General features: G+C 37.5%; 3 protein-coding genes across 10 annotated transcripts in view; 2 read left to right on the top strand and 1 right to left on the bottom strand.

Annotated features, from left to right (window-relative positions):
* The window catches only part of mcf2a (MCF.2 cell line derived transforming sequence a), a 34351-nt gene extending 17918 nt beyond the window's left edge, over window positions 1-16433 (top strand). The window contains exons 8-30 of the mRNA XM_060884976.1: window positions 169-290; window positions 1604-1718; window positions 1810-1929; window positions 2654-2845; window positions 2976-3167; window positions 3287-3455; window positions 4245-4321; window positions 4450-4532; window positions 5256-5322; window positions 5450-5565; window positions 6491-6560; window positions 6706-6798; window positions 7426-7518; window positions 7657-7782; window positions 8140-8361; window positions 9776-9868; window positions 9974-10052; window positions 10151-10214; window positions 11914-12014; window positions 12897-13006; window positions 13143-13255; window positions 13491-13594; window positions 16285-16433. Coding sequence (XP_060740959.1) covers window positions 169-290; window positions 1604-1718; window positions 1810-1929; window positions 2654-2845; window positions 2976-3167; window positions 3287-3455; window positions 4245-4321; window positions 4450-4532; window positions 5256-5322; window positions 5450-5565; window positions 6491-6560; window positions 6706-6798; window positions 7426-7518; window positions 7657-7782; window positions 8140-8361; window positions 9776-9868; window positions 9974-10052; window positions 10151-10214; window positions 11914-12014; window positions 12897-13006; window positions 13143-13255; window positions 13491-13594; window positions 16285-16325 — 2562 coding nt within the window. The 3' untranslated portion in view covers window positions 16326-16433. The remainder of the gene's footprint in view (window positions 1-168; window positions 291-1603; window positions 1719-1809; window positions 1930-2653; window positions 2846-2975; window positions 3168-3286; window positions 3456-4244; window positions 4322-4449; window positions 4533-5255; window positions 5323-5449; window positions 5566-6490; window positions 6561-6705; window positions 6799-7425; window positions 7519-7656; window positions 7783-8139; window positions 8362-9775; window positions 9869-9973; window positions 10053-10150; window positions 10215-11913; window positions 12015-12896; window positions 13007-13142; window positions 13256-13490; window positions 13595-16284) is intronic.
* A 937-nt stretch (window positions 16434-17370) lies between these two features.
* Window positions 17371-21623, bottom strand: f9a (coagulation factor IXa). Its single transcript, XM_060885762.1, has 8 exons — window positions 21466-21623; window positions 21081-21250; window positions 20975-20999; window positions 20749-20862; window positions 20485-20616; window positions 20100-20368; window positions 19860-19986; window positions 17371-19484 (listed from the first exon to the last, which is right to left on the bottom strand). The coding sequence occupies exons 1-8, from the start codon at window positions 21530-21532 to the stop codon at window positions 18904-18906; spliced, it is 1485 nt and encodes a 494-aa protein (XP_060741745.1). The 5' UTR covers window positions 21533-21623; the 3' UTR covers window positions 17371-18903.
* Window positions 21624-35861: 14238 nt separating this feature from the next.
* Window positions 35862-137260, top strand: fgf13a (fibroblast growth factor 13a). Of its 8 annotated transcripts, XM_060885640.1 has the most exons (8): window positions 36801-36937; window positions 37166-37343; window positions 67899-67999; window positions 86412-86579; window positions 112256-112366; window positions 124807-124910; window positions 132808-133006; window positions 135438-137260. In XM_060885640.1, exons 3-8 carry the CDS (start codon window positions 67981-67983, stop codon window positions 135572-135574), a joined length of 738 nt encoding a protein of 245 aa, XP_060741623.1. In that variant the 5' UTR covers window positions 36801-36937; window positions 37166-37343; window positions 67899-67980; the 3' UTR covers window positions 135575-137260. The 8 variants fall into 8 exon arrangements, with proteins under 8 accessions (XP_060741622.1, XP_060741623.1, XP_060741621.1 ...); XM_060885639.1 differs by lacking the exons at window positions 36801-36937; window positions 67899-67999 and adding an exon at window positions 35862-36026; XM_060885638.1 differs by lacking the exon at window positions 67899-67999.
* Window positions 137261-144179: the final 6919 nt, after the last annotated feature.

Raw genomic sequence — 144179 nt, 5'->3', positions numbered from 1 at the left:
GTAAATGTTTGGTTGGTTGGGTGAGTGATTGGTTTGGATTTAAATTGAAAACCTTTGCAATGTCTCTGGAGTGTTTCTTTGTTGCTGCATGTCTAGTCGTGTAATACTTTTCTCTATGCCTCTGCCAGGACTGAGACAGATGTTTGTGTTGTTTCTTTGTGAGTGCAGGATGCTATCAGCTCAGTGATGAGGGAGGGACGCTACCTGCTCTCTAGCCTGGAGGCTTCTGGGAAGGAGGAGGATAAGGATACACACTGGGACATAACACAGGACTGGGACACAGTACAGAGGTGTGAAGTCCTCGAGACTAATTCAATGTCCTGACTTTAACATTCTTCAAAATGACAGCTGAGCCGAGAATACTTCATTCTATTGGAATTATTTTTTTATTGGCCTTCATGTATTATAGATCTATATTTAATCTATATAGATCTATATATGTGGCTCTATATGTACTTGTGAGTGAATATTAAACATTATACAGTTTGTTAAACTTTTCATTATTAGTTTTTGTTCTAAACTGTTTTAATTTCTTCCAATTGAACTATGTACACATTATGTTTTCATGAGTAAATCATTTCAATATTGTGCTTTGCACTTTGGTCTGGAGGCATGAGATTTTGTCCCTCTGTATACATGGGGTAAATAACAATAAACCTGAACAGACAGGACTATTAGAAATATGAAAATCATGAAACTACTGTACACTAGATAAATATGGAAAAATCTCAGGTTGAGTTTAAAGGTTTGAAGCTATTTAAGTTTTCTATTTTATTTCCATAAGAGGTCATTTCAAAATAAAAGATAAAAAAAAAAGTTTTATTTCAGCTTTTATTTACTATGTAATATCTCCAGTTGATTTAGTATTTTGTGTTATTGACAATTTTTCATTTCATACCACAAATTGTCTACTGGGTTCAAGTCAGAGTTTTTTGATGGTCACGCCAGCAAAATGAACTTTGTTGTCTGCCATTTTGTTCAATGCTATGCTTAGGATAATTGCCTTAGGCCTCTGCCAACCAGTTTAATTATTGTTTTATCTGACCAGAGAACACTGAAAACTCCTTCAAACAGATAGTGTAGCTTTTGATTTTTTAATGCCGGTCTGAGAATAATGGCTTCTTCCTTGTGCCACAGCCAAAACAGGGCATGGTGATGTACAGGGGAACACCTTTTAATGGTGGATGTACACACTTTGGTACCTAATGCCTCCAACTCATTCACTAGTCTTTAGATATCATCTCTAATTAATATTGTGGCTTTTTACATCCACAGGTCTCCACAACGGCCATTAAATTTTTATAAGACAGTTGAGAAACTTTTAAAAGTTATTACATCAATTTCTGTAATCCTCCAGATTGATAGACCCATTGACATTTTAAATAAAAGTTGGAATAACACACTCGCTCTCTCTATTTGTTAGTTTTACAATTACCTCTGATGTAAACAAAGTAGATACCCAAACTGTTCTGCAAAAAGAAGGGTATAAATGTGTGATTGGGTGAGGCCACTGATATATCTTTGGTCTAGATGTATGTAAACATTTGGCTTTCACTGTTATATATTATTCTATAGAACCTCTTGTTTCTGAATTCTGTTATAGACTCCTGGCACAGCTGAGAGATATGGAGATGGCTTTTGATGATTTCTTTGACAAGCACCACCTCAAACTTCAGCAATACCTGCAGTTACTGAGATATGAGCACAGCTTTCAAGAGGTAGGCAGAGTTTCTGAGCCCAAAAATAATGTAAACAAAGCCAAAAATGTTGTACTTGATGTCTATTTAGGATCTGTATTGTCTCTCACAGATGGAGAGTTCTTTGGAGAAGTTGAGTTCTCAGGAATGGAAGCTCATTGTTACCGGAGAAACACTGGCACAGACAGAGCAGATCATCAAAGAGCTGGATATTCTAGAGAAACGAGCCCAGGTAGCTTAAATTCACTCTTAAAAAGGGGGCTTCAAAGGGTTCTTTGGAAAGTTAAGGGTTCTTAAGTTTCTTTAAAGGTTTCTTCTAGGAAGTGTGTCTGATCTGTTGTAAAGCTCTACATAGACTCTTGTCGGACCCAAGGGACAAAAGGTCCTTAAGTGTTCTAGAGTTGCCCTCTAAGAGTATATAGCCATGTTCTCAACTAATGTGCACTATTTGCTCGTATAGCCACAAAAGCATTAGTGAGATCAGACACAGATGTTGGGTGAGGAGGTCAGGAGTGCAGTCAGTGTTCCAGTTTATCCACCACAAAGGTGCTTATTGGGGTTAAAGCTAGGGCTTTGTATAGACTATACAAGTTCTTCCACTCCAATCTTACCAAACCATGTCTGCATGGAACTTGCTGTGTACAGTGGCACTGGCATTGTGATTCTACAAAATTGTTTGCATCAATGTTTGGGGATGGTCAGGTGTCCACCAACTTTTAGCTATACAGTGTATATGAGTAAAATATTAGAAAATATTCTAAAACTGGAAAATGTGTTATGCCATGACATACCACTGACTTTTTAGGTCTCATTTCAAGCTCACTATATATTTTTCCTATAAACATTTTATGAGGGAACAGATGAAAAAGTATAAATATTACTAGATTAACATCTTTCTGATGCCAAAAATGGCATGTCTTATCCTTGACATGTGACATTCTTTTCTGTGTTATAAGGAGGAAATGACTCGGGCCCAGGTGATGATATTGCATGGACACCAGATGGCTGCAGGTCATCATTATGCCACTCCTCTAATTGTACAGCGTTGTAATGAGCTCAGACACCACTGTGACACACTAAACTCTGCCATCAGTGCTAAATGCAAAACACTCATACAAGTGCAGGCCTTATTGCAACACCTCGAAGAGGTAAGATGAACACAAGCTCTTCTACCTGCTTCTGTTAAACTCAGAAATCGGCTTAAACAAAGATTTCATTATTATTTGTTCATATTCCAGATCAGTATTTGAACTATTTGTCTGTATGTCCTGTGTGCAGGCCCAGCAATGGTGTGATGATGGCACATGCCTCTTGGCCAATCAGCAGTTAGAAAAATTGAACTCTAAAGAAGGTGCTCAGGCAGCTCTGAGCGATTTAGAGAAGTTCCAGGAGGGGGCGCCAGCGCTCCTTAATGCTGAGACAGACTTACTTTTTATGGAATATGAGGGAGTCCTCACTCCTCACTTACAGGTATACCTTCATGTTCATAGTCAGTCAGCCCACTCCTGACGTATTATACTCACACACGCGTATATATGTATAGGGAACGTTGTCTGAAATCATCGTGTTTCGTGTCCATTTGTTTACAGACTCATATAGAGAAGACATTTGAGAAGTATACCTCTGTACAGAATCTATTCCAGACTAGACAGACCTGTCTGAAGAAACTAGCAGACAAACATGTGCGGCCAATACAGCTGGTAGTACCTCGACCAGAGAATCCACCACGATCCAAGTCCCCAGTCTCTCCCAAACATGGTACTGTACACTGATGGTATATCTATCTACCTTACACTAACATAAAGGACCTCAAAACACTCAACCCTTAACCTGTAGTGGCACTTGATAAGATGCAATTAATATTGATTAATCATGATATCATGATAATTACATGATTTTCTATTATTATAGTTATTATTATTATTATTATTAGTAGTAGTAGTAGTAGTAGTAGTAAGTAGTAGTAGTAATAGTGGTAGTAGTAGTAGTAGTAGTAGTAGTAAAGTGAGTAAAGGAATTTCCTGGATCTTAAGATGCTAGCTATCAATAAAATATCATGCATTACAATATGGAATATCAGATCATGGTGGATGCCAGTTAGGTTATACTTGAGTTTCAGCGTCATAGTTCTAAGGTTAATTAATACACACATTCAGACTGTGCAGGACTCAGAGGTTAGGAGGTTAGGAAGAAATTTAATCTTAAACTCAAGAGCAGATACTGACCCCTGCCATGTAAGATCACATCAGTATTACTCCTACTTCCTCCACACATCTAGAAATCAGAACAATGAGGGAGCTGAAAAGCTTATTTCTGAATGATCTCTTATACCCAAGAGTAGCTGGTTACTCTGTAAACTGTGTAGAAGCATTGTTCTTAACAAATCTACAAATCAGTACAAATTCTATTTTAAGTGCATGTATAATTACACTGTCAGTTAAACATCTTTTTATACAGTATGTTTATTTTTATTTGTATTTTTTAAAATATTTTTTATTATATGATTATTTTTATTTTATTAAATGTTGTTTTATTTTTTTTCTACAGATCTTAATTCAAGTATGAAATTCACCTTTGACTTCTCAGGCAAAAGAGCAACACGGAAAAGCCCGAACTCCAGGAAGGTAATAGAGTCAGAATGACTTATCCTTTAACATACCATATAGCTGACTGCTTACATGATTAACATTTAATATGTACATTGTCATGCATGTGACATGGGTGTATGTATAATAAGTCTTTTGCATGTCAGATTGAGGTGTTGCACGACTATCAGAACCGCAACGCTACGTCCTACGTTGTGGATGGCGAGGATGGAGCAGACCTACGGAAACAGTTAGTCTTCTCTCCTTAAAAGAAAAAAATTATTTATCTATATATCTACCTGTGTCTGTCTGTCTATCTATTTCACTATGCTTTGGGAGATTCTTCAGGACTTTTATTAAGTTTATGTGAGAGAGAAAATGACCAGCAGTAAGAGTTTACTGTGTATAGCTGCTATAATGCTTTATAAAGGACAGCAGGAACTAACATGTCTTGCTGAGCTTTCACAACATTAACATGGAGCTAAACAGCTGTGTGAAAGATGTCACATAAGAAATTGTAGCTGCAGGTGAATTGCTCCAGTACAAAAGGAGAAAACACATTGGAGCCTGCTGTTATAAGAGATTAATCAACATCTACATTGTGTTTATTGCTTAGATAGTTGACTTTTAAATGCATGTTATAAATTATTTCATCCATACATAATTGCTTCAAACAGTACTGCTCATCTAAAGGTTCCTGTAATTTCCTGTAATGATCAAACAAACCTAAACAACAACAAATGACCAGATATAAATAGAAGGTTATTACACTTCTCTGTCATTCTTCTGTTAATATTTAATTAGGTTTATGGCTCATCATCCTCCCTTTGTTGTCATGCAGCCATCTGTTCTTTCTGCTTTTTTCCCAAATGGAAACAAGCTGTAATATTTCTGTTTAATGAATACTGAAGAGCAAGTATATAAATACTGTATATACAGTATATAAACGTGTGTCTCTGTGCATTTTCTCTAGTCGTGTAATGAGGGAGCTGATCGAGACAGAAAGGATATATGTAGAAGAGCTTCTGACTGTGTTGCTGGTAAGAATTCTGAAGATGAAAATAAAACAGCTCTTTTTGATGTCATTTGCTTTTGGTAAATATTAGGCATGAACATGGTGCTATACCAGCAAGCTGCTGCTCAGTGCTGAAACTGTGTTTACTGCAGGGCTACAGGGCAGAGATGGACAACCCCTTGCTCTCTTCTCTCCTGCCCACCTGCCTGCGCAACAAGAGAGATATACTGTTTGGAAACATGCCTGATATCTACAGTTTTCATAGCAGGCAAGACCACAGGCAAACACACACGTCGTCTTCAAAACTTTATTATACCAAGGCTGATGAGCAGCGTGCAAACTAATCCAGCACATGGAGGATAAATAATCCCTGTTTCCTATGAGATAAAACATCCTGTTAAAAGAAACCTCACACACACACACACCGGCTCAGTGGCTCGGAGCATCCCATTTTCTCACACACCTTTTATTGCTTTCCCCACCCCCACACTTTCAAACGCAACTTATCATATTTTCTCTACTCCATTTGTTAGTGCCTTTGAGACCAGTTTCTCCTGCTGTGTATCTAGGTCTGCTGGGCAGGATTGGCAAATTGGTTGCCTGCATTAAGATGTTCTGCCAATTAAAGTGTCTTAATTATCACTTAATAGCTGCTGGTGAAATAAGGATTTGAGCAAGCCAATGAAAACACAGCTGGAAGAGTGGAGATCAGCCATGGGGGTTGGGGGTGGGTGGGTGTTCTGCTGTTTGAGAATGATTCAGAAAGATATGCACTTTAATCTGACTCAATAGTAGAAATCTTTGTTCTAGTTTCATATACGTTCATGTTTTTGGTGCTAATTCGATGCACAGATATCTAGATAATAAGAGTTAATAGATTAAAAGCCTTTATTTTGTCACATATACATTACAGCACAGTGAAATTCTTTCTTCACATATCACAACTTTTTAAGTAGGGGTTAAAGTTCAGGGTCAGCCATGATACAGCACCCCTGGAGCAGTGGCAGTGTGGCACAGTGGCAGCTTTGCAGTACCCCAGAGCCTAAACCGCCTGAGACACCACTCAAGTGTCCAGTGTCAAGTGTCTAATGACACTTGTGATATTGTGGTGATTAGTGTAAATTTGCCTAGCAATCAGTCAGGACTCTTAAATTTGATCCAAAATGACTGTGTGACTGGGTCTGTTTCTCCAGAGTATTCCTGCAAGACCTGGAGAGCTGTCTGGACACGCCTGAAGCTGTGGGAGCATGTTTTCTAGAACGGGTATGATATGTAGTTTAACAGCAGCCATGTCAAACCCTTTTATGATATTCTATTCCTGTGTAACCATCTGATGGATCTGGAATTCACTTTTCTTTGATTTTTTTTAAGCTATAGTAGTATGAGAATTGTGTTTATTTTGTTTCAGAAAGAGAACTTCCAGGTGTACGAACGTTACTGTCAGAATAAGCCACGATCCGAGTCCTTATGGAAGCAGTTTTCGGACTGTGCATTTTTCCGGGTATTAAACCAACTTGTTTTAATGGAATTCTGCAAAGTACATAAAATTCGGTTTGGATTTCATATTAATGACAGGCACTGACAGGCACAGCTACTAACTCTTAACTATTTATAATATTTCATGCACGATGGCTTTGAATTCTTAATTTAACCCAAAGCTTTGAAGATGATCATTTATCTAAATTAAATAATAATTTGTTTGATGTTTTATGACATCCTAGCAAGTGAAAATATCTTAAATGTAGTCCAATTTATCTAATATTTCCTGTTATAAGATTACACTTATAAATTGATTAATCCTATTTCTTTTATTAAACCCATTTCAATCTTGAAATTGGACATATATAATAATTTATAATAATATAATAACTTTGATTATTTGTTTCAAGAAAGATTATTCAAGAAATGATCAATTCAACATATAAATATTGGAAAAGTTATCTAATATTCTAAAAGTTAACAAATTCTTCTAGTTTTTCTATTTAAAGTTGTCTGATATATATATAAAAAATGTACTTTGACAGCATAAACAAGCAAACAACAAAGCTGAACGATATATAGTATGATATTGTGTGTCTGGATTTAGGTTGGGTTAAGTTGTGTTGTTTTCTGTTCACTCGTGTTTCAGGAGTGCCAAAAGAAGCTAGAGCACAAGCTGGCTCTGGATTCATACCTGCTGAAACCAATTCAGCGTCTTACCAAGTACCAGCTCCTGCTGAAGGTGTGCCCAGGCATTACCACCCACTCCAGACACTCGCAGAGATATAGATAGGAAATCGATAACATATTCAGCTGAGCAGGTTCAGGGATTACGGAGATGTATGTTGTGTTTCACAGTGGATGTGTGTATATTGAACAGGAGTTGCTGAAGTACAGCTCAGGGTGTGAGAGGGTCTCCGAGCTGCAGGGTGCACTGAACGCCATGCTGGACTTGCTCAAATCTGTTAATGATTCTATGCACCAGATTGCCATCACAGGATATGAGGTGAGCACTGTGTTTTTCTGCATTTTAATGTGTGATGCAGGTAGATGATGTTGCAGGTTCAAAAACAAGGAATTTTTAATGTACAGTATGATGTTAATGTTCTCTCATATCAGCATTAAACTAAGTGAGGAAATGAGGAATGAGGTTCTTTCCACAGTGCATTCAGGCCCTCAACCAGGAGCTTGGACTTATAACACTCACTACCTCAGTTTACTAATTTAATTATTGCTTATTTTATTTTAATTTAATTTAATTTTATTTAAAAAAATCCACCTTGAATATATTAGGCATGATCATGTATGTCCAATAAAATATGACTTTGAATTTGAAAGTAAGTGTGTGTGTGATATCTGATAGGGTGATCTGAGTGATTTGGGCCGAGTCGTGATGCAGGGCTCCTTCAGTGTGTGGATCAGTCATAAGAGAGGCGCGACGCGGATGAAGGAGCTTGCACGCTTCAAACCCATGCAGAGGCACCTGTTCCTGTACGAGCGTGCACTCCTCTTCTGCAAGCGCAGGGAGGATCATGGCGAGCACGCTAATAAAACACCTTCCTACAGCTTCAAACATTGTCTTAAGGTATGGGCCACACACAAAATATCCAAATAAACCGGGTGGACCCGTTACTTATTTGCTCATTTATGTTATGTCCAAAATAAAATTGCAGTAGTAACTTTTAAAAATGATTAATAATAATTCTGCAGCCTGTAGAAAGCATGTGATGACTGAAAATAACAGCATGGAAAATGTCAGCATCCAGAATAGAAGCCTTTATTTTGTCGCATGTACATTACAGCATAGTGAAATTCTTTCCTTGCATATCCCAACTTTTTGGTGGTTGGGGTCAGAGCACAGGGTCAGCTGTGATGGCCAGTGCCCCTGGAGCAGAGAGGGTTAAGGGCCTTGCTGAAGGGCCCAACAGTGGCAGATTGGCAGTGTTGGGGCTTGAACCCTGTTCCTCCAAGCAACAACCCAGAGCATTAACCACTTGAACAACCACTGCCAATCGCCAGATGGAGATAACAATAGTAAAACAGATTGAGTTAGACAGGACAAGCTGTGTTAGCACCCAAAGCATATCCAGTTGTCACTGGGTATGCAAGACTTTTCATTAAAATAGTAAAGCTTGAGGCATTCTAAATGCTGGAGAAACAAAATACTAGGTTATTATTTTATACACATATCATACTTTACCCAGAGTTACCTATTAATCCTGGCTATTAATAATCTGGAATTTCACATTGTATAATCCTAAACCATGGTGTAACCTCAACAACCATGATTGAATATTGACTTGTCTTACCCTAATGTATTAGTGAAAATAAAATGCCATCGCCTACTATAAATCCTTGGTTGTTGTAAGCATGGTTTCAGTGACTGTATAATTCGCATAATATGAGGCACATGTTTCTGATTGCGTCTCTGTTACTAAGCACCTAAACAAAACTTTGTTTCACACTGTACACGTTTGGGAGCGCAGTGATGGGTTAACAGTAGGGTTTATCCAGGAGTAGGGTTTCATAAACATATGCGCTTCTAAATTACAAGTGTGAAACATTTCTCTATCTGAGGTTAGAAGCAATGTTTAGAACAATTATAACCGATGGTTAAGTGCATTGTGAAAAGCCCTGCAGACTTTTTCACTTGATCTTTCCAATCAAGTATAAGCCTTGCTAGTACAGCCAGCTTCAAATATCAGATTTCTAGCAGAAATCAAGGTGTCTGTTCTAGTGGTGTCATCTTAAAGGAACTTAGTGGTTCATTTGAGTTCAGCTTTAGAAACTATTACTGTTGGGATTTCAGTTATCTTTACGTCTGTTGACTTCATAAATATTTTGAAAGGTCCCATCTGTTTTATCTTGATTTATAATTAAGACCTAAGATACGGGTCATCTTTTGCCTCCCTTGTGTGTGTGTGTGTGTGTGTGTGTGTGTGTGTTTTGTGAGAAGTGCTAATTGGCTAGAGTGAGTGTTTCTCTGTGTCCTCTTGCAGATGAGTGCTGTGGGCATCACAGAGAATGTAAAAGGAGATGTGAAGAAGTTTGAGATCTGGTACAGTGGCAGAGAGGAGGTGTATTCGGTGCAGGTGAGGTCCTCATGAAGAGCTTGATTCAAGAGTGAACATATTTTAGTGTGAATGTACTTTTTAATCAATGCAATGCTTATAATTTGCTTTTTTCCTGATCGTAAGGCACCGACAGTGGAGGTAAAACTTGCTTGGTTGAATGCAATTAGAAAAATTCTCACCAACCAGCAGAAACTATTCAAAGGTGACTACAAATAACTAGTACTAAAGTTTTTTTTTTAAATATATTTAAAATATATACATATATTGCTTAAGAGATCCCTCACCATGTGATTTGCTTAGGTGAACTTTGTCACTCAAACCCACTGGCTGAACATTTTCCTCTGTCTCCGTCCCTTTCTGAGAGGTAAGACTTTTGAGAGATTCACGCCTTTTACACAAATAGAGCACTGTTAGCACATTTAGCAGCTGTTTACCTGTTTTCTTCACAGCTTCTTTAGCCTTTGATTTCCTAACATCTCCCTGTCCTGCTCTTACACTGCCTATTGCTTCAGTTATAAATTTGAAAATGCATATGTCTCCTGGAGAGCTAGAAGAGGACCGGAGTATAGCTGTGATAGACATGCTGAGGAGATTCAAAATGCTTGTAGCATCTCAAATCATCTCTGTGCCTCATTAAAAAATAGCACAAAGAAAAGCACTAAAACATCAATATTCAGCCAAGAAACATTCAGTACAACACGGTGATAATAATAATAATAATAATAATAATAATAATAATAATGTCCATTTAACCACTTATACTAAAAGATATATGCACTCAGTTGCAACATTAATAAATACCCTTGCTAATTTGTACAATTATCCAATCAGCCAATCATAAACATTTGTTGTGGCCCATCAGCACTCAAGTTTCGGGGTGTTCTGTGATGCTTTTCTTCTCATTGTTTTTCTAAAGAGTAGTTATCTGAGATATTGTAGACTTCTTGTCAGTTTGAACCAGTCTGACTGTTCTCCTCTGAGCTTCCTCATCAACAGGCCAGTTAACACCACAGAGCTTTGATTCGGTGGAATCAAATTCTGATAGGAAAATTGCATAAATGCACAGTGATAGAGGTGTTCCCATTTAAATGCTTTGGATGCTGCGTATATACTGTTAGTAGTAATAGTAATAGTTTGTAGTTAGTATAAAGTACATTAAAAGTGTGTGGTGGTGATGATGATGATGATGATGATGATGATGATGGGGAGGATGAAGCTGCACTGTGTGTGGTTGCCTCTCCTCCTGCAGGGCCATGCGGCCTTCCCGTGGGGTCCTTACAGGTTGCCTGCCACGTCTGGACCTTGTGTCCGTGTCAGCGGGTGCGTGTGTTTGTCTGCGCTCCCGGAGCCCACGCCTCGCTCGCCCTTCCCAGCGCCAGTGACGCTCCGCGGTAAAGCGGGTCGCTCTGATTCTCTTTCATCACACGCACACATACACACAGGGCTGCAGCAGCTGCACATCCCTCATGTCATAGCTTACCATCAGAGACCCACTACATGCGCCATCCATAACGCAGTTCTGCATGGTATGCAAATGATGAGAAAATTCAGAGCCTCTGGTATGGCTCCATGGTTTTGGCTTCTGAAACCATGCTTAGAAGTAATATTTCAATCACAGCGCTTATAAAGAAGCTGATGTTTGGCATGATGCTTAGTAATTATCCAATGTTAGCTTTCATCGATCGTTAAGCACATCATGTCCTTTCGGGGTTTGATTGAAACATCCCTTTATGACAGAGCTCAATTTTTAAACCTGAGACCAATACAATGATTTATTTTGTTTAGAATTCTATTATGACTCACAGGCAAGTGGTGAACAAATAAGCTTTGAAATAAAAACCTTGAGAAATCGCATCATAATTAATTTTGTTTCATTTTGGCTCAGCATGTGGCTGTGCTCTAATAAGTTCTTCCTAGGTCTGAATGCAAGCTTATATCTTCTAATGCAGTTTATGTTGGGCTGCTGGACAACGTGGCTTATTTCTTTGGGTAAAGTGTTTGTGTTTGTTTGAGAGATCATTCATTCAGTTTCTTTAGTATATCCTCTTCCTCACCTAATACAGCAAGAAGCAAAGAGCGTCAGTCAGCTCGGAGGAGACGGAGTCGGGCCACAGCAGTCCAGACCCGTTTAGCCGTTCTCCACAGCACCAGGACAACAGACACAGTGTGTACACACACAAAAAACCCACACACAACACGCATACTGGATATTGGTGCCTAGGGTTAGCTTTATTGCTGCGTTTAGCCTTCTGAAATTTGAAAACCAGGGCTGACAACACACATTAGAAATTACCAAGCACTGCAAAAACAACCTGAATAATGTATGTAGAATAAATTTGTTTATTGTTTAGGTGGAAGCCCATGATAGGAAGAATATCTATGCACTAGTGTAGACATGAATTAGAATGTAATATGACCAACATGTTATAATCATGTTTGACAATTCATAAAAATTAATATAATGTAGCATGTTGTCATGGTATGTTTGACTGATATATATACACTGATATTTTGTCTTATTTCTGTGACATTAGAATGTGTAGAATGTGTGTGCACTGGAACTGATGGATTTGTAGCTGGTGTACTTGTAGCGTCCCTTTTGGTTTCCTGACATATAAGCACACAGTGTATTTGTGTATCTTGAGTATGTGTAAAATGCCATTTTTGTTTCAGGTGTAACAAATATGTGCATTTATATGAACTGCTGCGTTTCTTCTTAGCTTTTATTTCATGTTAAGACAGTAGCTGTGAACTTATTATATTTATACCAAAGTTATGCTTTATAAAGTTAGTCAGTAGTAATACATCAGCAATTGTACTCATATGTCTCTAAATAAGAAGAAATATATAGAAGTCAAGACATTCTTACCTGAACCCAAACTTAAGCTGCGTCCCAAGTAGTGTACTGCACACTATGCACTAACACTATATACTATGTACTCAACTGTCTACATATTCAATGTTTTAATGTTTCATTTTATATATGTATGTCTCTGTGTGTGTGTGTGTGTGTGTGTGTGTGTGTGTGTGTGTGTGTGTGTGTTAGGTTGGCCAGGTGCCACTCACTCAGTGGATATCTGTGAAGATCTGGAGGACTGGAGTGGAGCTAATCTCCCTAACATGTCTGACACTGAAGAGGAGGACACTGTTCGTTTGGTGAGTGAGTTCGATCTCACACTCCTGAGTCGAGCCATAACTACCAACACCTGCTCTGTGCATTTATTCTCAGAAATGTTCTCTTTATACTCTTTCCTGAATTTACTGACATTCACTTCCTGTCTTGTTCTTCCAGTCTCCAGTTAAACACAAGGCTGGAGCAGGCTCTAACAGATACGCTCCAGATGACCTCATCATTAAGTGTGGTGATGTCATACAGCTGCAGCAGGAGGACAACGATGGCCACTGGTGTGTTCTTTTTACTTCTATTTTGTTTTAACATTTTTCTTTATGAATTTAGGTAGAGAATCAAAATCTGGTAAGATGGGTGTTGCATATTATTTGCATGTGTAAGTTGTGCAATAGTTGCTTGTTCCTTCTTAACGCTTTGCTAGATATCACCTTTTTACAGAAAGCACTCAGAGGTATGTAGCAGTGTTTGTGCTATAGCATTGTTTTCAAACTGATCCATGGTTTTGTATAGGTTGGTGGAGAACCTGAGCACTAAACAGAAGGACAGGCTCTCTGCTGCAGGCCTGCGTGGCATTATGGGAAGCTGCAGCAGAGGACGCTCTAACCAGCTGCATGGTGTGTAGTGTGTTATATAAGCTTCTGTTTTGCATGCAGTTGTTAATATATGTAATTTATTTAAATCACATTTGTGAAAAATGTCAAATATATATAAAAAATTCCACTTTTTGTAATTCTAAAGCAGCACTTGTAATTTGTGTGTTCATTGTGTAAGATTGTGTATATTTTTACTGGGGAAAAAACAACCTTAAACTTAAAATGTTTACCTTTAGCACATATCTCAGTTACATGAGTAAAGATTCCAATTCTAACTCCACTGGAAGCCAGCACGTTGTTTAAATGCATTTTCATTCACATTTATTTTATTATGTAATAAACAAACTAGAAAAGTAATAAATCACTTTTATAATAGAAAATCAGTAGGATCAAATTCATCATCCATTTCAGTCCCTCTAGTCTCTTTGCTACAGTAAGTATAAAGTCACTCACAGCATTTGATGTTGTCTCTTCGTTGCACCGAAAGCTGTCTGTACTTACAGTACATGGATGCTGATATGATCTCTGATTAATTCACTAGGTTTTTTGTTGTTGTAAATTAAAGTTGTCGAGATACTAAAGCAGGTAAAAATCTGCCCATTTTTATTGGTAAATCCCCGACATAACACAGTGTAAGGGTAGCAGAACTGTAGCACCTACTCTCAATATAAATAGGAATAAATACTATATAAATAGTAGGAATTTTTGAATGTTATTAGCGGACAAAGTCCATCTTAGGATTTAGAGCAATATAAAACAAGAGTTTCTCTCACAGCTCAATTTGTAAGTAAAGCAATCGCACTTAAACCCATGCTCTGTGCTCTATGTTGTATTTACAGCCATGATTGCTGAACTGGATCTTTATCTAACACGATCTCTGCATTCAGAAAGTATTGAAAAGGTTTATAAAGGATATAAAGACTTTTGAGTAGAGGTGTCAAAGACGTGTCTAAACTGAAATACTGCATGCCAGAATTCAGTCGCAGTGACATGTTTTCCCAAGTTGCAGTGTAAATATACAGGACATATTACACTACAGGGCATATTACACTAAAGGCATATTACACTACAGGACATATTACACTACAGGCATATTACACTACAGGACATATTACACTATAGGACATATTACACTACAGGACATATTACAATACAGGACATATTACACTACAGGACATATTACAATACAGGCATATTACACTACAGGACATATTACACTACAGGCATATTACACTACAGGACATATTACACTATAGGACATATTACACTACAGGACATATTACACTATAGGACATATTACACTACAGGACATATTACAATACAGGACATATTACACTATAGGACATATTACACTACAGGACATATTACAATACAGGACATATTACACTACAGGACATATTACACTACAGGACATATTACACTAAAGGCATATTACACTACAGGCATATTACACTACAGGACATATTACACTAAAGGCATATTACACTACAGGACATATTACACTATAGGACATATTACAATACAGGACATATTACACTACAGGTCATATTACACTAAAGGCATATTACACTAAAGGACATATTACACTATAGGACTTATTACACTATATGACATTACACTACAGGACATATTACACTATAGGACATATTACACTATAGGACATATTACACCACAGGACATATTACACTACAGGACATATTGCACTAAAGGCATATTACACTAAAGGACTTATTACACTATAGGACTTATTACACTAAAGGACTTATTGCACTAAATGACGTTATACTATAGGACATATTACACTACAGGACATATTACACTACAGGCATATTACACTACAGGACATATTACACTATAGGACATATTACACTACAGGACATATTACACTATAGGACATATTACACTACAGGACATATTACACTATAGGACATATTACACTACAGGACATATTACACTATAGGACATATTACACTACAGGACATATTACACTATAGGTCATATTACACTAAAGGACTTATTACACTATAGGACTTATTACACTAAAGGACTTATTGCACTAAATGACGTTATACTATAGGACATATTACACTACAGGACATATTACACTACAGGCATATTACACTACAGGACATATTACACTATAGGACATATTACACTACAGGACATATTACACTATAGGACATATTACAATACAGGACATATTACACTACAGGCATATTACACTACAGGACATATTACACTAAAGGCATATTACACTACAGGACATATTACACTATAGGACATATTACAATACAGGACATATTACACTACAGGTCATATTACACTAAAGGCATATTACACTAAAGGACATATTACACTATAGGACTTATTACACTATATGACATTACACTACAGGACATATTACACTAAAGGCATATTACACTAAAGGACTTATTACACTATAGGACATATTACACCACAGGACATATTACACTACAGGACATATTGCACTAAAGGCATATTACACTAAAGGACTTATTACACTATAGGACTTATTACACTAAAGGACTTATTGCACTAAATGACATTATACTATAGGACATATTACACTACAGGACATATTACACTATAGGACATATTACACTACAGGACATATTACACTACAGGACATATTACACTAATGATGCTGTGTTTAGTCTTATATCTTCTCTGTTGGTCTGTTTGTTTTACAGAACCAGGAAAACTGAAAACATGGAAGCTGAGCTCCCTCTAGACTGTCTTTTGGGATGTTCAGCCTCATGGCTATGTGAGCTTTATCCAAGACACTTGTGTCAACACAATTGCTGTTCTCTGTTCTATACCTGGGTGGGCCCCCTGTAGCCAGAGATTTTTTTTTTTTTTTTTTTTTTTTTTTTTAAATAAAAAAATATATATAATGTTACATTATGTTACAGAAAATATGTTACAATTTCCTGGATTCTGATGAGAGAATAAGGGCACAGTGTTGAAGGTCTATATAAGTCACAGCAAACCAGTTACCCATGACAGAGGATGCACCTTTATTCCTATCAAGTGTCTTTGATTAAGTACTCTCATGGATTTAAGAGATGCACAGCCACTCTGTTTTCCCACCTGGTGACTGGACATGATGCTTGGTGCATTTGGACATTGCAGCCTGGCTCCATGCCACTGTGTGGCACCATTTAATATATTAGAGCATTTTTACCAGTATGTCATTATGATCTAAAACTCTTCACTGTTTCCACATTCTCAAGACGTGACTGATTTCTAAGATCCAACTTCAAAAGACAGGACCAGCAGTTTGTTTGGTACTCTATTGCTCCTGCCAGCATTTCAGAGACAAGAGTTGCATGGCTTTTTTATTTTCTTCCCTCTCCCAGTTATTAGAGGTTAAATGTATCTGAGCCACACACACACATACACACACACACACACACACACACACACACACACACACACACACACACCCTGATAGACAAAGAAATCCTAAGGTGTGGCTGATTTTGATTCTTTTTTAACAGACTTTAAATATAACCTTGACAAATAATTGTGTGTCTATAGACAGGCTATTAAATGGCCTCCCATTTACACAAAGATTGGACTTGAGGTGCTTATTCCTGAAACGTTGGACAAAGTTTAACTGAATTTTCTTTTCAGGACAAAAACACGTCATTCCACAAATCACATTACCAAACTGAGTGCAGTATTGTATGGTTTTTTTGGCCCCAGATTGTTTTATAAATGCACTTAAAACAAACTTAGGGTTAAAGAACCTTCTAAATATTGAAAGTATTAAAGTCAGATCCAAAAAGAATTTTAGGAGACAGTTGGAGTATTATTAACACATGTATGCATGAAGATCCTTAATTAAGTCATGAGGGCCAGAGATTGACGTACACATTGAATTGAAACATGCTCACTTTTTTTTATTTAATACATCTTTGCTTCCTATTAGAGAAGGTTTTAGTGCAGTCATGAAATGTGCCTACTGGGTTCAGCGCATAATTAAATATTGATTGTGGACTTATATGAATTTACCACATCAAATCAAGCCCCCAGTCGGAGGGCTGGCTTTGATATGTCTGCGTTTGAAGTGGAAATGAGTTTGGTGGAGCAGCAGGACCAACTCCAAAGTGCACATTTCTTTACGGTGCTAATTTATTTATTTTGCTCGTAAGTTCTTACTTTACAGCTAAGAATGTTATGCCAGGCCCCAAAAAACTGTAGCATCTCTGTAATATGGACACTGCACATTATTATTTCCAGTTTAATATGACTGATGAAAAGCTTTAATTTCTGTAAATAAGTATGCACTATACTGTAAAGGTAGCAACTGTAGCACTTATGGAGAATTTTTATATGGACGGTTGTATTACATGAGTTTAAATAAAAGATTTTCTAGAAATTCTGTTTTAATTGGAGAGTTCTGCAGACCCCCAATACCCACAACCCCACCACCATCCCAAACACACACACACATACCTCTCTCTCTCTGAAAAGCCCCTGAAATGGTTGAAAAGCCTTGATCTGTGATGGGGAGATCCAGCGGTTTTTCAGAACTGGGCCATGAGTCTTTTTAGGCACACACAATCAAAAAGTAGGCTTTGAGTGTCAGATATTCACAGCATACCGCATTTCTTCTCTTCCTCTGAAGTGTGTGAGTTCAAAGCTGTAGCACGGCTTGCTTTTTGGGCTCCGCGTGATGAATTTATGAAGTGATTTCTGTCAGTCCAGTAGGGAGGGGAGGGGAGGAGACCGGAGGAGGGGTGTTGCATGGTATGCATTTAGAATCCTGTCCTGTTTTTATGCTTGCTTTGAAGAAATACTAAGTACATTTTTGTATTTTTTTCCCTGTCATCATCAAGAACAACTAGATGGAGAGTGTAACTAATTCAAATATATGACGCTATTTGATGGCTAAATGTACATGCTTTTTTTCAGTCTATAATCAAGGTAAGAATGATTAATGATTTTTTTTTGGGTAGCAGAAATCTAAAAGCTGCATTTAATTTAAGAAACCATTCATATTTAGTTGTCAACAACTCCAACAAAACCCCTATACGAGGGTACAATCCCATACTGATTCACACATTACAGACAACTTAGAGATGCCTACAGCCTACAACACATGTCTTTGGACTGGAGGAGAAAACCCTCAATGCACAGGGAGAACATGCAATTTCCACACACATAGGGAGGCAGGTATTGATCCCCAACTCTGGAGGTGTGAGACCAACATAGCCACCGTGCCCCCTTCTTGAAATTACTGTTTAGTAAAAATCTAAATCTTGGGGGAAAAAAAATTAATATAAAAAGAAAAAATCTTCAAATTATAACTCAACATCATTAGCTGGCTTGTTTTTGGTGATCCCAATGACATACTGTATCCATTTGTAGTAGCTGCCTACCCGTGTGTATACGCCATACTTTCCTTTTTTGGCACATTCCTCCCCCCAGCTAACAATGCCAGTAAGGAACCATGTTCCTTTATACTGGTTGACATGGGGTCCCCCACTATCCCCCTGACACGCGTCCTTTGATGCGTCCTTATAGCCAGCACAGAACATGAAGTGTGTGATCCGCTCACTGCTGCTCTCCTTACAGTCGCTCCTATCCACATAGGGCACGTCAGCTATCTGAAGTACTTCTGCAGTTCTTCCGTGAAATAGCAGCCGGCCCCAACCACTAATGGTGCCCGGTGTGCCAGAATGAAGCAGGCTCTCGCTAAAGCTGCTGGGTCCGAGGCAAATGGACCGCACGTGGTTGTTGAAAATGATGGAGCGGCCAAGACGCACAAGAGCTATGTCATGGTTGTATAGGCTGGTGGATGGGTCATAGCGAGGGTGCATTATGGCCTTCTCCACTGTTATGTCCTGCTCTGTGTCCTCTTTCTTGCTGACATCATGCTCACCTGCGAGATATGCAGATTCATACAGAACACCATTATATTTGTCACATTCCAAATGACCTGCATCATATTAGCCTAATTTAATTTAGGTACAATTGATGAATCATTAATCCAGGAATAAGATTTACTATAACTAGAGAAAGCTTTGTTTATTTAAAATGTTTATTTAAAAGCTAAAAGAGAGGACAAAAGGTTTACTTTTAGTTCCTGAAGTTTAGGTGAAGGCATATAGCATTGGCATTGGGCATATGGCATTGCCTGCCTGCTCTGTGTAGGTGTTAGTTATATTGAATTTTGCTTTCAATGTGAAAATGGTGCTGTTTAAACCTTGCTATATTTGATGTCATAGTTGATGTCTCTATTAGCCAGGAGTCTTACCTACTCTGATGAAGAACTCTTTCTGCTTGCTGTCTTCTATACAGTGTGCTGCAGTGATGACCCACTGTGCGCTTAGAATAGATCCTCCACAGAACACCTGCTGTGTGGAACGCAGCACCAAGGCCACCTACAGAACACCAATCAGCAAAGCCATGCTTATACATTGTCCAGATAACATGTCATAGTGGATGTTAACTGCTTATTCCAGCTGTTGTGAAATTTCCCAGACTCTCTCTGTACCTGCCAGGGAATTTCTCCAGGCAATGCAGAGTCTCCACCAATGATGCGAGTCCTGTTGTTGACCTGCTCTGTGTTGTTATGGTACCACATGGGTAGTTTGGAACGAGAAGGGGTGATTTTTCCCTTTGTTTGGCTTATGGTTTTGTTAGCAGTGGTAACTCTCTTCTGACTAACAATACTTTCAGGTTCTGTCCTGTTAGGCAGTTTGGAGCCTAAAGCTCTCACAACGATCTTTTTACTCAATTCTTTAACACCACAGGGGAACTTCACTGTAAACACACACAATAGCATTACATATTGAAGGATTAATTATTAAATGATGCAGTCTCTCAGCAGACTATTATTCTGTGAAGCTCTGAGGGAAAATAAGGTGTATATAAATTACCTTCAGGCACACATTTAACCTCCTCAACCAGTTTGTACCCAGTAGCGCAGGAACACACTGCAGCATGAGTCTCCAGTGTGGAACAGAAATGCATGCAGCCTCCGTTGTTAATATCACACTGCCTGGCAGTCACTAATCAGAGCAGTATAAACAATAATGGATCATGTTGGGGACATGGGGGAAATTACTGACATTGTATTTTTTCAAAGGGGCCTTAGATTTATTTATTATTGTATTTTTTTTTGGAGATTTCTTTAGTCTCACCTATTTCACACTTCTGTCCAGTGAAACCTGGTCGACAGTGACATATGTATGTGCTCTGTTGGTGCTCACATGTGCCCTGGTTTTTACATGGTGTTGCTTTGCACTGGTTCCCATCTGAAACAAGAAAACATTTAAGATCCAGTGTGTGTTGAAAATTTTACTTGAAACAATTTCTATATTCAAGAACTTTGAATTAAGTCACAGTAAAAGATTAAAAGGAACTTACAAGCGTAACTTGACCAAAACTCCATCTATAAAACCAGAATAAGTTTAGTCAGTGATCAGTAGAGTTCTGAGATATGTGTAGTACTGTGAGTTCTTCTGTTACTCACTGTTTTCTCATCATTTTCGAAGACTTCTCTGGCCTCCTCCACGCTACACTTCTCCTCTATGCACTCTCTTTCCAAATTCCCTTTAAAAAACTCCTCAAAAGCACCTGTGTTTGCCCGCCTGTACCGCTGAAAAAGAGTATCTGCCTCCCACTTATCCAGGAACACTGGCCCTGGGGAGATGTTGAGAGTCGTGAAGTGATTAAGATTAAGTACGGATCTCTAAAAACATACTTACAGTAGGCACTTATTCTTCCATTACTAGTCTATAATGTACATCATTGTATGTATCGTTATTTATGGACAAGAAAGCCAAAAGCTATTTTGATTGCATGCTTGTGCCTAACATTGTATTAATTTGAGCATTGTGAGATACTGGGTGTCTTACCTGCAAAGATCTGGAGCTTTTGCTGAAGCAGAACCGAAAGGAGAAAAAAAACAGAAAATGTAGCCATGCCTGCGGAGAGCAAATTTATTCCACGCTTTAGTCAGAGGCTAAGTAACCAGAGCCAGCACTCCAAAGTGCAACCGTATGTTTGTTCTGCCTACACAGTTTTGTGTGTGTTTGTGTGTGTTTGTGTGTGTGTGTGTGTGTGTGTGTGTGTGTGTGTGTGTGTGTGTGTGTGTGTGTGTGTGTGTGTGTGTGTGTGTGTGAGTGTGTGTGTGTGTGTGAAAGAGAGAGAGAGAAAGTGAGAGATCTACAATCAAGTACATATGACAGAGATTATAATTTAATTATCTGAAAGCAGATGTGAATTTAGCTGAGATAAAGTAGAACAAGCATCTACACACATTTGTTGAGATTTTCTGACAGTTAGCCAACATCCAAATACTTTTATCAATCCATGTGCAGCATACATTAAATATTTAAAAGCATAAGTAAACAAATTCATAGTTTTGGTTTGTGCACTAATTACGAAGTGCTAATAATGATATATACCGTTTATCCTCACCTGCATCTACTAGTTTCCCAGCGTATTAAATACATTATTCCTCCACTAGATGGCAGGCTTGCAACTTTAATTCCCTTCTCAAAAGAACATTTAGTACTTTAATTAAATATATATACGGCTCAGGATCTGGTCCGGAGTGAATAATATGGTTATGATTTTGGTAATGAGCTAATTACAAAAGTTTGTGCAGATTCTTATTATAATCATTAGCTTATAAGCATTTTTTTTCCACCTCAGTTTCTGCCTTTTTATGAAAATTAAAAATATCCATCAGTGCCACTGGTCAGTATACCTGGGGCTCCATGAGCACAATAAAATGAAACCTGACCTAAAAATGGACTCGCCGAACTCCATGAAATGCAGATAGCGTTAGTACACTGTATCATCAGTAGCAAGGAACGAGCTGAATAAGCAGAGTGGAGGAGAACCCTGGAGGCTACAGTTAAATTCCACTGCTAACCTGCAGCTTTAAACCCCTTAGTATCTATCCCAGGATCTTCCAGGCCTTAGGGATTCCCTTGGCTTCTAAGATGAAGCGGTCATATTGACTGTGGGCTGTTTCATCTCATCTAGCCCATACTCAGCTAAATTATTCATACTCATGCAATTAACACTGGTCATCAACCCTACTGTGAGAGCCACTTAATCTAGGTAGGCAACAGTAGCTGAAAGTTTTTTTAGATGTGAGAGGGGGTGATAAGTGCCTCTCATATGAAGCAATTAACAAACAGTGTAATTGTAGCCCTAAGCCATTTCAGAGGGCGTCAATAATTAGAACTGTATCACTCCAAACTTTAAATTGCATCATTTAATAGCAGCTGCAGCTCTTGCCTTTGAATCGTTCTTGAATGTTGAGGTTGTTATGTAATGCAGAGAGAAGCTGATCATTACCATTACCAACAGCAGAGTTGGCATTTCTATTTCAAAAAAGGTGAAATGGGTGATTGACATGTGTAGTGTCACAGTAGTGCTAATGTATCGGAGAAGACCTGAAACCAGCAAGCCAACAACCCATATTTAGTGAGATTGATGCAGACACACAGGAGTATAAAGCATGTTCCTAATACTTTCTGTCACTTTTCACCTCTTCTTCAGGGTGAAGGCCATATAGCTTTAGAATACAGTACAGGTCTGATGTACAGTATTGATGCACATGTCTTCAGGAAGACTAATGTCAGGATGTAGATGTGGAGGCTGATTTATAAAGCAACATCGTTTGGCACCATCTCCAATTAGACCAGTGGCCAGGCCGGGGGCGACAGCCTGCTCCTGTAGATAATAAACACCAGGGAGATTAATGGTACAACACTTATTCAACAGAGAAAAGCAGGTGGCGGGCAGAGCAACTGGCCTTATCTACACTTTGTCTTTGCCTTTCTAATTGAGGATTTCAGCTAGGATCGGTGGCTGTTGTTTCAGTTTGTATCAGGCTTGTAAAGAGACCCTAGCTAGCTGTGTATTTAAAGGAACACGTGTTTTTCAACCTAATCATTAGTCGTCAGAAGTATACAACTCCACCATCTGCAGCACACATGCTATCACCACTGACACATATTTTACACATTTGCATGTAATGAAAAAATATATAAAACCTGTTTACTTGTGATCATTTACAAATGGAAGTCTAAAGGCAATTGTATAAAATATGTGACTATCAAATACTCAAAAGTACAGTAATCACACCAACAATAAAGCTGACATGAGGCAGACATGAGATTATATGTTACCACTACTCTACTGGAACAGTACAATTAATATTAGTTCCTAGATCTTCCATAAAATCAGAAAGAGACTGTATGATAAAGCTACTATTCTGTATCGCTTCTCTCCTTGTACATCTTGTAACTTGCAACTTCCTTATCTGGCCCTTTTATCTACTTACTCTTCCTTGAGTGGGTTTCCTAACTTTTTTCCAGCAATCACTCAGCACAATGTGATGGGAATGTTCTTGGAACAGTTGGCCATATGATAAAAATATTTCTATTAAATACCATTTTACTCAATTGCACTTTTAAACAAAGGTTCCTTAAAGCTGATTTGTTTGTTTTCTCACTAAATATATAGCCTAGACTTAACATGGCTTATGGCATATAACCTGCACCACATCACGCCCATATATGGGTCATCTTCAAACTGTTGCCTCAAAGTAGGAAACACAAAATTATATAAGATGTCTTTGTATGCTTTGTATGCGTAGAACTATAGGTCTAAAACTTGGTCCCGCAGGACAGTACCACTGTGCACAAAGCAAGCTTCATGTAGACATGTAGCCAAGTCTGAAGTGGAACAACAGTCTCTGGGATGAACTGGAATTGTGACTGCACCCCATGCCAACTCATCTGATCAGTGCCCGAAATCACTAGTGCTTTTCCCTAGGAAAGCCTTCCCATACAAGTGCAGGTTTTACAACAGCAATGATGGACTAAATCTAGAATGGGGTGCTCAAATAGCAGATAGGGCTGTGATGGTCAGGTGCCCACAAACATTTGGCCACTTGGTGTTAATGAGCAAACAGACTAGTGCTCCCAAACAGTGCAACAGAGAAGTCTTCACCCTATCTTTTAGCAAGTTTGAATACTAACAAAAACATATGTGGCCAAGGGTAAAAGGATGAAAACTGGCCATGCTTTCTGAGAGTAGAGGATGTCATACTTTTTGTCCTCAATCACACTAGCCAATCGTGTGCAATCGTGACTGTCTTATGCTGCCATATGATGCAGCATGAATGGCCATTCAGTAGCTGTTGTCTGATAGCAGAGACCCAGCTGTAGGATGGGAATGGGCAAGCAACCAAACTGGGGAGAAAATGAAGAGAAAAAATGTTAGTAACCACATGAACGTACTGTAAGTTTGAATCCAACAGTAACTGGGTTATCACTTAAACTGACAAGCTCTTATTAAACTTGGACAATCTGTATTGAATGTTTCCCAAAAGAGTTCCATATCCATCTGTTTCTGGAAGATTTTTTGGTTTTATAACATAGCGTACATCATTAGAGCTGACCGGGTTCCAGATATCCACAGTTTTTTTCAACCTAAGCTGTGTACGCTGCTAAAAAATCCAGCTTGCTCAGACCAGATGCCAAAATACATGCTGAGCTGATCTCGCTGGATGGTAAGTTATTTACCATCATACTTATTAGTAACTAACCCGATCCGTAAATGTTAAGATCTTTTTCTAATTGCTTTACTGTTGTGTTATTTCCTAAATGTGTATGGTGTACAGTAGCTGCAGTAGTGCTAATTCAGAATTCATTCCTTTTCTATCCTTTCTCCTGGCACTTACCAGCTGGCAAAGATGGTCTACCAGCTCAGCCTGTGTTTTGGCAGCTGGTCAACTAAACCGGATTTTTTATGGTAGTGACGTAATTTGTGTTTAACCTTGGATTTTGCAGTCTGCAACGATATGAGGTACACGTTGTGAGCACATTTGTCATGCGGTTTCTTTGATTGTGCTCAGAGGTTGAGTCATGTAGTGTGAACTGTAGTAAACTCATTTGTTTTACAGGTTCAACCCAGCTGAAGCAATTCAAATCCATTTAACTGTTCTGTTTCCCTGCAAAGTTTCAGCTTTTATTTTCAATTTTCAGTAGAATGGAAAAAACAACACACCTTGCCATCCCAACAGACAAGAAACTGATTCTTTAAACTGAAGATTATTTTAAAAATGAAATATTTTAAACCATGTGGTTTTTAGACAATTGACATTATTATTGTATGATTATTTACATAATGTTGCATGTGATGTCATGTGACTAACCTGTTTACATGTTTATCTGAGATCAGGTATAATCTCAGGGCACCACATGTGACGATAAATCGGCATGATGTCAAATTGTCTTCGTGCATATTACATGTTTGCATGGGAAATTAATATGATTTCTTATTAGAACTGTCATTTGGTTAAAAATGTATTAGTCAAGAATAGTAGATAGTAATTGCAATTAGTATGTTGGTGTTTAAATACTGCAGTCCTTTAGGTATAATAACAATTTTAAACATGGAACTACAGTATATGAATTAATTACATTTAATTTACATTTAATAAAGAGTTAACAGATTGTCGACACATAGAAATGACAATATATCTTCAAGCTTTCACAGCCCTATGAGATTGGTTGTGGTTTATAGGTGTATCGCATTGCTGATGGTATCTGGAAAGACATGACAGTCATGCAACCTCACTGCCTGTGGTTTGATTTATGACTGGTCTCTTCAGTACTACTGAAAAAAAAAAAGAAAAAAAAAAAGAAAGAAAAGGTACTCTGTGTACTTTATCTCTTTCTGGTCATCCAGGCATTTTCACAGCAGTAATATCAGCATGTCCACTCAGTGGCAGTATTACACGGAGCATTTGCAACTATTTATTTTATAAGGACCACAAGAGCACCCACTGAGAGACTTATGGCTATTCAAGACATTCAGCCATTGCTAAAGTTAGTAAGTTAACCAGAAGATGTGGTCCCTTTTATGACTAATCCTCTCTACAACATACACTAACATTCAATCATTTGGTCACTAGAGGGAATATTTCACTGTCTTTATGACAATTTAAAAAACAAGCTTATGGCTGAAATTGTTTTCTAGTCGAATATAAACAAATGTAGTTTGGTTGTTCATGAAGTTGCTTGAGAAGATGCAGAACTACTTCAGGAATACTGATGATAATTTTTAAATGTATTTTATTTTACTGTAAAAACACCCTTCTTGGTCACTGCCTGTCAACATTATATTTCTGTAATAAGAGAATATATTAATAATGAAGAAAACTTTACAAGAGAATGGCCCAAATTTTTAGACTGTGTAGATAGACTATGTCACATTTGACATATGGTTCTGAATCTGTTACTTTGGATAACATTAAGTTTAAGGATCATGTCTGGGTTTATATAATGAGGACACTGTCTGGTTCATGTTCTCTTTAGAAAGGACTGATTGGTCCCTGGAGACAGAAAATTAAGAGATCAGCTTAAAATTATGATAGAATAAATAGCTGTAGAAGCTATAGAAACCTTAATAAATAAAACATTGTAACTATGAGGATGTACAATAAAAGGTTCAGTTGAATGTTTTCAGTCACAGCACTGAAATGAGCACAGGTTATCTACTAAGTGAAAATGTACTTTTGTAGATTTGTCAGTTTTGGTGACTGAAGTGTTATATATATTTCACTATGAATCTGATAGTAAATTCTGATAGGAATTTGTGCCAGAGTTATTATTTTGCTCTAGACACTACCTGTTAGGCAGACATGAATTTGTGAATGGTTGAAGATTGAGCACTGTCTGGACTTGAATGTGTATTCTGCTTCAGAATAAGTGTTGAATTAGGTTAATGAGTGAAACAGGCTTCTATCTTCAAGACAATACTCTGCTGGACTGCTTTTCACTGTTTTATACATGCAAATCCCCAACATTAGTAGTTATGTCTCTCATAACCAGACATAATTCTGAAGTCTTGTATGATACTGTACTCTTCCATAAGTGTTACTCTGAAGTCATTTAATGTTATTAGCCTTGTCATCAGTCTTGTTCACCTATTATTGGAGTTATTTTCTCCCTTATAGGAAAAGACTGCAGGCTTGAATAGTTTAGCTCATGTTTCAGTGCCCCTGCATTGACATTAATGTAGTATTTGATAAAGAACACCTTTGTTAATTAGTGCAGCCAATGGGTTTACACCCACAGGACCTCACTGCCGGTCTGACCCAGCCCATTGCTGGCAGCTGACGTTTAAACCGTCTGCTTCATATTTATTCAGAAGATGAAAAGATGAAATATATACTTTGAACATGCTTAGAATTTCTCTAGCTTTCATTATGCATTATTTCTATTTTTTAGACTATGTTGAGGTCAGTCTAGGATGATTTTGGGATGAATGCATAGGTAAAGATATAGGGGAAGATGGATGTATGGATGAGACTGGAAATTGACGTTTTTAGTCTTATGTTGTGTGATTGACGTATGTGTTCACACACAATGTAGTAATTTTTGACTTGATCCTATACATAATGTTCTATAATGGCATTGTTATACCTTTCCTTTTAAGGAAAATCACTTATTTTCCTTTGCACCAGTTATATATCAGGTATAATAGAATTATACCTGTGTGACATAAGACACATTCTGCACTGTATTTAAGACTGCACTGATCAGCCAACGTTACTGACTGTGACCTATAGTTCTTAAAAAAGCCCAGCTTTTATGTACTGAGTGTCAGTCATAGCTCATTAAAATCTACTGTAGGAGGAAGGAGGAGGACAGAAAATTGAAGAATGACAGCAGAGGAAAATTAGAAATTGAGCGCTATTTTTAAATAATAAATAAGAATTATATGTTCTAATAATTGACATTTTTTTAATAAAGCAATCCTAGAGCCTAGCACATTTGAGCAGCATCCATTTTATTTCACTGCATACAGACTACAGAATGTATATTAGTGTTATTTTTATCAGCTTCTCCCAGAACGCAGAGCTTTTTTAAACAATTTGATCTGACCCAGGCACAACATTAGCCTAAAACATCCCATTCTTTTTATTCCTTTAAAAAGCACTTTTTCTCTGTCCCAGAAAAGTATTTTAAGAACATTCCCATATGCCCCCAAAGCGATAGCTGACAGGTTTTTGAGACAGAACAAGATGATTAAGCATGGTTACTCTTAAACATATGGAGAGGCAGCAATAGAATGGCATGGTTTTAGGTAAGTAAAAGTACTGGAACAAATAGTATTAAAGTAAATAACATTAATATTTGGTTGCATGTCTCTTGCTTTTAATAACTTCATCAAGCCGGAGACCCAGTGACATCACCAATCTGGTGCATACTTCTTTTGTAATTCTTTTTGTCAGGCTTGTACCTCAGCTTATTTCAGTTATTCTTTGTTTTGGATGGGGACTGTCTCCCTTCTGTCTTCTCTGCAGGAGTTAAAATGCTGCTCAGTTGGGTTACCGTTGGGTGATTGACTTGGCCACTCTAAAATGTTTCATTTTTCCATCTGATGAAGTCCTTTGTTGTGTTGACTGTGTGGTCTGACTCACTGTCTTGATGATGATGTTCTTCCCAATTAGATTGGATGCATTTCTCTGTAAACTGCCAGATTGAACATTTCTGCAACCTTTGAAATTCATTCTGCTGTTACCATCATGATTTATATCAATACAGATTAGTGATCCTGTTCCAGAAACAGCCATGCAAGTCCAAGCATTGGCACTACCCCCACCATGCTTAACCAATAAGCTCATATGTCTGGGATCATGAGCAGACCCTTTCTTTCCCCACACTTTGGCCTTTTCATCTCTTTGGTAGAGGTTGGTTCCTTTCTTCTTGCAGAAAGGAAGAAAAAAATGCATTGCATTTCAGACCAAAACCGTGTTCCAGCTGTGAAGCATTGTATAGGCGTTAAGGTTTGAGTCTGTTTTGCCTCCAGGCCTGGACAAATTGTGGGAACACTGAGGGAATAACTCAGTGGGGAACAATGAATTCAGAACTTTATCTAGTGAATGAAAATTCTCATATCCAGGTGTATAAATATAAAAGTGGTGGTGACAACTTTGACAGCTCCTGGTGAAACTACAAGAGGTTTGTTTATAATGAACTGTAGCCCCGTGTGAGTCCATAGAATACTATCAATACTGCAATCTGCTATCTGCTATCTGCCTCTACCAATGTCAAGAAAAGAATAGGGAAATTGGGTTTAACAATGCTTTGTAACTAGATGATAAAAAAATTAAATGATGTGCAATATCTGCATTCTGTTAATTATTAATGTCATGCAATTGCACTGTTTGAACACCAGAGGTCCCAAACTATGCAGCCCATACAGTTAACACACAACAATCAGCCATAACATCAACACCACCAGCCTTATATTGTGTAGATCCCCATTTGGCCTACCCAACAGCTCTGACCTGTCAAAGCATGACTCCACAAGACCTGTTGTGGAATCTTGCACCAATGTGTTGGCATTAGATCCTTTAATTCTTGTTAGTTGTGAGGTGGGGCCTCTAAGGATCAAATCTGTTTCTCCAGCACATTACACAGATGCTCGATAGGAATATTGGGAAATTCGAGGCCAAATCAAGGTAAGCGATGCACACACCTGGATGTACACATGATAGTCAAGTTTTCCTGCCCACATGCCCACATACCTTAGCTTGCTTTAATACATACAGTATATATTAGAATTGTTTGGATATTTGGCTGAATCTGTTCACTTTTAGACATTAGACAAACAGAAAGCAGGTGAACAAGTACTTTTATATAAACAGAAAGCAGGTGAACAAGTGACCTTTATGATTGGCCTGTTGGATGAATTTATTTGCTACAGTGAATCACAGTGCAGTGTCATACTGTCGCTGACATGTTGACATGTTCATTAGCGCACACACACACACACACACACACACACACACACACACAAAGAAATTGAATGTCCTGGAGGTTAGTGTTTTTTTTTTTGTACTAATTTAAAAGCAAATAACAGATGCAGACAAATTAGTGGCCTTGAAGTTAGAACACTACCACATAAATAAAGACAAATTGGATGCTCATATGATTATGTTTAAAATTATGCTGATAACACATTTTTATTTTCCTTGTTTATTTTATTTTCCCTGAGCATAAAATGTGAAAGCCTTTATTCCTGTGTCAGTCAGTAGACTCATACAGTACCAGACAAAGTGTAACTTTGTACACCAAACTGTGACATCTGCAAAATTGACATTTCTGCTCTGGAAGACTCATTTGGTGTGTCACCTGGCTGCTGACACTAAAGTTCATTTATTTAGAGCAGGATGACCTGCATGACCTCAAGCTACTAAACATGCTCAGCCATATTGATTGACATCTCAGCATCAGTCCAATATATTATGTAAGACCTAAGGTCACCATAAGCTATTCAGAGTCTGACTATTGTGCATATATGAATATTGATCTTAATGCTTTAATGCTTATAAAAGCAAAAGTGTACACACACACACACACACACACACACACACACACACACACACACACACACACACACACACACATACTGTATGTGTCTGTGCTTGTACACTATATATACATAATATAATGTGTGTGTATACTTTTGCTTATATGCACACACACAATTTCTGTTACTGTGATTACTTTAAGCTAGATAACTTTTTTATTTACATATTTTTTCATTTCAAAATCATAAAATATTAAGTGATCAATTGGCTATAACCACTTTTTATAAGTGACCACTTTGGCTATAACAGCATGAAAAGGCTTTTGAAAGCTTGCTATAATTCTTTCACTTTTTTCTCCCATTCCTCTCCCAAAGCTTTAAGTTGTGTGAGATTCTGTGGCATGGGCATGCACTGCTCTTTTGGGGTCTATACATTGACTTGATGATGTTTAGTTTGAAGGACTTTTAGGGCCATGCTAAAACTTTCGGATTGAGTCTCTTGAGGTAAACCATTGTGGGGTTTGAGGTGTGTTTAAAATCATTATCTTCATTTAGAATCTTCAGCTTTTTAAAAGACTGTGTGATGTTTGCTTTGAGAATTAGCTGGTGTTTAATTAAACCCATTCTTCTCACTGTAAGTGAAATGTTCCCCATGCTATTGGCTGCAACACAAGCCCAAAGCATCCAAACATACCATTGCTTATTGTGCTTCATTAGTCCAACAGACTTGTTTTCAAAGTGCATTAATCTTGTTTAGGTGTTCATTTGTTAACTTCTTTCACTGAATTCTTTTTTTGTGAAAACACAGGAAAAGTTTTTTCCTGATGACCCTTCCATGATGGTCATATTTGTGCAGATGTTGCTGGTATGTTGGTAAAGGCTGATATGGTCATGCTCCTGTCATGCTATTTATCTACTGGATAAATAAGCTTTGTATCTTTATATATGTGAATTCAGACAGCAGTTAAACCAGAACTGTTGGCACCCTTCATGAAAATGAACATACCTCAATTAATCTTCAGTAGCTTTCTATTGTGTTAATGGTCACAGTAGATCTGGATCCTATCCTCGTAACTCTGGGTTTGTGGTGTAAATACCCACTAAATTGGAACATCACAGCATGCCATACATACACACTGTCATATACACAGTTAATATTTACACGTACTGTACTTGCGTGTTTTTTGGGAAGAAACAGGAAAACCTGTGGGACCATGGAAAACTGCAAAGATTGTAACCGGAGCTCATCAAACTGGGGACCCTGGAGATGTGAAGCAGCAATGGTACATTCTGTAGTGTACAGATGTGTTTGTATGTATGCATAAGACACTATATGTAAAATTATATACCAATGATACCAATTCTAAGCAAGAAAATGTGATCTACATCACATAATAATCTCCAACAATACTGATTTCCCTGTTTTTGTTTACCCCCCTCATAACCTTATGATGTTTAATGATGGTTAATGAAATGGCCAACTAGTGTAGTATGCATTATTAATTCCACAGCAGATGTTTTGTCCAGAATGTCATAGACCAGTTGGTTTAACGCTGTTATTATTATTATTATTATTTTTTTTTTTTAATTTTTGATCTTCATGATTAAAGGAATTCCTCTAAACAAACTAATAAAGATATAATGCAAATTTTGGTGATTACCAGGCAACTAGCCTTCTCTGTTTAGGTATGCTGTCAGGGCATGAATGACTAGGATATGACCTCTAAGGAAAAGCTGAATACACTTAAGAAAGGGCAGTGGTAAACAAGAACAACCTCTTGCTCAAGGACTCTGGTATCTGATGTTGTGAATCCTTGAAAGAGAAGACATACTTTTAAACCCCACTCTGTTCTATTGTACCTGCACCTCTGCTATGACCTCCTTTTCATCTCCTATCTCCCCCAACTGGCCAAGGTGACTACACAGTGTATGTGACCTCATAATGTCCGCTTGCTTTTCAGTACATTTCTAGAAAATAAGGACAGAAAATAGCTGTTAGAACATCATCACTTATGTTATGTAATTAGATAACAATGCACTACTGCTACTCCGTCCAGGGTGTATCCTGCCTCGATGCCCAATGACGCCTGAGATAGGCACAGGCACCCCGTGACCCGAGGTAGTTCGGATAAGCGGTAGAAGATGAATGAATGAATGCACTACTGCTAATGGAAAAAGATCTTGAGAAACTGTACTTATTGATTGCCTGTTGATTAGCTGGCTAGCTTGCTGCTCATTTGGCCCACACTGATTTGTACATTAATGCTAATAATCTGTTGAAACTGTCTTTGATTCCTTTTCCTCCTCATCTGATAAGTTATATATTTAAGTTAAATATATAAGTTTAAAATTATATTCATGGAAAAAAAAATTGACAACTGCTGACTCTACTATAGATATAGTTTCATGATGATGCAGGATAACTAAAAATGATACTGAGTGAAAAGTAGAATCTTTGAAATTTTTACATGAATTCAATTGTTTCTTAGTATTTGGTATGTCCAATTTTTTGCAGGTAAGCTAAGAGTTTGTGTAAAACCTGACAATCCATGTTAGAGTTGATCCATAGGTGTGTCTGCTGAACATGTGCTTTCATTGGAATGGAGGCTCATGGAAAATCTAAACTTTTGTATAAAGAAGTTAACATGCTCAATATCACAAATTTGCTTACATTACATTATAAAATTTGTTAGTGCCTACTAAAAGTGGTCCAAGGATGGACATCTGGTGAACCATTGACAGGCCTATGGATATTCAAGGCTCATTGATGTGCAATAAGAGCAAAGGCTAGCCCATCTAATCCAACACTACAGAAGAATTACTGTAGTACAAATAATGTTGTCTATGATAGAAAGATGTCAGAACATACAGTGCATCACAGCTTGCTATGTGTGGGTCTGCATAGCTATTGACCAGTCAGAGTACCCATGTTTACCCCTGTCCACTTCAAAAAGTGAACATCAGACCTGGACCATGGAGCAGTGGATCAAGGTGAAAAGCATGTGAGGGAAGAGGAGATCTTGTCAATCTATGGTTGGACTTCCTCTTGGTCCATACCAGACAGACTGGTTGAAATGGATTGAACCTTTACAGTGACACCAAGAAACTTATTCTAGATTTATTCAGTAATTTCAGGATACAAGTCATGACATGCTTGAGATGTAAATGATGGTCAAATCTGCTGAAGTGGAGTGCAGAGGACCATACTTTAAGTCTGACCATTGCAGCAGCATCATAACTGGCACCAGATGGATTGTCCAAGGCCCAGAGAATCTCATCTCTTGGGAAACAATGATCTTGCAACCCTTAGATCTATGTCCTTGATGCTGAAGGGTCAGCTGGTGCAAAATGTTGCTTCTCACTATTATCACTGAGCAGTCAATAAAAATCCTTGGCAATATTGTTGACATCACCTGATCCAAGGTGAGGTTCTCGCAGGTGTTGAGGAAGCACGTGCTAGCAGGATGAAGGATTGCCGGCAGACTAGTATTGTGTCTGGTTCGTAATACAGACTGTTTATGATGGTTTGCCAAGTCCTGCTACCTTCTGTGTCAGAGGAAAGAGCAAAATATCACTAGATTAAGGGTCACTAGAGCACAACCTACTGTAAGCTGCTGTGCAAAGGACTTTGGTGAAGGCCACTGGGGCCATGTGTACAAAACAGTTGCTGAAATAGCCTCAGGTATAACAATGGCTGTAAAGAACACCAGAGAGTAACATCACTTTTATCAAGTCTGAAGAGAAGCCCTCTTCACAGCCAAGACAGACAACAGGTCTCCTTGCATGAGCTGACAATTACAGCGGGGAGTAGATCTAGGTAAGCTGAGGTTTCCAGACTATAGAACTGCTGCAACATTAATGGTAGACCTGATTGTGCACTGGGAAAAGTCTGTGGAGGAGATATCTGAAAGGAGGATCTGCAAGAACCAGAAGTTGGTGGAGCAATACAAGACCCATCCCTGGATTTTGCATTTGTTGTAAGACAACAGAGGTAGGCTGAGCAGTATGTATCTGTTGGATGAATTTGTGTATATACTTATCTATATACTCTATATACTGTTCTAAAAACAGACTGTTATGTCATTATTTGCGATTATTCCATTTTTAATAGTATCATTTACAGAATAAGAACATTTTATTTAAAGTTAAAGAAAATGATTAATAAACACATCTTATTCTTTTGTTAAGATGTGTAAATATTTCAAGATGTACCAAAAAATGTAAGTTTTTTGTTTGTTTTATTTTACATATATTACTAAGATTTACTAGAATTGAAATGATGGTTTTTGCTTTACTATGTGTAGTCCTGAAAAGTACTCAATGTGTATAAAAAATACAGTACAACATGCCATTACAGCAAACCACACTGGCAACTCTACAATCATGATGCTGTAAATTTAGAAGAAACTTTAAATATGTAAAGAAAAATCATCTAGAGCCTACAATAGTTGATAGTGTTACACAGTAAACAATACAGAAGGTTTATTTATCGTGTCTGGTCCACTTGATAATATACCTAATTCATATCAACATTCTCAATCCGATTTATTTATTTGTTTGTTTGTTTGTTTATTAGTTTGTTGGCTGGTTCCTTGTTTTTTTTTTTATCCCACCAGAAATAATTCCTTTGTCTGTTTATTGGTTCACGCCTAAGCCCTAGTAGTTTCAGATATTATCTGGAAATGCAGTTTCTGGACTAATGCTGCCGGTTTAAATCCTAAAGGCTCCTTGGGGAAAAGCCTTAAGCAGGCGTCTAGTTACTCCTAAAAATAGGAGCATGCGGATCCTGCACCGTTTCCTCACACCCGAAGGGGAAAAAACACCAATCCGGTCAGGTGATGAAAGCACAGTAGTTTTCAGCCGGATTTTATCAAGTCATTACATTGTCCTGTAGTTGTCAAATGCTGACAGAGTAGAAAGCTGAGTATTTCGTTCAGTCGCAGCCGTAACCAGTTTTAGAAGAGAGAAAAGGGACATCTGTCTGTCTTTCCATGTGCCTTTTTTTATTTTTTTATTTTTATAAAGACCATCAAAAGATCTGCAGCAGTTTCCTCAAAGTCAAAAGGTAAGAAGGAACATGTTTGGGTTTGGGTGAAAATGTACAGTTATGCACTGAAGTACAAATGAATTACACCTTCTTTTAGAAGTCTCACATGTATGTGTTTAATAACTTATTTAACACCTGGAAGGTCTGAAATAAGAATTCAAATATTTTTCTACATGTTGGTAAAAACGGAGGTCTGCGAGAAAGATGATCACGTTGCATTATTTGTTATATACTCTTTAAGTGTTTTAGTGGCTGCGCTTTGTTATGCATTTGTTATTCCACACGCAAATGGAAAGGACACATGTTGCGCATTTATTTATCCCGACCACTGTGAGTCGTGTATAGAATAGATTACACTGTGTTGTTATTGTTGTTAGTGGTACAGCACATCTGGTTTGGAGTATAAGCTTCGGGCTCCTGCAGAGCGCTATGCAGACCCCATCCTCAAATCCCAGAGCGCATCATATTAAAATCCCACTAATGACCTTACATTTCGCATCTCTTCTTTCATTCTCGTCTTCATTGCCCTCCTGTAGCCGACGCAGACATCACTTGGGAGGATGTACATTCATACCCTGTTGCATTGTCTGGATTTTCTAAAAGCTTGTGCAATACCATAGGTCCATAGGTCAGAGCAAACTTGCCCCCGGTAGTAGACTATATTACATTCCGCGTGAAGGCTATGAGATCATCTTTTCTGTAAATTCAGTAGGTGGTTCCTCTGTTTTTTGGTTCGTGTGTCACAGCTTACGTCTGTGGACACTCGGTGGAACCCCCCTCTTTCCTCCTCTCCTCGCTTTTTGTTCGCTCGCTTTAGCAAAGCTGGAGAGGGGGGTCGCGATTTTAGATGGAACAGAGCGACGTGCGCGGCGGATGCGTCTTTTTATGCGAATGTGCATTGATGTAGGAGGCAATGTGGACGGGATAAGGTAAGATTGTTCTTTCTGACACGTAATAAAAACGAGGTTAATGTACATACGAGGTGTTTAGTGTTGACTTGAAAACAGAGCGCGCTTTTGAAACTCGCCGTTTTTGTGCATGCAAAAGCTGTATTCACGTATATACCATGCTACTGATCGAAGATCAGCTACATTTGGCTTCTTTTTTTAAATGTCAACAAATGAATGACTTGTATAATCTTTCAATCTGTTTTGCAGAGCCTTTATCTCATTACCTGGTACCTTTGTTTTGGATTTGGCAAAGATCTGATAGAAGAAAGAGCTCAAACAACGGGGGGATTTCGATTCCAGTTTAAATCGGGGAATTACGCGTCCAAACTGGGATCTATGAGCGCAAAAGTGGCGAAACCTAAAGAAGAAAAGGATGCTTCCAAGGGTAAGAGGCGAGGCTTGCGATGCTCGAGCGCTGCCTCTACATCCTTCGGTTTAAAGCGACCGTGGTTTTTCACCCCCCGCCCCCACCCCAACTTCATTGCATTGTCCTTCCAGGCTTCTGAACACACACTAAATCAATACAGGCTTTTGATATCTATGCTTTATGGCTTTTTGTACTCGGCGATAATTTATTGTTAAGTTGCAAACGGTGCATAATTGAATACCTATTGGCTTTCTGTATTTAGTTAGATTTATTTAAAACACACACAACCAAAAATACTCATCCATTCTGTAGCATGCAGGAAGATGATAGCATCACTGTGGTATCGCTTTAATCGAACGCCTATAATGTCACAGGTTGACGACCCTGTGGAATTCCCCGAGCAAACCTTTTTACGCACCTAGTCGCAGGTTTTGGTAAGCAGGCTGATCAATAAAAATTCAGATCACATTCGCGCTGATGCGCGATGACGCTGTGTGTTTACTGCGCAATGAGCCATTGCGTAAAAGCGATCTTCGCGTCGCGCGAGGAGACCGTAAACTGGCCCTCCATTGCCATGGAGACGGGGAGGCTGCGGGGTTGCCAGAGAAACCAAGCCTCTTTTTCGACCTCACGCGTTCATCAAACGCGTTTATAAATACAAGGACACAACTAATCCAACAGCTCCATTAACAAAAAATTAGTCGTAATGGAGTCATGTTTTAAAAGGGTTTCAAAATGTGAAATACAAATAACACAAACACTAATGCTTGCAGGCCAGCAAACATTATTGAAGGAATAATATTATTATGGAATTGCTGTGGACGCGTGGAAAACACTAATACTTTGGTGTTTTTATCCATCTTGTTGCTGGCACATAGAAATGTATCCCCAGGTAAAAAAAAACGGTTTATTTTGAACTGCTGAAATAATCAATGTTTCTATTCCTCATAAAACCTAAACAAAACAAACAAACAATAAAAAAAAACAACTATGGCCTTTGAAACCTATGCAATAGTTTTTAGTGTAGATGTTCTTTATAATTAAATTTGCAAACACACCGTCATAGTACATACTGTAATTTAAGTTACATTACTAAGATTAAAACCGTTTAAAACCGTTAAAATTAAAACCATGCAACTCAGAAGTTTGACAAATATGTTACCTCCAATCATTCATAATATCCCACAGAAACCTGCATGCACTAGAGTGGATTGCTATGGAATCAGGCAGTGGATATATAATTATCTGGGTTGACAGCACATGGGGACACTTAAGTGTCACATATTTTCAGGTTGATGAATTGATCCAGACACAGAGCCAAAGCAATAGATATTCCTGGCACAATTTAGAGAAGCTTTATTAATCATAAAGCAGCAGAGATGCTTTATATTCTGTTCTGACACCTGCTCTAATCTACCATGCTGAGTGGCTGGCCGCTGCTACAAAGGAACTTAATTCCTGCTGTGGGTATGTAAGAAACACCTGAGGGTGAAATGTTGGACCTTAAGTCCATATTACTACAGAAACGCACTGCCGAGAGCTCATTCATTAATTGTTCTTTTATGCCATTTACATTTTACAAAATAACCTGGAAACAAATTTTAGCCTTGGAAGTGACTCTATATATCAAACCATGATAAACACTTACACTGCAAAACCACATCAGAACTGATGTACATCTGACTTTGTAGCCCTTGAGGAAGGCTCCATCTGCTTCATAAACCTGCCACTTTGCATCAGCACCCTGCTTACTGAAATGTTTGGGAAATTTTCTGGGCCTGTCAGTTTTTCACATCACTAGACCCTGTCATCAGTGGAGGCGAAGTTGTATTACAAGCTCAAGTCTGTCAGTAGCCTATGTCCTTAATTTGCCTATTCTCAAGCCCCAATACATGTTCACAAATGACAGCCATTCAATTTTTGACAGAGCAAATACGTACCTCTCATTTAAATATTTGCCATTCATTTTAGCCGAGTAACCTACAGCCAGTCAGCAAGGACCCTTATTGTTTAGCTTGAATATTATCTCCTAATAACAAGTCACAAAGTGCCCATTTTTGATTAATTAATTACTTTCAAATTTAGCAGTTGTCATCATACATCATATTAAATAATTACACAATATGGCATGTCAACAAGTTCAACAACTGGTGGCTTATTTAAGCTAATCTTTTTTTTTTTTTAAACTAATCAGTGCTACAGAGAATTTCTTTTGAAGTCGGAGTCCATAATAACAGGAGCTGCCCTATAATGCCCCTATGGTTGCAGGTGTATTTATTTTAAATTTGTAAGGTCATGTAATACAAAGGTGTCATTTAACTTGGCCTTGCCTTGATATTGCTTTGCACATCTGCATGATGTTAATGAATTTACAGAGGCTGTTTTGGATTGTACATGCAGAGAGAGAAAAGCTATTGCTCTATAAGTTCAAATCAAACTGAAACAACCTTCTAGACGATTGTCTGAGAATACTGCATGGCACTTTACCTGAGAGAATTCATGCAACAATAAATGCATGTTTTTTTGGTTGTTTGACTGTTTTCTCCTCAATATACTCGTTATTTTCATTTATTTATTTTTATTTTTAAAATACCCTATTATCTAAAATTTCCTTATATGTGCCACATAATTCAGATGGATAGTACTGTGATTATTCTATGGCAAAGAAACCAATATGAAACACTCATGATGCATCAATACATCAAAATACCTACAATATATGACCAAAAGTATGTGCACACCTCATCATAACACCCATATGTGAGTCTTCCCCAAACTGTTGCCACAAAGTTGGAAGCATACAATTATATTGAACCATTAAACACATGTTGAACACATACCATATCTTGTACCATTAAGATTTACCTTCACTGGAACTAAGAGGACCAAACCTGTTCCAGCATGACAATGCCCATGTGCCCATGTGTGGAAGAACACAAATGTCCTGCACAGAACCCTGTCCTTAGCTCCAATGAACACCTTTAGTATGAATTGGAATGATGGACCACTAGACCTTCTCACTTGATATTAGTGCCTGACCTTTTGCACACACGGTAAATATGCAAATCCCTATAGCCTCATTCGAAAATCTAGTTATAACAGCAATGTGGACACAATATAAATGACCATAATTGTTTAAAATGGATGTTTAATACTCAGATGTCCACATACCTTTGGCCATATAGTGTATATACCTTATAACATAAAGCTATTACACCTGTAAAGATTGACAACGAATTTGTATACTCTTTATTCACAACAGTTAGTTCTGATTTACAATTTTTTAACAGCTGCCCAAGAGTGCATATATTTTGAATAACAAAGACATTTATTACTAATTGTCCATGTTTCAGGGAGCGTTCATTTTTCATGAACGCAGCTGCTGACTTAAATGTGGATACTCATAAGATGTAAATGAAAAGGAAGAAAGGAAGGCAATTCAGCCAAGGCATTTAACAGGAACATACCAAACATTGTAAATTAGCTAGTCTGTAGGCCAGTGAGTGCGGCTTCTTTTGGATATAAATTTTAGTTCAAATATAAAACAAATTATTTTGACCGTGTGTGTCCAATATGTCAGTTACTCAATATTAAATTCTGTGTAAAAGCAATATTAGCCTATATCATTCTGTTATACTGATATAGGCACAGCTGTGATTTCCTTTGGCTTTAAGCCTACAGCAGTATAACAGCTCTCTTTGCACAAAGCTGCTTAAATAACGTGTGATTGTTTAACATTCTTTATAGTGAGCTGCAGCTGTATGGGTTAATGTGGTGCTCTTTAAATCTTCTCTGTACTGAGTGAAACTTAAAAATATGTAGAACCAGTGCCTGCTTTTTGTGGGATCATTACATTTTTTTTTTTGCTATCTGTCAGAAAATCCAGTGGCTTATTCATAAACTCTGAAACTACCTACCTGGTGATGTGGGTGTAGTAATCTGAACAGCTCTCTATGTCTTCTGCTGGGAACAGTGATGTAAGCGGCCCTGGACTCAGTCACTGCTCTCATTCTCAGAGCAGCTTGATGAGGCACAGCACAATTTACTAGGCCACATCCCTCATCTTAAAAGATCACCACCTGATATTCTCTTCATCTGTCCCTCTCAGCTTCCTTTTTTCCTGCAAGCTCTACAATACTTAAGATATGTGTACTTCATTTAATGCCGAATGAGCCAGAAAATGTGACTAATGTCTTCAGCCACGTCTACAAGTTTTACAAAATCTCATTTTCCCCAAATACATGTTACTAGCAGTGAAAGCAGTTATGTTGACAACCCAACATTTTTTTTGGATTAAATGATTATTCAAACATCTTGAAATTCGTCACAAGCTTCCATTCACAAATATGTCTTCAGCATTAATATATCAAAAGAAAGAAGGAAATTTTTTGTTTTTCAAAAACATTCATTTTACATTCAACATTCATCGAGTTACTTATATTGCACTAACCCTAATTCTTTTCAGACCGAAGCCAAAGGTGTTCATGTGACTTTCTGAATTTATTCAGCTTTTCACAGTTTCTTTTTCTTTTTTCATACAAAAATATATTTTTTAAACCGGATGTTTGATAGTATTTTCATTTCACAGATTTGTCCATGTGCTGAAGTCTTTTCCACAGAACAGAACAGTATGAGCTGTTACTTTGAGAGGATTACAGGATATTCAGATAATCACGATAATGGATTTCATGTGCATTTCAATAGACACCAATTAGTAGTAGTGAATATCTGTTTCTTAGTGATTGGTAACCTGACTGATTAAATGACTGTTTCGATTTTAGAGAGCATTTGTTTATATAGTGTTAAGATATCATTATTTATATTGCCTAGTTTAAATGACATTACAAGACAAAATCTCAGGGAACACGGGAACGGGCAATGAGGCGTCGATGGTGTATAATACCTCATGTCAGATGCAATCACAGCAATCACGCATAGTGCTACCAATCTGGCCTTTTTTCTTTCTTGTTTAAGCTGAAAAGAAGTATTTCACCACAACATTGTAGGCTGTAGACTAATCCAGTGTTTTTCAACCTTTTGTTTTGAATTGGTTTAGCAGCCTCCAGTTGATAATGTAATCAGATTTTGTTCAGAATTTGATGTAGGTCTGCCATTAATTTGCAAACAATGATTAAGTAGAGAAAGACTAAGTTATGGGCAAAGTTAAGGGCAAATCACCTTACAAGCCCAGTAAATTATTTACCTATCGGCAAAAACATATGAATTATTTATACTTACAATTTATTTATGATTGCATCAATTAATTTTAGTCACTGCCTTTTAATTCAATACATCAATCCAAATGTTTGGATTCTTACACTCCTATTTTACCAACATTACAAAGTAGTTGATCTATTTGAGCTTAAAATATATAATATATAGGTGACTGATATCAAATAGAGTTAAACCTAGAGGCTACGCCAAAGTAGTAGATTTTAAATTCAGCATAATTCTGGAAAAGCTTCATTCACGTTTCCATGCGTCTTCATGTTCACGTTTCATGTGCTTTCACTTGCAATATTAGGTGTCTAGCAGTGGCCTAGGAAACAAGGAGAAAACATTACAGGTGAGATCCTCATTAGGTTAGTGCAGAATTAGGAAATACAAAATACATTGAATTGCTCTAAATAAATAGCAAATCATCAGGAAGATAAAGGTAATTGCATGTAAATGTTAATTCCAGTAATACACATACATAGCTCATGCAGGTCAGAGAATAAACAATCATAAAGACTTCATAATAAAGCAGCTGTTTCACTGCTATTAAAATGTTAGAGTTCGTGCCATGGTATGTTAAGTTATCTCTTATGGTCATAGACTACATTTAGCCGATATAACATTTGTTACCTTTTTCACAGTGCCTAAAGTTACTACATAATAACTTCCTGCTCCAAATCTTTCTTGGTATTAAATATGAAATTTACATTAGTTATGACATAGCAAGCTTGTTGCTTGTCATCGCTCTAGTAGTGATGATGCTGTGCCTATTGTTCCCTACTGTAGGATGATGCCAGGATTGTATTTCTATAATTGCAGTGCCCACAGGGATTAGTATTACACAGCATAACTGGATTATAGTCTGTACAGTACAGCAAAACTACAGTATAATGAAGCAAACTGTTTATGAAAGGCTGGTCAAGATGATAATTTAGTGTCCAATAAGCATGAAGATTGCACCATGAATAGGCTCATTGCCCTTTATTTCAGCTGTTGCCCTCCAGTATTTTCAGTGTGACTAAAGTTTAATTTCATCTTACTGTTTGTACATACATTACTAACTGCTGATATCTATGGAAATGAACCCAATAATTAAAATGTTCTTCTACTTCTAAATACTTACATGCACTACATATCTATAGGAAACATAAATTCCTGATTGAAGTAAAAGATTTTGCTATTTAAAATGGGTTGGACCATCACAATGGTCATGGTGTTCTGCACAATTTAGTATCTATGCAAACCAGAAATTAAGGTAACAGGTATATAAAATTTAGATATATGTGACTGTAGAAATGACTTTTCAAAACAAATAAATCAAGTAGAAAAATTTGAAGGCATGATCTCAGTCTTCCTCAGTGAAGGTGCACATGAATCAAACCAAATACTGCAGTGCATTATGGGTATCCAACAGCCGCTAGGGTACATAATGTGTGTAGGATCACCTCTGGTGTATTATAGGCATATGTTCCACAAACACAGTGCAGTATATCGGGAAAAGGGTGTATTTTTAAAAACCGATGAAACTTGCCTTATAGGACATTAGAAGAATATGGCATGGTGGTGCAGTGGGTAACAGATCTACGGCACATGCTTCGATCCTGAGCTTGGCTTAGTCTTGGTGGAGTTTCACATGTTCTTTTTATGCCCATGTGGAGTTTCTCTGGCTTCTCCAGTTTCCTTTCCGTCTCCCAAAATCATGCAGATAAGTGGATTTGCAGCTCTAAATCGCTAGACTTGAACGCTTCAGATCCACTGTGATCCTTCTAACGAATGAGGACAGTTTGAGGTTGAAAGGTTCCTTCAGTGTTGCTTAAACATCTCCAGCCAATTTAACAGCTAGCGTAGACTTTTATTCTTAAATGACATACTAAACTAATGTACAGGACAGCAAATAACTCTTTAATTCCTCAGGCCATACTGTCTGCTACATATATCTCTTTCACTCCTTTGGACTAGAGTTCAATAAAGTGATCAATAAATTACTCCTGTGCCTTAAAAGCCAATTCTCACTTTATTCGTGGTCTAAAGATTCACTGGAAATATTCTTCCACCTGCAAAAAAGGCTAAGCTGAGGTCACACAAGTAATTATGAGGAAACTAGAAATTTGTCACCCTTACTATTCTAGCAGTAGCTCATTGTGTGTGTGTGTTTGTGCGTGCGTGTGTGTGTGTGAGGAAGTGTGTGAGGAAATCTACAATACATTTTTTTTTTGTGCCCCACAGAACACTGTGTTGCTACGCAGGAATTAATTTCCTGTTCTGAAAATTAACTAATTAAATTTTTCTAAACTATGAAGATGATTAGCATAAATTAACTAAGTCAGAAGATAAAGCACAACCAGTATTCATAAACAAAAGGCTGTGTTTGTTGGTCAGGAGAGTAGGTGAAAATTGTGTGAAAGGCTGTTCAAGGAAGGTGAAAGGAAGCTTAGATATTGCCTCCAGTTGTCTGCTTAGTCTAATGAGCAGAAGCCATGTTCGCCCCATATGAAGCCCAGTGGAATTACACTTCACCTGACATAAAATGGACCAGAATGTACTCCAGAAATTGATTTAATGCCTTGAATCCCATCAGTACTTATCCTGACATGCCTGGATGAAGCGAAGCCTGTGTAAATGTATATTATATATTATAGTTCTTGTAACAGCTTCAAACAAGCATCAGAGACATTTGCACCTCCATGCAGATCAATACTTACTGTCTATTTTTCTTTTCATTCATCTAAGAGCAGCAAATATTTACAGTATTATGCGTAGGTTTTTGACCTCTGCCATGATTTACCAAGGTTGTGAGCCTTAATGCCTTGACTAGGAATACTAATTAAAGCATAGGATTGGTCATGCTTTGTCTACACTGGACGTTACTCAAAGGGTAAATTGCTCATAATCACATTGGTCTGTGACTCACTCACTTAAAATTGCTAATTCGTTTAATCCTGAAAAAATGCCTCTAGAAATCACCATTAAAAGCAGAGAGGTTTGGAGCACTAGCTGGATGAAAGCAACCAAGTAACCGTTTTTTTTTAATAGAACCTTCTTTTTGTTGTGGTTTTAGTAATATGTAATATTTAATATCCGTCTCCTGATATTTGTCACATGTACTGTGATTGGTCCAAATTATTTATTTAGTGTTACTACAAAACTAGTATGTAGTTGTGCATTTAGTGCAAGAAATGTCAAGAAACTGATATAAGTCAATGATATAAGTGTTAATAATAAGAACATTAAAGCTATCACATTCAGTATTTGACACTGGACATGTATAGATATTTCTGTACAAAAGTCCATGTGTTTCAATGCTATTGGTGTGTGCATGTGGCTCTCCATTGGAGCGTTAACTGTGATGAGACCATGTGTTTGTCAGCAGGGAATGAGGCATTGTGTGAGGAACGGTTACTATAAATAGTGGTCCAGCATCCATTTCTTTAAAGCTGATTTCACATGGTCTACAGTGATACACATGACAGGTGCTGCAGTCCTCCAGTATTGTACTCAGGAGAGTAAATCATTTTCACAATGAGATGTAGACAAGCAAGAATAAGCCATACATGATGACTTACATTGCCCCTATGGAGTCGCCCCTATGGAATCATACTCACCCTAGCTTGACCCTGAACACATGAGACATGAATGAAAAGACATAAGTTTCTGTCTTATTGTATTTGGCTATGAGCCACAGCTGGGTCACGCTTGCTTGGATTGATTGGTGCTAGTCATTGGATGGTGGTTTGCATATACATAGTAGAGTAATCAAGTAACATATAAATAATAAGTAGAAAATCTGCAGTATTTGTGTGTGTATGTATGAGTTTGTAAGACCTTGAGGTTTATTAAAAATAGACTGCAGATTTTTAGTACTGCCGCTTCATAAAAATTAGCATTACCTTTCAAATACAGCAGTATATTTGAGAATGTTATTTATTTATTTATTTATTTATTTATTTATTTATTTAGTTTGAAATTGGGCTGGTTATTGAACACTTTTTTTTTTTTGAGCATTTTGTGAGACAGACCTGCCAACGAATAGATCTTCTTTACTGTTTCTTCTAAATTACAACAACTTGACTTGAATGAAGATTGAAGACCCTCTGCGTTCTTATAAACACTTGATTTCAATTTATCTTTGACAAGGAACAAGATTTGGTATTGCTGAAATTTCAGCCATAATTGCAGTTGTTCGCAAGATAAAGTTAAGAAAAATCGTTTTTTTCTACTCTTCTGTGAAACCGCATCTTGCAGACGGTGTCAAATTTTAGAAGATAAAACACAGCTTGTACATGTAATACTCAATCCAAAACATGAAACAAAAAGCAATGACTGAATCAGCATCAAAAAGTATGTTTTGGCCACACTTGTATTTTCAGGCTATTTTCCAAAGGTCTGACATGTGGCATTTAAAGAGGTTTTGCAATTTTATTTTCTTGTGATTATAAGATGTTTTCTTGTAAGCTTGGTGACAGTCATATACTAAAGAAAGCAGTCAAACATTGACTTCAAATACAAACTACCTAATACAGAAAACAGCACTGTAATAAGTTTCCCATATTAGAATTGTGTTTCTGAGTTTTGTCAATAAGCTATGTTGTTATTAAAGCTTCTTTGGTGACCATGTTTCTGTGGATGGATGGAAGCATGGCATTTGGTGTTGCTAATTTGAAAGTAATTATCAGTGGCAAAAAGGCAGTAAGCCAGATTTATTCATTTTTAAGTGTTGGATTTAATAGCTGATCTGTGTATTTGTGTATGAGAGGTAAGTGATTTCCTGTACAGCTGCGACTGGCCCTTAAAGATGAACAGAAGTTTGGCGGTGTAATCATCAATGCTTATATTCTTTTTTTGTTTTATGTATGCTTGAGGAAAATCTTTCCATGGTGGTTCTAAAGTTATGCTGTCTTTTGTGGCTATAGTGGCACCATGGTCTCACAAAGCTGTTTACTAACCCCACGGGTTTTTATAATTGAGTTCTCACTGTGTGAATCCTCTCTGTGAGAAGAGCTCGGGTGGAAAGGATGCTTCTGCTTGGCCAATCTGAGGAATCGACCATCTTTCAGCATGGTTGACATTCACGTAAAAAGCATCCTTTATTCTAGAGGGTAGGGAGGGGGTAAGGAGTGGGAGGGATATGTAAATATTTAAAGGCTTGTAGCTGGCATGGGGTACACACATGCACATTTGTAGGATTCATAAATTCATAAAGGTCCATGAATTGTTTATCTATTTATTTATTTATTTATTTATTTATTTTAAACCTCTTAAGTAATATTCAATAAACATCTAAATATCCTAACTGAACTGGCTTTAGTTGTGCTGACATCATATATATAATTCCAAAGCTAATGCATGTACGCTACAGAGATTTTGACTCAGGAATGCGTCCTAATGAACATTTTTGACTTGTAATCTTGTTGAAATATAATCTAATTATGTTTTATTTATGATTAATAACTAATTGGTAAGTAAAATACTCCTTTGTGGTGAACTGACCTTTCATACTGTATGCTCATATTTACTGCAGTACTTGTCCTTTCATATGAGGATGTTGAAGTATGAAGCTGAGCAGTTGAGGGTTAAAAGCATTGCTCGGTGAACCAATATATTTCTGAAGATTTACTTTCAAGGCCTTAAACACTAAGCCAGCACTATAATATTATATGTATCTTGACTTGTAAAGCAAAATGTTTGCATGTATGTCAAGCAAGTATGGGAAAGTTGTGGCCTAATGGTTAGTGAGTTTGAATCCTAACCCTAAGGTTGTGGGTTCGAGTCTCGGGCCGGCAATACCATGACTGAGGTGCCCTTGAGCAAGGCACCGACCCCCACCAACTGCTCCCCGGGCGCCGCAGCATAAATGGCTGCCCACTGCTCCGGGTGTGTGTTCACGGTGTGTGTGTGTTCACTGCTGTGTGTTGTGGGCTGTGCTTTGGATGGGTTAAATGCAGAGAACGAATTCTGAATATGGGTCACCATACTTAGCTGTACGTCACATCACAAGTCACGTGCGCAGACTGTTATATTTTGAATTAAGGCAGTAATATAAAAACATCACATATAAATAGTGGTAAGAACAGAGAAAAAGTGTGGCTCTTTAAGCCTACACATTTTGATGTGCCTGCTGGTCTGGAGGCCAGTAGGAGCTGTTTATGGTTTAATGACTGATGGTTTTCTTTATGATGTGGGTGTCCTTTCTTTGAGCTTCACACTGTGGTCCAGCAGATATCTCTGCTGGAGATCCTCATTAATGCACACTAGCCCCCAGTCTGTGCACCCACATGTACACACTTTCATCCACAAATACTGACTTTCGAGAAAAATTCTATTCTCATCCTTACTATTCCAAGTGTATTGCTTCATAGCACAGTGCACGTACACACTGAGACACAAATACACACACACACGTGTGTGTGTGAGTGTAATGGGTAGGCTCCAGACCACCTGCAAACCTGTGTAAGACAAGCAGTTCAGAAAATAGATTCATATAAATGCTTATCCAGGGTCTAACAGTACAATTATGAAAAATAAAATTAACATCAACAATTGTACATTTTCACTATTTCACAGCTGAATGCAAAGCAGAAGACCGGTATCACCACAGAGATTATTTTTTACAAAAACAGCACATCTTAGTAGTTGCAAAGTTAGTTTCTGTTATCACTTAACATACAACAGCTTTAAATGCTGTAAATGGTATAGACCTCCTCTCTAGCTTCTCTTGTTAAAATACATAAATATTTGTCATGTTACTTGTTGTGGAAGTTTGGGTTTTGTGAGATGTAAAGTATAAAGTATCACACTGGTAGGCACGGGCAAGAGTAAAAAAGGTTTCACAATTTATTGTGCTCAGCTGCGCAGCAGGACCCAACACTCCACATATAGCATGAGAGATGAAGGGCCATGATCATTGATTACATCAAGATTTTATAGACAGAACTCGAGTAAAGAAGATATGTAAAAGCAAACATCATCAATCATTGGCTCAAAATCACCGCATGCTCATCTCCTGATCAAGCTAATCTGGACCAGGCCAAGGTCTGCTAGAAGATTTACTGGACGTTGTTTATGCCTAATTCCTGACAACTTGACTCCAGTCCCTACTGCCCCTGTCATAATCTTAAGAAAACAACCGATGACAATGTCAGTCTCTGGTCACTACAGATACAAGGTAAAAGCATAGAAGGACAAGGCATCTTTATAATAATCTAAACATCTTTAGATTAGAAATTTCCACCACATACTACAAAATTGTGAAGCCTTCTGACCTAAAAAATTACACTGTCATTATTATTAGTATTAATATAAACATCTCCTTACAGATTTTCCTTTTTTTAACCATATCAACCATTATAGTTTGTCAATGAGTAAGTTGTTACTAAAGAAGTTACAGTTTATTAAAATCAGTCCATTGGTTATTGAGCAGGACTTTTTAAAATCACAGACTTGAATAAGCAATTATAACTGTTTAAATCCAGTTATTATAAAATTCTTCATATCTGTTGCCCACTTTAGCCAATAGGACCTGCTCACAAGACAAACACATACATACTGTATATATTTCAATAACATTCTGCTTTGTACTGTAAGCCATTCTTGGGTGTAATAATATAATGTGCTACTGATATAAAGACATATAATAATAATTGTTATTATCCGTCCCTGTTCTATGCATACTCTGAGGACAGATGGCCCTTCTGCTCCCCTGCAGCTCTTTCTGCTTCTTGGCTTTGTGTTCTCATCCTGCCCTGGCACACATTAATTCAAGCTCTTCTCTCATTTCTGAGCTTCCTAACTTCATACATACCCACACAACACTGCTCCAGATGGCCTGACCCACAGTCACAGGCTCCTGCCACTAATACTAACCTAAGCTATGAACTAGACTGCTACATGTTTATTTCTAAAGCTATTATTAATAAATTATTCCTTTAATTTACATCAGAAGGCCACAGGCTACAAAATTGATCAGTACACTTTCTCACACTCTATGCATCTCAGGTACATACTGACATGGGAGAGATTCAGATACAAGCATAAAAAATCGAAGGGTAGTGAATTGTATCTCCCTGCACTACCCTGAACACAGTATTTCTGTAGTGTAGCGTTAAGATGCTGTCAGTAAGGTAGCTGCCGCAATCTGTTAGCTTGATTATTCTGGGATAAACAGAAACACTACTGATATATTTTAAGATACAGCTTTGATAACTACAGTATAGAAATAGCTAGCATAGGGAGCTAGTGTAGTCCAAGTCTCTTGTCTGACACAAACTAGTTTCTGCATACTTTATCCAGTCAGTGCTTGGGACTGACGACCTTATATATGTAGAGTGACTCTCAAATTGATTTTTTATGCTACATTACAGCTAAGAAAAGGCAGTGGAAATAGGTACAGTCTAAATGGATAAATAGAGTCACATCCCTTCTCCTTATCACCTTGATTAATGCCTCAAACCACAGTGACAACCTTAGTATGGTATGTTAAACATTGCCTTTGGAGACTAGCAGGTTAGAGGAAGACAAAAAAAGTCTTTCTTTTCATGTACACAAATAAGTGTCCTTGTAACCCAAGCTCGTACACTTTTCAAACAGCTGCAACACATTGCAGTTCATCTAATATTGTTTATGTAAATGTATTTCATGATGAAGTTACTATGTGGTTATGAGGTAATTGATTTTAGTTTCTAGAATGTAAGGCTAACATTGTCTTCCCATTTGTAATAAATGATTGATTTTTGAATGATTGAATGATTTATTTATTTATTTTATTTCCTTGTATAACATTATTATGTAAACTATAATGGCCCACGTACCTTTATCTACTGAAATGGGACAGTCATGTGAACAATATTGAATTAATTAACCCATTCACAGTGTAAAATATTATTACCATTATTTATATTATTATTTCATATCAACGTTGAGTTATACAAGTAACCAAAGACTATACAGAGATTCAGAAATGAAAAAAAAAATTTAAGAAGAAGTATTTTCTATCATCTGCCTCTACTATCAAATACTCTTTGATCCAGCTGTGACACACATGTTGATTTGGGAAGAGTGTATATATAGTGAGGCAATATGGACACACTCACCGAGACAGGAGATTCATGATTTATTCAGATGCCGAAACACTGGGCTGCAATGAGTGAAGAAAGCTTGTGTTCCCAGGCTGCACATGAATTGATGACTACGACTCACTCTTGCTTCACTGACTACAGCTAGATGAAACCTCAAGCTTATATACAACAACAACAAACTACAGGACAGTGCGAATGAGAGGAGGAGCAGGATTGGTGGCATTTAGCTCATTGCTTTGTCTCTCCTTAACATCTTTCTCTATTAACTGTTTTCTGTCTCTCTTTGTCTTGCTACAGTGTGTTTGTGAACGCTGCATTGAGAATGGATCAGACATGATTGTTTGTCCAAAGTTTGTGCCATGAGACCAACTCTTGAGCACATACTGTAAATCAGTTCAACTAGGAACCAGCTCGGTTTAAAATATGCATAGCATCAAAAAAAAAAAGTTAATTCCTCATGGATCGTTCATTATTGCTTTCCACAGTGATGAACAAGGGACAAATTGCACTCATGTTCCTGTAATTGCACCTGATCACTGGCACATACTACAATTGGTTCGCCAAATGGGTAATTGTCCTCACAGCAGCCTTGATCAAGTGTCTGCTGTCTGTTTAATCACAGTGACCAAAGGCAACATGGCTCCTAGTATCAGTGCTTTAGTCCATATTGCACTCCACAGGGAGGTGTAATGCTTAATTACGCCCCCCATTATCTCTACAAAATAAGTATGTGCCTTAAATTCAAATAGGATGCAATTACAGCAGTGCTGTCTTAATGGTCTAAATTTGGTGCCAAACTTATTAAAGACTGCACTGTCATTAATTATGTTTTTATAAAACACCATCTCACTTTGCTTATTAAAGTAGGTTCAGAAGGCGAACTGAATGCAGTCCTGTTGGTGTCCAGACTCAGGTCATGCTCACCTACAGGCCTGGGCTCTATGCCTTTCTAGACCTGTCTGAAGGTGAGATTATAAATATACAATCTGAAAAATGTTGTACTGATGCAAAAGATCACATGGAGTTCACATCTCCTCTTTAGTATCGCAGAGTCCAGCTGAAGCTGGCAGATCTCCCAATGCCTCAGGATTCTCAGAGTCGGCCTCATCTCAGTAGAGGCCCAAAATCTTCATCGCACGGAAGACGATCGGGGCTGGTAAAATTTCTGGATGCCTCGGGATGGGTAGAAAGAGAGAAGCAGTGGAGAGGGATTAAGGTAGCTGCTGTTCATAATATTTGCAGGTCTGATGTAATAGTGCACAATATTATGGGATGTATTATGTGTACGCCTGACTAAAGAGATGAGTTTTTAATTTACATTTAAACTGGGAAAGTGTGTCTGAGCCCCGAACACTATCAGGAAGACTATTCCAAAGTTTGGGAGCTAAATAAGAAAACGCTCTACCACCTTTAGTAGACTTAGATATTCTGGGAACTACCAGGAGTCTCAGAGAGCGTGAAGGATTGTAACGTGCTAGAAGACTAGTTAGATACATTGGAGCTGAACCATTAAGATCCTTGTATGTAAGTAGCAGCAGTTTGTAATCAATTCTAAACTTAACAGGTAGCCAGTGTAGAGATGATAAAATTGGGGTTATATGATTGCACTTTCATGTCCTGGTGAGAACTCTGGCAGCTGCATCTTGGACTAACTGTAACCTATTTATTAAAGATGCAGGACAACCACCTAGTAATGCATTACAATAGTCCAGTCTAGAGGTCATGAATGCATGAACTAGCTTATCAGCATCAGATACAGATAGGATGTTTCTCAGCTTGGCAATATTTCTAAGGTGAAAGAAGGCTGTTTTTGTAATATGGGTAATATGATTTTCAAAAGACAATTTGCTGTCTAATATAACACCCAGGTCTTTCACCATTGTGCTACTAGTAACAGTACATCCCTCTAAATGGAAGTTGAATTGTGAGAGTTTCTGTGCACCGGTTTTTGGACTGATAAGCAGTATTTTTGTCTTATCAGAGTTTAACAACAGAAAATTACATCTCATCCAATCTTTTAACTAACGCACTGAGTTAATTTGGACAATTTAGCTATTTCACCTAGTTTTCATGAGATATATAACTGTATCATCAGCATAACAGTGGAAACTAATCCCATGTCTTCTAATGATGTTCCCTAATGGAAGCATGTATATCGAGAAAAGCAGAGGTCCTAGGACTGATCCTTGAGGGACCCTATAGTTAACTGGCAATAAACTGGAGGATTCACCATTTAATTCTACAAAATGGTATCGATTGGACAGGTAGGATCTAAACCAACTTAAAGCCTGTCCATGAATACCTGTGTAATTTTCTAAGCGATCTAGAAGAATGTTGTGATCTATAGTGTCGAATGCAGCACTAAGGTCAAGTAGAACTAATAGGGACATACAGTCTTGGTCCGAAGCTAGGAACAAGTCATTTGTAACTTTCACAAGTGTAGTTTCTGTGCTATGATGGGGTCTGAAACCTGACTTAAACTCTTCAAAGATATTGTTCTCCTGTAAGAAGGAGATCAGTTGAACAGACACAACATTTCCTAGTATTTTAGACATAAACGGAAGATGTGAAATAGGTCTGTAATTTGATAGTTCATTAGGATCTAGATTCTGTTTCTTAATGAGTGGCTTAATAAGTGCCAACTTAAAAGATTTAGAGACGTAACCTAAAGTTAGCGAGGAGTTAATAATATTAAGAAGAGGCTCACCAGCTTTATGTAACACTTCTTTCAGTAATTTAGTTGGAATGGGGTCTAGTGAACAAGTTGGTTTAGCTGTAGTAATAAGCTTATCTAACTCTTCCTGTCCTGTACTTGTAAAGCACTGTAGTTGTGAGTGTAGAGCTTTAGGTGAGACTGGGTCACAAGGTGCTCTCACATGTTGAATATCACCTATTTTGTTCCTGATGCTTTCAATTTTATCAGTGAAGAATCTCATAAAATCCTCACTAATGAACTGTGATGGAATAGTATATTCACATTTCTGTTTTTTTGTTAATCTAGCCACTGTGCTAAATAAAAACCTGGGATTGTTCTGGTTATTTTTTATGAGTTTGCTTAGGTGCTCAGCCCTAGCAGCTTTTAGAGTCTGTCTATAGCTGGACATACTGTCATTATACGCAATTCTAAAAACCTCTAATTTAGTTTTTCTCCACTTTTGCTCGAGGTTATGGGTTTCTCTCTTGAGGTCGTGAATATGACAATTATACCATGGTGCAGGTGTTTTTTCTAACTTTCTTTAATCGGATTAAGGCAACAGTGTCTAATGTGCTAGTGAATATAGCGCCTATGCTGTTAGTCTTTACATCTAGAGCCTTTGTGTTTAAGGGTACAGTAAGAAGTTGAGACAGATCAGGCAGGTTATTTGTGAATCTGTCTTTAGTGGTCGGAATAATAGTGGCAACACCACACACTGAGTGTGTGAATAAAGTATTGATTCATTTTCTGTAACAACACAGCTGTATGGCTGTGAGGCAAATCAAAGGTTAATATTAATGCATTTGTTCTAATATGATTCTATTATAACCAGTAACACGCTGGTTTGTATTTTCTATGTGCTTTTATTTAACTTAGAAAAACATTTAATCATTCATATGGTTGTGGTAGCTCAGTGGTTAAGGTGTTTGACTACTGATTGGAAGGTCATTGGTTCGAATCCTAGGTCCACCAAGTTGCCACTGCTGGGCCCCTGAGCAAGGCCCTTAACCCTCAGGTGTATAAACTGAAATAAAAATGTAAGTCACTCTGGATAAGAGTGTCTGCTAAATGCTGTAAATGTAAATATGGTGAACTTATCTGTAATAATACATTTACATTATTATTGTGTGTTTTGATTGTTTTTACCAACCTCTGAAGAAATAAAACTTAAGAGGCTTTTGAAGGAAGAAAAGCTTATAGCTGTTTTAATGTAAATGGTAACCATAATAAATGGGTTTGTACAAATTTGTTTGTAACTATAAACTGCTAAGTAGTTTAAAACTACTTATAAGAATTAAAACTATTCACATCATCTGTGGTATAAAATGATATGTGAGAGAAGAAATATCCCAAATGAACTACTTTATTTGTAGTATGAATGCATTTGTGTTTACACAACAGAGTCAAGTGTCATCACAATCGCAATGCAGACCTAGCAACTGCTTTTTAATTATATAGGTTTGACTCTTTTCTAATTTGACATTTTAGCAGCCTAGCATAAACACATTATTAAACATTAAAATAGGTTCAAACACTACTATTAATTTGTGTTCAGGAAGTGATTCAGGATTAATAAGACATTCATCCACTGAAGAAGTGAGTCAATCCAGTGTTTTTTTAATTATACCTGGAATAGGATATGAAAAAGCAAACAACTTTTTTCACTTGATAGTGCTTTTCCACCAAAGATCATGGCATTAAGTCTGTGACCCCCACATTTTGATAAATATAATACTACTATACATGTTTATATACATGATGGCAGTAAAGCCTGTCTCATTGTCTTTTGTCAAACTCATGACATAACTAAATACACATACTGTTGGTGACACACTGTACAGCTGATAACAGGCCCATCAAGTACAATAAAAACGTCGGTCTTCGTCTTCACATTAATAAAATGCAGAGTAACATTCACATTACCAACTCTATAACTCTTATAAATCCCTACCAAAATTGTGTAGGAAATGCAACACAATGCAACCTATATAAAAGTTTCCGAGGTTACTCTCAGAATGTATACAGATACTTAACCAGGAACAAATATTGGATTACTAGCCGCATTGTACCGTACCACAATGTTTTGTTGTTGTTGTTGTTTTTTTATTTAGACATATTCATATAGAATATGTCTGAAACACCAGTCTGTAAAAACTGTCCACAAAGAAGCATGTCAATAAGAAGTACTGTACTAGGTTGTATGGCCAAAAAGTCCAGCAGTAATAGCAGCAGCAGCGGTAGTTTAAAGTAAGATGAGAAAAATTTGTTGTTATGTCACATTGTATTGTGTGGATTATGTGGATACGTGTTTTTCTAACATAATAGTGTTCTATATTGGTAAACTGGTATGGGTCAAAGTCTGTCTTAAGAAAAATTACAGCTTGTGTATTGGATTAAACATCATACTGTCCACTACTTTCAACAAGTAAAAGGGGGAAAAATGCAAACTAGTGAAAAACTAGATTTTAATGTCCACTCAGCTGATGACTGTGAGTGACTGAGTGACAATGGAGTTGTTTAACTTTAAATACTGACATTATCGATTACACTTTCACAAATGCTTGCTTTGAAATAATAATCAATATCTTCTCATATTGTTCACCTCTAGTAGAGACCACATTTCAGTGCAGAACCTAGATGTTTATTTTTAGCTCTGTCCTCATTGAAAAGGGTTTGGGGGCACAGTGGGCAACACCATCCACTGTAAATGCTTCTTTTCTCTCACACATTTTTATCTTTACTCTCAAACTTACTTTGCCTTTAGCTACAATAAACCTTCTGTGTGAATACACACATGAACTAAGCTGACGGCCAAAACATATAGATAAAAAGCAACATTGCTTAAATAGTAAACTGATGGTGTGAATTTAGCCTGAGTGCCATCCATATTATTCAGAATACATTTACTGCTTAAAGTGTGCAATGTATGAGATTTTTGCAAATCAGTCTTAGTGGTATTGTACACAATGTACACCTGTGTAAGAACTGATGCTTGTTGATTTTGCAGGCTGATTTGTGTCTGAGGGCGTGTGAGACTGTTGCTAAAAAAGGAGTCAGCTGGCGTTCTCAACATCTGCAGTCTGCCCATGGAAATGCAGACTTACACAAACTATATACCACCGTGACATTTCACAGAATGAACTGTATTGTTTGATACCAAGTGGTACCAATCTGCACCATTCATTGATTACTGATGATTGACAATCATTTCTTATCTTCTACTACAGGTTGCACTCAGCTAACAGCTGGCATGCACATACCTGTAAATTCTTCTACTCTGTACTGTAATTGGCAATAGGTTTACATAAAAAAAGGTGGCAGAAAGCCAATAGACCCAGAGAAATCCAGTGTCCAATATCCTGTCAGGTTTTCTAGGTGTTCCTAGAACACTTAAACATAACAGATGTGAACATTTCTAAAAATTCCTACAATGTTATCAATGTTTTCTTAATGTATTGTCTAACCTGTTAATTGGTTTATTAAATAACCTATTATTATAGACACAATTTTCAGTGTATGCTTTCAGTAAATTTCTATTACATTACAACCTTACAACATTAGCAGGGTCAGAAGGGTTGAGTTTACATGTTCTACCTGAGCTTCAGAGGTTTCCCAAAGATACTCCGGTTTCACTCACCAGTGCAAATACATGCATTGTAGGCTGACTGGCATCTCTAAATTGTCCATAGTATGCAAGTGTGTCTATGTGTTTCCTGTCTTCTACCCACGGGATAGTCTCCAGGTTCCCCATGACCCTGAGATTAAGTGACAAGAAATTGGAGGGATTCACCAATAACAAATACTTTGCTATTATAGTTATTATAATACTCTGTTAGCTACAGAGGGACTACATTATTGGAGTAGTATGCATTATGGAGTGTAGCCAAATAAACTACCCACCTATTATTTTTTGCACAATTGTCAGCTGGTTTAAATGATCTGAGTGCAGTTTATTAGCTGTTTTGCTGCCTAAATATACAGCATCTACTGGAGATGAACAAAGCTGGAGATATCTGGCACAGCTGAGTAGAAGCTAGAAAAACAAAATGCACTATGTGTTCTTTCTTTAGTTTGATATTTACTTTCCTTGCTCATTGTTCTTGCCATTATTGTTTGCTTTCCTCACTATTAGTTTCAGAATCAATGAGTTGCTAGGCTGAAAAGCTGTGAGGACAGGGGTTTATTGCAAAATGGAGTAGAAAATGAACCATCTGGAGAGTGAGACACCTCCCTGTCAGATGCCTAGTGGCCAAATATGTTTGATTTATTCAATATGTATAAAAGTATATATTGTGAAAATGTATTGGCTGACTTCTATCTACGGTTACTTCTCCTCTAAATCAACACTTTCCTTTTGGCCTCCTGGTTTTTACAATTTTGTAGCTAGACTATGTAAAGGCTCAGCTCTTATCCTGCACCTGAACTGCATCCTTCCCAGAATTCATGGTCCCTAATTAATGGTTTCATTCATGGCCAGTCTGCACATACCCTGCACATTAGCTTCATGTTGTGTCTCTGTGCCTGGATCATTTCAAAGGCAGTCTAAGAGCTTTTGTCTCTTACTGCCTCTAATGCTGATTCGAGCACTACAATGACAAGGCATAAGATGGCAAACAGTCAGCTTGATGTGTCAGAGCCCTTAGACAGAAGTCCCTATTGTCTCCTGTTATTCTGTTATGTTGTAATTGTTTACATTTATAGTCTTTCTGTCAAAATAGTTTGTTACACTCATATAAGGATGGCCATTACTGTTTCTGAAGACATGTTTAGATGCTGTGATCTGAGAGTACAGATGAGGTACCTTTAGAGTTACCATTAAAGTGTCTTATAAGTTTATGAGGCAACACAAGGTTGATGGCTTATAATACAATAACAAAGCTGATCTATGAGGGTACAGACTGCATAAAAGGGGAATGGAAAGGCTTCTGACAGGGACAAGAGACTGCTTTACCAGCATCTGTGTTGACCTGCACACACCTTGCTTTCACAGCCTCTTAACATCAAGCCTCACACTGCAGTTCCACTCCAACCTCTTCCTGAGATACTGAGGGATGAGTTTTCAGAACTTTTTCCATTTCCAAATTTTTTTCCATTCTTCTTGCTTTGGCCTCAGACTCCCAGAGTTGCTCTGTAGCAGTGTGTAATGTACAGTGTGCCACTGCTAGGGGTATGGAATCTGGTAGTGATTACACTACACAAGATTAAATATATAAATCAGTAATTCAGATCAATTAGATTTATTTATTTTCATAATGGTAAAATTGAATAAATGGTATAATTGAAAAAAACGGGGGAAAAAATATACAAATAATTTAAAATAATAAATGCTGTATTTTGATTGGCTAGTATTTTGTGATTAAAAAAACAAACAAACAAACAAAAAAAACCCAGCATGGCATATTTTACAGAGCAGTATCACAAATGTTCCTTTCCTTTGCTGTTACATAGATACAAGAGAACGTTATTGTTATTGCATACAGGTTCCTAGCAACAAAATTCTATTTAGCATCTACCAGAAGTACAAACAAGTACAAAAATGAACATGTGCCAATGAACATATGCAGATAAATATGTAAATATATGTACAACAAATAAATAAAGCTATGTGCATGAGAATATGTGCTAGTTGTATATAAATTAAACATAATTTTTACTGATCAAGTTATTTAATCTGTAATTTAAAAAAACCTCTTTTGTTTTACATTCTTTGAGGGAAAATCAAGGTCTTTATCAGAGGAGTTAGACTTTTAGATCTGTTCAGTAAATACTTAATTTGAATAGCTATATTTCATTATAAAATTAAATTTTGTATTAGAAGAACATTATATGATTATATGATGGCCACAACACTATTCAGTGTGCTTTCCTTCTGTAGATGATAATCGTTTTTCTAGTTCTTCTTTATCTCCCTACTCAGCTGTTGGCCATAAATTTAATTCTCTATGTGTTAATAAAGACTTAGTCTGCTTTGTTTGAGATAGCTCTTAACTGCACACTCTTGAACCCACTAAAATAATGTCAAACTCACTTTTTAGGCAGGCTCTGCACTTTCTTTACTAGCGTAAACTGTTATGTAGAATTCTACATTTTTACTTTAGTGCTTAAAGCAAATAAGACATAAAACAAATAGCAGAAAAAAGATCATTATTATTACTGTTGTAACAGCTTTCATGTCACTTTTAATACAGCCTCAGTAAATTACACTGAATAAAAGAGTGTAATGATTCACTGGCATCGAAAATATTATCCAGTAAAGGTCCCTAAATAGTCAAATTTATCTGATTAAATATGCTCATGTCCAAGATTGTTCCACTATAATTAGAGATACTTACCTATACAGTACCATTAGTATTACAGTGGAACAATATGTGTTCATGTGTGCATTGGAAAATGTCAGGCATTAATCATGCATAAAGCACCTGGTTTATTTGAAAAATCATATGTTGAGTATTAATATATAGCTCACTGAATGATTTAGTTGCTCCCTCATATGCTAGTACATCAATGCTCAAGTGTATGATTGAACCTAACACCTATAGGCCTGTGGCTCATGAGTCAACTCATGAGATTTAGTCATCATGCTGGACTTTGTGCAAATGTCTCTCGCACTTGTCTGTAATTACTTAACCTCTAAAAAAAAGGTTTATGATCAGCAAACGCAACTGCTCTCAGCCTCCTTGTAAGTAACTAAAGGTCAATGATATGTCTGGAACCACTCATCTGTCTTGTTGAAGTTACAGTCGCCCAGGTTTATTTATCATCTAGAAAGGACCCAAGTACATTCTTAGTCATACAGATATGTCTTGATGTTTTAGCATGATGGTAATAGCTCTGAGGGAGATTTGGCATTAGATTCAGGTGTCAGTGCTTTCCAGTGTTGTTTTGCCTGTTGCTAATGGATGATAAGACTAAAACTGGCTTGCTTAGAGCTTAACATGAGGGTGATGTGTACACTGAACCTGTACTCACTCTGCAGATCACTCTCTTTTATGGCCTGTTCCTGGGACCCAGGAACTCTGTTCTCTCTCTCTCTCTCTCTCTCTCTCTCTCTCTCTCTCTCTCTCTCTCTCTCTCTCTCTCTCTCTCGCTTTCTCTCTCTCTCTCTCTGTCTGTGTGTGTGTGCATGTGAGAGTGCTCACTAGCACACATGTACAGGACAAGGAGCTGATTGAATAAAGCAAAGGATGCACAGATACATAAATATATCACATCTGTCCTGGTTTCTGTAACCAACAATGTATATCCTATCCTACCATCATTAGTTTGTCCTCTTATATTAAGTACATACCCTACAAAAATATGTACATTTTGTTCCTTTAACCATTCTTATATTGAGTTTGATGTTTATCTTGTTAAAGATGCTATCAATCCTGGTAAAGGCAACTCTGTTTAACGTTCCAGAATTGATTGGGCTCTTCCTAAAACAAGAAGTAAATATTGCACACAATAATTCAAATATTCCACTTAGGTGAAATGTTCTACTTAATGTATATTTCTTGTTTTTATGAAAGGCCCAATAAATTCTGGAGGCCCTCCTTTTAAACATGCCTTGTAATTCACCCTAAAACAGTAATCAGGTATAGGAGAGATTTGCCCTCCTACCCCCTCTTTCTGTCCCCTGTTTCATGGGGCAGTACCTCAAGTTCTCTCAATCTCTATCTACTGCTTTCTTTAACCTACATGTCTGACTAAACCTAAATCCCTGCTTTATCAGATTATTTCTTGCTCATTTGCTTTCTATCTTTGTCTTTGCTTCCCTCTCTTTCTGTCTCTATATATCTCTCTGTTCAGTTTATGTCCCCTGTGCAGTGCGATGCCTGAGGCAGTCTCGCTGCAGAGGTCGTCTGCAAGCCCTTTCATTCATGTATTTATTTATCTTGGCTGTAACTATACATCTCAGCAGTATATGCCCTTGTCCCAGTACAAGGCCTTTGCTAGATTATAAAATTATCTCTGGATTTATTGCAGAGGTCTCTGGCAGTTCGATGTGGCCCACGTTCAGATTGCAGTGTAAGACTTCAGTTCCTGTTGAGGCTTATTTTTCAGCAAGGATATTGTAAATATAAAGAAAATAAAGCTAAACCCCAAATTCCGAAAACACGTCAATTAAAGATCAGCAAATTCTTTATTATACAAATATTGTCAAATAACTATACATTATACATCAGTGGTGTCACTTCAGTACTGCTTTTCTATTGCTCTAGAGCATAGAACTACGACACTTTGTGATTTTGTGAAGTATTTCTTTACAGAGTAATCGCCTCATGCAGAGGTTGGCCTAATTCCCTAAACAGTTGTTTGTCTTGATAATGTGCAGTTTTGCTGTCTTGTTTGGTGCAAACAGTAATCTAGTCTAATCTTCCTCTGTATATGTATGCCTATCTCTGTTTAGGGTCTATTTTATAAATGACTTTGGGTCCATAGAGCTGACATTTAATAAGTCTGATGAAGTAAAGTCTTCACCCATGTCTGGCACACAATCTCTTAGCCTCTGACAAACAATTTACTGCCTCTATGACCCTACTGCACCAAACATCACTGAAAAGCTTCTCTTCAGCCTGTTGAGCTCTGATAAGCCATTATTAACACTATTAAACAAAAGGTGTGAATAAACAAATAGTTTCTCAGCCAGACCTAAAGACAGGGACTGTGAGCACTAATTGAGCTCAGACTCAGTAAGTATGACTGCGGTCTATAAAACTGAATCTTTACTGTGTACTTTCATTCTTTATAATCACAAGAGACAAGAGATGGATGAAGTGTGGATTCAGAACAAATTGTAACAGAAAACTCAGTCATAATGATATGTGTTTCAAATTTGAATTAAAATTATTTTGTTAAAATGTAACTCATGTATTTTAACAGTTTGATTTGAAGCAAGTGGATGGAAAATTTTGACATATAGTTACATCACAGATTTTGGCTCTCTACTGCCCAGAACTGGGATACTGGAGTTTTGGGTGAAATGAAAGACTCAATTCAGCATGTTTTAATACTGCTGCAAATTTAGTTCTCCTTATGGAACCAATTCCTTATTTTTCCTTAACTGACAGAAAGAGAACACTGTGTTAGGCTTCAGCTTCATCATGTTTCTACTAATTTCTCATTTAGATAGTTATATCTAAATTTAGATCTAGATGTTGATATGCTCTTTAAAATACAGTAGCCTGGCATACCTTCTATGTGTATTACACACATACATCCGGGTTAACAGACATGTGGCTTGGGTCCCTCTGGGCCTCTCTGTGAATACTTTATGTTTGTAAAGCATCTCTTTTAATGAATGGACTGTAAGCTTTTTATCACCTTCTGCAGTCAGCCAGAAAGTGGCGATATAGTAATTAACATTGGATCGATATGTTTGGTTTCAACTTAATGGTTACTGATCCCTGCAACACTGTGTTGCAGGCTGCCTTCATGTGCTTGTTTGAAGGCCTCTTGTGCTAAATGTGATGATTGGTATATAAAACAACAAAAGTCCTCAGTGACCTGCTCTTACTGGCTGGAGTGAAAGATTTGACAGTGAAACAGAGGTAACATACATCAGTGAAACATACAGTACATCCATGTAAAAAATAACACAGGCTGTTTTTTCCCCTATTATTATTATTATTATTATTTTATAAACACATACCTGACAGTGAAAATAAAATTTGTATGGCATGATGATGCATACAAAGTTTTATAGTCCTCTTTATTTTAAAGTCTGTTTCTAAGTTCATTTCTTGGCACTAGTTTGGCACTAGATTGTTCTAGAGAGATGTGGGCAGGGCAGTTCCACTGGAATCCCTTACCACTTTCACACGATGATCAGAAGTGCTGCCTTTAGCCCTGCCTGCAGGAGTTCTTCTCCCTCTTCTTTTAACTCTCTCTCTCTCCAACCTAGCTATTGCCATCTTTCTTTCTCTCTCTCTCTCTCACTCTCTCTCTCTCTCTCTGGCTGCTTCTAGCTCTTTCTCCCTCCTTCTAACTCTCTCTACTGTATATTTCTCTCCCTTTCCCCTTCTACTCCCCCCTCTCTCTCTCACAAATACACACACCCTGCATCTTGTCTCACTGAATTAAGTAACGTAAACAGTCTGTGTCTTATTCTATTTTGAGTATGAATGTGATCTGTGCAATGTTAAGAGAGAACGTTTAATATCAGAACACTTGGCATGTGCACTGTGTTTCTGCTTCCAAACTATGAAAACCGAGTGTGTGTTGACCTTCTCGAGTCTCTGTTTCACTTGTACGTGTCTAGCTATCAGTTCCATTGGTGATGCTTACCAAGATATCGACTGCATCATACAGGCTTGCAACTGACTTATTCTGAATAAGATAGCGATATAAAAGGTAGCGGTAACAAAACAGTCTGAGCATAAATAACAGATGACTGAAATAACACTCGTTGATGCTTGTAGATTAGCTTTATAATGGAATTATCACAAGTTCATTTTGTCATCTGGAATATTAGTTGATATTCTGTTTGTTCAGAAAAATCTTCTGAGAGGATAAGTGAACATATACAACTATGCTGTTGTTGGGATCAGTGCAAATCTATTCTGAGTATTGCATCAAAGAATCTTTATCATTTTCAATATTTCAAATTTGTGTGAGAGACCTTTTTTTAAATTATGCATTTCTAGTGTCATGTCGTTTAGTGCTAACACAATCTATTGTGTCTGTGAAGTTGATTACAGCTATCTGAGTCAACAGCATTGTTAGTGTTAACGTTGGCTAAGGAGATTGTTGTGTTTATCACTGACCTCTTCTGTCTCAGGATCTGTTGCGTCCTTTATGTGCTTTGTGTATCCTTCGCTCCAATGTCTGTCTCATTCTGCCTGTCCCTGCCTTTCTGTTGCTGCTGCTATGAATGCTATGTCTGAATCTCTTGCAAACACGATGCAATGCCTTTCTCAATGTTTGCATTTGAAATTCACATTAAGCATCTTTTTGTGACTATTCAGAGACACACAAATGTGTTGCAAACAAGACACGGTTCACTGCCGAGTTTGTGCAGCTGAGTGGAATCATTCCCATGGGCCTGGTGAACTTCTTGAAGTGGGCCAGCTCCTTCAGAATCACCTCCTTTTGAATGAATGAGGGCACATTAGAAATGACAACTCGCATTGCAGTAGCAGACGTGCAGCAGGGATCCTTTCACCCATATTCCAGTTGGGATCAGCTCATTGACAAGGCATTTGGGAGTCAGAGTAAATGTATTCACAGCTGACATGCTCTACCACTGTTAACAGCACCTCCGCTACCTGTGTTCCACTATCCAGCACATACCTGATGTTTCCCGCAACTCTCTCTCTCCTGCTTTTAGTTGTTTACAGCATGTGTGCTTCACTTATTACTTTAAATAAGCAAGAAAATACTTCTAAACATCATTACTTATTTTATCTTACATACATTTCCTTTGGGCATGTTCTAAATTTGAAGATCCATCATATGACCAACAGATGCCCTGAGACACTAGTAATAGTGTATTTTGTAGTCATTTCCAGTTTAAATAACAAATAAAACAAAACAAAAGCTTAGGATACATCAGGGAGTTAAACCTGACCAGCTAAACACAGACACCATAACCAAGCATTGGATCAGGTGCAGACTGAAGAGAAAGATGTAGATGTATGAAAGATGTAGGACTGGAGTTGAGAATCTTTGCTAGTTACCTTGTCATTAGATTGTCATTTCTAGTTAGCCAGCTAGTTTTTCCTTATGGGAATTTTCAACATAACTAGTTTTTTCCTGTTAAACGTGATGTCCACAACAACCTATGTAGTTCCATTTAGCCACTTGTTAGTAGCCACCATTTTTAAGACAAAAAAAAAAAAAAATCAACATAAGTGTAAGTGTTACTTATGTATTTTATCTACAAAAAATAAAACATGAAAATATACTTGCGCTTGTGTAATTTTATGTTAGTGGTCAAGGTAGAGCTGCCTTTAGAGGAATTTTCTTTGAAAGCATCAAAGTTCTGCTGTACATTATTAATTCTGCTTGTAATATATTCTATAAATCACTGGGTGAATATGTAGGGCATAGTGAAACAATTCAACAGATGCATTTATCCGATTTATTATTGAACCGAGCGACGTCCGCAGCCGAACGGGGGGCCGAGCGACGTCCGCAGCCGAACGGGGGGCCGAGCGACGTCCGCAGCCGAACGGGGGGGGGCCGAGCGACGTCCGCAGCCGAACGGGGGGCCGAGCGACGTCCGCAGCCGAGCGCAACCCCCAACGCACCGCGGCCAGACCCACCTCTCGGAAACTAGGAAAAGGGGAGGGAGGGCGGGGAGAAAAAATATATATATCCTCCATAAAACAGAAAAATAATCTCAGAAAAATCCAAAACACGGGCCTGCAACACCCCCCCGCGGGCAAGAAGTGGGGCAGCGTCCTCCACGGAAACCGGATGTGAAGCGACGCCCCCCACCGGACAGGTGCGGGGCGATGTCACAGGACACCGAAAAAAAACAAACAAAACTCAGGCTGGTGACATGGCCCGCAACCAGGAAGTGAGGCGGCGCCCCCCGCGGAGAAACCGGAAGCGGAGCTTCGTCCCTCACCGGAAAAAAACAACTTCTCTCATGTGTGCGGGATAAAACGGGACCCAAATGCAGGATAGGAAGACGGACCAGGGGGTTTATTAACTAGACACTAAACAGAACACAGCCGAGGACAACACAGTAGATTCCGCTGCACAAGGCAACGCGGCACGGTTAAATAGACAGGTAATTACAATAGGAAACAGGTGTGTGGAAACAGGAGGAGCAGACAAAGGCGGGGCAGACACGTGACAAGGAACATAACAAATGCACATGGCCAAAGGTCCGGGCTGAGTCCTGACAGATTGCCATGTGTCTTAATATGATTGTGTATTTCTGATATAGACAAATTATGCCTAAGGTTTCAAACAGGTAAAGACATTTACCATAAATCCTCTAAAAAAACATATATTTTTTTCTGTACATCATCTATGAGGTTAGCAGCACAGAGTGAGAGTGTGGTTGTGTCTGGGACAACACATTATGTACTATTTCTGTTATTAGTACACAGTGGCTGACAGAATGGGGCTATTAATAAGTGTGCAATGTTGCTACATTTTTGCAATTAGATGGTTTTGCAAAGATGTGACAAATAATTTTAGTTTTTATTTTGCAACTGGATTACAGTTGGTACATTTGATACTTGTTGACCCAGTTTCCTATCAGACTAAACATTAATATGTGCCTAAACTCAAACAATTTTTGTTTGAAGGAAAATCGAAATGCTGAAAAGAATTTGAAAGTCTTTTTATTAGGTCAATGTATAGGGCAGGTGTTTTTGAGCAGGGAAATGGCTAACCTCTACAGAATGTGCTATTGATATTCATTGTTGTTTCGGCATGCATATTAAAAACACGCATTCCACTATTCCCCTGATAGGTTTTTGACAGTTTCACCAAGCAGCTGCTTTATTCTCATATCACCTCCCATGTGGGCTGTGCATGTCTCTGACACTCAAGATGAAAAGCACACACAATGCTGAATTGGACTCGAAGCATGATCTATTGTCTGCTAAGGTATTAATCGTTAGCATTCATTGTCTCCTTGCCACACAGCATCTAATGAATCAAGTCCTGAATGCTTCAATGCAGTCAAGTAATTCCACCATGACTGTCCATCCCCATACAAAGAGGTTAGATGAAGAAAGGTGGCGCAGGTGAGTTTTTCTTTACAGATCTGCTATGTTTGATGGAGTGTGTAAGCTGTTTTTGAGCTGCAGAGCAGTCCTAGTTCTCGTGATAAGCATTATTTGTGACTCACTTCAACTAAACCCTGATGCAGTCTGCACAATGACTGTATACATGAGTAGACAATATGGCACCCTTCACTCCATGTGTGCATCTTTGAAGCCTTTTTTGGGTCAAAATGGGAGTCACTATCTTGCAACCAACTTTGGAGCCAAAACTCAATAGATACAGACATATAGGCAGTGGGTTCAACTCCCACCCACCCATATTAGCGATGGACACAAAGTCCAAAAAGTGGTGAGAACAAAGTGGTCTCAAAGTGGTGAGAACAACATTATCAGTGACTATATGAAATGCTACATGTAATGCTAGATTGCTACATAATACTGTATGCACAGGTGTATTGCTTTGACTATTGTGCGTAAAGAGGTTTAGGGCATTGATTCATGACTGATTGGACTACAATTTGCTAGTTTCCTAATTTTCATCTAATACCAGACACCAGCATTATGTTACTATCTTGATTTACTATGATACTATCTGAGTTGAGAAGTACACGTTCTGTTAGTGCAGCTTGTTTATAAAGGAGCTAACAAGATATTTCAAGTGTTTTCTATGTTTATACCGTCAAATTTAATTTCACTTTAGTGATTCATGTTGGTTTGCTAGTTATGATATTAGTACACCAAACCATAAAGAAAATGAGCAACATACCAGAAAAACTGCAGAGAACTACGCACTGGCAGGTCTGTTACAGCAGAACAACACACAGCTTTGCTACTGAACTCATGTTTGTGTAATATGTGTATGTCCATGAGACTCAGATGCCACATACAAAACTCCTTTTATTTATCGTCAGATAACGCCTATAAAATACATTCACTGGAAGGAAACCTACACAGGCTGGTTGGTGGGATGGTTAGATCAGGATGAACTGAACTTACAGAAACAGCTGAATACTATTCCCAAAATAATTTGAGGAGATTTAAATTTAGGCATGTTTCCTATTCACCAACAGAAGAAGCCACTATTACTTCCAGTTTATGGAATTGTTATATTTCATCAGTTCACTTAATATAATATAACTAAATATATTATTGAGGTGAAATGGTCAGTGGAGAAGACTTTAATTATAGCACATTAATTATATATACCTTAATTTGTCACATAGAGTATACATTACTGCATGGTGAAGTTCTGTTCTTTACTGGGCACTGGGTCAGCTATGATACAGAGCAGAGATGACTAGAGGCCTTCAGGGTTCAACAATGATGGCTGGATGCTGCTTGAACCCTTGACCTTTTTGATCAGTATTACAGAGCCTTATCCATTTAACCACCACTGCCTTGTATACAAAGATAAGAAGGCATTCAAAAGCTTATTCACAACTCAAAAATCTTTTCAACATTCTTTATATGCAAACAGTGTAAACGCCACAGCTTCACTTGAACAACTGATCAGTATCAAGTAAAAATACTAAAAAAAGCCTCAGATCGCAGTGTCTGAAACTATTTAACTAACTGCAAAGCATTGGAAGCCCAACAGAAGAAATTATATCTGCATAATTACATTACTATTATAACTAATGGTAATGTAACTAACTCAATAAACATACATTTTCAGAGGACTGGAACAAGGTTACTCTAATTAGCTCACCATTGTTGTACTGTACATTGTTGTACAATCTTGCACTGACACAATGTGAAAAATTAATCTTGCCTGGTAGCCTGTATAGTTAAAAACCTACAAGTACATCTCCTTGTTTGCAGGCATAAAAAAAGCACTCTTTTACTTGTGGTACCAAATGAATCAATAAACAGATGTACATTGTGCCTACAGTACCATTTTGTAAACCCAAAATGAACCTTCTTCCTTCCTGCTTTTTTGTGAAAGCAAATCTGTGATTATGAGCCACTTCACAAATGAGCCCAGAATTAGGCTTGAGTACAGAACATGGATTTATTAATTGAGCAGCAAACACACCACAACATAGCCAGAGTTGTTTTGTAAAACCCTATCCGTAACCCTAACCCTGTATTTTTAGAAGTTGTCCACATCACCAAAGCATAGCTTTATTTATCCCGCTTGTCTCATTCCCAAACTAAGATAAATGTGATGTTGCTGTGTGATCCCTCAAACATGAACTCCAACAACACTATGAAGAGGAAATTTTATATTAATAGAGAAGACTGTGTTGAGCAACACAAGCTTGGGTGCTTATGTAGCTGAATCCCCCGTGGTTATGGATTCTTGCTTAATGAAGGGGACTTGGCCTGTTGTCAGACCCCGCTGTGTGTGTCTGTTTGGGAATGTATATTTGCTACTCAGGCAGCAGTCTCATAACAGTTATGTGATAACATGCAGGCAACTGAGGCAGCTCATCTCTGCTCTGCTTGTGCTCCTCAGCCTGCAGCCTTTAACAGCTCTGTTTATGCTTTCTGGACATTTTCTTGTCTCTATAGACCAGAAACGATAGACTGAGGGTGGATGATTGATAAGGTTCAAGCGCACATTTTCTTTTTTCCTGTATAACAAACAATGTAAACAAAATAAAACTACCACTTATCCTTAACTTCTCACATTTGCAGGCAAGAATCTTGGCTATAATCATTTTGTTGGCTTACTGCAAATATCAGGGATTTTTTACACTTTGGTCTATATTAAATTTCATTTTGATTTGTGGCCCAAAAGAAAAAGCATAATATATTTGTACAGTTTTGGAGGTCCAATTTATGTATCATATACTTATGGGTTCTTTGGCTTTTCCCTATGGGCAAATCCTCACTCTTGGCCACCAATTTTTAAATAATCTAATGAAGAATTAATTGCTGGAGGCTGAGCAGGAAGCTTTGATTTTGAGTAGTTTCAGACTCAGGCAGTTGTTCTGTGACATGCCATTTGCTACCTTGCCCCGGTAGACTTTCTTGCTCACACTGCCATTCTCTGGGATGTTCTTTGGTTTTAGGGGTTTTGGTTCTGGGATGTTCTCTGGTTTTATTTTCCTCGCAGCTATTAATTTAAGCACTGGTCATATGTAGGCTTGATGGTTTCAGGGACTGGAACAAAAAGACGTGACATCACCTAACACTAAGGTCTATATTGATCTTATATAGATATGGATATATGGAGCATTTTAACTACTCTTATTTCAGTGGTAGTAAATTCAAAGCCTGAATCGAAAACCAACAGACAGAAATTTTGACAGTTGCTGCACTGATACTGTAGTTCTATTTTGTGAGCTAAAGTAACACCTTTGTTTTACACTGTGTTAGTGTCTGCATATAAAAATCAGTGTGAAATAAGCCTTATGTGCTGCACACTTTCAGGCCAAGAGTTTTCCAGCTTTAATCTTGATTTTAAAAGAAAAAAATCACATACGGCAGGCATGGCAAAAGAAAATCTCTAGTCCTTGTACACTGTTGTTTACTCATAAAACTATCACAATCCACATGTGAGAATTATGCCATCTGTAACCAAAACTTCTCTTCAACTTCATTTTAGAAATGTTTTATCAGTACAAATGAGCCTTTTAGCCACATATCATGCAATGCTGGTAAATGTTTATCACAGAAGGACCTCTTGTGCAGTCAAGCTTGGAGAAAGCTGGAATGTTTCCATCTCATTATGTCTTCAGGAAAAGTCCTTGCATCAAACCATGTTAGAGTTTGAGGTCAGTTCATCTCTTCCAACCACCTGCCAATCAGACTCAACACCTAAATCTCATCAAAGTGAGTCAGCTTTAAATAAAATGCATGCAGAAACAGGAATATATAAGCTTTGCTGGAACAGTGCACCAAAGTGATTACCAGTGGCTTTACAGGATTTGAATTCAGGTCTGTGTATTCAGGATCTGGTTTGTCTCAGCAATAGATTTAGAGTAGTTTGGAGGTGCATATAAAAAAGGTCAATGGTGCTCCAGGGAGGAAAATCATTGATTGGTGTTTAGCATCAAATTATGACTGGACACAACTGTGCATTTTACAACATGGATCTATGATGACTGTGAGCAAACTAAACCCAGCACCAGATGAGTACCATTCAACACAAGCCATCTGGGATGGACATAGCATTCATGCTGTTCCAAGCTCTTTTCCCAGCAGGAAGATATGCCAATGACAAGAGACAAAAAAAATTTGAACTGAATTTGTATTTTGAATCTTATTAAGTCATACTGGCTTGGAGGCTCAGCAGGGTGCACAGAATGTTGCCTTACAGCTTGAGGTTCCTGGTTTCACTCTTGAACGTTTTGCTGTCTGTGCTTTGTGAGTTTTGTATTTTGAACCCAGTGTCCACATGGGTTTACTCCTAGAGCCATAACAATACATGAATTTGTACCATTTGTAACATATTCATGACCATACATAACCCACACTTATACAAACTCAAATTTGCCTAAATAGTGAGAAATGTCTTGTACTGACTAGATTTGTCTTGATTTCCCTTCTAGTTTATTGCTACAATCCTCATAAGACACTTGAGATATATGTTGATCTGTTTCTCTGTCTACTCTAATGTGTACTCACAAAAAGAACATCTATTTTGGTACAAATTCTGGATTCAGACACCAAACTTAAGAGGTGGCCAACACCTCCTCTGTGTTTCCGATTGAAGATATACTTTGGTAGCAGCTCATCTACGTATTTTACTTTCAAGCCCAGCACAATTAGCTGTCTGGAGCTGTAAGGCCACGTTCACACTGCAGGTAAAAGTGGCCCAAATCCGATTTTTTTTTTTGGGTTCAAGTGACCAGGTCAGACTTCTTCAGGAGTAGTGTGAACACTCAAATCTGGCCCAGATCTGATTTTTTCAAATCAGATCTGGACCACTTCCATATGTGGTCCTAAATCAGACCCAAATCTGATCTTTTCCAATGTGGCCGCAGTGTGAACAGTCAAGGCGGATTTGATGCGACTTTTACGTCAATCTACATCAAAACCTTCGGCGAAACCTTTTTTTTTAATTTTTTTTTATTTTTATTTTATTTTTTTTTTTTTTTGCGCCGGCGAAAACGTGACACAAACATGACTGGTAACGTGTGTGTTAAGAGTGTTATATAAAGTGGTTACGTGAACCAGCTCATAATGCTTGCATTGAATACATCACATTATAGCATTACATGATATGTTTGCTTGCACCAGATGATATAACACTTCCTCCATAACCTCGCCAACTTTTTAGCACAACGGCGTGCTGCGTGTGACGTCATTGTTATTGTTCGTTTGCGCATGCGGGTCAGTTCGAAACAGCAAACAGTTCACACTGGTATCTGATATAGGCCACATTTTAAAAGGTAATGTGAACAGACAAACAAAAAAATCAGATCTGAGCAAAATATCCGAATTGAGCATTAAGACTTGCAGTGTGAACGTGGCCTAAGACAGCTGCAGTCTGTCTGGATGCAGTCACATGAAAGGAGATGTGAATGAAATTGAGAACATGATTGAAACTGGGTTAAAACTCTGTCCAACATCCTTCAAACACTTCAGCAATTCTGCTCTGTTCTAAGGTAGAGCTGGAAAATATGTGCAGATACAGATGTGGCCTTAAGCTACGTTCAAATATGCAGTAATTTTGTCACTACAAGTCAGCAGTCGTTGTGCTATGAAGTCACCAGTACGTGTTCCTATTACAGGCTGCAATACTAAAAATGTTTTTGAGTGGGTGGTACAATTCCATTTGAATACAAATCTGTTTCCTTAACGCTAAAATGAAACATTCTGGATAGAGAGTGTTTGACATAATAATAAGGAGAAATATTAAGTATTATATATTTTGTCATGGATCACATGCGCTCTACTGACTTCATTTATATTTACATTTATGGCATTTGGCAGATGAGCTTTTTCAGAGTGACATACAAAGTGCTTTGAAATCTCTATCAGTGAATACAAAAAAACACTGGTTCACAAGGTTACAGACTTAACATGTTACAGGATAACATCAGCCTAAAACACATTTGCAGAGTCAAATCTGTCTTCAAATGACACGAGTTTGAACAAGCACCTCTGTAGATAAAAATGGCCGAGTCGTTCAGATGTTGTAGAGAAGGAACTGACATGTGCGTGCCACATTATCAACATGTGAGGAAAAGGACAGTTGATTGCCCATGGTTGCGACATGGATGGTCTTCAAGGTTATCCAGAGATATCAGTGAGTTGTGAAGGGATATTGCAAGATTATTACCTGGGGATGGATCACCTGGGATGACCAGAAGTTTGGCTGGGATTGAGCTTCACCTGATGAGCCAACATCCACGATGTAATGGCTGCCAGACATGCTGATATTTAGCAGATGTTGATCCCCTCCATGATATGAGCAACCTTCCAGGTAGGAAGCCAAGGTTTTTTCAGGATAGGAATTGCACTTGCACTCTTGAAGGTAGTGACAAGATGCTATGGATCTATTGATGATTTATGGTGATGATGGGCAGGAGAACTTGCAAGATGGTCTAGATCGGGATTGTATCCATTGGGCAGGGGTGGAGCATAGTGGAGAAGATTGGATGTAGTGCGCATGTGGCTGGATTGCAAGACTGGATGACTTGTAGAATCTTTTGCTGCTATGGTTGAGAGATGTGACAATGAAGCAGTAGGGGAATCTTGGCTGTGTAATGTATGTTTAGTCTGGGCAGAAGTGAAGGTTAGGCAGATTTTCTCAATTTTCTTATTGTAAAAGATGGTGAAGTCTTCAGCAGTCAGGAACGATGAAGCAGGTGGAGCCAGGGGTTCAATATTTAAGAGATGTGGAGCTTACGATGATCTTATGCAGAACCTTCAGTCTTTTCCTTGTAGAGGGCAGTCTTAGCAAGAGTATTTGGCCAGGAGTGCATGGTAAGATCTGCACCGAGTTGTAATTTCTTCCACTTTTTCTCTGCTGAACTTAGTTCTCTCTGATTGCTAACCCATCTATTAGCCAAGAAGCAGGACAAGATGTCTTCTTGGCTTTAGTAGACAGAGGGCAGATAAGGTCCATGGTTAGTGCTTTACTACCATATTTGCAATGTTGAACTTTTCTCAACTCTCCAGTGGTCACTGTCACCCATGACTCTGGAATTCACCAGTTCTCAATGAAAATGAACCGTTCTTGGTTAATTATTGCATTTGTTGTATGAGAGAATAGAGCATTAGGCATAGGATGAAATTGGAATTTGTTCATTGTCAGGTATATATAGTGTTGCTGTTTTATTTCAACATACATTCTGGCAGCTTTAAAGACAAGAGTTTTACTCAGTGTATATTTTTCACAAACCACAAATCTTGCCCAAAGACAGCTGTACAGCATTAATCATTTCTACACTTTTGTTGACCTCAAGAATGAAACAGAATGAAGACAAATCTTCCCCCACACTGCTCACTATCAGTATATTCTGGTCAGTTCATTATAAAGGAATCAAGCAATTTTCAGGCTTTTTATTTTCTATATTATCACCTGTAACTAATACGGTATGTCTTTTTGATAAGGCTATAAATCTTAGTGTCCCTGACTATTTTCACATTAACCTTATTATTTAAATCTGATCACATTAATTTTTGTAAGTAATTTGTGTATTGTCATTATTGAGACCAAATTTGTGCTTTGAAATAACCTGTATGTTTTGTCACATATTGTTGCATGGACAAATATTGGATATGCAGGACCTCAGGCAATATATATGCTATGGAGTTTGTGGCTTAGTTCTAAGTGGAAAGACAGCTAGTTTTATTTTTCATTGAATTTTATTTTTCAGTACTTTAGTATTTGTATTGATTGAACCTGTAACCCCCTAACCCCCATTCCTGCTTATTAAACAAGAAACAAGAATATATACACATTAATCATTCCACTTAGCATGTACAACTTTGTACAACTTGTGCAGATGGTAAACTACTACAGACTGCTTTATTATCTGTTTGATTTGCAGTTGCCTTATGGTCCGGATCTTTATTATCTTCTGCCTCTACACTGCTTTGCACACATTCATTTGGTTTTTAGAATTTTTTTATTTATAAGAATCCACATACTCTTACTATAATTAGCATGCAGTAAAAAAAAAAAAAAAGAGTGAGTAAATTTTTCCTTTTTGCTTTTTTGTTAGCTGCTTATAATTTATTGCTATATTAAAAATCTGTGAAGGCCTGATGAAACATGCTCCCTCATCCCATGTTTAGGAATACATTTCTCACCAAACAAACTGAACAGTGTTTTAATTTGATTCAATATTTTTAATATGGTTGAAATATCCACTGTATAAAAAATGTGGGTGAAAGATTAGCTTCTGACACTCTCCAGCACCGTTTCAGGCCAATGTTTGATTTGTCAGGTCACAAATGGATTAATCAGGCTTTAACTGTACAGAATCCCATTAGCTCTTATCATCTGTTGATTAAACAGTAAATACTGTTCCAGACAGTAATCCATAAACCTAAATCAGCACTGTGAGAAGAATATGTCTTTTACTCGAATTAGCTTTTATGAAGCAACCATTAAATTTGAGTCTTTATTAAAGACACTACTGTAATATGTGGTCATGTACATATGGTGGCCATTTTTCCTTAACAGGTTTTTATGCTGTCTATAAAGAAGCCATAATGTGGGCTTAATAGGCAACTCATTAATGCATCATGTGTAAGGTGGTCTGGAGGAACTATCCATCATTTCTATACAGCGAAGAACATACAGAAAGTGAGATTCAGCTTTCAGTGATCTTTATTGTCTTACCATTTAATCTCCTTATACGCTAAGCTTTAGATTATAAACCTTATCCTCTTTCTAGTTGAATGTTGAGTTTTGACACATGGCAGTTAGAATAACCCAGTTAAATAAAAGCCATATTACTCAACGATAATTGCACTGCCTTTAGCCCGTTTATCTTTGCATAGGTCTATAATAGCCTTCTCCCCATGATCCAAAATATTGGATCCAGAGCTACTGTTTTAATTTGTTTTCTCTGTGGCATGTTTCATGCCACAGGAGTCATTATAATCATGTTGTGTCAGTAGATCATGCTAATTTATTTATTTTTTGCTTTGGGCTATAAGGAAGGTCCCAGTTGTCCAATGTACAATATGTAATATAACAACACAACAATTACATGCAGTAATTACCACATATTGCACATATTGAAAAATATTTTGGTTCAAAAGGGTAATTAAGTGAGTATTCTGAAGAAAAAGACACTTATACACACAGGAGGAAGCATGCTAACAATGTTGTGTAGTAGGTTCGTTACAACACTGCATTCTAACAGTAAATTCTCAATATTGCTAACTTTTAACATTAAATAGCTTGTAATGATAAATAATATACAATTCTATTTTCTTAAGATAAGATAGCATATTGTCAAGATATTGTATATTGTCTACAGAGAAAAAGAGTAACAGTGCCTCCTCGGAATTCACTGAGACCCTGAAGAGGTTAAAGAAGTTAGTTACTAAATATGAATGAATGAATTAACAAATTAATTAATGAATGAATTAATGAATGAAGACATTTTAAAAAGTTATCATATTTGTAGCAGTTAAAAACAGTCAAGGTTACTGGCTGTTACTGAGTTCACCAAAAACAACCACCATTGCCAGCTCATCTTCATCTGGGTCAGCTGGATTTGTATACTCCCTTACTTAGCTAAGTATATTTTTAAAGTAGCTTGTCTAACACTACATTAGTGTGTGCTGGAGAAAGGCTTGGAGACTGTCAGTCACTGAGGCCTCAGCAGTGACTCTAAGATCTAAATGCTACTCTTCCGTATCTTCTGGCACTGGAGCAGGGGCAACTCATTTATATCCATCAGCACATAACTTTGCAGTGCACAGTGGGTTTGGATATAATTTACCTCAGCCTGAAATATGACCAGTAGTAAATGTATAAGGGAAACATTATATTAAATTATTTTGGTACATTATATTAGATGTGCCAGTAATATTCCACCTGGATTTAATGAACGATTCAATGCAGTTAAGCTCATTTCTCTGCCTAACTTGGTATGCGTTATTGGCCTTTTAAAAATATGTAATTCAAAAGTTTTGGCATTCTCAATTCAAGCTGAACAAACACACATACCCACCAACATTGTTTTTTTATTTTCAATTCATGCTGAACACACACACACAGAGAAAAAAAACACGTTTTATTGCCTGATTCATATTGTGTGCCCATGATCATCATTTGACCTCATACGACTATAAGATTGGAAGAGAGAAACTGATTTTATGATTCTCTCTCACACACACACACACACACACACACACACACACACACACACATACAAAAGCAATGCTGTAGGCAATATGATACTCTCATGGTAATAAATTAGTGTAAGGTAATCCTTTGAAGGCCACCAGGACCAATGCTAGTGCTAATCATGCATTGGCATGTTTATTTCATTTTATTTATTTTGGTCCCCTTAAGTATAAAGAACTTCATGTCTAAAAACTGTGTTATAATGAAAATTATTTTATTCATTATTATAAGTATTACTAAGTTACTGAGTCTGCACTGCCCACCTTCTCCTTTGTACCATTCAACACTTCAGTGAAGTTAGAAAATATGTTTTTCACTTATGAGCATATGGTAGAGCTGGATTCTATCTATGAAGAGCCTGCGGCGAGTCAGCAGAGAACTAATTGCTTTTGTTCTATGCTGCATTCTCAATGTAATGGGTCATCGATGTGCTCTCCTTAGTGTTAGCTGCTTAACCACAGCTGAGATTTGTAATTGCCCTTTTCACACCAAACAGCTTTCCACTTCTCACTTGGTAAAAACCTTTTGTTGCCTCTTCCCCAGCTGGCATGTCTATCCTTCAATGCTCCTATTTTTAAGCCATTTTTATATCAAGAATTTACAGTAATGCCCCATCTTATAAATGTGGATTAACTGTCAGTAATAATATGATGAGGCATTTAGTTCTCTGTAGAGAATGCTGAGGGATTTTGCCTACATTGTTTGTGGTGTTTTGTTAAAATACTGTATTGTGCATGTTACTCAAAAGGTAAAGGTAGTCTAATATAACTAGTTTAATGTTTGTTGTGTTCAGTATGATAGTTTAAAGAAGGACGAAGTTGAAAGTCTGAGTTTAATTATTTAATTATTGATTGGTTGGTATATTTAAGATACACTTTTTTGGATTTTATTGTTTATATACAGTAACAAAAAAACTCAATCTGCCAATATAATCAGCCCTTCCAGGAGTTTTTTCTGTTTGTCATGGCCAAAAAGTCACTGTTATGATTTTCCTGTTAATTTCTGCACCTGTGAAATCCAGGATGGAATGAATAATGCTATAAAATGTGCAAATTATTTCTGTTAGGATACAACTGAACTGATCCTCATGTAGAATTAGCATAGTTTCCTGAAAAGTGAATTTTTTTTATAGCATTTTGCGGTGTAGTACAGTTTTTATGAAGACTTTATATTTTAAAGTAATGTAAAATCATGTGATTTAATTTGCCAGGAATTTACTGTACATCCTAAAGGGATTTTTACAGTATGAGCGTACATTCCTAAGGGAGCTATTCTGATTGGATTTATGAGGGAAGTGTGAATATGAAGGCTGAGGTTTGGAAATGAGGCTATAAAAAGGAGTTAATATCATAGGGGTAGGAGGGAAAAGAGTGCCTGCTAAAATGACATGTTTGTTTAGCTGAAGTATTGTGTGTCACGTAAAGTATTGTGTGTAAGGAGTCACCCGTACAAAAATGAATAAGTTGGCATAGTGACGTAGTGACATGTGCAGTGCAACTTTGTAAAGTCTACATTTTCAATACAAAGTGTTCCAGATCTTTCAATTCAATTCAATTCAATTCAAGTTTATTTGTATAGCGCTTTTTACAATTGACATCACAGAACATAAACATAGAACAAAGGTTCCTAATATAAAGAATAATATAAAGATTAATAGAATACAAAATTCAAGATTAATATTAGATATATTTAGTTCACAATGTGTATGTACAATATGTATTTATCCCCAATGAGAAAGTCTGAGGTGACTCAGGCAGCAGTGGCAAGGAAAAACTTCCTTAGATGGTAAAGGAAGAAACCTTGAGAGGAACCAGACTCAAAGGGGAACCCATCCTCATACGAGTGACACTGGAGGGTGTTATTATAAATATACAGTCAAACAAATGTTGTATTAATGTAAAAGATCACATTGAGTTCACATCTCCTCTTTAGTATCGCAGAGTCCAACTGGAGCTGGTAGATCTCTAGATGCTGCTAGATGCCTCAGGACTCACAGAGTCGGCCTCATCTCAGTATAGGTCCAAAATCTTCATCGCATGGAAGACGATCGGAGCTGGTATAATTTCTGGGTGCCTTGTCATGGGTAGAAAGAGAGAAGCAGTAGAGAAGGATTAACATGTCTGCTGTTCATAAAATGTGCAAGTCTGATGTACTGTAATAGTGCACAATATTATGGGTACGCCTGACTAAACAGATGACTTTTTAATTTACATTTAAACTGGGAAAGTGTGTCTACGCACTGAACACTATCAGGAAGACTATTCCAAAGTTCAACGCTCTACCACCTTTAGTAGACTTAGATATTCTGGGAACTACCAGGAGTCCTGAGTTTTGTGATCTCAGAGAGTGTGAAGGATTGTAACGTGCTAGAAGACTAGTTAGATACATTGGAGCTGAACCATTAAGAGCCTTTTAGGTAAGTAGCAGCAGTTTGTAATCAATTCTAAACTTAACAGGTAGCCAGTGTAGAGATGATAAAATTGGGGTTATATGATTGCACTTTCATGTCCTGGTGAGAACTCTGGCAGCTGCATCTTGGACTAACTGTAGCCTATTTATTAAAGATGCAGGACAACCACCTAGTAATGCATTACAATAGTCCAGTCTAGAGGTCATGAATGCATGAACTAGCTTATCAGCATCAGATACAGATAGGATGTTTCTCAGCTTGGCAATATTTCTAAGGTGGAAGAAGGCTGTTTTTGTAATATGGGTAATATGATTTTCAAAAGACAATTTGCTGTCTAATATAACACCCAGGTCTTTCACCATTGTGCTACTAGTAACAGTACATCCCTCTAAATGGAAGTTGAATTGTGAGAGTTTCTGTGTACTGGTTTTTGGACCGATAAGTAGTATTTTTGTCTTATCGGAGTTTAACAACAGAAAATTACAGCTCATCCAATCTTTTATCTCTCTAAGGCACTGAGTTAATTTGGACAATTTAGTTATTTTATCTGGTTTTGATGAGATATACTGTATTAACTGTTTCATCAGCATAACAGTGGAAACTAATCCCATGTCTTCTAATGATGTTCCCTAAGGGAAGCATGTATATCGAGAAAAGCAGAGGTCCTAGAACTGATCCTTGAGAGACCCTATAATTAACGGGCAATAAACGAGGATTCACCATTTAATTCTACAAAATGGTATCAATCGGACAGGTAGGATCTAAACCAACTTAAAGCCTGTCCATGAATACCTGTGTAATTTTGTAAGCGGCCTGAAACCTGACTGAAACTCTTCAAAGATATTGTCCTCCTGTAAGAAGGAGCTCAGTTGAACAGACACAACATTTTCGAGTATTTTAGACATAAACGGAAGATGTGAAATAGGTCTTTAATTTGATAGTTCATTAGGATCTAGATTCTGTTTCTTAATGAGTGGCTTAATAACTGCCAACTTGAAAGATTTAGTAACCTAAAGTTAGCGAGGAGTTAATAATATTAAGAAGAGGCTCACCAGCTTTATGTAACACTCCTTTCAGTAATTTAGTTGGAATGGGGTCTAGTGAACAAGTTGTTGGTTTAGCTGTAGTAATAAGCTTATCTAACTCTTCCTGTCCTGTACTTGTAAAGCACTGTAGTTGTGAGTGTAGAGCTTTAGGTGAGACTGGGTCACAAGGTGCTCTCACATGTTGAATATCACCTATTTTGTTCCTGATGCTTTCAATTTTATCAGTGAAGAATCTCATAAAATCCTCACTACTGAACTGTGATGGAATAGTGTGTTCGGATTTCTGTTTTTTTTTTTGTTAATCTAGCCACTGTGCTAAATAAAAACCTGTGATTGTTCTGGTTACTTTCTATGAGTTTGCTAAACCTCTAATTTAGTTTTTCTCCACCTTCACTCGAGATTACAGGTTTCTCTCTTGAGGGTGTGAGTATGACTATTATACCATGGTGCAGGTGTTTTGTCTCTAAATTTCTTTAATCGGATGGGGGCAACAGTGTCTAATGTGCGAGTGAATATAGCACCTATGCTGTTAGTCATTACATCTAGATTGTTTGTGTTTAAGGGTACAGTAAGAAGTTCAGACAGATCAGGCAGGTTATTTGTGAATCTGTCTTTAGTGGTCGGAATAATAGTTCTACCGAGTCGATAACGTGATGAGACACAGTTAGTCTGTTCTACAGGTAGTGTGTACATTATGAGGTAATGGTCTGTGATGTCATCACTTTGAGGTATGATATGTATATCAGTGACATCTATTCCATGTGATATTATTAAATCTAGTGTATTATTAAGATGATAAGCTGCTCTAGTGATGTTTTGTTTAAGCCCAAATGAGTTTAGTAGGTCCATAAATGTGAGTCCTAAAGCATCGTTTGTATCGTCAACGTGAATGTTAAAATCGCCACCAATTAATGCTTTATCAAAATTAACCAATAGGTCTGAAAGAAAATCTGCAAATTCTCTTAGAAAAACAATGTAGGGCCCTGGGGGTCTATGCACGGTCACTAGAGCAAGAGACATCACGGATTTTTTCGTGTGCATGTGCGAGTGTAACATTAAGAATAATTACTTCAAAAGAAATAAATCTATACTATGTTCTCTGGGTAACAGTAAGGAAATCACTAAGGATAGTGGCAACACCACCTAAACGACCAGTCTGAAGAGGCTCATGCTTATAGATATATCCTCATAATGTAGACTCATTTAGACCGATGTAATCATTTGGTTTAATCCAAGTTTCAGTAAGGCAGAGTGCAGTAAGGCTATTTTCTGAGATGATTTCATTTACAATAAGTGATTTAGGTGCAATTGATCTAATGTTCAGAAGCCCAAAATTTAGGAACTGTTTTTGTTTGTTTGTTTGGCATTTTCCTGGTCTAATTACATTAGGATTATTTCGAGAACTTCTCATGCATTTACTTTTTGTTCTCACTACTCGGGGAACAGACACAGTTTCTATAAGATAAGCTATGTGTGCATTTGTGTCAATGTGATGAGGTGAAGGATGGCTATTGAAATTTAGATTTAAATCGTATTTTACCAGTCAGAAGGTCTTCATAAGAATGCTTAATTTGTTAGTGCAGCAGATTTGCACCAAACTCATCAGACAAATCAGACAGCACATCATCATGTCATCACCTAATGCTTTTGTTCTATATGTATGAACGTGGAGTGGATGTGTACAGCTGCTGTCATCACTCAGTTTCTCTGTGTGTAGGCAAGAGAAACCATGCAAGCAGAGGATTCCTAGTGTAGAGAAGAAGAAAAGAGCTTTGAAAGTTCTTGAAAGCATAACCCACGTGCTTAACTGTCAGGCTGCAACAGCACTGAGAACTGAGTCCACATGGGGCAGAATCTCAAAAGCATATATGCGTTTTGATACTCTGTCTTACATTATAACTGAGTCACAGAAATTTCTACAATGGAAAACAGCATGGCTTGGGTAGATTGTACAAATTGAATTACTTTATACCACTGAATTCTTTCATCTGCAAGACATTAATGAGTAATACTTATTCACTCTTCTGAGGCTTAACATGGGTGTCATTTGGATCTCTGAAGCTTGTTGTTTGAAGCCACAACTATTTGCTTTTTTGTGACACTTTGATAGATTGTATACCACATTGAACTGTAAAGTAAACCGTCATTAATCATTATTAAATTCTCTGTAGGATTGTTTTGAGTTTGAGTGAATTTCTGTTGTGTCTGTCTGCTATTTCAACTTTTCCACAATCTTCATTAGTAATAGTATTAAGAGGTCACAAGGACAAGGCCATCTGTCCACATTTGACTGATATGGCAGGGCCAGAAACTAGATCAAAACCCATCAGGCTACAGGTTGACAATTAACTGTAGGAGAAACGGCTGATGTAGGAGCACAGACCTCCTGTGAATCATCTATCCATCAAATTCCCCAATGGCTAAACCATATTCTCTCCAGTCTTGACACAGTCTGCTACTCTCCATCTCACTGCCAGGCTATAAAGATCCTGTCTGTCTGTATATCATTTTTATTGCTGCTGATGGGCCTGCAGTTAACACGGTCATTAATAACCATGGCTGGACAAATTTAAGAAGATTCAGAGAAGAAACAAAGATAATTTTTCCAGGGAGTATGGAGGATGGTGCGTTCTAAAATCGCACCAAATGTCACTAAACACGTGCTATTTGTGAGAATATAGAGTTAAAAGTAAATCCAGTTAGCCTGCTGGGAGGAACTGAACAGTAGGGGTCAGTCTATGTCCATTTTAACCTTTTGTTATGATTTAGTTAGCGGTACTAAAGTAGATGAAGAGTAGTTTGCTTATCGAGTTACTTACCACATAATGTGGGAATTGTCTTAAATCACGTCATATATCTCAGCTGTTAGGGTGGAGCATGTTTAGCCTTCACTGTTCTAGCAGTGGCAGTCGTGACATGAACTTTAAAAAAACTTCTTTCTTTTCTTTTTTTAAAGATAGAACGAATGAAAGAAAGAAAGACATTAACTGTTGCTGCCTGATGGGATCAGAATGAGGCATTTCTAAGAGAAGACTAAGACCCAACTGACCTGAGGACGGTGGTCAGTGGTCTCGGTGTGTTAGTGATGCTGACTCTGCTGGATCCTTATAAATCTTGTTTTAGTTTGCATCATCTTCAGCATTAGGGCTCCTGGTTCATCACAAACAGTTTATAAAAATAGTTTATAAAAATCACATCTAGATTCACTGCAAGCCTCAACAAGCAGATGCTCAATAAATGAGACTTTTTACTTTATTTATTTTTTATAAAATTGGTAACAGATGCTTTAGTACATTTACATTAATGGAAGGTCTTTTTAAAAATATGCTATGTACCAAAGATGTTTTCTTCCAAAAATTGGTATTGGCTGTGTGTGTAGATTTAGTAATGAATACATATAATCTCAGAGAAAATGGCACTGCGCTAGGTAACGCTCATAAAAAATCTCTTATAGCCTCCATTTCTAAGTAATAATAAAGTGACCTGCTTTAAAGGTCTATTAAAGTTCAAAAGTCAGTGTCTGTGTTAATTAGTTGTTATCAGTCCCTACAGAACCCAATTTTAGATCTCTGTCTTTGTGTATAGAAGAAAGTAATCAGTCCTGTGCCCAGCCTGATACTCTTGATAGTGTTCTTCACTGTTCTTGTTTGGACATGTAGGCAGTGGCAATCAGTCAGCTAACCTACTTTAGTCATCTGGACATAAATAACCACATACATTCACAATTCTGAATAACATTTTTTTTTCTGTATTTCCAAAACACACATTGAATCAATCAGCCCCTTAAGAACTAAATGAATGATATCATAGAAGGCTTTGAACAATTACTAAATCACAAGATTAGGGACAGCAAAAGGAAGATTGGTTACATTCATAAAGAAGCTTAAGAAGTGAAAGCCTTGCATGAATCCATTACGGCAATGACGACTGTCTGTTTGTGCATGAAAAACTCTGCATCATGCAAAAAAATGTATTGCTCAATATAGAATGTGCATGTGAGATGCTCCTGAAGTATTACAGTATATGCAACTCTCTATTTGATTGTATATAGTAGCTGATGCATGGCCTGCACTTGCTTCTATTTTGCCTCTGCAAGGTGATGAATGTACAGACTTCCTTGAACAGGAGAAGATGTGTGTGTGGGGAGGTGTACATCTCTGCACTGCCTTGCGCATAGCCATGCTCGTGACCCACAGGATGATGCTCAGTAATGTGGGGCTCGATGATGGAACAAATCCTTATCCTGAGCTCAGATTTCTCCCTCTCTGTCTTTTCCCGCATTGCCTATCTGCTCTCACTTTGGGTTCATTCATTTGTGATTTACTGTGTATTAACACTAATTATATCTTTCTCTTTATTTATTTCTCTTTTTAATTCTTTATTCTCTCTCTCTCTCTCTCTCTCTCTCTCTCTCTCTCTCTCTCTCTCTCTCTCTCTCTCTCTCTATCTCTCTCTCTCTCTCTCTCTCTCTCTCTCTCTCTCTCTCTCTCTCTCTCTCTCTCTCTAAATAGCAAGCTACTGTGTGTTTTGCTGTACTTATTGTTGTTGCTTATGATACTGTGTTTACCTTGTTTGCTTCTTTCTCATACTTTTTTCTGTTTATTTTTGTTTGTTTTCTTTTGTTGTTTTGAGATTGGTTTTGTTGCTTTGAGCGCTTTCTTTCCCCTTCTCTAACCCTGCGTTCATTTTGTTGTGGCCCGGCCGCAGTCCAGGATGACGCTGCCCCAGGTACCCAGGAGTACATTATGTTGCGGCAGGATTCCATCCATTCAGCGGATATAAGGAGTAAAGGCTCCCCCTTTCGTGCTAAGTGTCACGAAATCTTCTGCTGCCCGCTGAAGCAAGCTGTCCTCAAAGAAAGCGCAGAGCCTGAAGGTTTGTCTGTAACTCATCCATGGATTTTTTTGTTTTCTTCTTTTATGCTTCTCATACAGTATATGTTTCTCCTTTTTCTTCAACCTTAACAAATAAACAAACAAAACAAGAATACACATTTTAAAGCCCTCTGTGTTGCATATTTATGCTTTTTGTGTAGCAAGGGCTTCAGTCCTGTAGTGTCTGGAAGGCTGCCTTGTCTACTGTGTGTATGCACGTATGTCCCTTGCAGCCACATTCCCTCAGGCAAATGTAGGCCTCAGGTTTGTGGTTTCTATGAAATGCATGCACCAGAAAAAAGCTCTCCCAATGCTCTCTCAATCTGCCACTGCTGATGAACAGCTATCAATTAAAAAATAAAAATAGCTGCTTTCAGGGTGTCCGCAGGAGCTTAAGGCTTATTTAGTTTTGTTTTACAAACAAAAAAATGCCCTAACTTGATATTGTACACTGCCTATTCAGTCCAATTAAACAAATTCTGTGAACGAATTTGACATCAGTCATGTCTAAAAAGTCTTTTTTTATGAAACCTAATATTTATTTAAACTTTATTATTATTATTATTATTATTATTATTATTATTATTATTATTATTATTATTATAAGTAGTAGTAGTATTAGTAGTAGTATTATAGTAGTAGTAGCAGTAGTATTAATTAATCAATCAATCAATTAATCAATTAATTTATTAAAACTATAAAAACAAAACTGACAGATTTTTGCAATATAAATGTATACACATATGTACAGTGTCCCTTAAAGTATGCAAAGTGTCTATACTTTAAATCATATTATTAAGAGACTACTATGTGAAAAAAGAATATAACCCTGGATCCTTCGACACCTTGGCAGTTTAAGGAAATAAAATGCAAACAGGGTTTTTAAGATTAGCTGACTATGACCGTTTGATGAGATCTTCAAAATTTTAAACTCAAGGGTACATGCAGACACCCTATGCTTAAAGTTAGATTTTAAAAGTTTTATACTGATGGTGACAGTTTTTCCCATCATGACCCTGATTTTTCTCTTCTTGCTGATATTGCTCGTCTTCTCCAATGTGCTATTAGCTTGCCTGATGGCTGCTTCTTCCCTCTGCCATGAAATAACCCATTCCTTTAGGCTATGCCTCTCAGTCTTTCTTATAGGAGACACAAACAATGCAATTTAGCAAATCCATGCTTGCCTTTTGAAGTTCTGAAAGAAAGGAGGATTTTTGAAATTCCTCTCCCTGTACCATTTCACTCGCAGTTCATCTGTGTTTGCTCATGTCTTTGAATAGCGTGATAGTTTAAAACACAGGGTAGGCATGTGGCTGAGTTCATGCATGCTCGCAGATAACCAGAGAAGGTGAGCTTTGCTTTGTGTGTTACCTTTGTGTGCTTTGGAGACCTGTAGAGTTTAAGACTGTGTGTGAAAGTGTTTTCCTTTTCAGACATTTCAGGCCTCTGGGTAAGCCATCACAGTTTATGAATGAAATCACATGTAAATACAGTTGTCATTATGTAGAATGGAAATATAGAATGATAAATCATTTAGCTTAAAAAAAAAACAATTCTGTAGATTACACATTTAATGAGTTTTCCTGTATTTCTGTTGGTGATTATGCCTGTCGGGCAATCACTGATGCACGTGTTAGTCTGTCAGTGTTTTCTTCAGTGTTCAGTTAAGATGTTTAAAACAGATTATTCTGTGGATGAGGCTGCACGTCAGTGAGAGACTACAGATCTATTATTCAGTTTAACTGTGGCTGTGCTAAGACGTGACTAAATTTCCAACGTGTGCGTCTTATGTAACGTTCTTGAGGGTGTCATTAAGATTGTGGAGACTGATGCATGTCTGGGCATGGGGTCTCTGTGCAGCTGCTAAACCTCAGGAAAGCCAGCAGTATATTTACAGTGGGTATGGGTACATAAAGGCATCAGATTGCGCTACCACAAATAGAATATTTATTTTACTGATTCTTAATATATTTCTTCTACAAACACAAATAAACACATATTGACACACAAAATGACTGTTCATCCAGCTCCTCACAGATCTAAGGGTCATATCAGTTTGATCGAACCATAGCTCCTCCGACTTCACCATGTCATCTCACCTTTTCACCTGCCATCTTATTCTCTAGCAAAAAATATATTCCGATGAATTTAGAAATCTTAAATTTTGTTTGTTATCCATTGAACTTGTCATCAAGCAGCCTTAAAGCACAGGATATTCTGTAAACCGAGTTTAATCAGTTACCTGATTTGTTTTTATAGGCTTTACATCATTTAATATGCAGGCACTGAGTGCAAAAACCATAGTACCTCATTTTAACTTGTCAGTGTGTTCTTATCTAATTTGTTTTTGGTGATGATTATGAACTACATTTGTGTCAGACTAGAAAATGAAGCTTGAAGATTTATTTCTCATTTCTTTGCAACCATTATCTCTGTCTAGCATCTAACCAGCTCATGAATTTCCGTGAGTAATGACACTGAGTTTCTCATTCTCCACTACCACTGCCAAAGCAAAGACACTTGGAATGAAATGAAGCCTCATGGACTGTCCCAAAAGTCCTTTTAACATCCCCACACCTCGATCACTCACACATTAGAAGTCCTCATTTCCCTGATCACAAAAGTGCTGACTTGGAGGAGTGCTCACTTGAAGTGCTTATGTTGCCATTTGAAATTTCTGCATTGAAGTAAATTTGCACTGTCAATACAGAGAGGTGTATGATTGGGAATAACGATAATATAATTATTTTATCTGACAGCAAACTTTGTGTTGCACCAATGCAATGCCATGATGGAATAAGATCATGAGAGAGGGGTCAAGCTATAAGGCATGAAATGCATGCCCACACATGGCAATATGAACCAAACTACCTTTCTACACATGTAGGTTGTTATGGCTATATAACACAATTATTACGCATTATAGATTTTCTACAAAAAGCTTCATAAAGCAACCTTACTCGATTAAAAGAACTCAATATCATATCTTTGTACTTTTTTGCAATAACTGGAGAAAATATTACAGACAAAAAAGCACATATTGTAAAGTGTTTTTGAAGTAACTTTAATACTTATGTTAATTGTATCCCAAACTTTGGTAAAGCAAACTATTATAAACAAATTATAAATTTAATTATGTAGAAATGTAATGCAGTCCTTAATATTTCTTATGAAAAGCACTACTTTGTTATGACAGGAAGCCATCTTCAGAAATATTTCTGTTACGGTTCATCCTGCACTTTTGGCCATGTGCTTCTGTTTATGCTCACGTGTTTGCCCTGCCTTTTTTTTACTCCTCCCCGTCTCTGCACACCTGTTCCCTATGTGTTCATTGTCATGTCTTTTTAACCTTCCCGCGTTGCCTATGGCAGTGCGGAATCATCGTCAGTGTATGTTGTTCCTCCTCGTCTGTCATGACTCAGCCCGGACTTTTGGCCATGTGCTATTGTTGTTGTCACGCCTTCGTCTTCTCCTCCCTGTTTCATCACCTGTTCCTAATGTTGTCATTATCTGTATAGTATTTAAGTGAGCCGCGTTGCTGAAGGCAGCGCGGAATCGTTAGTTGCGTTATACCCGGTGTCATGTCTAGTCTATGTTAAGTGTCGTCATCTGTTTTATTTCAGTTCTCGTCATGTTTTTGTACCTGTCTTCATTATTTATTAAACCCCCTTTCATTTGAAGCTATCCTGCGTACGGGTCTGTCTCCTTCCATCCTGGTTGTGACATCGTCCTTTGTCCTGTGTAGTTTTCGTCTGTGTTCCTGTTCTTTCTATTTATTTATTAAACCCTATTTATTTGAAGCTATCCAGTATCTTGGTCTGTCTTCCTCCTCCCGGTTGTGACAATTTCCCTTTTAAATAATCTTATCAGGTGTATTTTCTAATAGCAGACTAACATTGACTATGAAGCCAAACTACACATTGAAAAAGTTATTTTCTACATAATGTCTATTAAATGACAACTAAATTATAAATTAAGTTAAATGTTCAGAAAATGATTTTATTCCAAATTCCACCTGATTTCTTTTACTTCATGTTTTTATGAGACCCCACCACCAAAAAGGGCCTTAAAGCAAGATTCCTGTTCCCTTCAGACCTGCATCCTGAACTTTGCTATAAAGTACGATGGTATTCTCCTACAGTATGCGGCTGGCCAAGCTGTATAACCTACAACTAATTTAGTTGAACTTTGTCATGATGTTAATCACATGTTGCTTAGATCAGCATGGCGGCAGCGTGGCCTGTACTCCATCACACACACACTCTTTGTTACAGTGACAATGCTACCTATCAAGTAGTATTTCATGATACATTTAACTTCTTCCACAAGTTTTGCAGCCTTTGTGGCTGTCATTAAATTACACTCAGACTTCTTGATCTTCTCTGTTTACACCTACTGTAACAGCTGCACTGAGCTCAGCATCTTTGCTTTCAATCCAGTTACACATTCAGTGACAAAGGTAGCCACTTTGTCATTACAATCACTAGACAAAACATTCTGTCCTGTTTTCATTATAGGTGTTTGAAGTCAACAGCTAGCTTAAAAATGAATTTAGTGGTGACACAAACACAGACATAGACACAGTGTAAACAAACACATTACTAGACACTACAAGGCTGTCTCAGAAGAGAGAGAGATCAATCACTAAAACTGATAGCCATATGTTAAAACTCAATACTCTGTATTACAGAGTACACACTGGAGGTTCATTTTTTATCAGTCACCACTCCTGTCACTCTCACATACCACTCTCATCTCTTTTGACTGTCATGATGATGTTATCAAACCTCCTGGACCAGACTCTGTTTAGTGTAAACACAAGTAGAGAAATGTTATGGCTCTGGTAATATGTGTAAGCTACATGAGATCAGTGGAAGGCCAGATGGTAGTGGAATAGGGACAGAGACTCTTAGTCATGTCAGCAGATTTGGTACAAGGAAGAAGCTGAGATACCAGCATGTCCCCTGTAGTGTGTCACACTCAGTGCAGTTTATAAGCTATTGTTGCAATTCATGTGCTGTAATGTGCTGTAGCTATCATGTTCTGTCAATTGTAGTTCATAGGCTCTCATCATATAGGGGAATCAAACAGGAAGCACTTGGCACTTTTCTTTTTATACCTTTCATTACATTATACTTAACTCTTCAATCGTACCCTCAGTTGAACACACACACACACACACACACACACACACACACACACACACACACACACACACAAACACATACACACACAGACACACACACTGAAAGACCAGATCTTACTTTAAGGGATATTTAGAAGTTATCACATTTTAAGGGTTTGCCTTCATGTATTAGATGAGGTGGCTAGAAGGACAGTGAAAAACATGTTCTGTTACCGAAAGAAGAAAAATCTTTTGCAAAACCTGTATTAAAAATCCCAGTATCTTAGATATATTATAGAGTTATACATAATGCAGAAACATAGTAGAAGCAATACTAAACTTCTGCAGAAGTATCATAAGTTTGTCTATAATTATGGGGGAAAACTGAGAAGCCCTGTTTCATTTCCCCAAGGATCCTATGAAGCCTCTTTGGTGCTAGAGAATTTGCCCACCACTAGACTGACCCACTTTCTAACACACAGCCACTTATCATCCTGAAAAGATGATATACACATCCTTTCCAGTGCACTACCAGTCCCTATATCTTAAATAACACATATGGCATCATTTAACACTCATTTTTAATGTGCCAAATCAGTGCCAGTGCCAGTTAGCCTCCCTCAGGTCCAACACTGTGTTGTACTGCAGATTATTGAAGTTTCAGGAGTTTCAAGTGACAGATCTTCACTTAGCTGGTTATAAATTAGCTGGTGTGTAAATAATGTTATCTGCAATGAGTTAATTAAGTCTGGGGTTTGGCTTCACTAAGGAGCTAAACACACCTGCACACATACACACACAATGCTACAGTTCCAGAATACAGGCTACTAATAAGCTACAGTGTCAGTGCATGAGTAATTGCTGTTGTATTCACATGTAAAAATATTTGAGTTTTTAATAAATTAGAAGAGCAGGAGAAATATACAGTGGATCCAGATATCAGTGGGTGTAAGATGGGAATACACACAGGATGAAACAGGTGTTTAAAGTGTTTAAATGATAAATTTCCCCAAATAACTGTCAAAAAGGAAAGATAGTGTTCTCACACTGTGTAAAAAATCAAATTATGCATCCCAGGAAAATAACATGCCAGAACAGGTTTGAGTAAAAAAGGAATGCTGATAAACTCGCAGGATTGTGAAAAGTAGAAAAGTTCTTAGCCTCCATCATTATAGTTTGTAATGGTAGTGATAGAGGTACGCAATTAGCAGTTCTGAGATTTGAACATGGTCAAACTAAAACAAACACCAAATACAGAGATTTTTCTAAAAAGCAGTGCAAAACATTTCCCTCTTTTTCCTCTCACTTTTCTTTTTCCTTCTTTCTCATTTCTCACCCCCGTCAGACTCCTCCTCCCACGTGCACCATTGTGTTCCAGATATCTATTTAGTCTGTTACCCTGAGTCATCTCCATAATGTTCTCAGCTGGTCCCCTTATTCGTCAATCTGTTTCACACTCCCTGTCCCTGGTGTGTGTATGAGAGAGAGAGAGAGAGAGAGAGAGAGAGAGAGAGACAGAAAGAGAAATAGGGGCTGGAAACTTCTGTTTAATTCCTCTCTGAACTAGAAAGAAAGAGAAATAGGGGCTGGAAACTGCTGTTTAATTCCTCTCTGAACTTGGTTTGAGTAGATCTAAAAAAAGCCAGAAGCCTTTATCTGACAGACTGAGCAACCAAAGAGAGTGCATGCGACACATCATCGAGTGAAGATCGATGCTTAAGAGCTTGGCAGATAAATTTTAGATCCTGTGTAAGCAGTGCCACTTCCTCTGCTGCTTTCTCTTAATCTTAAGTGTTCACTTGAAAGTCTTTTCGGCCATGGGAGCTGTTGACTCATGCCTGTTGTGCATCTTTGTGGTCAGCAGGTCTCATAAGACTCATAGCATTGTGTATAAGTACTGTATAGTGTATGTTTAAGCACTTTCTAGATACTGTGGAGAAATAATAATACCACTGCACTCACAAAAACATCTATATCCATCTATTCATACATGAACAAATATTCAAGGGCATGGTCTACATAAAAAAGGCTCAATAGCATATACACAAACACATGCTTCACTCATATGGGCTCAGAGTTCAGGGGCTCATGTAAGGCTGTATCTGATGCTGCAGAAGTTAGGGCTACACTGGGCCCTTGTCACTATTGGTTTGCACAATACTGAGCATTACCTCAGCTGCCAGCCTGTGGGAGGAATACATGAGGAATAATTACCTCAGGAGGCAGAAAAGACATTCCCCTCAGATTCACAGCTATACACTCGCTTACACTAGTATATTGAAATATACTGCTTTCAATCAAATAGTGACTAATAATATAAAGTTATCAAAGGTATTTAAAGTTCTCACTAAAATAGAAAAATGTTTCTGTGGCTGACTCAGACTTTGTACATAACAATTAGAAGTTTTACCACAGGTTGCTGTATTAACCAATTAGATGTTTCCTTACAAGAAAGTAGTCCTCTTTTCCTCTGTTTTATTTTGTGCATGAAAATTCTGTTTTATGTTCTTGTCTAATCACAAAGAGTGAATCCTAATAGAGCCTGATGGTTAAACTGAATCTGAAAACAAAGGAGCACAGCTCCAGAAACTTTTCTTTAAAGGAAAGACTAATATAAGAGATTAATGAGATAAGAATAATCAGAAAATGAGGGTAATAGTTGGATAATAATTTGCTAAAAATATAAAACATTTCTAAGGCTAGCTACATGCTACACTAACGCCCCTGACCTTTCACCCTTCTAATGTTACACAATCATCGTAAAACCTCAATAAATATGAAAATGTATTTAGTTATTTACTTGTTTAAGGATCTGTGGAAAGTCTGTACCTACATCAGCATGGTTCTACTTTTTGATAGCATTATGTTGTTTATATATACATAAATATCTTTGGAGGGAGGTACTTTGGAGAAAGTTGCATATGGAGTGAGTGGAACTGGTGAGTGGGAGTGTGAATCCTTTAGAGGCTATATCTGGCAGATTTAAGCAAATTTTTGAAGTCAGCATTTGAAAAGTATGTTTTAGCTTTTAGTTGTTAGATGCTTTAAATTAATATAAACTCTATTAGTACTGAATTTTATAATAACTTTAATATCTCTAATTAATTCACAGTTGACTGACATGGTTGAATCTATCCACTGCTTTCAGAAGCTGCTGTGGTCTAATATTCTATTGTCTGCTGTTAGAAAGAAGCTGTTAGTGCAGATATATTTAATAGTAGATCTGAGACTTCAGAATCTTTCATAGTACAAACCACACTGTGTCATTTTAGTGCTAATTTTATTTTATTAAGATTTGTTGTTTGTCATTGTTGTTGCATATCATCACTTTGCCTCCCACTGTTCAGAATATGCAATGTGCTCAGCAGCGCTGTCTGTCTGTCTGCCTGCCTGTCTGCCTGTCTTTTCAGCTGTCTGTCTGAATTTACTTAAATGTCCTACGTTAAAATGTGCTCTTTCCATCTCAAAGTAAAAGAGTGAATCTGCTTTTTGCCATACTGTAGTTTGAGACAATCATTTCTAATTATGCTAAATAATTCTCAGAATGCTATATATAGCATTATAGGGCTGTCTGTCTCCAGAAGATACAGGGGCCACTTGGTAGAGGAAGAATATGACAGATAAAGTCAGAGGATGACAGTTACAAACCACGTTCTCATTATTTACCTACTACTAAGTTGTGTAAGTAATTTACTTTTTCAGTCTTGAAAATCTGTGGTAATCGCAGTACATTTTTATGTCAGGCTAGTCATCATTATTATGATGTGTGAATAAGAGATTGTGTAAAAGCATAACTGCAAGTGCTGAACTCCATTAAAGGAACATTTATCCGAGCACAAACTTTGGCTGTAGTCCAAGCGTGTAAGCTTCTGCAGCTGAATGTTTGCAACATCCTATTTTACTATTTCATGATTTGCGAGTGAAGCGAAAGAACATGCTTGAGTGTGTAACTAAATGAGTGACACAGAAGGAGAATGAGACATAAAGACAGACAAATGAGAGGAGACGTAAGAGCTAGCCACTGCATGGCTGACTGGTTCAAGGAGAGAATTGGTCAAAGCAACCCAGATTATACCACTAGAACTACAAACCTTCCTACTGTATGTAGAGCCTTGGACCCTTGGAAGAGAGAGTCTATTTTTCTATCTCTGTATTGTTTTTAAAAGATCTCCAACTGCCCTATAACCTTGTTTATGTATGTACTGTAGCATCATGGATGCTATGGGATCTGGAAATTTCCAAACCTTTTGTCATGGCCATCCTTGTCCCTAGACCTAAACATCACTGAAAACATGTGGGGTGCGCTGAAGAAGATACTCCATAATATTACTTTTTTAAATTTTATTAAAACATATACTGCATATACTGCATACTGTGATTAAAATGTTGACATGATACTCAGAAATAGTACACAAAAAATTATCTTCAAAGTACAAATCATATTGTTTTGATTTGTGCAGTTTTGTCTTTTTCTAAAGGAATGATTCATTTATTTTACATTTTGCATTTCACCCACAATGTAACTGTTGTATAAATCATTTTGTCATTTTGAATCATTTTTCAAATGCAGAAGTGGTTACGCAAATAGATGGATCTAAAATCAGCTTTTTCTCGGTGAGTTATAATAAGAACACTCCCTTGATTCCAAAAGCACAGATAAATATAGTTTCAGCAACTTTTCAAACTTCACATATCAATGCACTGAGGAAGGACATACGTAACATACTCAGACAGCTTCAATACTGTAGTCATTTGTTATCGAACAAAGCCAGTGACAATGTTGGCACAGAGTTACATAAATGTTAAAATGCTTTGTGTGTGTGTGTGTGTGTGTGTGTGTGTGTGTGTGTGTGTGTGTGTGTGTGTGTGTGTTTGTTAGTCTTCTGTTAGTTCCTATAGTTGCTAATATAATGTATAGATTTCAGTAACCATCAGACGTCTCTGAAACAGTAGCCAAGTGCATTAACCACCACCAGTGTCTCACTGGTTGACTTTTGCACCATTAAATCTACTGATTTAACAGGGACATCACAATAACTGTAGTTAGTCTGTGATGAGCTGTATGTGACTAAACAAGTATGCAAGTTAACTAATGCAATATCATTTTTGCTTTAATCCTGCCATCTTCTAGAACTAGTACAAAATCCTAAACCTCAGAATGGCTCCAGTAGCCTGACTAGAGTCCAGCTCAGGATACAGCATGCTTCAAAAAAGACATGGAAAGGCATGCGGCTTCAGACGAGGTTTAGGCCATCGAAGTCTTTCACTTGATAGGCCACACTGATTTATGTGACATTCTTAGTCATTTTTTCTCTCTTTCTCCTTCATCAAAGACTAGGCAAAGACTTTTAGTACTTTATTGGTTTCAGAAGTCATAGTGGCTGAACAAAAAAAGGATTGCATCGTTTGGGTGAAATGTTGGAGCAGGCAACAGAAAGACAGAGTAAATAGAAATCAAGTTATGCATTTACCATTCGATGTGCCAGGCTTTGTGTCAATTCATGCAACCAATTCCTCTCTTCACACAGTGAGGGGATTTAAAAAATGCATAAATGGAAGAACTGAGATTATAAAAGCAGGGAAAGGTGCAATAATATAAACCCAAAACTATATATAATGGCTTCACTAAGTACAATGAGACTCTGTAGGGACTGCAGACTAAGATAGCAGGGAGAAATTAGTAAATCCCATAGAAGAATTATAGTGCCATTATTCTTAAAATAAAAGGCTACTTAACATCAAATGATACTGTTTGTGTCTCTCTGCTACCTCCCTTTATATTTAGAATATATATAGAATATACATAGAAATGATAGAGAATGAAAAAGTGAATCTAAATTTATTCTGGCACTGTGTTGTACCATGGTGACCCCTTACCCCTTTACAGCCCCTTCTCTTTCCTTATAATTCGGAAGCAGGTGGCTCTCTGTAAGATTAATCACTAATCACCATCACAGACGTTGCCAAAAAAAAAGAAATAAAGTCTGTTGATGACAGAAACTTAGGACAGTCACATCAACGTGAAGATTTAAGTGCCTTGGATCACTCTGTAATACTGTTCAAGCTAATCAGCTTGCAAAATCACAGCATCTATTTATGCTAAGGGCAACATGGTCGTGATTTGAGTTATTTTTGGATAGGTGACACTGCAGTTGCTAAGTGTTGTAGCAACCACACTGCAGTCCACCTAGTTTATGCTAAATGTGTTGACTGTTGGCTGTGTTAATGGCTGTCACTTTGAGATAAGGCTACTGAGTATATTATAAAATTAGCCCTGCTTCTCTCTCTCCTTTCTTCACATTCTAGCTCTTACAGAATCATTTATACAGTTTTGTGTCTTTCATGTTTCAAACCTCTTACAGGGAAGTGTTTAATGATAATTTGACTCAAGTGTGCATGATGAGTGGCCTGATAATAACATTACAGACAGGTTATACTCCTTCCACAAATTCTTTGACTAATATTAGTATTCATTTATTCATTTTATTTACTGCTTATTTTACAAACGGACATGGGGAGCCTAGAACATATCCCAGGAGACTTGAAGCACAAGGTGGGGCACACCCTAGAGAGAGTGCACACCCATCACACTCACATTTTCATTCAGGCAGGTCATTCTTTGCATGAGGGAGAAATCCAGAGTAAACCCCACAAGCATGGGGAGAGAATTCACACTCCATGCAAAAAAGCGCAGCGGTGAGAATCAAAACCTCCAGGTGGTGCAAGGCAAACCACTGTGCCCCCTTAGTATCAGTATTAAGTGCCAAAATGTTCTGTCTCATTGAACATTCTCATTAAAATTTATAGCAGTACAAGGGTACTACATATTTTAAATCCCTATGCATTGCAGGTTCAATCAGTCATTCATCTTCAGTAATTGTTTTATCCTGGTTAGGAACGTGATGGGTCCTGAGCATATGCTGGGAATCCTAGACACAAAGCAGTAATAAAATATGCACACACATACACACCTTGTAGGCAACCCATGTAATGTTATTGGGAGGGGGGACAAAATCCGAGAATCTAAAGGATACCATATAAACATAGAACATGACATAATGAAGACAATAACTCAGAATCCAAACTCTGAAGCTGTAAGAAAAAAATGTGGTGCTGGCTGGTGGTGCATTTTGCTGGTGGTATATTCAGGAAATACTATACATGGCTAACTGCAGTTTCATTATAACTAAAACTAAAAGCTTCAAAGCCTAATATCTCCTCAACTAAATATTAATATAATGATGGAATATATAACATTATAAATATAAATGCTCCCAAAGTCCTTATCAAAGTTGGAGATCATTCTGTTAGGTGCTGTGTGATCTTCTTGGATGGAGAAAGGGCTTAATGTGATTCATAGTGTATTAAAGCCAGTGTGAATTTCACTCCAGTGATGGAGCACAAAGTAAATTATACAGGTCAAGCAACTGTCAGGCTAATGATTCTTGAACATGAATGTTTCACTTAACATCTCATGGTACTTCATGGATATGGAGCACTTCTCTGACATTTATTCTTATTCTTAATCAGTAAGAAAGTCTCTTAAGTAGGACTGAGCAATAGTAGATCATTGCATTACATTTATTTGGCCATTCCACAGTCCATAAGGTTGAGACTTGGTAAGTGGGTCATTCTCTGTGAGATGTGTGGCTCAATATTCCTGTGCTTCACTTGGCCCATAAAGGTAAAGTAGGGTATACTGGCAACCCAGAAACAGGGAGCATCTGGGCTAGCTTTTGCGCACCAAGCTTGTGGCCCCATTCAGAGGCCCTCATTACTGAAGATACCAACTAACTGTCCAATTCATATAGCAATCATCAGGCTCATTAACACTTTTGCCTTTTAATCAAAACAGAACATAACATTACATATGCCTTGGTTATTTTAGCCTCATTTGCTATGCAAATCTTCCATCAGGTCAGCCAGTTCAACAGCTTGTTATGTTGTAATGTAATATATACAGTAAATGTCATACTACATAAATATATAAATATATATTGGCTAAAGCTCAAAGCTACAATGGGCAAAGGTCCAGTGCCTCAACCAACTAAGTTTAAACCATTTTGGGAGAAAGTCCCTGTGGAGAACTGTGGCTTACACTGCTATCTGAAATAAGAGCAGCTCTTGTATTACTCATACTGCTCATGTGGGCTCCATCATGGAGCTGCACTGTAGAGACCATTTCACAGTCACAGATGCAGACTCAATGAAAGAAAGCACAGGTGTATGAATCGATCCCACAGGGCAGGGGTTCCAAATGGCACACTAGATCCAGGTCAATAAAAGCACGAGCCATTCAGTAAGGAACTTGCAGTAAGAACAAGTGTGGAAGAAAGTGTTTAAGAGGGTTTAAGTCTTGATGCCTTCTCTGTGTGACAGCAGCTGCTATAATTATTCTTAGTGCATCTGAGATGCCACTGGGGAAACAACTTCAAAAGGTACTTTACTTCAAGGTAAAGCTGAAACCCAGAGGTCTGTTGAGATATGGAAATAGCCGCTGTTGTCTGACTAAGGAAGGTTTTAGATCCATCTGCCAGTTTTACTGTGCAGTCAAGTTCACCTCTTCAATCCTTCATAACAGAGCCAGATTGTGTTAACTCTGTTACGCTTATGATTTCCAGAACCAGCAAACCAATTATGTGAATAGTGGAAAACATATTTTTCTGATGCACCTCCTTACTTCATTGTTTTCTTTTGTTCTTCTTCTTATTTCCCTTTTTCATCAAGCTTTTACTTTAATATTTTTATCTTTGTCCTTTTATTTCTGGCTCATTTTTCTACTGCCTTAATTCCTACTATTCTATTGTAATGTAACAGTAGGATGTCTGATAATCTCATTTTAGTCTTGGCTTCAAATCAGAGTGTTGATCTTTATCTCTCCAGTCCCAGTACCGCTACACCAGCTGACATGCTCACATACACATGCTCTCCCATTTTGCGTATGGACACAGTCTCTATGACAACCTCCACCATTGCCATGGCACTGGTAGCCAGTGCTCTACAGTGTACAACTCCTTAATACTACCAATGAACTGATCCCTTACAGAGACTAAAAGAGTATAGCAAATGATTCCTTCTAATTATAGAAAGCACAAGACTAAATTAATTCAGATACCTATGTGATTAATTTTCAAATATTAATTTACTTAAATGTGTTTTGTGCTTCTTTAGATCTGTCCACAGTACACTATTAGAGTACACATTTGAGAGGAATGAAGTCACCTTTTAGTTATACAACAGAATATCTCCTAAATGTACGGTATGTACAGTAGATACCAGAACACCTGAACAGACACCCTTATGTGGATCTGGTGCATCAAAATTGGAAGCATTTAATTGTCCAGAATGGCTTTTTCTGCAAGGGGTTGAATCCTGTTCTGCATATATATATCTTGTTCATATAAAAAATTCCTAAATCCCCCAAAATATGTCATCAACCTGAAGGACAAACAAACAATTAATAATGATAATTATAAATGTCATCATCACCATCATCACCATCATCATCATCTTCTACACCGAATGGAATTTTATGACATCATATCCTGTCACAGCACATCACATCACGTCCATTAACAACGCCACCATCTAGTGACTAGCAAGGGTACTCACAGGCGCTTAAACTTTCATGGATGATGTCATCTTTCCCAGAATGTGAGCCCCAAAGAGAGCACGAGAGAGGCGTGGGGTGGGGGGTTTTCGGTTGCTGGGTAGGAGAGATCAATATGGCCATCTGTGTTCCTGTGTGTGTCAGCAGGATGCATCACGCCTTCTTGGCACTCCATCCGTTAACGGGTGCAGGTGCCTGGCAAAGTGAACTTGCATCTTGGTGCAGAAATGAATGTCCTGTGAAGTTGTCTAAATTACTTTCTTTTATACCACAGCACCATTGAATATGTCAGAGGAAGTTGATTAATTTCCTATAAGATGACGGCTCTCATAGTGGTTCTGGGAAAGCATAGGTTTATATTAATGCACTCGTATACTCATATATAACTAATATATTATAATTCAGGAGTCACAGGTCATTGTCAGGATTTTTTTTCCAGACACTCCACATAATCCAAGACTATGTTTTAAAGGTTTAAAATCATATCGTAAAATAATATGATTAATATGTATTATTGTTTTACGGCTTTAAGCTTTAAGGATAAGTTTCTTTGTTGTTTAAATAAGGAGTCTGCAGTGTAACTTTATTAATGTGTGTCTCAAAGTCCAAATTTATAGACAAACATATTAAAGAATTTTAGAATTGGTATAATTTGGTTTCTGTGTACGTTTGTAATTTTTATGCATAAGATTTTCTTCCCCCGATATTACTTTATGCTTGTCCTCACAATACTGTCATTTTTCTTTTTTCCTATTAACTATTACATTTTTTGTCTATATAAAGTGTTAATAAACATTAATGCTCTTTTGAATCTTAACCTTTTCACATCGGTTCTCCATGCAATACCCGTATCCTTTAAACTGACAATGTTTGGAGTATTTTTGTTCTAAGTCCATGTGATGTGACGCGTTTGGGAAAAGTATGGGAACATATGGGAAAAGTCTTTTGCGCCATCTAGTGGTGATACAAAATTTGACGCGCTTTTCAAAACATAATAATAATAATAATAATAATAATAATAATAATAATAATAATAATAATAATAACAATAGTACATGTTTTTATAAACCTTGTGGACTGTTGTTTGAGTGACAGGATGAGTTGACTGGAGGAGATGGGATTGGACGCTGTCATATGGCCAGTTATGCGCTGATGTGTTTCAGCTCAAAGTGGCCGCTCCAGCGTAACTGGTTTATGCGGCGCATTAACGGATCACTTTACAGTCTTTTGTGTGTAACGTGAGAGGAAAGTAGAAAAGAAGAGAGGAGGCTCCTCTTGAACCGGAAGCCCAGTTTGTGCGCATCGCTTGATTGCTGTCTTAAATTTTTGAGCCAGAGCGCCGTAGTTTTAGAGAACGCACGCCCTTGCGCTCGCCGCATCCTCAACGCTTCCCCAATGAATCTTTAATGAGCGCTTTAGAAATCCTTAATGGCATGTCACTAATGTCCATTAATGATCTCCGAATGCAGCAGGCTCCGCCTCAATGGCTTCTCGTCTTGGTCTCTTGAGACTTCTTTTAATATGGTTAAAACTTTGAAAACATCATCCTGCTCGCAGTGAACCATCGCTGGACTGTTCCTGCCTCTCCGCCCTTTGTCTTCGCTTTCTGACCGATAAACATGACTTTTCCACTTAGAAAATCTACATCAGGTATGCATTTACTTCACTGGTTTTACATTCTTTAAATGTTAAGTTGAAGAATGAACCTTGAAAATGAATAATGATCACAAATCGTATATTCAAATGGAAAATATGACTTTCTACAGATTTGCATGGCTTCTAAGGGATACATTTGTTACAGTGAGGATATACTGACCAACAGTGTCTTGTTTATAACTTTTTGTAAACATTATAAACATGTAACAGATGGAATAGTGTGAGATGGAAGATGGAAGAGTCGGTGTAGCTGTCCAAGGTGCTGAAAACATACTGCACATACTGCAGTTCCGCTGACATTTCATAAAGTCCGAATTTAGGATATTGAGAAGTTTAATCTGTAGTTTCTCTAGTATAAAGGTAATTAAAATGGAATTTCTTATCAATTCACCACTTTAAATTGTGTTTTAATTGTGTGGTTTTAGTAGTGGGCAATAATCAGTGGAATATCTGAAATGTGTAAACACGCATAGGCCCTAGGAGTGTCCGTGTTTAGTCCTATCTTATTTATTTATTCGCTATTTTTCGCAGTTTTTGTTAATTCTGTGCTCAGAATGGTTTTCAATTTCCAATTCAATTTTCAATTTTTGCTTTAACACTCACTTCTTCACCTCAGACTTACGAGGACTTGTGTAATGCAACAATACTCCAGGAGCATGAATGAAAATGTAAAAAAATGTAAATTATAATTATACTACTCATAACAAGTTGAAACCCTCACGATGTGATCTTAGACTTGATCAGATTTGTTGGTGAAATAGACTCATCACTAAGGTTTAGGGTTAAAGGAAAGTTGCATTCAAATGAATGGATTCAATCTTGAACAGTAGGTGGCACTATAGCAGAACTTCTCTACTGTTGGATAGAGACGAGGAATTCTCTCATGTACACATTTATATCTTTAGAGGATGTGTTTAATTGAAGTGACCAGGTTGGATTCGGAAGGAAGGAAAGGTTGGATTCGGAATAAAACTGCAAATGATTCCAGTAGGTCTGACATTTATAGAAGTACATACAGTTTTACAAATGGAAACACCATATACAGCATAATCTTCTGAAATATTTCTAGGGAATGTATCACAAATCTTAATATTATATGATTAGATTGATTTAGAAAATTATATTATTGTAATTAATGCAACAGTGCAGTACCTTGTTGTTCACAGAACAGATGAACTGGGTAAAGCAGGTAATGTCTACGGTTTCTGCAATACTACTAATTTATTGGTTCAGCTGTTAGCATATTTGGCTTTATTGTATCATAATTGATGGCTTTTGTAATACAAATGAAGAGAACATGTGTTGTGCTGCTCTTTTCAGTCTGGCCTATGAGATAAGCTCTGCCACAGCATCTTTGTATTCACCACTGAATCAGCTACTGGAAAAAAGATATTTTCTATCTTGTTTAATTAAAACAAATTATAATTAACAATTAATGCTCACACAAATGTCCATTTTATACTTTATGTTGAAATGCAAACTGATCACAATATAACTTTAAATCAGAATGTGTGCTGCAGAAGCAACAGCATGGAACATTTCTAAGCACATTGTCAAAATGTGGTACCAAAATAGCAAACAACTGAAGATTCTTCTCTTTAGCCATCTCTGACTGTGAAACTAGCAAGCTGCATGATTTTCTTATGAAGTGTAACACTATAAATTCCACATAAAATATCTATCTATCTAACTCTCTCCACCAAATACCTGATCACAAGTTACATTGGGGTTCTCTTAAAGAACATGCTCAGAGGAGGGTGAACAAAATTAGTACTTACCTCAGGTATCCTACTTTGATGGAACTGCAAATTCTAGAAAGTCATAATGATGATTATAGAGAGGATGTAATAGTTTCACACTGCTTTGTAAAGAAATGGCCTCATTTCCAAACTGTTAAAAGTTTTTCTATACTGGAGGCAGTTGTTAAACGTTGTGCTTTATGACTTTGTCATTAAAGCAAGATGCACTGATTTATATAGTTTAAATGCTTTACTGTGTGTCATGTATCTCTGCCAGAGCAGAATCAAATGATAGTTTCTTATTAAAACAATGTTGGCAGTGTGCTGTAGAGAGAACACAGCAGACCCCTGTGAGCTTTTTTATTTTGGCACGGCAGTCAGTCAGTAACGTAAAACTTTTCAAAGCAAATACCTTGGCAGCTTTACAGCTCACTCACTGCTTTATGTTTTGCTCTCTCACAAGCAAGCACACATTCAGCTCACTGATCTCAGGGAGTGGGGAAGAGAAAGAGAGAGAGAGAGAGAGAGAGAGAGAGAGAGAGAGAGAGAGAGAGAGATCACATGAATATATATGGGAGATGAGCAGGGCTCAGGTGTGCCACATTAGTCAGTACCACTCTAGTTTGTCTTCAAACACCACCCTTCAAATAAACACCCACACTAGACCACTGCTCCACCTTATCACTGTTTCTAAACAATAAAAGAATAATGAACTTTAAAATCTATCGCAACCGTTTACAACCTTCATTGCATTTTCTTTTGGTGTATACGTCAGGATGTGGTAGTCTAGTGATTAATGTGTTGGTCTACCAATCAGAAGGCTGTGTCTGAATCCCAGGTCCACTAACTTCCACTGCTGGGCCCCTGAGCAAGGCCCTTAACACATAATTGCTTATGCTAAAATGAGATAAAAATATAGGTTGCTCTGGCTAAGTGTAAATGGTGTGTTTTGTACATAAGCCTAGCAGCACAGTTCTCAAAATGTTGTCAAAATAAAGTAAAATGTCAGTTCACTGCTACTTTGGCCTTGCTAGATTAAAAAGCTACACTAAACAACTTAATAAAGCACTGCAGCATGCCGAAGCAGTGCGCTTATCATATATTGGGTTAAAATGAGCTTCTCTGTCCTTTGATTTACCTGCTTGCTCTCACTCTGGTGACTGGATTATGATTCATTTATTATTTGTTTTAGCAGTGAAAGATCAGATTGACTGTCTGATATTTTTCTTTTTATAACATTCAGGGATTTTATTATACAAACACAGAAAGCAAGGTCTAGGTTTTTAAACGTGCACAGGTGTAAATTATACATTATACAAATGTGTTACATAATAAATATAGATTGTCTTCATTTTATAGTACTGGTAATACAGACACTGCTAGTTATTATTCCTTTCAACATTATAAAAACAATAAACTAATACTTAAGCTACTGCATTAAAATAGCCACAAACCACACACAAAGGAAATAAATTAATTTTCTGTGGTTGGGATAAAGCTGAAGAATTAAATGACTAATTATGATTTGATCTTTCTCAGGCCTGTCATGACATCTACCAAATCTAACCCATCTAACATTAATTAACTCAAATTAAATGGCAGAATAATAAAATTCAGACTAAACAAAAAACCTTCAAGATCAGATAATAAGAGGTCTAGTCCTTAATGCTACAAATTTTATGTCTCAAATCCCTTTAAAATACACTTCAAACAGGAAGGAAAATACAGATATTTGATCTTGCTGTGAGCTTGACCTCTGTGGATCAATTACAAAATCTAATCTGTTCATCTTCTGGTTACAATGATAAGTCCACATGAAACCTACAAACCTTCACTGTTTGTCCAACCACTCGTTCTTAAGATACAGTTACAAGAATCTTGGAGGGCATCTAATAAAGACCACCTTCTTCATAAAGAGAGCCTCCTTCTTTCTTTTACAATCGATAATAAGATCACCACAGAAGCTGTAGCTAATAGTAATAATCTAATTATAAAAATTTGAGAAGGGCTTTATCTACTAGACACCTATATCACCCATAGTGAGTTAAATTAAGTCCTTATTAAGTTATGGACAAATAAACTGAAATGTTGTATTAATTTAATTTCCATTATATCAGTGTTAAGAATGCAAAACCGTACATTATATGGATTATTCTGTGGATACCCGACCAACATGTGCATTTTGATCAGCTACTGTAATTTCAGATGTAGTCTCCCTTCACTGTTATAATAAGTCTATTCTTCTGAGAAGGTTTTCTACTAGATTTTGGAGCATAGCTGTGGGATTTGTTCATTTAGCCACAAGATCGTTAATGATAGGGGATGTTGGGTGAGGAGGCCTGGTGTGCAGTCAGTATTCCAATTCTTCTCAAAGGTGTTCGGTGGTGTTGAGGTCAGGGCTCTGTGCAGGGAAATCCAGTCTTTCCACTCAAACCTTGACTAACCATGTCTTCATGGTCCTGACTTTGTGCACAGGGCTACTGTCATGCTGGACCAGGTTTGGGCTTAGTAAAGGGAATGTCAAGTCTACAGAACACAGAAACATGCTATACAATTGTATGTTTCAAACATTGTTGTAACTGTTTGAGGAAACATGTATGAGTGTTATTTGGCCATATAGTGTATATAATACAATAATATCTGCATTTATTTTTGTAGATCTCTGTTCCATCACTTTTCTGATACTGCTAGCATGTATAAAATTCTTTCTTATAAATTTCCATCTTCTATCACCCTGCCATGTAGAATTTGTGGATGCAATTTCAGATTTTTATTTTATAAAGAGCAAAACAATCAACCAAACTGTAACCAAAAACCATAATCTATCGATTCATGGCAAAAACAAGGCTGTGGCACAACCACAAAGAGCAACGTTGACAACAAAACATACAACTGGGAGAACTTAAATAGGGGTGCTTATACTGTAGTGAGTTATCAGTGGGACATGTGACATAGACGTGATGTGCTGGGGATGATGGGTAATGTAATTAATTCTCATTCAAACATAATCATGTCCTAATCAGACATAACAGGTCAAAATAATCCTGATTGTTATTTACAGACTATTTGGAGAAATTTAAGAAAAGAAAACTTTGACTGTATTTGCATTGTAAGTCCTAGTAATATACTGACAGTTCATCAGCATCTCAATGACTTCTGATCACTGATTTCTTGTATTAAAAAAATCAGCTCATGAATCTATCAAATAATATGTTTTATGCTTATCACAGGACACAGAAAGTCACCTGAAATGTGAAGCAACTGGAGTTTCATAGTGTTTTCTTTGTTAAAAGATATGAAAGTAAAAATTTTTTAGCTTAAAGTGACAGTGATGTACTATGACAGTCACACAATTTACACATGTACCAACACAAAATGTTTTGTTTTGTTTTTATTTAAACATACATTCTGTAACTATCCCTGTAGCCCCTGTCCTCATATTGCACAATGATATCATGACAAAAGACAGGAAGTCTCAAAGGAACACACACTGCACAACCGAGTCCAGAGGGTGGAGTCAGCCCTGGTCCAGTTTCTCCTATCTGACCAAATGTCCAGGGTTGTAGACACTGTGTGATTCAGTTTGAGTCAGTCATTTGTTATGAGTTTATAGTACCTCATGTTATGGTTTAAGGATAAGGATTTGGGTCAGCCCCAGCTCCACTCCCTGGACATTTGGTTCTGCAGCAAGGCAGAGCAATTTGAGGGAGGAGAGGCATAAAAATGACTGCTGTTGTAACATCAGGATAAGTGGAACAGTGCCAAACGACTTCACGTAATAACAATGCGTGCGTATCCGTACCCAGTGGCACCATGCCATCCCAATAAACAGCGTTTTCAAATATCAACTCCTTTCCTTGTTCTGGCGATTTGATCTGCATCTAGAAGAAAGCACTGGCAATATGAGATCTTCATTTGAGCTCCTGTTTTGTAATTCCCTCACGCAAACGATTCCCTTTTGGTAGTGAACTTCGGACAGCTAAACTTTGAACTTTAAATGCACGAAAGTCGACATGGCATTTGGGGGCTATATATGGTGCCCCCTCATCATTCCTCAATCATTTGCCCGCATCTGTGAAGGGCTGGTGCATGCCTTAAGAGTCAGATATGCCTCAGAGGAGACCGGAGAGGAATTGTCAGAAACGCAAATGCCAACATAGCGTCATACAGCGCGCGCGACCGAGAGCACATATTAACGCGAACAAGGGGCTCTCGCGCAACTCATGCAACGTGGTTAAACACATTCGCATAATGTAGCCTACCTTCATTTTTAACATCGCAACGGGCAATAATTGCTATCGATATAAGGAATACAAACCTCGGCAGCCAATCCGATCTCGTTAACAGGTGTTTGTTGTGGTTGCGCATTACAGCGCATGAGCTCCATCACTTTACTCACTTTCTCTCCCACTCACTCACTCACTCTACCTCCTGCTGCTGTTCCTCCCATGTGATGCCGTGAATGTTTTGGTGGCATCATGTGAACCGCGTTTTGGGGGATTTGAACAGCAAGAGCACAGTGACACCTTTTGGAGTGGAAGGCTGCAGGGAGTCGGTTGTGGACGCCGTGTTGATCCTTTTTTCTAGAAGATTAAAATGCATCGTTGTTGAGACGCGCGCTTAATCTGAGCGCAGTTTACGTTTAACTGCTGAAAGGAGTGTAAACTCTAGTTAGACTTTACAGGTTTGGCGCAACTTTGAATTCATTGTCTGATTTTTCCCAACCAACGATGACTGTGACTCTGATATGCGAAGTCGGATGTGAGTGGGTTAACAAATCTGTGTAGAAATCCGGCTGAGGAGGAGCGGAGGGGGAAACCAGCCTCTCTCAGCGCGCGCTGTCCGGCGGCTCGTCGCCACACTGGCTATGGCGGCGGCGATCGCCAGCTCCCTGATTCGGCAGAAAAGGCAGGCGAGGGAGCGCGAGAAGTCTAATGCCTGCCGCTGCGCCAGCAGCCCAAACAAAGCCAAAAGTGCATGCGAGAAACCGAGCCGTCTCAGCGTCTTCTCCCGGGTCAAGCTCTTCGGTTCTAAGAAGCGCCGGAGGAGACGACCAGGTGCTCAAAGAGACTCGTGTCCATCACCATCATCATGTTCATGACTCCCATTATCACATAAGGATTTTTTTTAACTTTCATTTATACACGCGATCACACTCAAATCCCCATCCATTCATCAGCTACTATCTTTACTAATCTCTGTCAACTGATCATGTTTCCATCTCCATCCGTTTTCTATGCAGCAGTGTTTCGCTTGTGCTTGTGAACTTACCCAGCATAAACTTTATCAGGGTTGAGTGTGAATCCGTGCTTGCCGTGTGCACAACATGCAGCAAAATTATGTAACGCCAAAGCAGAGCTTTCAGTAATCTCAGTGTGAAAATAAAGAAAAATAGAAAAATCAATATACAAATGTTTGTTCAAAAGCAGCTTAGACAATGTGCACTTCCAGGCATTGGTGGCATGGAGGATCCTAGAAAAAGGGAGTGGGCACTGCTTTGTGTGTGTGTGCGTGCGTGTGTGTGTTTGTGTGTGTGCGTACATGTGTGTCAGATGATGGTGAGACAAAAAGGACCCAGTTAAGTAGGTTTGGACAAAAAAATGTTTGGCTTGATCAGCTCTATTCACATTGATCAGGTTCAAGGAAAAACAAAAACACTGAATATGCCTCTTCCAGACAAGTGATTGCCTTGGTATATGATAAAGTGTGTAAAGAGGGTTTATTTGTGCCTGTTTTTGTCTTTAGACTGTGCAGTCTGTGGACACTCCCAGTGTAAATCACGCAGGCAGATATCAGTGTTAGTAAACAGAATTCTCAGTGATAACGTGCATATAGAACCACTAAGGCACAATTTCAGAGGTAAATGCATGTTTCTTGAGGTAAGTGGGTGCTGCACAGTTCATAGTGACTCATCTTTCTTTTCAACTTGGTAAACCGAGTGCCATTAGTTTCATTACAGCCTTTTTATTGTTACACAGTTATGTAGTAATAGTGCCAATTAGGATGCAAGTATTTAATTGAGAGCCAAATTATAGTGTGAGTGAACCATTTTTCCACGTAACATTTTCAAGCTATTCTTCTCAAGATTTTCTAATTCCACCTTTGACTCATCACAGTCACATACAATCAAATCTGAGCATAAAATAAGATTTTCATGGACATTGTGTCTGTAATATTAAACCCTTGAACAGTTGAACAGTATCAACGATGACTAACAATATAAATATATTATTACCTTAAAATAATGTTAGGCGATCTTGGACACCAGCACACACTGTAGCTCAAACTCAGCTCTGTAAATCGTTGTTCATTGCTGATTATAGAAATCTTTGTGTATGTACTACATTGCTGCTGTTTACTGTTTCCACATACTGTATATCCACAATTCCACCATTTTTTGTCATATGCACATACATTTTCATAATGTTGTAATTGTTATTTTATACAGTTTCCATAAACACCTTTTGTAAACACTGTACTTGGTAATTAGTATAACTTAAATGCCTCTATATGAATAAGCCATGCATTTGACATGGAAATAAAAAGATTTTAGATCTATGTAGTCATAGAAACATCATCAGAAACATGGACAACAACAAACAAAAGTAACATATACAATCATACAGATAGAAAGTGAGTTGTAAATATTTTACATAGCTTTATGTTTCGATACATGCAGACAGAGTTTGGCAAAAACAGCAGCTTGAACTGTACTTTTCCTACTGTTCTTAATGGAGATTGTTTTTTTTGTTTGTTTGTTTTATCACCTGCTCTAATCTCAACCGTCTCTTAGACATGCTTTGGCACGGTACATTTTCTTGTGCATTTATTTCACCTGCTATTTGTTCAAAATCAAAGGCAGGCACCGTGATGTAATTGTGAAGATGCTCATTCTGTTGGCTCCTTAGAGAATAAAGACAATCTTCTGGCTTCCTCCATTAGTCCCAGGATGACTACCTGCAGAGGAATAACAGGAATTCTGATCTTCCACCCAGTAATGAAAATCTAAACTTGTGGCTTGAAAAGACATCTGCCTCTTTTTAGAACCGGAGCAAAATTCTGAACAAAACTAATGGAGCACAAAGTAGCTAGGGCATGCAAATTACCAGGACATCTCCCTGGAAAAGAAACAGTGGCTGAAAGGTAGGGCAGAAGATGGATGGAGGTGATAAAAGGAGGTGAATAAAATGGTAGGAAATTTTAATAAGAAAAACAAAGTGAAGCTGGCTAATAATTTTGAAATGAAGTAAAAATCATATATGACTAAGACATGATTACAGGTAATATGTAAGCTAAAGCTGTGAATCTTTCTAAAGATTTTTCCAATTTGTGGTTCCTATTGCACAATGTACATTGTGCTAATTTTTGTTCTCCAGTTCTGGTTTTCCTTTTCTGTGTAAAGCATGAGTAACCCTACTGTTTCCGATGCTACACACCGTCACACTTCAACACTAATTACACTAGTGCCTGTCTCACAGCATTCTCTCTCTCTCTCTCTCTCGCTCTCTCTCTCTCGCTCTCTCTCTCTCTCTGTGTCTACCCCTCAGAGCCCCAGCTGAAGGGGATTGTGACGAAGCTGTACAGTCGGCAGGGCTTCCATTTGCAACTCCAGGCAGATGGAACCATTGATGGAACGAAAGAGGAGGATAGCAGTTTCAGTAAGTCAGCTGGAGGCTTCCCTCAGCTTTTTGAACCCATTGCACACTATGCAGTGAAATGTATTCACCTCCCATAAACACACCAATGTTATGGGGCTTCAAAAGAAAGAGGTTCCCTTTGAAGTTTTCTCTGAAATGGAGCTCTGCCCCTTCCATGCATTTATTTCACTCTCTGTAAATCTGTCTCGTACACACTCCTTAATACACAAACCTATGTATAACACTATTGTATTTCAGAAGGTGAATGTACCACTATCGAGAACAAAAAAAAAAGACCAGTCAGTTGAATACATAACATATCATTTCCTTCACTCTGAATAACAGAAGTTTTGGCCTTATTCAACAAACAAGCAAATGTTTTTTTGCTAGAATCAATGTGCAAACTTAAAGTCATATAAAGTGGATTTCTGCGGATTTCTCTTACAGTTTATTATTTACACCTCATGCATATGCCACATTTCCCAGGCATGCCTTACCATGTACAGAAAGCATGACCTAATTTATAAAGTGTACTGAGAAAATTTAAATTATGGTGCAAGAGAAAATGCTGAGAAAAAAAATATTATTCCCTAGGGATATCATATCAGTATTAACATATGAGATATAATATCAGTATAAACTTATGAGAGGTTCTAAGTCTTTTGTAAGGTCTTTTGTGAGGCAACTCACAAAAGAGCATGTACTCATATCTCTGTACAGATCATGATTAAGAATATAAAATACCATAAGATATTATTCAAAAGAAAGAGAACAAGAGAGAATGCAAGAGAAACTCTATTCAAAGGAATAAGAATTGAACTGAAGTGTGAATAAGACTAAAGTAGGAAGATTAAATACAAAGAACATTTTGTACTTTTTTTATTACTTGTGCTGTTGGCTGTTGGTTTATGTCAAAAAGACAAATATTCCAAAGATAAAAACGGATAAATATTCGCATTACCAAAGTATACACACATTTCATAATCACAATTGATTTTTTTTTTGGAACGTTGCTGAGTAAGAGTCATTTTATTGAATAATGTTCACTAGGAGAACATATGCATTAGAAAAATTAGACTTCCACGACCTGAATTAACCTAAAAGAGTTATTGGTATAGACTATAACATTAGTTTTATTTAAAAATGCATACTGATTGTGCCTTATAGAGCATATTATTTCTCTTAAAATGCATGCTTAATGCTAGCCTTGCTGACCAAACAGTAAAAAAAATTATAGCTTGTAGATTAGTTTTCATCATCATTCCAGTCAGTCAATCACTTCTGTATGCTGATGTCATATCAGGAGATATTTGCTCAGAAACCCAGGATTACATTTTGATTGATCCATGTGTCTAGAGCACATTTTGCAAATATGACTCAAATGTGAAAAAATATTTGCTTGGAAAACTAATCCATGGTGCTTTATCAACTCTGATAAAACAAGCATAAGTCAGTGGCCAGAAAAAGAAGCAGAAATCTAGAGCATTATCTTCACTCTGCCTTATGCTGATTTCAGCTCTGAGGCACTGGTTGGGTACTGAAGAGTGTGAAGACTGCTATCTTCTTATTGACAGTAGTCATGTCCCTTGCACCTCTTTATCTTTGTCAGTCCCCAAAACAGAATGTGTCCTAGCAGAGAAGAAGTTACATGGCAATACGGCAGAGAGCCGCTCAGGCTGAGACATAAAGCAAGTGGCACCTGTTTGGCATCTGTGCTATATGACATCACCACTAAGAGTATATGACATTTCACAGCCTGTAAATGAGCTAAGTCTTTCTTTTCTGATCCCTGAGCCATAATGACACTTATCTTCTGTAAATGAACATGGGTCATGAGTAGACTGGATGACTCTATGGGGTATTTAATTTCATCCCTCTTAGAACAAGGAGGCAGAAGCTCATAGCATTAAAACGTAGAGCTCAACAAGTTTTATGGCTGTCTTATAATTAAGTACTGATTGCAAATGAATGGATACCTGGATTAATCTGCTTTACCAAAACTGCACAGCACCTAGCTTTATGATAAATCCCATATTATTTACTTTAAATTATGACTACCGCTATTAGACACTCTAGCAACATTATTTGGTAGCTTTTTGAGCTATAGGTCTGTCCTAATTGTCAGCCACTCCCTATTTCTATGCCAGTACTGGCTTGCTTGGGCAATTTATCTGGATTGAAAATGATTGAATTATGTAACAGCTTGTTTCCTTTTCTCATCTGATGCTAATACAGAAATGTGGTTGCTAGAGAGGAGAAGTTAGAAAAATGATAGCTTCTATCTCTCATCTCTCATACTGCCAAAATAGCATGGTTAGGAGCTGGCTGCCTTTGTCTCCATAGCAACGGCAATCTAGTCCTGTGTGTGTGTGTATGTGTGTGTGTATGTGTGTGTGTTTGAAGCAAGTGGAAGAGGAGTCTGCTCACATGCACAGATATCACATCTATTTGTTTTTGTTACTTAATCCTCATTAAAATATTAGTGCATGATCAGAGGGGGCAGCTGAATATTAATATTAAATATGAATAATCTTAGGCACATGTGCTGAAAAGATATCTTTAAAAATAATGAAATTAAAACATTAATTACTTGATTTTTGGTGTGACAACACTGTGCATCAGTATTCTCACATACAGGCAGAATTTCCACATACACTTTTTGAAAACATTGACTAGTAAGATTTTCTAAGGATTTTGCAGAACTTACCTCAACTCTCACAGTTTAGTGCGACTTTGGCTATTTGTTGTAATCCCAGTGAATTCATGTTCATGTTATTTCTGTAATTCATGTTTTTTTTCTGGAAAGTCTACATTATGCATATTATCTTCTCTGATCACATTTTTTTTCTGTAACATTTCATTTTTGTTACAGATAATGACAGAAATTTCAAATGTTTGTTACACAAATCAATAATTCCAATGTCCAGTACTAAGTCATAAAATAAACATCTTAGAAAAAATAGGGGGTCCTAACAATTTTGCACAGTACTGTATATTCTCACTGTCCACTTTATTAGGAACACATACAGTATACAGTACAGCACAGTACATACAGTACACATTACCTTTATCCCTAATGAGCAAGCCAGAGAAAATGTTGGCATGGAATGAGTCCCTGAGACAATATGAGGAAAAAATCTTAAAAGGAACCAGACCTAGTGTGATTAGAATAATTTCACTTCTATTACTATAGACAAAAAGTGCAAATGTGTAACCAGGATATTCATTCAACATATAACATGAAGTCTTTCTTGTTGAAGTATGAACAGTTCAAAGATGTCCATGGCAATTGCAGTGCAAAGCCATCTTCATGGTCTAGAAATGGTACTATCCACAACAATCCCATGTATCTCCCGGCTGTCCATGTGGAGCCATCCTCAGCAGCAAGCAGCCTCCAAAAGATGTGAACACCACTGAAGTAGGCATCTGGATGGACCAGGCTGGTCGAGAGAGAAGGGGTTAGGATCTCAGGAGAAGCATGTGTGTCATGACAGAGAGAGAGAGAGAGAGAGAGAGAGAGAGAGAGAGAGAGAGAGAGAGAGAGCATCCAAACATGCAAACAATTAGACAGCATCCAAACATCCCAGTTTAGAAAATCTCCTTTAAAGGTAACTAAAATGTCTATTCACAAAAAAGGTAAAACACCAAAAGAACCAACAGGAACTGTATATATATGAATATATATATATATATATATATATATATATATATATATATATATACATACTATGGTATAGCATATCAAATGATGTAAGCTAGAGATGAAATTAGGTAATATATCATACTCTAATTAATTAACTAATTTTTCAGATGCAACACTAATGCTGTTAATAAATACTAACACTAAGTTTTGATGTCACATCCATCACATGACTCTCTGCTGTTTAATCCCATTCCGTAAGTGATTTTTGTGAATATCAAACAAGTTTCAGTCAAGAGACTTGTGAAATGAGCACAGTTCTTAAATTCAGTACCAGTGTTGAGCAATAACGTGTTACTAGTAACCCATTACTGTAACGCAGTTACTTTTGACAGTAACTAATACTCTAACGCATTACTTTTTAAATAAATTAACTCCGTTACCATATGGTGCGGTTGTCCGTTAATTTTTAAACTAATTCATTTAGGCTGAAGTGTAGCCTACAGCCTAACCTGTTTACAGCAGCGACACATTGAAGGATTGGTGAATGCCAACCTGTAAACATGAAGACGCTGCACTGTGGGCGTGTTTCCGTTTATTCAAGTATGTGCGGCAGCAATGGCGAGTCAAGGCGAGAGCAAGACGAGTTTCTCAAAGTGGAAATATGCTCATTAGTTCACTTTAGTTGAGCATAAAGTCAAAAACCTTTTAGTCAAATGTAAGCTGTGTCTTTCTGGTTCGAAGGTCCTATCCATTAATTGGAACATTAACGAACATTCTTTAAAAAAGTAACTAAAAAGTTACTTTTAACAGTAATGCGTTACTTTTTGGTGTAAGTAATCAACAAAGTAATTGAGTTACTCTTTGGATGAATTAACTATTAACTGTAACTAGTTACTATTTCTTAGTAACTAGCACAACACTGTTCAGTACTGGAAGCCTAGAGTTTCAACTTTTTCCTGCTTCCAACACTTGAGATTCTGTATGGCTTTGAGATATCCGGGCATAGAGGACACACGTCAGCACTGTTTTAAACCCGAAATAAGAAACAGAACAGCTCTCACCCTTGTAGATCTCAGGGGGCACAAACAAGCAATTACTGCAAGTGGGTCATTTGGGACTGCAAGCCATCACTAAACAGCACAGCCAACCATATGGCTTTGTATCACCTCTGAAAGCACAGTGAAAGTTAATCTGACTGGGCCATAAGAAAACCCTGACAAAGCTGTTGGTCTGCAGCCATTTTGCTAGCAGTTCTTCAGTTGTTAGAAAACAAATCAACTATAGCCAATATTTGCATCAATAAAATAACCAGATAATTGTTAATAGGTTTCTGTGTTCTGAACAACTATTCAGCTGTATTACCTAGCTAGCAAACAAGAAGATTTGTCATTAGCTCTCATTTTACAGCTAGTTGCCTGGCACTACATTTCAGTGAATCTAAGTTAATGTCAGGTCAGAAATGCAAGCTGAGTGTCAGTCTGATCAGCAAGCCAAAGGCCATTTTAGATGATGTATGATTTACAGGAAGCTTGTTCATTGCAGTATCTGTTTCAAGTCTGAATGTAAAAGCGTCTAGTCTCTAAAGCTGGTTATAAAGCTAAAGAGCACATAAAAGGCCTCCTAATGGCAGCTAACATTAACTGAGTTGATGCTTCCAAGTATGATACAAATGTGAATTGAGGAATTACCACCATCCTGTATTCATTACAGGAAGCTGGTTCAATTGGCTGTCTGATTTGAAGACTAAAGGTGAATTCACCTAGCCCACAAGACCTCTCTTAGCATTAATACCATTTAAAAGGTCTCACATTGACAAGGTCGATGCTTCAAGAATCAATTTGAATATATTATTCAGAAAATAATATCACACTTTTTAAAGTTACTGCTTGATAACCAGTGTACATACGTAGCTTGCTAGTGTTACAAGTGGTAGCTAGTCAGCTAGCAGCTGACTTGTATGGTTTATCATGCACTAGCATTTACTTATTTATCGGATAATGTTTCTTTTCTTTAGCTAGTAAACATTAGTATATGTCAGTTTTATGGTTTTGATAAAAGTAATGATTAAATAGAAGTACAAGTGTAATTGTGATAGTTTTCTGTCACATAGAAGACGTGGACATAATTGCTGTTGAACAATAGCTTTGATTATCACGCATGCTGGATAATCAAAACATGTGACAGAGATGAGTGTGGTGAAAAACAGGCAAGGTCAAAGTATGAACAAACAGCATGAAGTAGTCTAGGCTAGGACAAAAACATGAAAACCAGCACAATATCCAATATCCAGGTAGACAGTGAAAATAGCAAGTCATGGTATCCATTAATATAAAGACAGAGCATATACTGTACTTCACACTAATAATATGTGGCTGTAAAAGTGCACAAGTGTATGTAATCAGTAAAATGTCTGTGGCAGCCATGTTTATAGGTCATATTGTGCTCCAGATATAGATGTTGGATGCTGTTTCCGGTGTTGACATGACATATTCAAAATGGCCCAATCAGACTCTATAACATTAACCTCTACATGATACAACCTCAAAGACTTTCTCCTTTCTCCTTAGTACTCATATCATTAGTACTGGCTAATCTGAATTGACATAATTTAATTATGATTAATAGATTTTACCTGTAAACTTTTAGTTAAAAGATTAGGTACAATTTGACCCAAACAGAAGCCCAGAGTTAATGTATGTTTGAGGATTTGTTACACTTCACTGCACTTTTGTGTAGCTCTGCCCATCCAGCACTGACTTGGGTTGTGTTGGGAGCAGAGCAAATACTCATCTTGGTCACTAAATGTCATGTTTGGCTGCTTTATTGCATTACGCCTCTTTCCACTGAGAACTTAATTTGATTTCCAATCAGTGTGTCTGGACTGGAGGCCTTTCCTTCTGTTAACCTGAAATCTAATAAATGTTAACTTGTCTTTTTCACCTTTTATAATGCCAGTTTGTATTTCTATGTAATCAGTTCTGTCACATGTGTTAGGATTGCTGTCCCTAATGAAGTTTACTAACTAAGCAGCAAAAACGTGCAAAACTTTTACAAAAAAAAAGTACAAGAAATAAAATGTGTGATTTAAAGATTCAAAATACAGTAGGGTTCAATTCATGATATTTTTTCATATATCTTTTTTTAAATGATTAGCATTATTTTCTAAATATACAGTACATGTGTAAAAAAATGCACATCAGTACTTATTCAGCTCTTCTTTGGTATTTGTCTAATCTATGCTGTTAAAGTTAAAAAATATAAAAAATACAGGGACAATGTCAAGAACCTTTAAGTGCTCTAGACTCAATATTATTTGTAATCATGTATAATGGGGCAATAAAAGATTTTGACATCAGACCAATTCTTATTTATTCAAATATAGTGTGGGAGCTAGAGTTTGATTCTGTGGAGATGCTTTACTGAGGTAGAGGAGGAAGCATGTGGCGGTTTTGCTTTCTACTTGCTCTTTAGAGATTCTGCTGTATTTGTGCTCAGGTGCTCTATTAGCTGCAGGTAATTGAGTCTCTCCTCTAAATCCCCCACAAGCCATGACAATCCCTGTAGAATGAGATGCACCGGTGTTGTGTGTGTGTGTGTGTGTGTGTGTGTTCTGTTTTCTATATTTTTGGTAGAAACGTTGACTTGTACTGGCTTTGTTGCTTCAAAGACTCTGATCTTTTGGTACTAGCATGAGGATATTCGATTGATGGAGACTATAAATCACTTTTGTAAGCTGGATAAGGTCGCCTGCCAAATGCTGTATTTGTAAATATATAAGTGATCCAGAAGGATATCTGCCAGCTCTGCTAGATATGAAACCACCACACCCTGCTTAGCTCATTTTTTGAGAATGTCTATCCCCTTTAACCTCCGCCCCCAACCCCGGTCCGTGGAGATTCACTTTTCTAAAGTGCAGGCTAGACAGATGAGTGATCTCTGCAGGTGGACCTCAACACAGCTGAGACAGGCTCTTGATGTGGGATTAGTGAAGCAGGTTGAGACTGAAAAGGGGAAGAGCTCCAACCAATTGCCCTAACAGTAACCTGGGTGGAGCTGCTGCATGAAGCCACAATGTGCATGAGCAGCACTACTGAAGTCATCACTCTGCATCAAATATTAACTGGTATTGTTCAACTCTCTGATGAAAGCTATGGGGAAATGAATACTGTGTGTAACCCAACATGGTGTGCTGCTAAAGAGAGGAGACATAAGAGATGAACTGACGGTCCTGAAAAGATTATATTATTTGCAATTTGTCAAATATGTCCTATATTATTCTTATCTTTGACTAGTGCATAGTTAAACCTTAAAAGAAATTAAAGCCCTTAACAGAAAGTGAGAAAAAATGAGATAGGTTCCGTATTCAAAACCAAACCTCTCTCTATTGTTCTCTCCAAAGCCGCATCCCAGTCCAGAGTGACTGAATGCTAGTGCAAGAGCAGACGTTTCTGGATTGACATGCATTACTGACAAGCTATTAAGTTAGGGTTGGAATTAAATACAAGGGCAGGAAAAGAACAATAGCAACAGAGGAAATGAATTCTAAATGTTTTCTTTATTCAATTTGTTTCAGCATTTTTTAAGTGTAAGTTAAGCTCTTGTCATGCACAAGATCCTTTTCAGACTGTGAACAGACAAGGACAAGACTGTTGTGAACAAGAAGTATGTGCTGTGAGTTGTTCTTTATTTTGCGATGTGTATCATATGGAGGAAAAAAAAGAGAAGTTGCCAGTTTGCTAAATTTGGTTTTAAAGAAAAACAAACACAAGCTTGACAAACAGAGAATTTGATAATAATAGTTCACCGAGTTTACAGAACGAGCTTTTCTGCCTTTGCTGTCCTGTTAGCTCTATGTATGGTCAATGAGTTTTAAGTGATAAAATTATATACTGGCTGCTCTTTTTCAGAAAACACTATATTTATTAAATATATGTGGAAAACAGTAATTGTTCAGTGCTCTGGCTGTTAACATTTAATGTCACATAAAACCAGAGCAAAGATGTTATTTGTGTTATATAAAGCTCATAGGTTAGAATGTTATATAATCCATGATAGACACACATGGTAATGTGTTCTTGTTTCTCAGAAGCTGATACTAGTCTCTGAATGTTATATGCATGCCAGTGCATCCTTGGGTAGCTGACTGCTCTACTTTCCCTCTGGCACGTGGTGATGGCGTGAAAGGGAGAGATTGTTAGCTTTTTGGCTTATGGCATGGGAGACGGACAAAGGTGCAAGGCAATTTGGCAGGTTCAGTGATTCCAGGCAGGCAGAGCTCCAGCATGGCTCACTAACTCTATTCAGCTGAGTTTGAAAAGAGAGAGAAGAAATGTCAAAGTGTGAACATGAAAAATAGCCAAGTTCATTTTTCAGCATTGGTTTGAATTCTTTTACCAGCAAAGAAGGGCCAGATCCTATAATAAAGATAACAGATAATAAAGCACCATCCATCTGAGAAGAAATGCATTTGGTCCACATGACAGTTTTACAACATTCATACCTTCAACAAGTTTGGCAGTCAAAATACAATTTTTTACATTTTTCATAGCATTTAACTGTCAGTCTTATCAATATTGCATTTTAAATGCAGGTAGATTTTAGACATAATCACTGAGCAGAGGTTTTATTATTTAATTATTATAACTGTTTATAAGCCTACAACTGTTATTGTTGTTGTTGATGATCTGATGCAGAGTAATAAGCTACACTGCAAAATAAAATAAAAAAAACAATAACTTTAATATAGACAATATTGCAAATGTATTTAATACACGCACTGAAAATGTAACCTGCCATATCAATAAAACCAGCACCCTGCATTCATTTGCACCCTTGTATTCTCTGGAGCAGCCATTTTCTGCTTGGTGTTACTTTAAGTCTACTGCTAATCCTGATTGCTTTGTCTCTGTCCATGTCGTCTGCTGATGTCCATGTCGTCTGCTCATCAATTTGGTTTAATTAGCTGCTTTATCTTTGTGACTTGTGGGTGGCACAATGTTTTAACATATTAAAGCATGCACTGTTAGCTGAGTCTAATATATGGTTCGGCCCTGACAGATATTGTTTTAAAATAGCTGTTGTTGCAAATAATAGTACATTTTGTGTTGTTAATTTATTTGTATTGTGATATTTATATTAATAATTGATGTTAAAGGCACACTATAGCAGGGACCCTTTCAAGTGCATAATAACTTCCACTGACCCTTCATTATAAATATAAAGTACATAATTCGGCTATTCACATATCAGGCTTAATGTAAATTTAAACATGCACAAAAACTAAATTATGCAATGATAATGCCTCTTAAACCCACTTTGAGTACAAAAAGCACAGTAAACATGATCATGCTACATCATACTTACAAACACATAATTATTAATACAGTGATGCCTCGAGATACGAGTTTAATTCGTTCCGTGACCTTGCTCTTATCTCAAATTGCTCGTATCTCAAAACAATTTTCCTCGTTTAAATTAATTGAAATCCCATTAATCCGTTCCAGCTCGCAAAATTCCACTCCAGTTGTTTTGTTTATGTGTTTTGAATATGAAAAATGTACAGTACCTGTATTTATAAATGACAAATAAAACATACAGTAATAAAAGAGAATGTTAAGAAAATAAACTGGTTTTACTTTACGGAAGATGCGCACGGAGGTTGAGGGAGGAGTAAACAGGCGGAGGAGTTAGGAGGAGTTACACTTTCACTTTTGTTCACTTACTCGCTACTGTACACTCTTAATGCTACTTTACACTTAAATGGAACTTAACTTCACTAAAATTAATGAACTTAACTTAAATTCTCTTAACTTTACTTAACTTAATTGCTACAATTTCTGTTTTCTTTACATTCATTTTGCTTAATTTTCTTCATCACGTATCTCTTCACTTGTTTTTGCCTTTTTTGTCACTCTTTCCTCACTAACACTAACCGGTCGTTTTAATAAAATCCTGTCGGCATATCAGATGCGGTGTAGTCGTGCAAGTTAAAATTTTTAACGGATCCGACACTTAAAACGGATCCGAAAATTATGGATCCGCAGATGGTCGGCACCTCACGCAGTGCCTTTGCGACTCTCCGTAGGAAATGAATGACTTCCGGTTTATCGGCCGTCGTTTGTCGTGAGCAGTGGAAAGGCGGCTTTATGTGTGTGTGTGTGTGTGTGTGTGTGTGTGTGCGCGCGCGCGCATATGTGTGCGTATGTGTGTGCAGTTTACTCTGAATATTGTGGATTTTGCTTGATTTCTGATTACGAGACTGTTTATTCAATAGGAAAAGGAAGAGACGAAGCTGAACTCAAGCAGCAAAAAGCTCATCTAACGAATCCTCTGATGTCATGGCAATGTCAATGCACTCGTATCTTGAGGCATCACTGTATGCTCAAAGTGTACTAAAATAAAACAACTATATTTATACTTTAATTGTACAGACTTTGTGCTAAATCTTAAGTCTACTTTGTTAAAGTTTATACTGTGGTGTATGTAAATGTACTTAAAAAGCAAAATACTTACATTTATACATTTATCTGGCAGAAAACCTCACCTAATTACCACACAAAATGACATACCAACAATAAATATCCCTTCTATAAGTAATCTTTTCAAACACCAATGCTGAAGGAAACATCTGGAAAATGAACTCCAGCTGTTCTAAATCAGTTATGTTACGTCAATTACAAATTTATGTAAATATCAAATCTAAATGGAACAGTTGGTTTATGTTTTAGAATTAGTGTTTTATGGTAAATAGTTTCTATGTGAAGATAATATTAGATAATTTAGCCACAATGCAAAACAAAGAAATCTATTGTGTGTTTATTGATTAATTTAAACTAATCAACATATACTTGGAACTGGGAACTAAATTCAGTATATTTCCAGATTTCTATTAAGTGTAATCATTCTTTACTAGGGTAATAAGGGATATATTCTGAATAAAAAGCAAATGAACATATCAAAGGCACAACACCATGTGGAAGGATCCAAAATAGCCACATCATCATAAGGTTGACTTCTAGTTTCTTAAATACATGAAATGTTTGTCTATCCTCCAACTAGACTACATGAAGTCAAAATCAACAGGAAAGCACTCTTGCCATGGCTCGCTATATGACGTGTCAGTGTTACAGTAGAACAGATGTCACAAAAAAATGCAAAAACCTGCCAAACGGCATTAGCATTAGAACAAATATGTTAGGAAGAATAAATGCTAGATCATAACAGATATGTGTAGTGTGAGCTGAGATGGAGCATCCAAAAAGGTGTGTGAGGATACAAGGTATCAGAGAATATCTAGAATTACATCATTTTGACAGATTTTTTACTATTAATTTATTGTACACACAAAAAATAAATTTACTATTTATGCTATGATAATACAGTAACATCTGTAAAATGTAACACACTAAATATCTTATTGTTCTAAATTCATTTTTTACCTAAGGATGTGTAAATGTGTTTGTTCTCCTCTGTACAAGATGATAGCAGATTAACTGAACATAAAATATGAAGGGAAATTTTTGATGAACAGACATGTACCACTGCACTTTACAGAAGCTCTTGTGAATGTTATGAGGAGAAATGTTTGTGGAAAAATCTGATTTTCTGTTAATATGAGTGGGCATGTAGCCTTCCATGAGCCGAATGTCAATATGGATGTCAGCATTTGCTAATTACTCAGCCTGTTTATGTGTTACAGCCTCCTGAACGCTTCTGTACTGAGAGCTGCATGGACAGACTGTACTGTTGGAAGTGTACTATTTTTAATCGTTCTTTATGTAAATGAGTTAATACCTATCTCTCTGTGTCTCTTGTGCAGCAATGTTCAACCTCATCCCAGTGGGTCTGCGAGTGGTAGCCATCCAGGGTGTCCAGACCAAACTGTACCTGGCTATGAATAGTGAAGGCTACTTGTATACATCAGTAAGTAGCATCAGTCTCTTAAGAGACATGAATTAGTTTCTCTGGATGTGATTTAGAAAAACAACAACAACAACATGCACATCACTGACATTGGCGATATAGATTGTCTGCCTATTAACACACACCACAAACATGCACGCACAGTATCTCTGCTTTGAAAACATTTATGTCTGGTTACATAAATTATTCTGGAAATGTCAAATATGCCGACACCGATGTACTTGCACGCTGACACTCATAAACACCTCTCCCGCTCTCACTTCACATACGCATTTACATTGCTGTAAAAAACCATGATGCATGTTCTTTCCCGATAACTCCTTCACTCCATATGGCTGCCAGTCAGTAATAAAGCCTGTACAGCTGGGCTTGTGAATCATAGTATGCCGAATTATGAATGCACAGCATAACAACCTCGATTACTGCAAGCATCAGACATATACATGCATTATGCTATGATGGTATTTAATGCAGATGACACACAGCACTTTTATATCTGGGGAGGTGAGTGTGTATTAACTAATGTTTGTTAAGTCATGTTCCTATTTTTCTTCCCCTAAAGCTGGTTTTTAGTTGGCTTCTGAGAATCATTTCTCCTTAGGAACAAGGGGGAATTGTAAATACGAATATCTTAAGCACACTTTGAACTGTGCAAAAGTTGGCTCTCTGGCACCAGCACTAGTTGCTATGGTGATGCAAACACGTACCATTCCCCTACCATGTTTTCATGAAGACCTACACACACGCTTTATTTCTCGTATGGCAAAAAGCGATTGCCATGTATCTATACTAGTGCTGACTGTCACTAACAAGAACAAGGCCATTTAAATAAGAAATACCATCTGGAGTCACAAATTTTGTGACTGAGGCAGTTGACTGACTGCATGCCTGATTAAAACATTCAGCATAAATAATACAATCGGCAGCCTGCATCCTGCAAACAACTTCCTCCGTCTGTATCTGTTGTGGGCGTACCTGAAGAAAATGACAGCAAACCATGATTCTAACAGGACTGAAGCAGAAAGAGAGTTTCTAATAAAAGATCTCCAGGTGACTGCAGTGGCTTGTTCTTAACACACAAACAGTATTGTTTCCCTCTTATCCTACATTTAATACGCATCCTCCATATGATAAATCATTTGAGGTGGATGAGATTGAAATAACAGTGGAGAATAACCAGCTCATGTACTACTGTACTGTATAAGGGAACAGGAGGAAAGACTCCTTACACTGATCTAATTATAGCACCAGTGCATCTCTTAAAAACTCTACTACATACTTTAATGGAGCTGCAGATGCTTCATGATGCTTTGATTGAGTTCCATATGCTATATGCTATGCAGTGTATTGTGACTCATATATGAATTTTGTGAAAAGGGGTGAAAAAGGCATGTGGTGAGATTGCAATGAATGATACAGAAGTGTACAAAGCTTCTATAAAGATCAGTACTACACTTTTCCCAAGCAGAGATGGAATAAAACAAACACACACACAGAATACCACCAGTCCTCTGTTCCCACTATGTGCTTTTTAATGATGCGAGTTGCCGTGTGGGTGATTAAATTGCATGCGCAGACATGCTCATTAAATCGAATAAAGACACTCTAATCTCCACATCTACAACATTACACTCCAGCAGGACAACCCTGTGTTAGGAACAGACAGGCTGTATTTACCTGACAGCTGCAGAGCAAGCATGTGAATTAGACAATTATATACGTGTTTATGCTTTATTAAAGATTTTAAACAATAAAACGAGGGCTGAGGATACATACAAGGATTTGAAAATTCTTCATGCCGAGGGAATATATAGAACACGTTCACTCTCATTTGCATTTTAAGTACTGTTCAGAATCTATGGTGCCTTTTATTTTTAGCGTAAATTGGCAAGCAGTGACTTGATGGCGCCAATGAGTAAGAACTCTGATGAGTTATGTGTTGAATTGACAATGAATTAGATTGACAATGAATTATTGTGGATTGTCTTAGATGATAAGATGCTCAGTGGGTGGAGAGCTTTCAAATGGCTTGAGATATAGAAAATAGCCTGTAGTGTCTATGTGTTTTCTGTGAGTCTGTTCAGCTTTCTGATTCTGTTACGATGAAGCTTTAGACTCGCATGGCCAGTAGGATGACTAATAAAAAACTAGTGATGTTTGGGTATGTGGGTATGTTTGTGTGAGAGTGTATGTCTTAGATCTTGTTGTAAATGTGGAGCTTCAGAAACGTTGGCACCCTTCAATAGCAGTCCATATAAAAATGTTGTATATAGAGGAGTGGTCCACAAATGTTGTGTATAGAGGAGTGGTCCACAAATGTTGTGTATAGAGGAGTGGTCCACAAATGTTGTGTATAGAGGAGTGGTCCACAAATGTTGTGTATAGAGGAGTGGTCCACAAATGTTGTGTATAGAGGAGTGGTCCACAAATGTTGTGTATAGAGGAGTGGTCCACAAATGTTGTGTATAGAGGAGTGGAGGAGTTAGCAAGTACAATTTTGAGAACAACTTCGGTTTTTTGTAACCAAAAAAGGATGGCTCTCAAAAATATGTTTTTGAGGGCTTCTGAGTAGTGCTGTTTGCCCTTCTGGAGATCATGTGTTCAAATTCTGATGATGAGTGCGATATTGGATGTGCTCTCTGTGTGGGAGGAATGACATACTCTCTTCCCTGCCAATCACAGCAACAGTGGCCGGGTGTCGTTGAGCACATATATGTGAATGATCTCAGATTGTTATTTCCTCAGAGGCTTTTTAAGCTGCCCTGTGTGTTGAATAATAGGGGAGAGCAGGCTGATGAGCAGGAATGGATCAAGACAATATTTGTCACTCTTTGCATTTAATTCAGTTTCATTAAGTGCACCAAGGGTCTGAACAGAAGCCCACCAGCAAACACTTAAAATCCTTACTTTTAAGTGTTCAGCGTATGTATATGCTCTTTATACAGCCTCTGTGCATGCACTTAGGTGAAAAAAGCCTGAAAAAAAATCAAGCAAACCATTGAAAGAGAAACAGAGTACATGTGTGGGTGAGTCAGAATGTGCCAATGCAAATGCATTCAACTATCCGTGTGACAACAAGTGGGAGAGAGAAATAATCAATTAAAATGATTCTGATTCTCTTTTTAGCTCTCTCCTGCTTATTCATTACAGTTACTGCCCTCCCCTACAGAGCTGGGCATGCTCTCTGTGCAGCACCCTTCTTTCCGTGTGTGTTTGTGTGGATGTGTACATGGATGTGCAGCCTTACACCCACCAGCAGATCTTTCTGTGAAAGTGAGACCAATTAGCAAAGCTCAGTATCATCGCCTCAGGCAGATTTAGGTCTAGAAAAAAGTACACGCTAAGGGAACTGTATATTTGTGTTTGCTATATTAGTGTGTTTGGTGTTCTCTGACAGGTGAAAGTAAGTGGTTTGATCTATTTATTGAAATTAAGTTTAACAGCCCAGCAGGTTTTTTACACACAAACAGTTATCTTTGATGCGTTATATATGATCTGATGGTCTATGGACAATATACATTCAAATAATGAAAAAGAAATGATTTAATGATTAATGTACATTTAGTTTGTGCCATACAAAGAGATGTAGAAAGCTATTTGTAGACTGTTTGCAGCATTCCTTGTTTATAATACGCTGCACTGTGATATCTCTGTGATCAGTAGATCTGGCTATATTGTTGAAAGCACTGAGCTATAGCGCTATAAAATACTGGACTTTGCCAGGGCTGCAATTCAAAGTCACTGGATTGTTTGTGTGTGTGTGTGTGTGTGTGTGTGTGTGTGTGTGTGTGTGTGTCCAGACAGTGTGAGTCCAAATACAGGGTTAGGTAGACAGAAAAATTTATATGAGTGGTAAATGAGCAAAATGGACATGCCTCTCAGTAGTGCCAGCGTGAACCAAGAGGTACAGCATCATAAGAGTTGAATAGATCCTGTTAGCTTTCACTATTCAAATGGACGGAACAGGAGAACAGTGAGAAAGAGGGGGAGGGAAGGGAAGAGCAATGAAAGTGAAGAACGGGGAATGAGGACATGGGCCGAATGGTGGAAGCCTCTATCTGTTTGCTCTACCCTATCATACCAGCACATGGGGTAGTTGTACTGCCTCTGAGGAAATCACCAATTGCTGGACAGAACATAGAAAAATTGAATAAGGTATGAAAAAATATGTTGAGGAACAAGAAGTCTCTTCTTGGAGGGCTGGGAAAAAGATTGAGATACCGAAAAAATTAAGCACCATATGTGAAATTGAAGGGATGGAGACAACATTAAGGAAATTGAGACAGTTGAAAGTGCATTGTTTACATCAAATGAGCACTCTTACAGCACATCCACACACCCCTTCCCCTACACACACACACGCTTGTATATAACCTCTTTCTCAAACACACCAACCCTCATCTTTCTCAGCCATGACGTTACTTCTACCCGTTAGGGAAGCCCTGTAACGAGGTAGAAAGAATGAGGGGAGGGGCATTGCAGGATTTCCCTGGTTGCAAAGCTCTAAGCAGCGTGACTGCAGCTGCTGATAGAATTATGCATGCAGATAGGATCAGCACCAACACAATAACCCTAAGCATAGCTGACTCTACTTTCTCAAATGTAATTCTTATTCATAAATGCAGAGTGACTGTACTCTAGTGATTTCAAAGTGTAGAGTTTTATCTAAAGGAATATTTAGACGGTCATATTTTTGTCTCATCTGAAACAGTTGAATCTTGAATTATATGGTCTTCACGTTAGTGTTAAAGAAACTGATTAGAAAAAGAAACAGACGTGTTTTTTAGTGGTGAATCTCTGCATTTGGATCGTCATCTCCTGTGTCTATCCATTAATGGAAAATTGATCTTTGAAATTTTTGCCCACTTATCCTGCACATCATTTTCATGTTGCAGATTAACCCTAAAGGACAGCCATTGCTATTGTCCTCCTCTTCCTGTCAGTGTCCCTTCACACTGTCCAAGTCAACCCTGTGGATTTTTGCAGCACAGTGTAGATCTGACAGCCTGTCTCTGGCAAGGCACAATGTCTACAGCTGTGTTCTTGTCAGGGTATGTGTGAATCGTTTGAAACAGCCTGTGCTCTCTCAGACACTCATCAGCACAATGGCAGTGACATGACAGTAATGGGTGCTCCGAGAAATGAGCATCTTAAGGACATGCAATGAGGGATCACTTTCAGTAAAAGATGTGTTTCAAGAGGAGTTGTTGTTGATATGCTAGGATAATTTAATGCTGGGATAATTTAATGTTTAAATGAAACTGTTTCACATAGATGGTGAAATAATTGTCAAAGTTGCGCATAAATTGACATGTTGATCAGAAGACATCACAAAAAACCGGCACGTTAGTTCACTCTTTGGCACCAATGGTCTAAAATGTGAACCCTAAACAAGCTGAAAAAATAGATGCAAGAAAATTGTTTCAATGAAGAAATGTAAACCAGACTCGAGGTATCGAGTATCCCTCGGGTATGATCGCTACAGTAAAAGAGCACTTTGCAGCTACACTATGTGATGTAGGTTTCACAACACTGCAGTATTCGTGCTGATCTATCTACAGTAATGTGCATGAGAGAGATTTTAGGCATTAGAAAAAACAACACTTCTGGACTCCAGCCTTCCTGAAGCACCTCAAAGATCACAACTCTTGGCATCTATCCAAGTTATTGAATTTCTGTATTGTCTCTAGCTCTGTATGCTAACTCCAAGATCCCAGGTCTAAGTGAACAAAGTCCTGACTAAGTACTAGCACAGTACCCTACTTCTGTTTATATTAATACTATTTGAGAGAGTTGTTATACCATAAGGCTTGATTATAGACCCCTTGCTGTTTGTTGGCAGCTCGCATGTCTGAAGATGATGCAGTTATATGTAGGTATGTAGATAGTGCACCCACTGCCAAGGTAAATAGTGTATACTGTAGGTTTGTGAATGCAGAGCTACATCTGTTTAATAATTTCATCATAGCTTCAGATTAATACTTTTATTCTGTAGAGAATTCAAAGGTGGATAACGTTCTCAAGAAGCTTAATACATCTCTTTTTTGGTATTTGTCTGTTGGTTTGTCCAGTAGATTTTAATCATTTGTCTGTAATAGTGGAATCACTCAGACAAATAATCCACTAGTCAAACATATTATAAATAGAAATTTCTAAATATTTTTATACCAGTTTGTTAAATTACATCCCTATCAGCATATCTATATTTTACATCAGGAGAATTCTTAAAAACAGAGAAAACAGGTTTCAAAGTAAAAAAGAAGGTTCAAAAAGAGGAAAACATTGTAAGTTGTACTGTATATGATATGAAAGTGAAGGATTGATGCAGACACTTGCATCCAGTTTATCAGCAGTGAATATAATCTACCACCCACTTTCCAGTAAAATTGTCACAAACAGCACTGCTTACCATTTGAGTTTGGCTATTATATTATTCGAGCCGTCACTTCTTGGAAACAGTAAATTGGGTAATTAGCACCAAGACCACAAAACACATGAACAGTTTCTTCTTCAATTTCATTAATCAATCAGTCTCAATACCTTCAAGGACACTTAGTAGTATGCAGTGCTTTTCCAGCTATTCATAATGCACACTCTACAATCCTTAAGCACATTATAGTGAATACATACATTTTATTTAGCTATGTATGTATTTATATACAGCAATCACTGTGTCTATATATGAATCACATTAACTTTGTATAAATCTATCAGAAGCTTGTTGCAGTTCCTTCTAATTTGTCTTAGAGCCTCTGCACTGCTGTTTTAAGAGTTAAATGCATGTGTGTGAGCATTCATGATGACATGATGACATATTCCTTATGGATACACACTTCTGATTTGTAGTGCTTTAAATTATCTACTGAAGCACAGCATGTTAATCCTCAAGTCAATTCAAATTTCCTTAATTCCTTTAGTGAAATGCTTAAAATACACTAGACCATTTGTTGTAGTAAAACAATAAATAACAACCAGTAAACCATTAAGTCTGGAGTTATTAAAACACAATGTGCATGGGTTTATTTGCTTCGATCCATCCAAGTTATTAACATGACTTTCTATGGAGACCATTTGAATAACTGGCATGCAAAATTTACATTTTATTTTTCAGAACATATACAATTGCCTTAGTGCACAGTAACACACTTGGTAAATGGAAAATACTTATTCTTTGCTTTAGTTTAAGCTTTAGTTAGTGGTGTGTGTATGTGTGTGTGTGTGTGTGTGTGTGTGTGTGTGTGTGTGTGTGTGTGTGTGTGTGTGTGTGTGTGTGTGTGTGTGCGTGTGCATGATAGATATAGAGAAAATGAGAGGATGTGGAGTAATAAAACTCGAAAGTTTTTCTCTTTATGTCATATCACCATTCTCATCTGTCAGACTGTTGGCTGTTGCTCGGTGCAGTAGCCAGTCTACATTAGATCAATATTGTTGGGAAGGAAGCTCTATCTTAATGAGGAACTGTGGTAATGCAGGTTCAACAAGGCTTGGTTGTTTTAAGGTAGTGCTACCAATTTTCACAATTCCATAGAGGGAATTGATTTTTTTAGGAAGACAGTTAGGAATGATGATAGAGTGGTTCTAAAATCCTGCAAGATAAATCACTACAAGAAACTGAAGATTTTATTTTTCAGAAAGAGTGGAAAAATAAAAGCAAGAAGGAACATTGAGTGGAACAAACATGTATTCATATCAGTGAAATGTATATGTGTCAGCATGTGTGTGTTCATGCATATTTTTTGTCTCTGTGTTGCTATAACATGCTTCTTCCCTGAACAAGGTGCCTGCTCTCTCACCTGGTGAACTAAAAAAAAGTAATTTCAACCTCTTGTTGAAGCCAGTTGAATGCCCTCACGCCCACTCTTCTCTTTTCTCTTCTACTCTCTCTCCTCTTCTGCAGGAACATTTCACACCTGAGTGCAAATTTAAAGAGTCAGTGTTCGAGAACTACTACGTGACATATTCCTCCATGATATACAGACAGCAGCAGTCAGGCAGAGGCTGGTACCTGGGCCTGAACAAGGAGGGTGAAATCATGAAGGGCAATCACGTAAAGAAGAACAAACCTGCCGCACATTTTCTGCCCAAACCTTTGAAAGGTCAGCAGCTTTTTAACTTTACATTGTCCTGGTTTTGCTGTTTTTTCTAATAATGGCTTACTACTTGATAAATGGGAGTTTTTTCAATTTTCATTTTACAATTGAGTGTTTACTGTAACTGCAGTGTAATGATGTAACTACTCAGTCTTGGGTAGAGCTCATAGCCGGTTTTATTAAGTATCAAAAGACACAGCAAAAGCTCTCAACAAGAGACTATTTTTAACTACTCTCAGGTTAAGTCTTACTGATCAAACAGCAGTGTTGACCTGGTGCTGTAACAGCACATATACAGGACAATCTACTCCCCCAACATTGGCTATAACCTAAGGTCTATTTAAAGAGAAAATACTTTAACCAAGAGGTTAAAGTTACACTTGAGCAAGCAAAAGGCTTGAATCACTTACTCTGGCCAAATATAACCAAGTTAACAATACAGAAATACTGAAAAAAATAGGAGTTCTTTATGATAAAGGCTTTCTATTATCATTCACTAGCTTCCCATCAAATCTCACAACAAATAACTGCCTTTCCTAATGTCTTGGCAAGAAAAAAAAGTTAAATCAGTGCTTAATCATTTTATCTTTTCATATATTAATAATATGATAATGATCTATAATGATATAATATCAGATTCTCTCACTTGTGTTTGTTTACAAGGCCTTTCTTTCTCTTGATTGGCTGCAGCTCTTCCATCACATCCCAACCCAAAATTCTTTTGTGTCTGGAACCAGGGCTTTGATTTATCTGAGCTGTCATGACATCTGCATATAAATTTGGCATCAGTTCCAACACAGCTGTGAATTACTATTTCAGGATTGTCAGGATTCTATTATACTGTACATTTCTCCCCTCACTCAAGAATCATTTTAACAAGAATCCTATCCACTGTAGCTTTAGGTTTCCTCATTATACTTTTATATTTTAAATTGTAACAAAAGCAATTATTTAGGATTTTATAATGATTTTTGACTAAGCTGCTAGCTTCTAGAGGACCAATTATGGAACCGTCTCAGTGCTGCAGTGTGAACTCCATTATGAATTCTCTCTACAAGGAGTATGCATATTTACAAAGTCTTACTGAGAGTGGAGTTCAAAATGCTTGGATATCTTATATACTTCCTTTCATTTCCAGGAAATGCAATGATCTCTCTGTTGCTACTCTGCCCTATGCCTGTATTTACATGTTCAAGCAATTTGCCTGTTATGAAATCCCTCAGAAAAGTGCCTTTAAAGCATGCCATCCACACCTTAGCCATTAATTAGCAGGCCTTTTCCTTTTTCTAAGGCTCAAAATCATAGCGATAGTAGGATATATGGCTTAATCATAATGACATATTGGTGGTCAGACAGCATTACTGAGTGCACTGATAATGATGAGCCTCCAGTCTCGCTGTCTCCTTCACATCCCCTGGAGAGCAGCTCCATGCACGGTTGCCCTGCAGCCCCGCTAGTACATGAAGTATTGATTCTAACAGCTTTCCACTGAAGTGCTGTATTGATTGCATGTTGTAGGGGAAAGCAGCTTTTACTGTGCTTAAAGGAAGTCTCCTTTAGTGCTGCAGCCATAGTTTAGAAGACCATATCTATTGTAGTTTATAGCTGTGCTACAAAGTGGTCTCCAATCTTATCATCAAAAGTCCTCTGCGGCTGCGTTTTTTTTAATTTCAATTATGCATGATCCACACCTGATAACTGACTGAAGGCCTGGATGAACTGATTACAGGTGAATCAGGGTGTGGTTCCTGATAAACTCTCATGAAACCCTACAGAAACACCTCTTTGTGGATAATTCAATTGAGTTTTATTTATGGAGAGCTTTTAACAACGGACATTTAAAGCAAAAAAGCTTTAAAGAAATTTTAAAAATCAGATTAAAAATGACAAAGTTTTGTTTTAGATTTATTGCTAATTAGCAATCCAGAGGCAACAGTGGCAGAGAAAAACTCAATGAGATCATATGAGAAGGAAATCTTGAGAGGAACAAGACTAAAAGTAACCCATCCTCATCTGGGTGACACTGAAAAGTGTTATTAAATACTTTCCTTTCTACAAGTGTATAAAGTAAAGTGGAGTTGTGTAACCAAGATTGGACATGCCTGCTTTAGGGGTCCATAGATATAACTGTGTTTCTAAAGCCAGCGACTTATTGTATGCAGCATATGTTGCCTGCCAAAAGGGTGGTACAAAGTTCCTTTAGAAACAAGTGTTTATGTTAATATGTAGACAGACCGTTAAACACACTTTTCTTGGCAGAGAGCTTCTGATAAATTCATGATCTGACAGCAGTACTGGCAGCAGTCTTGCTCTGTGGCCATATGTCTTTACACTCAATGTTTGTCTTAACCATCTAAATACTGCTTTTTCTGGTTATACTGTTATATTTGTGAGATTCATTCAAGAATGCTCTTTCCCAATTTCTGTCTCTCTACAGTGACCATGTATCGGGAGCCCTCTCTGCATGACCTGACTGAGTTCTCGCGCTCTGGTAGTGGTACACCTACTAAGAGCCGGAGTGCATCAGCTGTCCTTAACGGAGGCAAGGCTGTGAGTCAGAACGAGTCCACGTAGCCCAGCTGCTCTGGTCCGCTTACCCTACGCCTTCACCAAAACCTCCGGATGCTCGTGACTTCACGCAGACTTCTCTCCAAAAGAAAAATAAATGTAAAAAAAGATACAAACTTTTGATGGTTCAGAACAAAGATGGCTGACATAACAACACTACACCTTCTCTCAACCTATGGTGACATTTGATTGGTTTGTTTTGAAATTAGACTGCTGTAGTTTTAAGACTTTTACTTTTACACCACAGTAACAGCATCCTGCATACGAGCAAACCTTGATAATTGTAGCCTTTGATATTACAGGGCATTAGCCCCTCTCAGGTTGGTTCTAGCACCAAACTGAGTCAGGTTTTGTTTTGGTTTTGTCTATGAGAATCACTAGATGACATATCTAGGGCCTGATCAATCAAGTGATGTCCTTGTTAAAAGTTCCAGGCAGGGAGTGAGGGCTTTGACTACTTTTGATGCAGCAGCGGAGAATACCCCACTGCCCTTCGTGTTTCCTGTGTGTGACGTGCCCATGCAGAAGGGCAGGCACTGGGGTATATGAGTGCACTAGATCAGAAGATTGGCCCTCTCAGCTATGGAATTCCTAAAGCCTATATTCTGCTTGCTTCACAAAAATGGTAGAGTGCAGCCTGTCAGATTCAGCATATGCGACTTAATGCTGTTTAATAATAGTTTAAATTAGCCGTTTAGCATTTCTTCCTTCTCTGTCATTTGTGTTGCTCACCACTTTCAAAAATTAATGTTCATGGATCTATTTGTAAATGGAGATTCCAGCACACCAAAGACAGAAGTGTAAGAAAGTCCCTTTAAGAAGTCTAACCATGAAACGGAAAGATTGACTTTAATACTTGTTATTTACCTTTTTCTTCAAAAAGGGTGTTTGAGGTGGTCTGCTTGCATTGTAGAGGTAAGGGTGCAGTATTCTGGAAAAGTGCTTTTGTTGACATGCATTTACCTTCATATCTGTTTGGGTTACATTGTCTTTGTCTACAGCCCCTTTATAGTGTTTGTCTTGCCTGCTCATATCTATTCTCTTTTTGTCTGAACCTGGTCATCAGTACTTAAGACTGCCAGGACGTTATCCCATCTTAAACCTCAGACTCCATTTTGTGTATGAGTAGCTTATTGTGGTGATGGTTTTCTATATAAAGAAAAGAAATTCTGTTGAATTTTAGGTGGCTTCACATTTTATATGTCTTATTTGTAAAAGTGGAAAAAAAATCTTAAAAAAGAAAAAAGTAAACTCTCTTGTACAGGGCATGTACAAACCCAAGTTGTGTACAAATGAAGACCCATTTTGTGGGCTACTGTATGTACTCTTTCCCTCTGAAAACATAATTTATTTAAAATCGCTTTGGGGGACTATCTTGGCTGTTTGTTTCTGGGCTTTTCTGTATTTTTTTAGGTGAACATATCTGTTGCATGGGACACATTGGGAATTGGAGGATTAGAGCTGCATGATGTAGGCTATGTGTATTAAACCCACGTTGGATTACATGTTCTAAGCTACCAGGGATAAACCAGAAAACCATATGTCCCTATGGGTTCTATGCCCGTTACCTTCCAGTTGTTTCTTATTTGTTGTATACGCAAAATGCACTGAATAAAATGTTTATATTAAGCTATACTTTTAAAACATGTGTACTTGCTTTGTTTTTTATTCTATTTCTCTGTAATTCAATTCCAAATACATGACATACAGTACTCAAATGTTATCAGTCTAATTACTAATTTTTAGTTCCAATGTACTTCTTAATTCTCTGTTTATATTGCAAAAATGCAGCTTAATGGTTGTTCGGCAGCTGATAATTCATGTTAATAGGACAACATTAATGATGAGGTTATTAAACTTGACTTATGCTAAAGCTTAATTATCTAGTGAATTTTTGGAGTAAGCATATAATAGATAGTTGAGAGCTGATAACATAGCCACTGAGTTCATAGCCTGCCCTTTTTAGCACTTGTTGTTATATTTGAGCAGTAGATGCAATAACAACTCTAAGCTAAGTAGAGCTAATCTAGCAAGGTGATGGAATGTTGGCTTATATCATTCAAATAGCTACATTTTTTATATTTGGTCATCCAAAAAGAAGTCATTAATATTCCATGACTTGTAAATGAGAATGGCTAATGATGCCTGGTTCCTGCCCCTAAACATCTATCTACCACTGATAACAATCCTTCCTTTCTTTTTCCTGGAAACTGCATTTTGCTTTGTTTACCCACTCTGAGGTTCAATAAAGTTTTATATTTTGAACAAACAAGATTTGGACATATCATATGAACATTGACTAATTCAATTTGGATCGAAAATTCCATTTTTGCACTCTCCTGCTGGCTGATATACTATTGACAATATACACTATGACTGTGCTGTATCCCCTGGAATAAGATGAATCACCACTAGAAACGTCTGTGCTCTAAATGCCTTTAGAGTCACGGCTTCTAAAGAGTGTATATGTTAATATACAATCGGTATCAGTATGGTTATGAGTATACTATGAGTATATTTCACAGGCAGAAGAAAAAAACTGCAGAGTTTCAACCCGACATTTCTCCAAATCTCCAAATAGTAAATCATTGCCTACACGTGCCTACATTATTATTATTATTAATAATAATAATAATAATAATAATAATAATAATAATAATAATAATATTGTAAAATTGGTTATAGGTATATTTTCCACTTAATATATAGGTGTGTACTTATTATTGTCCTTCAGCTGTTCTCTAATGCTACAGATTGTTCTCTCCTGTCAACAATGTCCATGGTAGCCTATAGACAGGAGAGCAAAAGAAGGACTAATTGTAGAGCTCAGTGAATATTATAGGTTATCCCTCATATCTCTGTGATTTGTACTAGTGCTGCTCCACGAACCTAGTCATTAAGCCTGTAATTCATGAAAATTCATGATTATTTCTTAAACAGCTTTTTTTTATTTTGCATTTGGAGGTAACTAACAAGACAGGCTCTTCTCATGAATCTAAAAAAGATAAGTATCCAGTAAGCAGTTCATAAAGTTCAGAGATGTTTGTTTCATAACCAGTTGTGTTTTATTTTTAAAGCAATCCCCCTTATTCTATGAGAAGTATCTGTATGGCCTTAACCCTGTACCATATAAAGACATTAAAGGTTTATACATTTAACTAAATTTCTTTCCCCACCTTTAAAAAATTACTATCATCTCAGATCCTTAGGGCTTTTTGTTAAAGGTAAAAAGCAATCTAAGATGGAACCTTACAGTTTCCAGGCTTGATAGACCCTTAAAAAGAGATTCATTATTTTAGAGGTCAACAATCATGAGACATGTGCCATTCAGACCAAGGCAATCTTTCCAAAATGCCCAAAATGTTAACCCTCTGTTTTTATTCACACAAGTCTTCTGCGTAAATAAAATATGGGTAACCAGGAACCATTAGCTATAAAAGCTAATGTGTTAGAAGAATGGCGATGTTAGCAAGGGGGAGCCAGCCAATTTGTAGTTCTATTACATCACCTTTACATTTGCACAAGTATGGTTCTTAACCTGAGGCAAAGCAGTTGTGCATTGTTCATTTTTATATGTTTAATTAAAATTAAAAAGAGAAAAGTTTGATAAGTCTTGCATTTACAAGAGAGCTTTTTCCAAACACACATTTTTCCAATAATCATGCATACTGGTTAACATTATCTGCAGGTTTCATGAGGATATATGTCAGGCATAAGAAGCAGATCAGACATATCTAAGGACACTTGAGGGAAAGACATGCATCCCACAGTAATTACAGGACTATCTACTGGAATGGGCTTACAAAGTGGTTGCTTTGAGTTATTTTATACAATTACTGGAGTCATACAACTACTCGAGCAACAATACTTGTAGCTCACACTCACTCAAAAGATCACCCCGGGTCACACCAAGCTATTGATTTTATAATGGATCTTCTGCCCTCTAATGGGTTTATGACCATCATGGTGATGGAATATTGTTTTTCAAAAACCTGCAGACTAGTGTCTGTCAAATCTCTATCAACATTTTCCCAGGTTGCCAAAGGGTTGCACTGACTTTCACAACATAGTACCCCCTTACTGTTAAAAACAGCCTCGATTCTGGAAATGCTTTCCACTAGATTTTGGAGAACGGCTGTGGGGATTTGTGCTCATCCAGCCACAAGAGCATTAGTGAGGTCGGGCCTTGGATCTTAAGTGAGAAGTCCATGGGGTGCAGTCAGAATTCCCATGCATCCCAAAGGTGTTCACTGTGGTTTGAGGTCGGGGCTCGCTCCACTCAAGTTCTTCCACATCAACTTTGGCAAACCATGTCCTTAGGGACCTTGCTATGTGTTCAAGGGCATTGTCAGTACCAGTAAAGGTAAATCTTAATAAGATTGCAAACATTCTAAAAAATCTTGTCCCAAGAAGTTATAGACAGACAATGTATGGGTGTAAAGATCAGGTGTCCATATACTTTTAGCTATATAGTGTGTTTGGTGGACTAGAAGAGAGGAACTTTGTATTGATTACTGACATATTAGCAACCAGCCTTATGAATGAATTCCACCACTGCTCCTTGTGGAGTGGTGGCAGAGGGAACATCTTCAATATACATACTTGAACTTATATTGGAACTCTGACTTGGAGGGATAGGGCCCAAAAGAGAGGAGTTGGATATAGATGTGTATATATATATATATATATATATATATATATATATATATATATATATATATATATATATATATATATATATATATATATATACTATGCCACAGACTTTTATACCATTCAAGATTTTGCCCAAATTTGCATTGAGCATAATTTTTTTTTCTGTTCTCAACTTTGATTTGTTAGCCAACTGACCTATATGACTACGTTTTTGCTTAGCAATTTGCATTCTTAGTAAAATGGCTTGCACTTGCATCCATTTCTGTCCACCTCAAGACATTATGTAAGCATTGCAGTGGGTGTTTCATAGTGCTAATGCTATCCTCTGGTCTGAGCTGTAAGAATGCTGCATTCTTAATGCAGGATATGTCTTATGAGTCCTATGGCTGTCTATCTAAATCTGTGTTGGATATTGTAATTAAACATTATCATTTAATGCTGACCAAATGCACTATCTGCTCTCAATGTATTATTCAAAGTTAATCAAACATTCTACTTTTTATTGTGAACTTATTCTGCATTGGACATTGGGTGTGGCATTGTATGCTTCTGTAGCTTGATCAAAGTCATGAGTGTTAAATAACTCCCTAATTCTCCCTAAAATATCTCCTCTGCTCAATTGCTTATCTGAGGGCAGTGATGTACGCCTATTTATGTAGGGACGCTATCAAAAAATTCAGAAATGTCACTGTCATTTCACTGTCTTTAGACATTTAAATGTCTTTAGACATTTACAACACTGCTTTTCTATTCAGCCTGAATCTCAAATGCAAATGGCAAAGTTTATAATTCAATATTAACTTCTTGTGCTATTACTGAACCGTTTAATCATGTAAGAATGAGACTCTAAGCGTAGTAATAATACTGTGTAGCTGTGTTTAAGCTCTGTTTCCTTCCTGCTTCATTCACAATCCATCTGTTTCCATCATCTTTACTGATGAATCATCCTCCAGCTTACACACGCACAGGCACACACACAATCAATATCAAAAGAGGAACTCAGTGAATTTACTATAATGGACATTATAGCAGAATGTTATAGTCGTCCCTTATATTACTGTCACCTCTTCTTCTCCATCCTCCCATCCTACTCCAACTGTTCCCACATCCTCCAGTCTCACTTACTCCCTTACCGATTTTAATCAACTCTCTCTCTCTCGCTCTCTCTTTCTCTCTCGCTCTCTCTTTCTCTCTCTCTCTCTCTCTCTCTCTCTCTCTCTCTCTCTCTCTCGCACGCGCTTTCTCTTTCCCTTTACTAGAGGGAATCCCAGTCTGTGTAAGCACTGCTCCAGAATGTGAGAGAGCTCTGTGGTTATGTAAGAGAGGCAGGCAGCCAATCCCCCTGCTCTCGGCATGCTCCCAGCACATAGGACATAATGCAGCATTTATGAGGGATGGTGCAGTGCAAATGCATCTGAAAGCATTGCCATCACTTGTCCTGCTCTGATCCGAGGAGCAATTCCCATTAGAATAGCTATTGCCCCTGCTTGCCTTCATTTTGCACAGAGACATATCCCTCCACTTCCTGTTATGGTACCACTTCCTGCCAGCAGTACTCTTGGAGAAAATGCCATGCAATAGCTTCCTCATAATCAAATGCACATATAGATTAGGAAATACAGAGATGAGGTAGATTTGAAATTCATCTTCAATATTTTTGCTTCTAAAACCCTCTCACAATGTAATGTGCAAATAAATCATTTAACATCTTCATTTAACAATTCATTTATCTTTAAAAGAGATATAAATCACAAGCAAGTTTAATTCAAATACCTAATACTACTTGCTGTATAACCACCTGCAGTGAAAGCCGGTGTATTCTAACCCAACTAAAGAATGATTGTTATAACAAATGCTGTTTTTTACTTAATACATTAATACAAATTCTGCCATCTTTTCTTTTGGCACTAAATGGATTGTCAACACCAGTCAGCTGTTCAACTCTGCATATTAATGCTTCTTGAAAATTTCATATTGGAAATTTATAATAAATGTGATAAATGTGACAGTGGAAATGAGGCGCTTTGTCAGACTGTTTGAAAAGCTGTGTTGAGAAATCTATGCCCTCCTTTCGCATTAGACTGGTAGGTCAGTGCATGGAATTATTTGGATTCTTCTCAAATTTGGATTTTAAAATAACTCCAAAAAGATTCCAGAAATTTATGTAATATGATTAGAGAATATTTAAAAGGCCAATGTTTTTTTGCCTTTCTTACCATGGGAAAATCCAAGGAACTCAGGAAATACATCAATAAGTTCAGTTTTATCTTAGGAGTAATTCCCAAACAACTGAGCATCATTACAGATGCAAATACAAAAATCTTGGGATCACACAGACACTACATCATTAAGGTAGGAAGCACAAATGAACTATGGACCACAAGGTTCAGTTAAACAACAAGAGGACAATAACAGAACTGATGAGCTAGTCGGATGCCCTAGAATTTTTGTCTTTTGTCTTGCAAGTGATAAAGGATTTAATCAGATGAAGACCTTGCAATTTGGGTGAGTTTTTTGGAGAGTTCTACTACCTCTAGCTCAAGGCTGCACACAACAAGGCTGCACACAGCATCAGCAGAAAGAAAAGTTATGTTGTTTACACAAGCATTTGCCTTAGACTAACCATCATACAGATATATCTACTTGTTAAATCTAAAACATTGACAATACAGTTCACTGTTTTGACAATATACATCACTCTTCACATTTAGTTGGCTAGCTTGTTGCTGACAAATGACAAACATGGAGGTATTCGTTTTTTTCCCCAAGGAGGTTGAAAATGACATTTTTTGAAATCCGGCTTCACACTGCCTCTGGCCATAGCTCTATAAAATCTTGCACATTTTGGCTGTATTCGTCCACTAAGTCGAGTACGATTTTGGCACAATAGCTACACTTTCATTTTCTCAGTATTTTTTCCACTGCTGTCATTAACCACTATAATTTCTTCTTCTAATAAAGTGTGTATAGGACAAAGCAAATCGTACCACTGAAGCAACACAGTTCTACTTAATTAAGTTTTTTAAAGTTAACTAAACATACTAGATACATAAAGGCATTTGGCATCCAACAGGGGTTAGGAGCTGAGAATTGGCTTTTGCGTAGATGGCTCGGCAGCGGCTCGAGTGGGCTACACTGAAGGATGACCTCCATTATGGCGCTGAGGCAGTAGACAGAGTCGTTACAGAAGCAGTGTGGGGGACTGGAATTTATTTGGCATTAGCATAATAAGAATCTCCTGCCAGTTCGGCTCCTGAAGTGTGTTTTTCTGCCAAAATTTCCCCGATGTTCTGCCAAATACAGCCATGTTTTTCCCATTACACTTGATTCAAGTGCACTAACCATATACCAAAAGAAGCAATGTTTTGAGGAGAGTTTCATGGAGAGTGAAATTATTTATTTCAGGCAAACTTTACTTTTCCCTCTCACTTTGTTTGCCCTAGTCGTGCTTTTTGAGAACTATAGTAATCTCGTATTTTGTGTTTTTCTGAAGACGTTTTTGACATTTTAATTAAAAATCTTTGTAAATTGTTGTGGAAATTCAGACCTGTATTTTAAATGTGTAAAAACTGTAAAAAATGTAATGTTTTGGACAATCAGTACGGTGTAGCAGAGTTATGGTGTTATTGTATGTAACAGATATCAGGGTATTTTATCTAGCACACTAACAATAAGTAACTTTAAAACGGAGAAATCTGAGTGGTAGATACCCATACTGTAGATGTGTAGGGGCTTAAACTTAGGTATATTTGTCAAGTTGCTCTTCTGCTGGGACAAATTTAATTGTTTTATTCTTTACACTGGGCCAGGTCCCCTTTTTGCAGTTATAATAGCAATAAAAAATAAAATAAAATAGAAAAACATAATACTTAAAAAAATCGTTATTTGAATTATTTTGCTCTTATCGAAGGGCAATGTGAATATTTTGAGTCTATAATTCCCAGTATTGTAAAAA

Source organism: Tachysurus vachellii, chromosome 13, assembly GCF_030014155.1.
Source record: "Tachysurus vachellii isolate PV-2020 chromosome 13, HZAU_Pvac_v1, whole genome shotgun sequence".
Taxonomy (NCBI): domain Eukaryota; kingdom Metazoa; phylum Chordata; class Actinopteri; order Siluriformes; family Bagridae; genus Tachysurus; species Tachysurus vachellii.
The sequence above is the reverse complement of the archived record's forward strand: the minus strand, read 5'-3'. Positions and strand labels throughout refer to the sequence as shown.

Coding starts and splice junctions, on each gene's coding strand:
- f9a (XM_060885762.1), bottom strand. CDS start 21,532: ATGGCTACATTTTCTGTTTTTTTTCTCCTTTCGGTTCTGCTTCAGCAA. Junction 20,863..20,974: donor GTTTTGGTCAAGTTACGCTT/GTAAGTTCCTTT, acceptor TTCTTGTTTCAG/ATGGGAACCAGTGCAAAGCA. Junction 19,987..20,099: donor CTGGAGAAATTCCCTGGCAG/GTACAGAGAGAG, acceptor GGTGTTCTGTAG/GTGGCCTTGGTGCTGCGTTC.
- fgf13a (XM_060885639.1), top strand. CDS start 37,295: ATGAGCGCAAAAGTGGCGAAACCTAAAGAAGAAAAGGATGCTTCCAAG. Junction 37,344..86,411: donor AGAAAAGGATGCTTCCAAGG/GTAAGAGGCGAG, acceptor GCCCGGCCGCAG/TCCAGGATGACGCTGCCCCA. Junction 133,007..135,437: donor TCTGCCCAAACCTTTGAAAG/GTCAGCAGCTTT, acceptor GTCTCTCTACAG/TGACCATGTATCGGGAGCCC.